Here is a 140,217-nt window from a genome sequence, read left to right on the forward strand (position 1 = left end):
CCGTGCCACTCGCATCCGTGTCGGAGCGGCTAGCTAAGCGCCCAACTGCTCCTAGTCCTACCACAAAAAACCGTACTGGAAAACATAAATGAATCCGGAGCTGGTGTAACGAAACCGCCAGGTTTTGATTGTTTTCGTCCACACATATGCTGTACACATCCCTTGTGCCCATCGATCTTTGTCGACCCATGATGGGTCGCGCCTTGTCTGGAGCAACTTGTCCCTTTGAGCATGGCAGTTGTGGGTTGTGGCCCCAAATATATTCTGAAGATGCCGATGTGGAAAGCAGCATTGGGACAGAACTGAAGCTCCGGATTGTCGCGTTGACACCACCCAGACTTTTGTAATCCATCGGAGAATACTCCCTCCATCCCGAATTAACTGATTCATATATAAATCAACATCAATTAATTCAGGATAATACATTGACAGAAAGTTAGGAAAAGAAAACTTTGGATTGCAAATCATAGGGGTACAACCTCAAGTTTTTGAAACAAAGTTAGTTTTTATTTAAAATCCTCAGGAGCGCATGCTCGGTACAACACATTTGTTTCCTACTTTGACACGTTTCATGCCACAGAGTTTCAGGCCTTGGAAACGATTAGCCCATGAATGTTCTGGGAAGAGAAAAACAAAAAATTCTGTCGGAGCTACTTTCATCCACCAGCATTGCGAGAACTGACGGCCTAGTAGCATCAGGGGACTGATGAAGCAAGTCTGCGACAAGGCAGATACCATTGAATCCCGGTTTGCTAGCGGTTGATGGGGGTGTGCATCCGCTCAACTATTCTGTTGATGGCGGCCCGAGTCATTACAAGGGTGTCATGCTGCAGGATGCTGTAGACATTGAGGCCCTGCATTTGAAGATATTAAGCGTCAGCACGGACGTCTTGTGTCTGAAACATCTGCCCAGGAAAACTACAAGCTGGCTATGTTCACTGTTCTGCATTCAACTGCTGAGAAGGTGCACACTTACAATTGATGGGATGACGTTCACATAGTGAAGATTCTGAGTAGCCAACTTTAACTTCTTATCGATGTCACCTCCATCCACCAATAAAACCTTCTTCGTCTCATCCATCTGCTTTATGTACTGCACAATGTTCTTTGTCTTGTGGCTAGGGAGGTCCAAGTCATCAAAGATGCAAAGCTATAAAATACATGTTCAGGTAAGAAAATTCATGCATTTGTATTTGCTGACTCAAATGGTATTTGTATGCCTGAAAAACATTGCATAAACTTATCTTATTGTCACATTGCTCAATAAATTTCAATAAGCTTTCACTCTTAGAAAGAAATGCAAACAATACCAGCTAAATGTTAAATCTAGCAAGAATCAATTTAATTTTCAGGGGAAAAGAGGCTCAAGTAATCCAACTAAATTGACCATCTAATAAGATGAGGCATTCATAGAAAACCATTCCACACATTGATCAATACCAGAACTAGTTCATGCTCCATACAGAACTAGGTAAGTCGTTAGCCTGTTTCCCTAAACTTCAGGAAGGATCCAAGAAGTGTAAAATACAGCAAAAGATGACGTATAACATTGTGAAACAGTCAAACAGTTCTTCAGTGCTGACCAACACCTTGTGAAACGGCACAGTAATTGTTGCTCGGAAACATCACTGTAATTCTTGTATAGTTCTAGCAAATAATAGAAATGATTATTGCTGAAGTCTGTAGTGTACTACTAAACCAGCGCGATGGATTTAATACAAAATTCATTTGTAGCACAAATAGTTGTGTAGGCATAACGCACGAAGAGCCAACTAGAAATGAGAATATCCATGACGATATACATTAATTTAGCAAGATAACAGATACCTTCCCCTCAGCTGTTCGAGCAGACAAGGCTATCTTAAGTCCCAGACGTCGTACTTTCTTTTGCAACTTGAATGCATGGCTTCGTGGTTTAGGGCCATGCATGGTCGCACCGCCTCGAAACTGTTTCAGTTTGGAACTTCATTTAGTTGGGGCCCAAGCAAGAGGAGATATCCCCCAAGCCTATGCACTAACATTTTTATGTGATTTATGTACTGTTAAGATAGGGTAGTATAACCTGGCAACCACGCAATGTTCCATGACGTGCTCTTCCAGTTCCCTTTTGCGCGTAAGGCTTTCTTCCTGTGCCACTCACTTCGCTGATAGTTTTAGTTGAGTGTGTCCCCTGTGATAGACAGTCTCACAATTCTAAGATGCAGGACAACATATCCTAGAAATATACAACTTAAATATCTAAACTAAATGAAGCCAATGATATTTCATCAACATATTTGATACACTAGATCACATGAGGAGCTCGAAATCTGTAGATAATCAAAAGAAAAGGAGAGATCACAGTGTGCACCTGTTGTCTTTTAGCGAGCTGCCACCTTACTACTCTGTGAACAATATCCTTCCTAATTGGTACATCAAAAACATCACCATCCAATACCATGAATCCTTTGTCCTCATTATGGAAGTTTGTTACTCTAGCTACTAGGTCCTCATACTGCCCTGTAATACAAGATTAAGATTTAGCCAATTATAATACGGTTTTACAACCTGAGAAATTAAGTTAAGTCCCATAACAGATGTTGTTCAGATTAAATAAAACTAAAATTTCAAATGAATTAAGCACATGGAGTCATCTCAGAGATCCCAGTCAGTTGAATATTGTGTAGATCGCTCAAGAGAAACGGTAGCATTTGCAAATGGCTAATATAGAAAAAAAAAGGCAGATGGGTCAGAAATACTAGAAATGTACCGAGCTCTCGATCTGGTGTCCACACAGTCTTGCTAGATAGAAGTTCCGATGGAATCATCCCTTCATTTGCTGGGGCCAAAAGAGTAGAATACCCATTGAAGTAGACATTTGGCAAAATCTGCAAATGAGGAAAGGTAACTCAGAAGGTAGAACTAGAATCAAATACCATGAACAAAGTGACTTTGCTACACTCTTACAGGAAATCAACTTTTGTACTCCCTCCAATCCTAAATTTGAACTAAAACAACAACAACAATTTAGGATCAGAGGGAGTACATTACACATGATTGCTATTTGGCTTTTTGCTAATCACTAGTGAGCTTGAACTTCGTGTCAACTTGAGAATTCTGTTCTTGAATACTAGAATCCCAACAAGGGGCATAAATTACTGTTAACATATCAGAAATCAAATGCTGCATAGGGTTGGAGCACATCATATGATAGATGTAGTATTAGTGATGAATGGTCATAAATGGCATTCTCGATAACAGATGTTAACTCAGTTTGTTCAGTTTTACTATCAGTTAACCAAATTATATTGCTAGTGGTATAAGTCCCTACCTACTGATTGGAATAAGGCTCGAGGCCTGCTAAGCCCACCAAGCCAACATCCTTGTGTTGCCTCTGCCCAACCAATCCAATCACTACACCTCCCACCACAGCCTTACCACGTAACCAACTCACGTCAGCTGCACCACCACTAACCCTAGCCACACACACTGACGTGCGTGATGCACTTGTTCACCCTAGCGGCCACGTAACCAAGTCACGTCAGCTGCACCACCACTAACCCTAGCCACACACACTGACGTGCGTGATGCACTCATTCACCCTAGCGGCAGCAGTGCTCCATTCTGATCTCTGCTTTACTCCAGGATCCCGTTCTCCAGCCGGCAGCAGAGTTCGCCACAGCATTAATCCCTGCATGCTACCAGCGTACGGCACAGGCGCACAGCAACTCCACGACCACGAATAGGTGGATTTATATTTGGTGTTGAGTTCACCACTTGATGTTGTGATGTATAGAAGGTTATCCATTTATGCTTTCAGAACTTGTATGTATCAACTAGTTGTTACATCGTCAATTTTTTTGGTGTCTAAAGTTGGTGCTGCAATAGTATTTTCCCTTAGATGGCAACTGGTAGTTTATCTCAGTTTCTATGGTTGAACCAAAGACTGGAAACGAATTTTCGGTTAACCGATTTTGTCGGTTTCGGAATAATTTCACTTCCCGTTCCCAACTGAGCAAACTTGTAGCAAGCTGACAAACCACTGAACCCCAACCCTAGTATTGGTGCATATATCAGCACACAGTTCAACCCAGTATTTTGGTGGATCAGGCAAGCCAACAATAGAGATGTAACACAAATGAAATAAGATCGAATTGAAGCAACATCTAGCTGAATGCTTCCGTTTGAATAAAGCTACTGGATATATTTGTCAGCATTCAGCTAGCTGCATTCTTATGTGACAATGAATTTATCCACTGGATACTTGTGTTACACTTGGATTATCATCCACCTCTTGAATTGATTCTATGCAGCGTCAGGCCGTCAACTAATATTCTACCACTTAAACCTTCCGTGCAGTCAGCATTGTTTCTACCACCTACTAGTAATAATTGCTTAACAAGAACACAATTTTGCGCTAGCATGTAAATCGGGACAGACCAAACCTTATACGTCAATTAGCCTAGACTTGGGAGACAAAGCAGACCCTTCAGCAGTAGGATCACAAACCACGTCCTATATTTGCCAAACTAACCAAACCACCCACCAAAAGCTTATGTTGCCATACACTACACACTACCTGGATCGGGAAGTAATGGACCGAGCTTACACCAAAACCTAGTCGCAATCAGTCCAACGCTCCATTTCCAAACCCGAAACGACGAAGCATCAATCAACCCCAAAATCCGTTCACGGAGTGGTGGTACCCGGCCATCCCCACGGGTGCGCTTTAATCTCTAGTTCCTAAACCCCTTGTAAACCCTGCTGATCCAGCGAGCCAGACGACGCCAGACTTGGAACGGGCGGAGCGGAGCATGTAGCGCTAGAAACACGGGGGGAACGGGATGCGACGGGCGTGGGGAGAAGGTGGGGATGGGGGTGGTAGAGCCAGACCTTGGCGAGGAGCGGGCGGCCGCCGGCGCCGAGGTGCTGCGGCTGCGTGCACGCCGCGGCGCGGTGCAGGAGCGACGCGGCGCGCGCGAGGGCGCGCATCGGGCGTCGAGGAATGGAGAGGACGCGGCGGCGGCGGCGCACAAACAGGCGGAATGCCGCGGTAGTGAGACAAGGTCGTGAGTGGGGCGGCGGCGGAGGAGGAGGAGGAGCCAAGTCAGTCTGCGTGGGCTGGGCTCCCCCCCTGTGTTTTCCTTCCTCGTTTTTTCACTCTCTGCGAGAAGAGCACCCCTAGGCTCGCACGGGCCGAGATGACGGCGGGCACCGGGGGCCGAGTGCTCTCGGGCCGGGGATGCCTACGAGGACCTGGGCCGTTATTTGCTGCTCTTTGCGGTAGATAAGGAAGGGCACTGCCGCCTGAAGCAGATCGGGATGGGCCGGTCAAGAAGCCACTCTCTTTTCTATCTCTCTTTTCTTTTTATTATTTTTTCTTTTATTTTAATTTCCCTTTTATGTTTATTTTTACATTTTACTTCTAAAGTTTTTAGTTTTCACTTTGTTGATGAAAAGTACATGTACATTCTTAATTCATGATCGTGAATTTTTTTAGAGATGCATAAGCGTTTGTTCCCAAAGAAATGAACAGATTTCGTGTAAAACAATTTAAATTTGTAGATAAAGTATGTATAAAAATCTAAAAAGGTTCTTTTAAAAAATGCAAGAAAATTGATAAAGGCGGCGTATTCAGTGAAAACCACCATTACACCATCATAAATGCTGATGTATTCCTAAGAAAATAATATATTTTGCATGAAATAAAAAAAAGCATGTGTTCCAAATAAATTTACTTAAATTTTGCCGCCAAGTACAGAAAAATAAAGTTAATAAAAAAAGGTAAAAGTGAAAAAGAAGTAAAGAAAATTAACAGCCACATACCTTCTTGGGCCGGGCCTATTAGTGTTTGTCACGTGCTAATCTTGATGATATGCCGATTTTTTTATTTATAAAAAGGACAATTTGCTGACTAAAGAAAAAGTTTTTTTTGTTTTATGTAAAGCAACTGAAAATTCAATCTGAACGTTTACATCATACTCCTACTTCTATTTCTTTATATCTATAATACATCTTGAAGCCTCATTTGATTCAAATGATTTTGATAGAAATTCTGGAGGATCGAAATTGTTAGATTTTTTTTGTACATTGGTCGTTTGATTTTTAGAATTGAATTATATACGAATTGTTCATCAGAATTCTTGTGTGTTGTATACGAAACTTTCCGTACGGTGGATCTAATCTTTTCTGCAACCAAACAAACTTTGGTACTACAAAGAAATTTTTGGAGTGATAAAATGGGCATGGCATTGCAATCTTTCTTTTTTTTTCCTATTGTTGTGTTTTCCTCGGTTCTCTGAATAGGCCCTGAGTTGTTCAAAGTTTGAAATGGAGGGAGCATTTAAGGAATCCGTAGTAGTACATACGTGCAGTGTAGTAGTTCCCTGATGATCCCTGATGAGAAAAATAAAGTCGACGGATCCACGTTCGCATGACCGTCTGTCTGCACGCACGACCGCTCGCCGCTGCTTTTGGCCGAGGGGGAAGGGTCGAAGGGAGACGTGGACGCGACGGTCGGCGCCAGAGGCGCACGCAGCAGCGCACGATCCGGAGTTCCGGACGCACCTACACTGCACCTGGACCTCTGTTCCTGCACCTGCGTGCACGCACAGACGCACGAGTGGGTGGGAGGCAACGCAACGCTTCCTGCTGCCCCTTACTTATTACTGCCCCTGCGTACCGTCTGATCGATGGCCATCTGTCCATCCCATCTCCGTCCACTCGTCTCGCCATTACTCTACACGGACGGAATAGCTACCTCGGCCCGGCCCCGGCCTTCTTACTCCGGCTGGCTAGCTCTTTCACAGAGTGGCCTGGCGATCGATCCGACCCATCCGAGCGTGCGCGCCAGTGACTGTTCCATCGACCGCTTATATGTATGCTTGTACTGGGAAGTACTGTGTAGCAGGAACAGGGTGACCTGTGCGCGCCTGACCCAGCCGGGCGTGGGTTCTGTTCAGAAATACGAAACTGTGGCACTATAGCTTTTGCATACGCGATCGGTATCTCCCCGACCGCGCGCTACGAAATTAATGCATGCCGGTCCGGGTGCTGGCCGGTCTCGACCGTCGACACGAATCCGGCCAGCTGTTACTTGACAGAATTGGTTGCACTTGCACAAATGACACATGAAGATGGTGTCTTCCTGCGCACATATTATAAGGCCCGTGTACGGCTGACCAGCTTACACCAAGGTTGCCAACCAAACAATACTCCATGAGCGATCGAGTCGAATTAGCAGAATCTTTTCCTACCTAGCTAGCACTAACGTTAACCAAACAGTGGTTTAAGCAGATCAGACGTTGTCCATATGAAAGCTTCACGGACTTACAGTACCGGCCAGACTATTTGGTCTCCTGATTACTCCAGTACTGATAAAACGTGTGTAGACCTGAATAAACACATTCCGGACAGCCAATCATGCATCCTGTCCATGCATGTGAGGGTTCTCATCTTACAAGGACACTTGAGCCAACACTAACAGGCTACTTAACAGCCTAGCTAGCTACTTGCAAAGCCACTCCTATTCCTACATGGCCAGATCATTACGGGTGAGTTCAAGCTAGTAACAGTGAAATGCAATACTCCACAGTGAAGCTATGCAGTGGTAGCTAGTAGTAATGATGCCTAGCTAGCTATCTAGATAGCTAGGCCAGTCCGGCCAACCACCATGACCATGTCCATATATAGACACATGCATGGCAGCATGGGCCCTTGGAACAGTGGGAACGAGTTAACAAGACCTACACAGATCACACATGTCCATGTGGTAGCTAAGCTAGGGCCAAACTGTGCAGCTGATTTTGATGACCAAGAAGTGTGTACAAATCTAGTAAGATTCCTTTGCGTCTCTCACCTTAAGACCATAGGCACAATCAGTGGAATACATGGCCCATGTGTTTGGCGGAAGAGAGGCATGCATGGCAGGGGTGAGGGCGCCCTGAGGGACGGCCTCACCGAAACGTTGATCTTTTCGATTAGTATGGTACTTTTTCTGATTCTAAATTTTTAACTCAAATTTATCCAAACGTGGATATATCTATTCTCAAAACGTGTTTAGATACATGTAATATTTCGACAACAATTTAGAATCAGAAAGAGTATATCACTCCAGTATACAGAGTATGAGCTAGTGCATGTTCAAGGATAGAGTACGTGCGATGTACGTATATACAGTACAGTACGATGCATGCGAGAGTATATATATGCATGGACTCATGAAGATACATTTTTTGTGGGGGTCAGAGACAGCTTAATTCGGCATGCGTCCGGCCGCCCTGCAGAAATTCAACGGGAATGATGACGCGGATCTGCTTGGATACTTGGAGCCCGTGTAAAGTCGCAGATGCTCGTGGAAAAAAGCCGCGAGACCGGCCGGAGAGGCAAGCAAACAAAAGCATGGCGTGCATGTAGCCATGCATGCTTTTCATGGAGCTGTCTCTGCACGCGCGCTGTGCTGACCGGCGACCGCCCGGCCGCCATCATCGATCGATCCTTGACGTCTGATCACCGGATGGACGGCCCGGATGAAGTCAGGACTCGAGCATATGTAGTTAGACGTGCGGATTATTGGGAGGGACCGACGGCCCATGCACACGTACGTACGGCAATGCATACTTGCCTTAGTTCGTGTAATTAATCCTGGCCGTTCATCTTCTGCGTCCGTCGTTTGACTAACGAGACCGTCGACGAATCAAGAATGCATGTGTTCGTACAGTCTTCGATCATCCTTGCACTGCTCGTACACAGTCTTAGCGTGCGTCCGTTCATTCATTCATCCGTGCTCGGAACAGTGGAATTTATTCTCGGGGTTTAATTAAGCTGCGCAGTGAACGTCGTTTGGACGTTTGTTGACTCCTGATGTACGACGCCATCATTAATGGTTTGGTTAACAATCATGCAAGCCCGTGACATGTCACCGCCAGTACGCCCAGATAATTAACCTCTACACGCATACATATACCACACATCATATGTCATCTCGAAACGTGCAACGGAGTACTCTCTCCGTTGTATATATTCCATCGGTTCTATATCAAGTGACTCGAATTTGTTTAAATATGGATGTATCTATGACTACGAAACGTTTAAATACATGTCGAAGTACTCCCTCCGTTCTTTAATAAGTGACTCAAATTTTTTCAAATATGTGTCTATAACTAAAAAACGTTTAAATACATGTAATAAAAACTCATATGACACGGAGCGAGTAATAGCTCGCCCAATGTGCACGCTCATGCTACAACTACTCACCACTCAGAAGGCCGGTCTGCAGGGATCCATCGATCGATGATATATCTTCCGGTCCTCTGACCGGTCAGTCTCATCCACACTTACCTAATAAATCATCGATCAACACCATGCACGCCTACTTGCCTTGCATAGAGTACTAGAGTACGTTGCTAAGCTAGCTAGCTATCCATGAAGAAGCCCGACCCTGGTACTCCCTCGGTTCCATACATAGGCGTACACGTATCTTTAAATCCTCAATTTAATCAATTACATATGTATTTTTTTTAAAAGCATATCATTAGATTCGTTATCGAAAAAACTTTCTAAATGATATAACTTTTAGTTATTTAACTTATATTTAATTAGCTAAATTGATGATCTAGAGATGCGTGCGTGTCTCATGTTATGGGACGAAGTGAGTAACTTCTTTCTCACTGGCTTGCGCTCTCGGTGCCCGGCCAGAAGGTGCCCAATATATAAAAATCTCACGTCGATCACGTTACGTTTAACCAGCTGCACTGCACGTCTACCCGACCCGGCCGGCCGCGTATACATGGGGCACATGGCAGTGCTAGCCACTCGCCGGGCAGCCCCTCCTCCACAGTGCCCCTACCCATTACCACCCCTCCTATCCTACCGAGCTAGCCATAGCTTTCTTTCCTCCTCCTGCTACTGATGTGCAAGTACTCTTCTCTCTCCCTAAAGCGCGAGCGCGTGTGTGTGCGCGCCTGTGGAGCCTGTGACTGGAGTACTCCTCAGTCCTGACTCACTGGCACGCACGCACGCACGAGCGTCGAGCGGGGACGCCCGGCCTGCGGCAGGCAGCTGCTACAAAGGGGGAGCAGAGATCCAGAGCTCTCGGTCGGTCGCCGTCTGCCCGTCTGCTAGCTGCTTGCTCTCGCTCTCGCTTGCCATTAATTGCCCGGCCGCCATTGCTGCTGCTACCGCGCGTGCTACGTAAGTTACCTAGCCGGCTAGCTAGCTAGAGCGCGCGCCGGCGGCCGGCCGGGAGCTAGCAGGTAGCTGCCTCGCGTGCCGTACGCACGTGCTGTGTGGAGAGCCTGATCTGGATGCCCCGCCTCCCTGTTGGCACCCTGTGCATGCGCTGCTCTTCTTCTTTTTCCACGGCGATGGAGCGCCTAATTGTGTGCCGCCGGAACCGGGGCCTCGCCGTCTTCGCCGCAATCATCGTCCTCTTCTTCTCTGCGACCATTGGTAAGTGGGAGTTAACGCTATCTTCTTAATTAAATTTCGTCTGTTTTAATGAGTCTGAGCTATATATAGCTTCTTGTCTCTTTGATTTCATCCTCTGTTTGGGTTTGCTATCACGCATGCATGCATGCATGTTGTTAATTTTCCCGGCACCCTTTTGATGCCTTTAATTTCTTCGGTTGGATTGGATCGGAAGCTTGTCCAGCTTACGACTTGGAAAGCCAGAAAGGAAAAAAAAAAAGAGTGTTTTGAGTCATCAGGTCGGGTCGGTCGATCGGTCCTAGCTAGCTAGTGTTCTCTCTCAAGAATCCTTAAATATTTCGTTGTGTTGTTCGTCGGTCTTGGGTCCTTTTGCATAGCATCATAGGACACTAGTTTTGTTTGTTGTACAAAATTTGGAAAACGTACAGATCGACATCCATGACAGACGGTTACCTCCTATCAAAATTTGTACAATAGTAGTATGGAGTACTCCTAGTATTTTTTTTCCCTCTGATCTTCCTTGACGCAAAGGTAAAACCAGTGTACCTCTTGGTTTCAAGGGTCCCCAAAAGGAGGCACCACCCCCATCTCTCCATGGGCTGATGCATGCGTACTGGAGTAGCTCTTGGTTGAAACTCTCCAATCTCTCGATCCACTTCTCAGAAATGCCAGCTCTTCATTAATTCTGCCATCAATCATGCATGGAGTACCGAACTACTTACTCCTGGCTCAGTAACCAACAGTTTGGATTGTCCACAAACAAACATGTATAATTTTCTTGCCTGACCTTCTTTCACTCTCTCTTTCTCTTTCTCTCTCTCACATGCATCCCAGCTGATTCCTGGTAGACGGAGTCAAGAAGTAAATTAAAGAGAGATCTGTCATTGCTTGATAAGTTCATTTATACTAGGTTTCAACAGTAAATTCATTCAATACTGCATAAATATCCTTTCTCTCTCAACAGTCACTACTCACCGAGTCACTCATCTTGGTCTTCACCAACCAGTGCCAGCTTTCACCTGCAGTCTTCGGTGTCCCCCACCCTGGCATGCAGTAGCCCTGGTCCAGAAAAGCACACACGATCTAATTTATTGTGCACGCACACGCATGCATGTACGCGACATCGACTTTAGTGCAGGTGGAGATGATAGAGAATCTCCAAAAAAGACCCATCCAAAGACAATATATACTCCTACTACGTATAGCGCGTACGTTCCAATCTCCAACAAATACGTTTTGGTCTCACTTCCTTAGCGTTTTGGGCACCAACCATATGCTCCGGTCCGGTGCTCAGTCCCTAGTCTGTACTTCCTAACCACCAGTCTGTGCAGCATAACTGCTCGTCTTAAAAACCTTGGATGCTGACTGAACTTTGTAACACCAGCGGTTTCTAATAGAAGAAATCGGAGGGGAAATCCTCTCTTTAAAAAAAAAAACTTCCTAACCACCCCAATCCAAGCTATTAATTCATGCCCATACCAGTTCATTATAGTGTTAACTAGCGATGCTTATGAACTATCGGCCATTAAGTTAAGTAGCAAATGTAGTGGTAATTCCATGGACAATCAGCCATGATTAAGTACTACATTTATTTGGAATGGTATTACCATTTCTCCAAGCTACTAAATATTTGGGCTGTAACTTGAACTTGTAGGCTTGGTTGTGAATTCTAATTTCTCTGCTCTTACTGATAATAAGCTGATCCATATTAGATCTACATGACATTTAATTTCTGCTTCCCAATGCAAGCATGCATGTCGATTGTCGTAGCTACGTACTGTTGGTTGATTATTATTTTTCTTCCTTTTGTCGATTTTGCAGCATTACAGTTCAGTATATTCATTTTGCAACGCAATAGCCCTATACGAAATCATTCGTGCTCTCGATCACAAAGTTCTAACCAACGCATTGCACATCTGTCGTTGAACTCACTCTCTGTAGCTGTCACGGAAGGAAGGCCAACCCGTCGTGTGCCCACGACGGTGCCGCTGCGGCACATGAGGAAGACAGGCTCATCCCCATCGGCGCTTCTGATAAGGGGAAGCACGTCGTCGACAGACGCCGACGACGCGGCCGCGGCGGGTAGTACTCCTCGACGGCGTCTGGCGGGTCCCGGTTCGTCGCCGCCGACGTGCCGGTCGCGGTGCGGGCGGTGCACGCCGTGCCGGGCGGTGCGCGTGGCGATCCAGCCAGGGATCGGCACCCAGTGGGAGTACTACCCGGAGGTGTGGCGATGCAAGTGCGGCAGCAAGCTCTACATGCCCTGAAAACGGCTGAAATTAACGGGCATGCATGTTCAGTTGTTTGCTGCGTCAGCGCGCGGTTTGCATAGTTTTGAAAGGGATCAATCCAGTACAAAAGAAAAGAGATCTAAAAGGTTAAGGCCATTTTAGCTAGCTAGCAAGGCGTGTGTGTGTTTGTGTGGATGTGTGATCGGTAAGTGCGTACGTGCGGCAGGTTGTGTAAGCTGCTTGTAATGCGCGCTGTGTATATGCATGCAAATGATAATTAGTGTAAGACCTAAATTAATTTTACTTGTGTTAACTGATGCCATACATACATGTTGGTACTGATAATGTAATGGGCTTTCCAAAAATCTTCTTAGCTCCTTGTTTCTCTCCTGCTACAAGTACGTTTCCTTTCATTGCTTGTCATCGTATTCATATCTTGGACATGTTTATCTTCTTTTCTCCCGTTGTGGTCACTCTCCTGCTATTTCAGGGCACCCATGACCATGCTTGCATGTACCTGAATACCTCGTTATCAAGATCATGCATGGGTCAAACTTCTCGTGTACTGTCTAATATCCAGACTTTCTCTATACTCATCCATGCATGCTGCTGTCATGCACTTTTTTATACAGTACCGTACTATACTACATCAGTTTTGTACCGATCGATGCTGACCATTTCGTTCAGATGCATGCATGCACAAAGATATATACTTATAAAAGTGCCCGATGCATGGAAAAGGACAAATAGCTAGACAGAAGGCGCCATTTATTGAAGTCATTTGCGACGAAAATTGTACACACGGGGATCGACCGGCCGATCGAGAGCATCGATGCGTTTTCTGCCGGCACCATGATTCTTCCCTGGAGAAACCTTTTCTCGATCGATCACATGCATCCAGGCAACCTACTGCAGTACTGCTTACCTACTGTTCACCTGGAGAAAAACTTGCACGCGGCGTGCAGAGTCTTCGTACATGCCAGGCACCGTAAGGAGCAGAGGAGTTAATTGTCAGCAGCAAGCACGTAGTAGGGTAATTTCTGCGGGAAATTACGAGAAATCCCTCCGAATCAGCGCATGCGGCAGACTGGCAGAGGCCCTGAAACAACGGGGATTTGATTTCGACGTGCAGTGCAGGTGCAGCCAGGATTCAGGAGCGAGTAAGTCAGAGTTCAAACTCCAAAGCTTTGGCACACGTACTAACACGCTTTATTCCTTCTCACTTTCTCGGCCGCTTTCGTCGTCCTCTGATATATCGCTTGGTCCAAGTGGGAGTTCGACACACGGGCAACGACTCGCAAGATGCTCCATCTCATTTTTACAGCAAGCACAGCTAGCCATAGCAAGCTCGCCTTTCACGTACTCCAGGCCCCTTTTGCTTCTTTTCTTATCGGTTGCAGCCTTGCTTGACAATTGACGACGCATTTTCTTTTCTCCTTTGTATGGGTTCGCTTTGGACGCCATGTTCTCTAGGACGTACGTAACATAGTGAGTAGTGACATAGTCACAGCATGCATGCACATGTTGTGGTGCTTTTGTTTTGTCTAGCATGCATCCTGGCGACACACATATATAGGCAGATGAGTATTCAGATTCACATTATTTGGCCATGCATGCTATTTGTAATCTGCCGAGTTACCCCACTTACCTGTAAAACTAGGCCAAGTTAAACAGAAAGTGTCTGAAAATGCTTTGCGAAACATACACTGATAATACACGGCCAGTAACTTGTTGGATATATCGGTTAGGAGTACGTACCTCAAGCCCCAGCTGATAGAATCCTTCCAACCTTTGGTGAAGAACTCAAACCTCTGCAAAATCCCTTCGAATCGATCCTCGTGTTCCAAACTGAGGTACATGGGAGTGGGACACAGCAGTGGCAGAAAACAGAGCATGATGGCTCAGAAAAATGGTCGGGTTCGCATCACACATTCCAAGACCAACATGATGAAAGCGACCAAACGCCATGCACGCATGGGTCGCTGCTCGGCGCTATACAATACTGATTCGGTCGATCCATCTATACAATACTCCGGGTACATGCTTCTTCTTTGACCTCTCTGCTCCGGCAACAGTATGTATAGCCATCAGTGGCTGAAGCTCTCAAGTCTCAAGCAAAAGTCCGACCCACACGTGACCGGCCGGTTACAACTGTAGGAGTATGTACACAGGACATTTCATATCGGAAGTCGCTGGAGAGGTTGATCATTAGAGAAGGTTTTAGTAGCAGTGCTGAAGGCTGGCTGCATTCAGTAAACAGAGACCGGAAGGAGTACGTAGTAGCCACCAGACTAGCAGAGCGTGCGCCTAGCTCTGAAAAAACAGCAGCAACTCCTTTTTCGTCGGCGAAGCTAGTTGGCCCAGATTGACCCGGCCCGGAAACAAAAACAGAAATCTACACGGGCTTTTCTACAATGCCATATTCCAACTTGTTGCTAAGGTTGCAGTGCTATTTGAACTGTCACTAACACACACACCGCACCGCACCGCACCGCACTAGAGTTGTCCCGGTCAGTCTCATCGACACCCCTGGTCTTTCAGATGGGTAAGCTGTGAAACGATGGGCATTCTGAGGATGTACGGTGCCCTGGCGCGCGATCGATTCACGGGGTAGGAGAGTACCCCCAAACTCCGAGAACATCTGATCTGAACCTTTGGGAAGACTATAAGTGCAATGTATCAACTGTCAAAGTGTGCAAGTACACAGTGACTACATTACATACGTGTACACCGACTGCTGCGTGCTGCCAAATTCCAAACAACATCTACTATCATCAAATACCGAGTTTTCAATTCCTGTTGGATTCACCATGTCATGTCATCTTATTCCAGTATTTTCATGTTCCTATATTTTATGATTCCTGTGATCCAAAGAGACCCTAACCTTTTGGACGCAGAAACAAGCAGGAAGGTGGGTCACTGGGTCTGTCACTTTGGTCATCATCGCGCTCGATCGCTGGCTACAGCGCCGTGTACCTTCGTCGGCATCCGGGGTCCAAACGCGTTCGTGCGCGCCCCCCGTCCACACGAGGGGGTGCCGGCCGGCCGGGGGCTTTTCACTTTTGTTCCCCGCGGCTCTGAACATGCGTCGCCACTCGCCAGCAGTGCGGAGCTAGAAAAAAAATACCCAAGTGCACAACTTTGACATTCACACAAAAATGTATGCAATTTTGACCAAAAATCATTAAAACTGGTGCACTGCTAATCTCTGGTACACAGTCAAAAACTAGGTATAATCATGTATTAATTGTTGTTTTGACCCTGCTGCCTGTGCACTAGGAAGCTACCATGTAGCTGCACCCTGCTCGCCAGTACAGCTTGCGCGCTTATCACGGGCGCGTGGACGCCGCGACGAGCAGATCAGCCTCCGTCTCCGTATACGTGTCTTTCTTGGCAGTTGGCATGCATATGTATCGATCAGATTGTGCCGTAAAGCGGCGATCACTCCACAGCGGTTTTCGACCATTCCATCCGTCTTCTTGGCTTTATCGATCGAGAATGGCTTACTCTAGGGATCGCATCTCTGCAGACAGTGGAGCTTGGTTATCGTACCATCGGCATGGAGTTCACGTGCCATCAGCTGGTAGCTGCCGTCTCGATCGTTAATTATTTTTTTTTCAAACCGGAGTACTTAGGACTCAATCCATTGAGTTATCCAGTTAATTAGTGGAAAATCAGGCAAAAACCATAACAATATACCCACAAACATTGTGGACAACACTGACCGACCTGGCTACCAGCACACACTCTAAAAAGACCATCACGGAGAAGGACTGTCAGAGCCGTCCCAAGGTGTCATCGTCATCACACATCACTTCACAAATTGGCAACTCCGACTTCACCACAAACGACCACAAACAAAAACCCACGCCCCAATGGCCACACAGAGACCACGCCGGCCTATGCCAAACAGCCGGCCAACACGTCGAGGACAAGACGACTCCGATTCTGACGACAAGCATCGATAGGGAGAAAGGCAAGCCTTGCGCTGTAGATCGCCGAATCTGGAACCACCTTCCACGAGGCACTTCGCCGCCAAACCGCAAGAGGCCACATCACGTCCACCAAGGCGTCATCGTCATCAGCAACAGCCCCCTGGCCGGCGACTCCGACTTCACCACAAGCAGACACAGAAGGAAACCCTGCAGAGCTACAGTTCCGACAACACCGCTTCCACAAAGCACACTGCAAGGACAAACACAGAAGACCACAAACGGTCGACGCAGAAGACCACGCCAAGACCCTGCTCCGCTTGTCACCATTGTCGTTGCCACACAAGTCGCAACGCGACCGCAAGCCTCCATCCACGAGTCCCACCAGCCGGCGTCAGCTCCAAAGATGATGCCTCCAACGAGGGGAACGACGCCGAGCATCGCCATCATCTGCTCCAGAAAACTATGAACCTGGGGTTTCCCCGAAGCTCACCTCGGGGATGGTTGGAGAGAAACAACGCCACAACGACGCCTCAAAGAAGGTGACCGCGCCCGCGGGCGTCACCGTTGCCGGCTCCGGTCAGCGACCAGAGGCATGGCTTTCGCCCGGCATTGCCTCGCCACCCACCATGCGAAACCAACTGGGCCACCTTCGCCTCCATCAGCAGGACCTTGCCCAATCGGAACAGATCTGGCAGCTGCAAGGCCACCAACCGCTCTGCTCTGCTGCCACACCACCCCACCGCGAGGTCGTGAGAGCTGCCGAAGCTCACTGCCCAGCGCCATCGGGCCACCGAGCTGACGGGCCACAGAGTGCGCCGCACAGCCCGCTGCAGGCCATCGCGTGCTGCCAGAGGCAGCTCGCCGCAGCCATGCCTTGGCCCCGGATCCGCGCCGCCAGGAAGGGGAAGACGCCGCCGAGGAGCCCCGACCGCCGCCGCGGGAGCTCGCGCCGCCAGCAGCCCGCGCCACTGGTAGCCGCTGCGCACCAGCCACGAGAGGGCACCGCGGAGAAGAAAAAACGGCCACGCCGCCGCCGTCCGTCGCCCCGGCTTTGTCCGGCGGCTTGCTCTGGCGCGGCGAGGTGGAGGTAGGGGAGGGGCCTGACGGGGGCGGCGGCAGCTAGGGTTCGCCCGTGTCGCCCCCCACGAGAGCGACGTGAGGGACGGGAATTTTTTTTTTCGATCGTTAATTAATTACTCCTACTTCATCTGTGTGCCACTGTGCGTCCGTGGCCAACACCGCCGGCGGCTTGACCTGCTGCATGCTGCAGGTCGAGACCACGTATACACGCGCGCGATTCGTCGAGTTTTGCGTTCGTTTTTATGGATGCACTGCATCTGTATATTAGTATATACGTAAAAAATCAGATCATGGGTAGAACAGAACTACTCCGGCCGTATATATCGTGTGCTGTGAAGAACAAGTATCCAATGCCTGTTGTTGAGGAATTACTTGCTGAACTTGCTGGCGCCCAATGGTTTACTAAGCTGGATCTCAGACTATCATCAAATTCGCATGGCTCCAGGGGAGAAACCAAAAACTGCTTTCAAAACTCATAATGACCATTATGAGTTTAAGGTGATGCCCTTTGGCCTTACTAGTGCCCCAGCAACATTCCAAGCTGCTATGAATCACATATTCCAAGATGTCAGTAGGAAGTTTGTCCTGGTCTTTGTGGATAATATCTTGATTTACAGTAATAGCTTGTCCCCAGCATCTCTTGCATTTACAGCAGGTGTTTGACACATTAACCAACAATCAGTTTTATGTCAAATACTCCAAATGTTCCTTTGCTCAGCAAGAATTGGAGTACTTGGGCCACATTATTGGTGTCCATGGAGTTGCTACTGATCATAAGAAAATATCTGCAGTTCAGCTTTGGCCAACACCAACTACTATAAAGCAAGTCAGAGCATTTCTAGGACTGGCAGGGTATTATAGGCGTTTCATAAAGAACTATGGTATTATCAGTCGTCCCTTGACATATTTGTTGAAGAAGGGCACTATTTTTGCTTGGACAACCTTGGTTCAACAATCTTTTGACGCTGTCAAGCAAGCTCTCATCACTGCCCCAGTTCTGCAGTTACCTGATTTTGCTAAACAGTTTGTCATTGAAACAGATGCTTGCCAGAATGGCATTGGTGTTGTGCTCATGCAAGCAGGTCACCTTGTGGCCTTTCTCAGTAAAGCTTTGGGCCCAAAACTCAGGGAATGTCCACCTATGAGAAGGAGTGTATGGTTATGCTTATGGCAGTTAAAAGATGGAGACCTTATCTGCAACATCAAGAATTTATTATCAGGACTGACCATCAAAGTTTAGCACATCTGGCTGATCAACGACTCACCACTCCTATTCAGCAGAAAGCATTTATCACAGTGTTGGGTTTGCAATATAAACTGCAATATAAGAAAGGATCCACTAATCAAGTTGCAGATGCTCTCGGTCGATGCTTTGAGGTAGTGGAAACAAATGCTATTTCCACTTGTATTCCTAAGTGGACAACGCAGTTAATTGAAGGCTACAAAGAGGATCCAGTGGCCTTAGACTTAATTACAGCTCTAGCAGCTAACCCTGCAGCTCATGACCGATACACCTTACGGGATGGGTTACTCAGGTATAAAGGTCGAATTTATGTGGGTGCAAACAGTCAGGCCCACAACAATATCCTCCAAGCTTTACACTCTACTGGTATTGGTGGTCACTCTAGATCCACAGCTACCTACCATAGAATTAAAGCCCTGTTTGCTTGGCCACATCTGAAACAGGATGTTGATGCTTATGTCAAGCAATGTTCCATCTGCCAACAAGCTAAGGTTGAACATGTGAAACTTCCTGGTTTGCTCAATCCCCTGCCTATTCCTACACAACCTTGGTCCATTATTAGCATGGACTTTGTGGAAGGCTTACCTGTGTCAGGTTCTTACAACTCAATCCTTGTTGTCATTGACAAATACAGTAAATATGGCCATTTCATTCCTCTGAAACATCCTTACACTGCTCCTCATATTGCCCAAGTCTTTGTTGACAACATCTACAAGTTACACGGTCTTTCAGAAACAATCATTTCAGATCGGACAAAGTGTTCACCAGTCATCTTTGGCAAACACTTTTTAAGTTAACTGACACAATTCTGAATATGAGCAGTGCTAGACATTCTGAGACAGATGGTCAGACTAAGCGCCTGAATCAATGCCTGGAAACTTATCTGCGTTGTTTTGTTCATTCCTGCCCTAACAAGTGGAGTCATTGGCTACCTCTTGCCGAATTCTGGTATAACACCTCTTACCACTCTGCAATTCCTACTACTCCTTATGAGGTTTTATATGGTCACCCCCCACGTTAGCTGGGTGTAAATGCTGCCTCAGCTACTGCCGTTCCAGATCTGGAAATGTGGTTAAAGGAACATGCATACATGAACATTGTGATACAGAATCACTTGCTGCGTGCTCAACACCGTATGAAAGCTCAAGCTGATAAAGGCCGTTTTGAACGTGAGTTCGCTGTTGGTGATCAGGTTTATCTAAAACTACAGCCTTATGTTCAAATGACGGTGGCTTGCCGCAGTAATCAGAAGTTGTCCTTCAAATATTTTGGACCTTTTCGCATCATCCAACGCGCGGGCAAGATGGCTTATAAGCTACAACTTCCTACCAGTAGTAAAATACACCCAGTGGTGCATGTTTCTGTTCTGAAGCTAGCTATTCCACCGGCCACTGAGGTATGTCCAGATCTTCCTGATGTTTGTTTCGATCCTGACCATATTGCTCTTCCTGAAGCAATCCTCCAGTGTCGACTGGTTAAGCAAGGTGCAGCCACTATTGCTCAAGTGCTGGTCAAATGGCACGAATTACCAGCTCAACTGGCCACTTGGGAATCATTGGAGGACACGCGCCATAAATTCCCGTCTGTCCTGGCTTGGGGACACGCCAGTGCTAAAGGAGGGGGAATTGTCACGAACTGTGACTCACCCGGGCCACCTGGAGCCAGCGAAGCCCAGCCCAGAAGAAGCACCCGCCAAAGAAGGCCCATCAATCGAGACTGAGGAAGCCCAACTTATCGGTGATGTCATCGGCCAGCTATTTAGGCGTCTCCTTCCAAGATGTCGAAGCGATCGAGATTTAGAACTCTCTTGCATGTTCTTCTGTAACTCTCTCCTCTACCTCCGAATTCATCGTTCCTCTGAGTGAATTCGTGTATTGGATCTATATACCGTCTAGTGAATCGCTGGAGAATGTCATTCGCGTGACACAATCTGAATAGGACTTGACACAAACAAGAACTCGCAGGTCCGGGCGTCCCTTAGACGTGTCGGACTCGTCGTAGGCTGTCCTGGTGTGCCTCATACTTGTACTCAACTTGTGGTGGGCAGATCATTCTTGTCGTTGGCTGTCCCTTGCACACAAGTTGCTCTTCTATATATCATCCATCTTCATTTGTGGTGTGCCTGCCTCTCTCTCCTCCCTCGCGCATATCTTGATGTTGGATAATAGCACTTGATGATCCTCGCACGCGGCCTCCTCTCCTCCACGCTCCACGGTTGTCTCAGCCTCAAACCTGATTACACAAAAATACAAAGACTTAGGCAATATAAAATTCTCATCAATATAAACATTAGGTGCAGCTAGGAGTGAGTTCACCTGTTGTTCTAATAACTTGGCACGTGCTCGTGTAATTGGTCCAATACGTAGATCATTGGGTTTATCGTGAACAACAAGATCATCATTAGGCAAAGATGACAAAGGACTAGGGATGCCCTTATCAGAAGGTTGGGGTAACTAGATATGTTATCATCACATCACACTTCCCAAGATACAATGAGTTTATAAAGCTAATAAATGAGACTTCTATGTTATCACAAATATGTTACTACCCACTATTGAAGTAGTAACATAGACTAGTAACATATGCATGTTACTAGCTTATGTTACCACCCACTATGACCAGCCTTAGCAAATACAATTCTTTGGCCACTATCTCTAGTATTTTGTTCATGTTGTTTACAAGGTGAAAAGAAAATTAAGTCTTTTTACACATATTTATCTGATGATTTTTGTCATTTTCCGATCCGAGAGTCTGCTCCGAATCCATAGCTCGATATAATCCGCATTCGAATCCGCATCCGGCCATTATCCGGTCCGCACCGAATCCGATAAAAATTATGGTAAAGGATATGGAAAAGGTATTATCCGATCCAATCCGTTTACATCCCTAAAAGTGACGTCCAAGGTCGAGGTAATTGCACCACTGGACCAACAATTTGAGAGATGGGAGCATTTTAGTGCAACAAGTTGTAAGGTGAGCAAAACTAGTCCTATAAATTGAGATTCGGGAGCACTTTAGTCCCATTAGTCCGAATGAACACGTGGCAGCAACATGAAGCCCGTGGAAATTTTGCAAAAAGGCCCCTCGGGTAGGAACAATTTGTACAATTAATTATCTCTCGATAATCCCCAACAAAAATTGATCAATCAATCAAACTCCATCCCCATGGAATGAATCCATCTAGCTCGAACTCTGTCGTGTGCGTACCTGAAGAATTGGCAGAGAAAATTGCTCGGGTTAGAGTCGATGATCCGAGAAGAACTACAATAGAGTTCTCCTTGGTGGACATGGCGGCAAAGGCGGCGAGCATGTCACGCAGGTCGGAGCACACGTGGTGGTCGTTGGAGGCGGCAAGCGTGGTGGTCGTAGACACCAAGGAGGAGCTCGCAGCCGAATTTTTCAGGTGCGCACCAATTTTAATGACCGCAAGGGATTTTCAGCAAAAAAAACACAAACTATTGGGCTAACTAAAAAGGACACGTGTCAACACCGGATTGGTTTGGACCTCTAAGCAATCCGAATCTCAACTTGTAGAACTAGTTTTGATCACTTTGCAATTTGTTGGACTAAAATGCTCATGCAATTACCTCTCCAAGGTCATATTTGGTCTACCTAGAACCACGGAGACCCTTTCATGCGTGCTGGAAGTGTAGTAGCTAGGAGGAGATTGATTGATTAAAGCGAGTCAAAACAGTTTGAGAGTTGTTTGTTTTCTTCACCCTTCTTCTCAATGAAATAGCAGATCGCCTTTACAGAAAGAGAATAGTTTCAGAGAGCAACGTGTACGTATGTTTGCACCCCGAATTCTGAACTACTTGGAATTAACCAACCGAAGAGGAAAATACCAGCACGAGGCAAACGTGGTTAGCAATTCAAACAAACTGAAACGGGAAGTACCTTTCTTTAGAGTCAGCAGGAAAACACCGAGAAAACTTGGAAAGGGAAAATCTAAACTGGAAGCAGAAAAGCCCACAGAGTGAACCAAGTAGTACATCGGACGGCCTAATCCTTGCGGGCTGGAGAAAGCTGCAGACTGAGGCCCAACAGAAACATATATTTTTCTTTGTCCCAAGCACGTTAGAGATCTCCTCTCTATAAAAAAAAAAGTACGTTAGGCCTTGTTTGGTATTTCCTCCGTTCCATAATTTTTCTATTAAATTTGTCCAAAAATGGATGTATCTATTTCTAGAAAGTGTCTAAGTACATGTAAGATTCTGACAAAAATTATGGAACGGAGGGAATACTAGAGTTTTGGGTGTTTTCTAAAATATTATCCACTCCAAAATGAAAACACTAGAAACTCCAAATGATTTTTCGTAGAAAGTCTTTAGAGGGGATTATTCCTAATTTTTTCTCACAAAATACTCCATTTTCATCCAAATTAAAACAGTTCTCATACAAGTGTTTCTCTAAAAAACACTAGTGTTTTGGGTTTTTGAAAGTTTTGAGTGAACATCCAAAACCCTCAAATATCAAAACACCAGTGACTAAAACTAAAAAATACACTAACACCAAACTAAGGCCTTAGAGCATCTTCAACAGGACTCCTACTCACTTTTTAGGGATCCGGAGCCAAAAAAACGCCTTCAACAGGCCCCTACTTAAGCCCCTAAAGTAAAAAAGACCCCTAGATTTAACCTCTTGGCCCTCGTTCCTGGGAAAGAGAGCCCTATTCCATCCTCTCCCATGCCACGTCAGCTATTTCCTTGTCTCCCGACCGCCACCTCCCACCTCGTCGCCGGCCGCCGCCTCCTCACCAACCGACCTGCCGGCAAAAGTAAATAGGGGCTGATATTTAGGGGCTACCGCTGAAGATTGAGTTGAAATAAGGACTGAAAAATTTAAGAAGAAGCGCCCTAAATAACAAATAGGGGCCATGTTTTAAGGACCGCTGCTGAAAATACTTTTAGAAATCTCCGTACACAGCAGTCTATTCAAAGAACCAAAAACAGTTGCTGTCAAAACAAGAAAAGAACAACAACGAAAAAGTGGTTTCTCACTGGCCTGCAACGCTCTACGGCTGCGGGTTCGGAGCAACTCTGTTTCATTGACTATATATTTTTTTCCAAACGATCCAAAAGGATCGGATTCCATTACCGGCTGATGACAACGGAACAAATCCAGGTTTTTTCAAGAAAAACAAAACAAAGTTAAACAAACAAAGTTGCTGGCTAGCTCCAGCAGCAAAGACACGCCAGGTTCAGAAAAGCGAAACCAAAAGCTAACGCTAGGCCCAGGTAAGGCGCAGCATAAACCGAAACGAAAATTACAGATAGCAACGAGAGGCTATATCCCAGCGTAATCCATCCCGCAAACTAGGAACGAATATGTCACCTGACCAACATGATTCTGCAAACTTCAACGCAAGCCCAACTTGTGCTTCAGAATTCTTTCTATCCCAGACAGCATGATCTTTTTCACCGGAACGTGAACTTGAACCCCAAGCGGGGTCTTGAAAGTATGAAGGAAACGTCGGCCAAACCTGCAGATCAAAAAGCAAAGCATAGCAAGAGACAAGGCCTGGCCCCAGCCATAGTCACGATCGACTCCGCCGTCCAAAACCAAAACCCTTGCCATTTCCAGACAGCGCGTAGTACACCAGTGGCCCTTCTCTTTTCCTCTGCCCTTTTCACTAGCCTGCTAGCCAATGCATGCACCGAACCTCCGATAGTGTCATGGATTGCTCGGATCGTAACCACGTACTCGCCCAGCCCCAACGCGCATTTTAATTCCTTTCCTTGGCCCCGGCCGGCAACCTCATCGGCCAACGGCTATCACCATGGACACATGTCACGACCCTGGCGACGTACCCACCCTCAGTCAGCAGATCAAAGCGAGGTGGCTTTCCTTTCCGGGGGAAGATGAGATCGTGAGAATGAGACCTGGGCCGGAGACGATGGCGCGCGGCACGAGATTGGGAAAAGGAGCCGCGAATCATTGTGGACAGTTTGGGTAATGAGAGAGCGGAACTGGAGCCTTGGACAGCGACCTGGCTCAGGCCCAGCGCGCGCGCGGCCCACGCGGAGTTTCCGTTTTTGCTGTGGCATTTGCATGTGGCTTGGGCTCGTGGGGTAATAATATTAACGCGCAATTGAACTCGACTGGAAATACTACCTACCGCCCTACCGGCCTTGCCCACATTCGCTAAAAAAAAAGGCCTTTCCCAAAACAAAAAAACCTACCGGCCTGTCCAGAGACGGTGTATTTGCGGTGGAATTTCCGTGCTCTAGACGGTTTGGTGACAACCCTCTGCCCCGGTCCAAGAGCGTCGTCACCACCGCAAAATGCTGCCTAAAGAAAAACGTTTTCAGAAAAGAACTACAAAACTGCTGCCGTGGAAGAGGTATTTGTTGTCTCCTGTGTTATTTAATCTTTACAGAAATACTATATATCATCTATGCACAAATCGGTTACGGATCGCCTAACAAACAACTCTTCAGCCGTAATCATGGGAGTCCTGAGTCTTCCTTGCTACTGGTCTTTGTCTTTATCTTTACTCTTTATTTTTTACTAGCAAAAGAACCCGTGCGATGCTACGGAACAACGAAAATTGTATCAAGCACGAGTCGGTGGAGGCGAAGTCTGGACATTGATTTTTCGATTGGATTGATTTTCATACTGAGATTGATACCGAGATTTTTTGTTTGGGTTCGGATTGATTTCCATACTGAGATGGATACGAGGAGATTGATTTATTTTAGGACTGTTCGTATTATGTTGTGACAAATTTGAACCGTACGATAACTTTTGGTAAATCTAAACCGTAGAATTTTTGCTACTGAAATCGTGAATAAGACAGGGAAAGAAAATAAGGGACAGTGGCATATTGATTGTAATTTTAACGAAGTTGACCGACCAACACCGACCAACGGCGCCCACCCATCACCACCGATTCCAATTTAATATATTGTAATAGATAATAGACTAGGACTTAATCTCGAGTTTGGTACGTACGTTCGTCTGTCTGACCGTCCGTTTGACCCCACGCATGCGAACCAGAAATTACATGCATTGCCACCGCTGAGCCCCGAACGAACCCTCGACCTTCTCCTTTCTCTTCTCGTTCTCTCCACGGGCGCTCGATACACGGTACAGAGGAGAGAGAGCCAACAACAGAAGAGGGAGGGGCCGCCGCAGGGGCATCGCCGCATATAGTGAAATTACAAAAGATGGATGCTACAATTGATTGATTAATTAGTAATGCTCATGAGGGAGCACTGGGGTTGAATAATTGGTCTTGGTTTGGGTTGAGAGGTTCATCGAGATTATTATATAGTCTCCCTGGAAATCGGATTTCTGGGCTACATACAGCGAATTGTAGGTGGCAGGTGCATATTGACTACGAGGTCCAATTTTATCATTTGCTATCAGGATTTCTATTGTTTTGGGCTTGCAAAATACTTTTTTTTTTTTTGAGGATGAAGCTTGCAAATTACTATAACATGCTAATTTTGCCTCTTTCTATTGTTTTGGGCTTGCAGGTTGTAAAAAGACGCTTCCGGCTCTGAAGAAAAAATGTTTAGAGTCTTCAATATATTGTAAGTCATGAATTCGTTGTTTAGAACCACTGCATCGTGATGCCATTAGAAATTTGCAACTTTAATTTTAGACCTGATATATTGGTAGTTTGTTCTGGCGTCTGGTGCAATTGGTTCTTCAGATCTAGACTCCCAGATTTAGGCTCCAAAGATTCATTTGTTCTCCACTTTGAATGATAGTTTGCTTATGTAGTGCTAATATCGATGTTTTTGCATCAGAAATCTTCAGAATTTATATTGTTTTTGCATCAGACATTCGCTCAAAGAGAGAAACTGAATCAAAACCCACAACTAAGAATTTTTTAATTTTTCTGTCATGAAACAAGTTCGTGTTCCTTTCTATTTCTGTTCCAAACCATATGTTCGATGCTTGGAACACCAGGCACATAGCTCTGATTTGACTTTTAAGTTTATAATTTATTTCTTCGCATGGATTATTTTAGGCTTCCCGGAAATAACCTTCTCTGTAAATGCAGGAAAACAACATGAATGTGGAGGTGATTAAAGGCTTTGTGACAAATCAGGTATAAATTTCAAACTTATATCCTAAACTATTATTTTCGCTGGTGTTTGCATTATCGTTCAATTTTTTTTTAATGAGAAAAGATAAATACATCAGTTGGAGAATCTGCCTGAACTACTTATACATTGCTATTTGGTAGAGATGTAAGTGTAGGCTAGACCTTGGACCTGACAATGCAGTTGTAGATATATGTTGAGGTTCAGATAAGACATGTGCTTGTGAGGTTGTTGGTTTATTCAGTTAATCCGATTTTGCTATTGAGCCAATAATTACAATGACATCGATGAACGTTTGTGCATCTCTCTGCTTGAAAGTGTCCAATTTTGGCTAACTCTGTCTGGTGAACGCATTCTTCCATGCCAGCTGTGATCCAATCAGCTTGCCAATAAGATAGTGTTCACTTGTGGTATTTTATCTCATCTTTACCTGCATTGACACTAAGAAAACCACACATGTTCTAGATGGCTTTCCCTGAAGATCTGAAGTTTTTGGAGATGTCAGATCAGTCAAAAGTGATTTGCAGGGCAGAAAAAAAAACATTTGTTAATACGATCTCACGTGTAGTTGTTGTACCTCGCTCTAAACCTCCGCAATCTACTACAGCTTCTGAATACCAGAACTCTGAGCATTTGGTTCAAAAAATTAGGCATGTTAAAACAAGAAAATAGTGAGACATGGCTATTACAACTTGCTTGCTATAGCCAAGCTTGCTGAAAATTTCATAAGCGAATATGAGTTCCTTGGTCTAGAGCGCTGAAGCAGGTTTCAAGGGAGTGCATGTACCTTCAAGAATTGAAGCTAGAAAGACAGCAGGCTAGCTTTTGCTTCGATATCATTTTATGGTGTAGTCTCATATTTGTTTTTTTAATATGCATAAAAAGTTTAATTTCTCAGTATGCCCTGCATTTCCAAGATTTTACAGGAACCCGCTCATCACGAGCAAGTTTGATTGGAGTGAAAAGTCGAGGAAATGGCAGTTTCGAGCATGCAACATGCCATTCTGCCCTATGAAGTTAGGTCCATATTGTACATTGAGGTATAGATTTATTTTGCCCTGAAACAATTTCCCCCGCATATGGGGACTACAATCGTATGAGTGATTATATAAATTTTAAAACAAAATAAATAACTAGGCAATCTAAACATTGAAAGAATTTGATTTCCAGTGAACAAAGTTATGTAAATAATGCATTAAAATGCCTCCTTGTTGGAACTATGTCACAATTGAAATTTATTTTCTTGACGCGTACTACTTGCAGTAACACACCACAGAAATATCTGGAAGCTTGACTGTGAAAGAAGATCTACCGGGGCAGTCAACTAAAATTTGTATATGTCATCGATTTGTAGATATCCCTGTAATTAATCTAGCCATATTTTTGGGTTCTTCATGTATTTTTTTTCTTTTGCTAGCCACTGCACCCGTAAGTGATATTTACAATTCTCAAAACAGAGTTTATACCTAGATTGTTCATGTTGATTGTACTATTTGTTTTTCTCCCACGTTGTCTCAAGGAATTGGAGTGTGTACATGTACATAAGACTTATCTGATAAATAGTGACTACACATTAATCATTTCATTATTCTTTTTATTAAACGATAGATCCTTATTTGTCCGTTGCAACGCACTGGCATTTAACTAGTACGACAAATGTGTGATCGAGTGAGGATGCTAAGCCGGGAACTAACTTTTCTTTTGAGAGGAAATATAATTATGGTAACTCCTAAACAGATCGAGGACGGTAGAGACGTGAAGTCATGCTTTCACTAATTATGCTTTAGATCTTTCTTGCTCGCTGTTAAGCACGCATGGTATGTTTGATAGGAACAACTTATAAGCGAGACCTTGCAGGCTTATCTCGTGTTGACATCAATTTTAGTATACTCCCTCCATCCCATATAAAGTGAATGTGATTAGAAGACGTGTTCACATATAGTGATGTGAGTGATGTGTGCGTTCGTTGGTGCGTTATCTTTGTTATCTTGAGAGCATTGCAGTTTAAACCAAAGGATGAAAGTCACGAAAGGGGAAAGGTTGAGAACGAGGCAACCCTGAATGGAAAAGGCATGGAAAATGCCGGGTGGCTTACTTGGTTAAAAAGAAGAAGAAAACTAAATAACAACTTATAGATCCTCGTTGTCCTTGTCCACTCATGGTGCTAGTGAAGCAATGTACGACAACACATATTATAAGCCATCCTCAAAGATACAGGTTTTTTATGACAAAACCTGCAATTGGAGTAAGAAATGAACCTTGTAGAACCGTCCCTCCGTTCCTATAAAAAAAGGCGTATAAGTTTGTTTGCTAAGACCAAGGAGCCCACCTGCTTTCTCTAATTAATCTCCTCCTTACTTGTGCGCATTGTGCCTACGTTGGTCGGCTGCATGCAAAGCAAACCTCTTAATTAACCGTTGTGCATTCCCATTTATAGAATTTTTGAAGGAAACTTATACGCATTGTTTATTGAAATGAAGAGAGTAGCAGTAGGATATAACTCATCAACCACGGAAAACAAATGTAGCAGCAACTGAAAAACATGTGAAAGTGGATGAGGAGATCAGATAGTGAGGGATGAACGAGAGAATTGGCAGGCGAGGACGAGGCAGCAGAACAGGTCATACGGTAAAGAAAGAAGAGGTACGTAGACAACAACAAGTACACCTACATGCATGTATATCATTTAGGGCTCATTTGGTTACGAGTATTTTCAAAGAAAAACACGAAATGAGCAAACTAAGCGAATAAGACTTTAACTTTTTTTGTGTGTTCTCAAAGAAAACTCAACATCTAGTCAAATTTCGTCTTTTGTACAGGAACGAAACAAATTGAATTCTTATTTGTCAGCTGTCATCCTATAAATCCTACAGTCATCCTATAAATCCTTCCATTTTCATATGATCTGTTTCCGCCAAATCGATTAAACCTATACTCTTTTTAACTTTTCTTTTTGCGCAAACACTTTTTAAATTCCCGCGTCCAAAGAAATTTCCGAACCACGTTTTCCTTCCGAGAGGCCGTGAAAGTCAAATCCACCGTACATTTTTACATGTCCTGATCTAGGATGTGCTATCCACTCTCACCTGAGAATCGAGTCGGGATCATATCGTCAAAACAAATGGCAAGAGGGCGCGAGGGCCGGCTCACAAGCACGTGGCTACCCAATCGCGTCCCGTTATCTCAAGAGTTCGGGCCCCAGCTGCAGTTTCCGGACACCTTTCATTTACACTGACAGCTGGGCCCGCGATAACAGAGACCTACCTGCTCGCTCCAATACAGCGCCACACGTAATCGCTACTAGACACGTGTCGGGACATCGTCCCCCGGCCTCACTCCTACGGTTTCCGGTGTCCCTTTCCAGTACAGGAGTTACGAGCGAGAGTGCGTGACGCTTCAATCGCCGACACGTGGGTCCGTGCAGAGGGCCCACCTGTCGGTGACAGGCTTGCGGCGTATAATAACGCTTCCCCTGGCAACAGTAGAAATGCTTCGTCTACCTCCTCCTCTCACTGCCGCCCCCTTTCCGAGTCGACTCCTCCATTTCCTCCGTACTCCCAAAACCCGCAAACCCTAACCAACCAGTCGCCGCGATGTCGAAGGCCCAGGCGTGCGACCCGGAGCTCGGCGCCGCCGCTGCGGAGAAGGCAGCGCCGGCGGTGGTGAAGGTTCAGGTTCAGGTCCGCGCGCCGGGGCGGAAGAAGGTGGCGGAGGAGGAGGACCCGCGGCTGCGCTGGGCGTTCGTGCGGAAGGTGTACGCCATCCTCGCCCTGCAGTTCCTCTTCACCTCCGCGATCTCCACCGTCGCCTGCCTCGTCTACCCCATCCCGCGCTTCTTCCTCGCCGGCACCGCCGCCTCCTGGTCCGTCTACGTCGCCATCCTCATCGCCCCCTTCCTCGGTACGCTCACTCTTCCCGGCCCATCTCCTCCCTTTCCCTCTCTCCTTTTCCTAGGGTTTTGATCTCCGGCGCTGCGTTATGAATTCTGATGGGACGGTGTGTGGCCGATGGCGATTTTCGCAGTGATGTGGCCGATGCTCAGGTACAGGCAGAAGCACCCCGTGAACCTGGTGCTGATGGGGCTCTTCACGATCTGCACCAGCCTCAGCGTCGCCATCGCTGCCTCCACGGTAGTTGGTAAAGATGCAACAAAACCCCCTCCTCCATTTCCCCCCTCCATCTTGTGGATTGTGATGCGGTGTATGTCTTGATTAGGGATTGAGCGCTACGTATGCACAAAATTTTGCTCGTTCTTCGACTAATTGGTTGTCTCCATAATTTGGTGTTGCTAGCAGGTCAATTGTTTTGCTGGATTGTGATTTGCATGGGTTTCTATCCCCTACTGTTGTTAGGTTTATTGATAGATTGTTTAACAGAGCAGACTGGTGACATGGATGATTAGGCCAGAAAGGAGCATGCTAGTTTGTTTCTTTTGTTGCCGAGGATGGTGTGCGGCATTAGGAGCATTAGTTTAGTTTTGTATGGTTCCCTTTAGGACCATTCCTATTACCTGGGAGATTATGATATTGGGGTAGTGTGTCAGACTGTCAGATAACCAGTCTTTAATATGCCTTCCGAGTGCCATGGATAGGTTTTTGCTGGTCTGATCCTGGACCCAGTTAGACCATCAATTTTTTATTTTGAACGAACAGAAGGGGGGAAGGATTAAAATAGTCAAATGGTTGCAGAGTTGTAATCTGGGAACAAATCGAGGAGTTTAGCAGAACTAATTGAACCATTATCGTGTGCTGTGGTCTTTTTTTAATTGGGAAGGTGGTGGTGGTGGGATGTGAAAATGGTAAGATCAACTTGAAATCAAGAACATAACTCCAGTTATAAAGACACCACAATACCACATTCATCTGTGGGTGTGCAGAGTTTTCTGTTTTATAGATTCTGGACAATTTACAATCTTTGCATGCATTACTTGCAATTTTTCTCAGACAGAGCAACTGTTTGTACATGTTGTTTGTCGTCGAATGGTGACTCCATTAATATGTCTCATTTCAGTATTGTCCGTTGTATCAGTAAGCCGCCATGGTTTCTTTCACCAGTTGGCATGCATTATCTATTGTTCAAGATTATTAGTCTGTATTTCAATACTGTCTCTCCTCTATTTATGTACTTCCGTACAATCCATTCACGCCGTTCAAGTTCAAGTTAGTGTACTACTGTTGAATTGACAAATTAGCCAGGATACGAAGCCGGATGCGAACCCCTTCTGCAGTCAGTTTAGGCCATTCAATACTCAATACTGTTGTAAAGATAAGCCCGTGTTTCATGCTCTATTTGTTTCGTTCTGATGCAGATCTACTTTCAGAAACTTTAGCTGTACTTGTTATTTATTATTGGCTTGGCTATTCTTACTTTATGCTAAGATTAAAGTGCAAAACTTAGCTATATTTTATTCCACTGTTCCTGGTGCCTGGCAAAAAAATTCCCTACCTTTCCTCCTATGAAAGAGTCAAGTGGTGGGTGTGATCTGTCACGTCTAAGCTCCTTCTATTGTAAAAGAACTCCTCACCTCCTTGCAATGTTGATGCTTGTTTGCCATCAAGGTTGGGATAAAATTGCTAGCAAATACCGCTATCATGCAATGCTGGTTTTGTATAGTAAAAAAATTATATAGCAAGTAGTCTATTTTTTTATTTATCCTAGCAATGAACAGGCATTTAGCTGGTTAAGATTTAACTGCCTCAATGATTGAACTGCCAGCAAGTTCTCTTGTTACTTCCCTGTTACTGGTGCCTGACCTTTGTTTTCCGAGCTCTTCCGTACCATCAGAATCTAACATTTTCTTTGTTATTTTCGCAACAGGCAGAGCGGTTCTTCAGTCTGCAATCCTCACAGCTGTTGCAGTCATCGGCCTCACCCTTTTCACCTTCTGGGCAGCCAACATGGGCCATGATTTCACCTTCATGTTTCCATTCTTATTTGTCAGCCTCCTCGTGCTGCTTGTGTACCTCCTCATCCAGGTTTGTCCTACATCCCGTTGTTTATCTACATGGACATTGTATCTCTTGTTCTTCCCACTTACAGTGCAATTTGATTTATCTTCCCAGATGATGGTTCCACTGGGAACGGTTGGCACGACTATCTATGGAGCCCTTGCCACCGTGATCTTCTCTGCTTTCATCATCTACGACACCAACATGCTTGTCAAGCACCACACCTACAATGACTATGTTGTAGCCGCCATCTCGCTCTACCTCGACGTGATCAACCTGTTCATGGCCCAGCTCTTCTGTGCTATCCAGTGATCTGCTGCCACCATCTCACTCCCCAACAACAATGCTCGTCCAGTACATGGCTTCATCAACAAAGTTAGTTACCTACTTACGCTTACCGAAGTTCCATACAGCGGTGTAGCTCTTCAGAGCTGGAGACCCTGGATCTGTAATTAGTGGCAGTTCTAGCGAGCTATGGTACATTCTGTTGCCGTGACAGTCGTAGATATTATGGGACCTTGTGATATGTCATCACCTTAGAACTTATCATCAGATTGCTGCATTAGAAACTTGAAATGGAGATCCTAATGCTCGATTAGCCATTCTGGTGTGTTGATGATTTGTTCTGTTTCATTGACGTGCCCTTCTGTTCTGTTGAATTTGACTACTGCTAGTTTTCTTATTTCTGTGGAATACTATACACAACACAACACGTACACTGATCTTAATCTTATGGGGAACGTACAAGAAAAACACGGATCCGGTGATCCTATGGGAAACTTGGACTGTGTGGTTTCTAGATCTGATAGTACTACAGGACATGCTTGATTTCACTCCGTTATTTCTTTTACAAATTCAAAGTACTGTCTGGAACCAGAAGAAGGAAACCAGCATGAGGAGCACCAGCAGCCTATGTGCCGGCGGCGACGAGCCGGCTGCGGCGCCGCTCTTCTGGATGGTGAAGGACACAGGTGCCGGCGGCGGCATGTTCGGGTCTGAACCGTTGAGTATGTTGATCCCGAGGCCGGAGCAGTCTGTTCCGAGAGAACCTGCACGGTCGAAACACCAAACCGCCGGCGAGGCGGCGATGCGGCGTTAGTTGAGTCAAAGTAGCACAGCAAGTCGGCACGTTCATGCTGATCTATTGTCACTCACACTGGCGGTAGCAGGGGTAGGCGTCGTCGTCGAGGAGGTTCCTGAAGCCGTCACGGCAGGCGCAGCGGTGCGCGAAGCCTGAGCCCGCCGCCTTCTCGCAGCTGCCGCCCCCGCAGTACTGCAGCAGGCAGGCTGCACGGTTGGAAGGTTCAGGGTTAGCATTCAGTAGGGACTGGTTGAGTAAATGTTTATAACTTGTTGTGAAGTGTGATCCTCTGAAGATATCATTACGATCGTAGATTGAGAGGTTCGTCAGGGACGGTGCTACTGGTGGCGGCAGTGACGGAGCTGGAGGTGCCGGCTCGTCCCGGCACGAGTTGTTGATGGTGCCTGCCAATTATGCGAAAGGAGATCAATTCCAAGTGACTCATCAAGTAGGAATAGCGTCTACATCACATGTAAACCTGCTGTATGCCCTTGGACTTTGCATAAAAAGCATAGCAATTAACTTGGGAGTTGGAATTCCTGAGTCCTGACACGAGAAAACTGCCGTACGTGCATGCGTTGAACCCTTGAATCAAGAGTTCAAGGCAACTGACTATCCGACGGAAATTTCAGGCCCGTGATGGCGATGTCGACGATCTATGTACTACTACTTTCTAGTTTATTAAGATTTGACCACTGTAAACCTGCACCGGCGTGCCATGGCGACAAAAACATTTTAATCCATTCTGCTACTGTTCCTTTTAAAGAAAAACACATAGAGATATTGGTTCGAATTTCGCTTACAGTTTGGTATGACGCACGAGAGGAAGGGGAACTCCGTGTCGCCGACACTGAACCGGCTCCACCCCGGGTTGCACCGGCACGCGAACCCGAACGCGTAGTCGCCGGACTCGGAGCAGCTCCCCATGCCGCACCTCACCTTGCCGCACTCCCCATCTGCAAATCCACAACACCACCGTGTGTGCATGGGAGAAGGAATTGAGAGAACGAAAGGGATCAAAGAAGAAGACATCAGCGGTTGTAAGCTTGTAATGTAACCTGCAGAAACTCCTCGTGGCAGCAGCAGCAGGGCGGCGACGGCGTGCAGAGACATCAGCGCGAGGGCCGCCTTGGCGAGCCTCATTTCGTCCTCCCGGTTCGAGACTTATCTGATCTCTTCTAGTGCTCCGAAAAATGAGTTTGTGTGGGGGGCAGCTTGCTGTACGAGGACGAGGAGTTTATAAACAATTTGGGAGCTAACCGATCACTGCCGGACGGGCCAATAAATTTGGCACGCACCCGTGTAGACTGTAGAAGAACAATGACCGTCAGATTTGGCGAGAGATGGCGGACTTAACGAGTTACTCTCCAAGAGCCAGCTGAGGCGACCTGCCTGCCTTCCTGCCCGAGAAGAGATTGCATTGCAGGTCCAGGCTCGTTTCTTCCAGAACATGAGACAGAGACCTCAGATTTCTTTCTTCAGCGTTGATTAACGCCGTCGGTTTGGTCGAGATAACTGAATTTTCTCTGCTCATGAATGGACGGCGCCTGGGTTGATAAAAGTGCGACCCTTTTTCATGTTTGGTGCATGCTCGAAACTCGATAGTTCTTTTTTTGTTTTTGAGGACGCAAACTCGATAGTTCTTGCTTCTCGAAACATGCATGCATACTACTTTATTTGTTTGTTTTTGCAAAAGGATTTGCTGAGAATGAAGAGCTCTCGTGGAGCGCTCCAATATATGGCACGACTACACATTACAATGTGGAAACTTTTGATTAGAGATTTTTTTTTTCTCTTCAGAGTGTCTATTTAGCGATGTACTACTATTTTCCATTGACCAGTTGACAGATTTTTTTTTTAGGTAGACGACTTGCCAGATTTTTAGACCTTTAAATTTTCATCAAGGACCTAGAAATACTCTAAAAGGATTTCTCTGGATCGCAAGAACCAAATAAACTCCGAAAAACTGTAGATTGATATACCATGACACGATTGAGGACTTATTCGGTTCACAAAATTTTGAAATCACAAAAATTGGAAAAGTAGATGATTGCAATGTCATGCATGCTCTAGAGAAGATATCCAGTGCTCCCACCCGGGTGCTACCATGCTCCCAACGCACGGTAGCATCTCTAAAAAGTTTTTAAAAATTTCAAAATAAATTGAGTAGATTCATAAGATATGTGTCTACCATGTCACAAATTTTCAACTCCAAATTTATTATACATAGAGAGAAACAAAAAAGACAAATACAAACATGAATACTGTCAGAAATTTTGTCTTTTGTGTTTTTGTCTTTTTGCGACCTATTCACATCTGAATTTGTCTTTTCTATTTCTCTTTGCATATAATGAATTTGGATTTGAAACTTTGTGACATGGTAGACACATATCTTATGCATCTACTCAATTTATTTCAATTTTTTTGAAAACTTTTTAGTTGTGCTACGGTGCGTTGGGAGCACGGTAGCACCCTAAGGGCTGGGAGCGCTGGATATCTTCTCGCATGCTCTAGTCCTTGGAATTTTTCAATGATGTCTCACTTAATTTTTAGAATTCTTAGTAATTAGATCAATTTAGACACAATTCTTAGGAATTTAGCATCTCTATTCTTGTGAAACGAATGCCACGTAGGGAAAAAAATTCTAAAGATTGAAAACCTGGTAAAATCTTTTAAGAATCCTTCAAACCGAATGAGCCATTAATAGTATAGAAAAAAACACATTAATTGCTTCAAAGAGGGTATGTTTGGATGCTACACGGGGATTCTGAGGTTAGACAAAGATGAAGAGGAGGTGTATTGATACTTTCAAAGGAAAATTTCCATTGATTCTTCACCCTTACTTTCAAATACAATAGGCTTTCATTTGTCGCGCTAACCCTTAACCTTCTAAAAATCAGCACTCCCCATTCTATATCCCTCGACTCTCAGACAGGATTCCTCTCGTCAGTATACCTTGTCTCTGCCTAGTGCGACGCACAAACGTTGCCACTGGCCGGTTATGCACCGTGCCCTCGCCTTTGCAATGTCGTCAACCTCCAACTCGCCATACATGAAGAGATTGAGATAAATAGGAAAGAAAAAGGGGAATAAGCAAGTGTCTGGTAATGTGTTTTGACTGCAAGCGAGTTGATGTACACAATTATGTGACAGGCATTTGGCCCCATGTTGCCTCCAGACAAATGAAAAACTAGCAAAACTGCAAAAAGCTCCAATTTTGCCGAGGGCGCCGCTGCACTTGCACCACCACCCCACGGAAAAAACTGCACGCGCCAAGTCGCCGCACGCGAATCTCACACCCAATTCCCCGAGGACCCCAAGGGGAAACCCTACCCATTCCTCCCCACGGCGTCATGGCGGCGCCGCCGCCGGAGTTCGTTGAGGTGCGGTGCGCGGGCTGCGGAGAGACGCTGGAAGTGGATCCTGGCCTCACCGAGTTCGCCTGCCCCGACTGCGGGACCCACCAGGCGCTACCGCCGGAGCTCATGCCGCCGCCGCCCCGGCGCCCGCGCCGGGCGCTGCCCATCCCTGGCCGCGGACCTGCCTCCGCCGTGCCTGTTCCCGTGCCTGTGCCTGTTCCTGTGCCCGCTCGTATGCCGTGCGAAGGCTGCGGCGCCGTGCTGAGCTTGCCGGCCGGCATCGGGCGCTTCGCGTGCCCTCTCTGCAGCGTTGAGCTCGTCGTCGACGATGGGAGACTCCGGCTCTGCCTCGACTCGCAGGACGCCGCCACAGTATCTGTCGTGGAGCCGCCCCCAGCCGGCGCCATGCCCTCGTCCCCTTACACACGCCGGCGGCAGGAGGTGCGTACCTGCCTACACTGTGTTTTCACCTTTTTTGATTGGCATTATGGATTAATTTCTTTGTCATCTGACATACTATATGACACATGGTGGCGAAAATAGAGCTAACGTAGCGAGTTGCACAAAACTGTCGTAGCATGTTAATTGTACTGTGTGTTATGAGCTGCAGATTTTCTTGATTACCTATGGTATGAAAATGTTGCTTTTATTTCGTCTGCATTTGAACCATTCAGAAGTTCTCAATACTAAAAGAAAGTTACAAGGGCGTTGCCATTATGTTGTAGTCACCTGGTCGGTACAAACCATTCACAAACTGGTTATCACTTACTCCCTCCGTTCCTTAAAAGGTGTCATATTAGCTTTCCTTAAGACAAGGCTTTGACCACAAATTACTATGTCAAGGTGTACTTTATATGACATGAAATTAGTATCGCTAGTTTCGTTATCAAAAGTACTTCATGATACTTGTGGTTTCATGTCATATAAACCATACTTTAACATAGTAATTTGTGATCAAAACCTTGTCTTAATGAAAGCTAATATGACAGTTTTTAAGGAACGGAGGGAGTACGAGTAGTTCTGGGGAATCTGGAATTTGACTTGTTTCACCCATCAATAAACGAGTAAATCCAATTAAGGATCTCTGCCATTCAATACGGGCAGCCCATTCAATACAGGGAGAAATTAGAAGTAACCTGCAAGTTCCATATTTTTGGAGGGTACAAGGCAGGAAACCCAAGATTCATGCCGATTACTTCCAACTAATAGCCCTGCTTCCACTAAGAAGATGACCCACTGGAATCCGCAACACGCAAAACACATGAAAACTCGAGGCCACCAACTAGCAAGCGGCACAAGGCCCTCCTTATTGCCATCACATAGCATTGAGCGCCTTCCTGTTGGCGCTACCCTTATCCTTCCTTGCTTTCTTCGCAATCTCGAGCAATTGGTCACTCGTCTTGATTACATTGGCGTCAGGGCAGCCTTGAACAGGTTCACGAATTCCTCACAGACTCTGCTGTCACAGAGAACATTGGGCTCCAAGATGCCGCAGACAGTAGCGAGCAGCTCTTGCACCACTCACACATTCTTGTCTTGGCTTCTGCATGTCAATGTGGCAGATGTAGGTACTAAGATTAACAGAGTCTAAGTTAAGGCCTGGCGGACCAGCATAAAAAGAGATTCAGCGAGGAGGGTGAGAGGTAAAGAAAGAAATGTAAGACGCAGAAGGTAGAAGTGATACATCATTTTGAAAGCCAAGAGTCTTGATTTACCAAATTCAGTTACAGCCATGTAGCTATATTTCTCCAAAGGGTAAAACATCATATGCGCTTACAGTGTTTGAGCGGCCATGTCGTCACAGTGTTGGACAAATCATATTGGCTATTATGAACGTTCTGCAACCGTCAGAAACCCTTGATACTATTTTCTGGCAATCAGGGCGTTATGGAGGCGTGTAAACGAATTATATGGTGCAAATGATGGCAAGCCTCCTTCACTGCATCTACTTAGCATTTCATGTTTAATGATGACCACCAGTACCAAACTATGTAACTGCAAGCACCATAAGGCATATCGTTACATTAAGAGTACAAAACTGAAAGAGGATTGAGTCAAATATTACATGGTATGGGCTCTGAAAAAGTAGATAATGCTTCTATGTTTTCTTGATAGACTAGATTGTCATCAATTTTTTCATGATGCTTTCTCCTAGGGGTTTGCCATTAAATTTAAACCATTATTGTTAGGCTCAGCTTGGGGTTGCTGAACTGTGCTGTGCTGAACTTAGTTTATAATCTGCTGTGAGAAATTACACACGAAAGCAGGCAAATGTTGGTTAGCCAAATTAAAAAATAGGCAAAAGCCGGTTAAAAAAACTGGATTATCATAATCCACCTCAATGCCAAACTCACCTAAGAGAATATTTAAAATCGTCACGAGAAAGTGATATCAGTAAACATGAAGCTGGAAACTGAATGTTGAGAAGTTGAGATTAACATTACTGCAATTGGGGAGTGACTATAAGTTGAAATCTCTTATGTTACTTTCTTATTTGTTTCTGTGAATCAGGTTCAAGTAGAAAGGCATGACCATCCAATTCGCTCTGAGATGCTGGCACAATGCCCCAGTCTGTCAGTTAACACAGAGGAGACACCCAGTTCACTTAGAGCAGACACCCGGATGACAATACACAACATGTTGGCACAAAAGGAGCCCCCTAACCGTTCAGTTTATAGAGCAGAGTCACGTATTGGGCCACCCAATACAACATCTATGATGTCTATTACAAGGAAACCGAGATTGCAAGCTGGTACTGAATCTATTATAGGTTTGGAAAAAGTACAACCAGAGCCTCCCATTCAGGCAAGCTACACACCACAGGCACAAGCCCGACCTCTCAGTTATTCATTTCGTAGTGACCATCCTGTTGTGGGCGTTGCAAGTCATCAACATCAGAGAAATGAAGTATGTAGTACTATGGAGCAGAAAAATATAGATGATCCTTCGGATGAAGCTTTGAATGAAAAGCAGACACAAGACAAGTATCAGTGTAAGGCAATTGAAGGGAACCCAAAGAGAAAACGGAGCATCAAGAGTGCCAATGGGAAGCAGAAGGGGGAAAATAAGGGCTTGACGAGTTACCCAAATGATGGGCTCCATCTTAGGCGTAGTAAGCACTTTACAAAGCAGTCGGAATATCCAGGTAACAATGAACCGGCCCAGCAGTCAGCTGCATCTTCAAATGAAACTGAAACTGATCAAACTGATATTGACAGAATCATTGCCGATCTGTGTCCCAGTTCATTGCCTCCTCACCAAATGCCTCGAGCAAGATCAAATGAATTGGATAATATTGAGGCAACCATTCTAGAAACTTCTTCAAATCATTGTATGCCTCAAGTTGAACAGTTCCCACACTGCTACAGCCAATTGTACCCTCCAGAGGATGGTAGTCGACCCCAGCTTGATAAAAGTGGTGAACAAGTGCGGCCACAATCGCCAGAGGTCATGGATGTGCAACAGGTACATAAATCTCCAGATGCTGCTGTTTATTCAGAGCAAGCATTGCAGGAACAGGTTGATTTTCCTAGTTGAAATGAGCATCACTTTCTGCAATCATTTTGCCACCTCACTGCAGTTACCAACTACCACTCCACTGCCCTCCACAACTCTTCCCAGCACTTCCTTATGTACCAACAAGCTGGTCTCTATCTCATTCAATTCCGTGTAGATTACCACACACATACAGTCCTGCTCCTATGAGCTCATGGCAACCTTCCAGTACCACAATACCAACCACCAGACTCCCAGGTCCCCCCTCCACGTACACCCCTGTTTGTACATGTTTACTTTGAGTGATCTGTGCTCTTTTGAATTTTAATCAATCCTTATGCGCAATTAACTGTGACAAATATTATGAATGACTTCTAGATATCAAATGTATCTAAGTACTTACTTTATTTAGGAGGGTGCACACTGCGGCAATTGCCTGTTAGGATCTGATCGAAAATCATCTGGTAAGCGAAGGGGACGTCCACAAAACTGCCCTACGAGACTGATTGAACCACGCAGGGAAGTTGACAGGCCCATTCTGACTCCAAATAATATTGAGTATGTACATTGACAAATTGCTAAAGTTTTTATTGCATTCAATCTTCATATACTTGACAAGTAGACTCATCATGACAGCAACTGGGACGTCAACCCACCTTGTCCTAAGGTGGCGTCTACCCTTACTATTCTTATGAAGCAGAAGCACCCTGGGTCAACCTATCTGCTGGTTGATCAGAATGGCGATGTTCCGCCTGATGGGGAAGTGGTTCACCACTGGCACCAGTATCCTCCAGAGATGAGAGCTGCTGTTTTGAATGAATTTCTTGTAAGTAACAGAATACGCATAGAAAACAAAAAAGTTACCTTGAGTTCACCTACACATGATGGCAAAAAAATGGCATATCAGACCTGAAATAATTCACACTCATACATTCGTCAACAAAAAGTGCACTTGCAAATTTTGGTGCATTTTGTGTCATGTGCCAGAATGACAAAGATGAGTGGTAAGTCAAGATATCAACTATATTTGCACCGTTTTCTTTACGGGACACAAAAACTTGCATATTTTGGCTATTTGGTTTTTTGAAAGTGCACATAGTACTCACCACTTACATACATATCATGTGTGATCTTTTTTTTTTTTGAATTTCCATACATGTTTTTTCTCAGAAAGGGTGGATGTGAAATAGGGTGCCAAATGCCTGACTCAATATATATGCTTTAGTACAGATATTTGAACCTATTGATCTTATTTTTTAATTCTTGCAGCAACGCTATAAGTGGGCCCCTGGCCGAGAAGCAGACTGCCTGAAACTATTTGAACGCAGAGCAGTAAGACAGTTTGCTGGCATCCTATGGGAAGAGAAACGAAGGGTTAGAGGAGAGTTGGCTTCAGTACATAAAGCCAAAGAAACTTCAGGAGCACATAGGTCAAATAGACGCACAGGGGTAAACAATGAAGATGCTAGAGAAGAGCTTGAGGATCAGCAGATAACAGCTAGAAGTGAGGATGATGACCCATTACAGTGGAAACCTTATCCCCCTGCTTGGTTGTATCCAAATTGGTGGGAGAGATTGTGTGAGCACTGGGCCAAAGAAGAAGTCTTAATGATGTCTTCCCAGAACAGGAAGAACCGGCGCTCTGGAGGTCGTGCGTTTCATACAACAGGTTCACGCAGCTTGGCCATGCACCGCCAGCTTATGGTAAGATATAGAGACAGATTCCTTTCATTAAACTCATTCCAACACCTATTGCTGATTCTGGTCGAATTGATAGGTTATGGAAAATGGTGGGGAGATGGTGTCAGAACTCGAGGTATTCAACAAGACCCATAAGCTTAATGGTGGCACAGGTGAATTTATCAGTGAGAGAGCAAAGCGAACTGTGGTATGTACTCAAGTTGTATCCATCGTTTAGAATGTAATATCGCTGCAGCATGCAAACTGGTTTGATGAGTAAATCAAATGGCTTCTGGTCTGTTGCGTCCACCATACTTTTTCAGGAGGGCTTCAAGAAGCGTATGGAGGAGGCTGGTGATAAGGACATAGATCCCAATCTTGCATGGGTACAAGAAGTCGGTGGCCGGAGTCGTCGAGGGAGGTATTATGGCCTTACTGGTATAGTTGACAAGGCCAAGGTCGATGAATTGGCGAAGTCTGTTCCAGGTTGTTCTGGTGAACAAGGCCAGGAGCAGAAGTTCACGCAGGAGCAGGCGCAACAGATGATTAATCAGGCTCTGCAAGGGTTTAATGAAGCCTGGGAAATTAAGTTTAAGTCCCTGGAGCAAAGTGTTTATGGCATGCCATTGTTAGGTGTGCATCCTGAGGTACAGGAAAACTCAGTATTAGGTTTCTTATTGAAATTATGGCCAAGATTGATCTGATGTATTTATTTGCAGCATGGTCCTGGGTCTTCTGCGTCTGGAGGGGCTGTTCAGGACGAGCGTTCCACACATAAGGTAAATGATCAAGTTGTAAACTTGCACAATATTCTCCATCTCAACACTAAAATAAACCTGTCTTGTACAAATTTGCTGTAGATTTTAAGAGCAGCAAATACGAAAATAAAAGCTCTATACCATCTGAACCTTTCAAACTGCATAATTGGGATCCTTGGTAGAAAAATAATGTCAACAGCACTGAGTGTTTTGCAATTGTCGTGAAAGGTCCATAGCTACAAATCTGAGCATTAAAGCAAATGGTAACTGTTTCCGCGACTACACATTAAAACAATGGAAGGTATCCTAGGTTTAGTATGGTTCCTAAGCCAATCAACTTCAGACTTACTGAGGACTCCCTTTTGTAGCTTGTTCACTGGAGCAGCCATGAATGTTATGATTTTATGGTGTTTTACAGGTTTTGTCAGGCCCTCAACATGGTGAAAGATGCCCATCTGAGAGGCATGGCGACAACAATAATGACGAGGAAGCTATGTCTACCAGCGTTTGAGCTGCACCTGTAAGCCAATGCTGTTTCCATGTGCATTGTGCTGTATGAATGCTGAACTTCTAAGGGCATTTCACCGACATAAGGCATAAGGCATATATCGTCAAGATTCAACTATGAAGGTAGTATGCCCCATTTTTCTTTCTCTTAGTCTCAGATATTTTCTTATTGTGCACTGAGAACATGGGTCAGGTACTCAGGTTACGCATGTCATTGAATAAGAGGAAACCACAAAAAAGGAACAGGGGCGATGCTTGTATTATGTCCACAATTTCACTTTGCTATTGCAAAAATAACAGCAATTTTCTCCCTTCTCCTATTTCCTGGAACCGAATGGTTCCATGATACCTCATACCTGCAATCATGGTGCCTAACTGCTAATTCAAAATCCAGAATAAACTGGCCTTGTGAAGTAATTGGTTTTCCTCACTCAATTTATTTTTTGGTGCTCTTGTAACTTGTACCACCTGTTTTGTAGACTAATTTTGGTTCAGTTCCCTTACTGTTTTTGTTTTGTGAACCTCAGAACTTGTTAGGAAGATGTTTGTTCAAGCCTGATCTTCCAATCTATGTTTTGTACGTAGTAAATACAACACATAGAATTAAAGCATAGCATTGTCCAAAATGTAGGGTTCTTTAGCCGCTGAAGACAAACAGTTTATTGATATAAATTTTGGAATTTTTGAAGTCCAGAACCATTAACCCGTTATGTATAACTGTTTCTGTGCTTTCAGGAACAAGCCAAGTCTGTAGTCCAGCTCCGGAGTAAAAGATTACGACATTTGCTTGATTTGTGCTGCCAAGCTGATCTTAGAGATTGTTTATCACTTTATTGCTGAGTAAGTACATGCCCGATGACTGGCAAAATATGTGTTCTATTGTGGGTTGATCTCTTGCTGTTGCAGATGCCTGCCTGAAGAAACCTTGTAACTATTATCTGTTTTTCCTGGGTTTCTACCAAAGCCATGGCTACACTGGCATTTTGCAGAAAGCCATGTGCTCAAGCTTTATTGCAGTATAGAAGGTAACTTTGTAACTTTGTAGGCTGTAGCCTCATCATTCTTGAGCAGTGCATAACTTTCATTCTCTGTGTGAGCTTCAAATCCGGGTAGTTGGACATCCACAGTATTTCGAAAGAATCCAGAAAACATTTTATTCAAACAGAAAAAAAAACCCACTCAACGAAGTAAACTAAGAAGTTGTCACATGAACACAAGTACGTTGCTAGTGGATAGGCTGGAAACGAATTAGTCTTCGTGTATTTTGAAAATGCAACCGAAGCAATTTTATTATGTGAAATTTTGCCGAAATTGATGAGTCTGGCCTCAAGCACGAGATACACATTTTAATCTCTTAAGTCCTGATTTTCAAAAACATATCGTTTGCAGTGTATCTAACTGATATTCCCCTAGAAACAAATATCCCGATAATTGCAGCTCTCAAGTCCATAAACTAGAACAAAAACCACATCATATCAATATCTTCTCCCATAGTTCTAATTACCAAAGCTTAAAAGAACCTGTCATGGCCTCAATGAGGTTTGTCCATGCTACTACAGTACTACGTTAGCAGAAGTAGATAGCATTTCAGAAAACATTGCTAGCTTCTTCTAAGAGAGGGTGTCCACGGAAGGCACGACCGTCCTACAGCAGGGGCAGTCCGGCTGGATGGCCAGCCAGGGGAGGACGCAGTCAGAGTGGTACCGGTGGGAGCAGGGCAGCCGCGTCACCCGCTGCCGCCGTTCCCAGACTTCGTCGAGGCACACAGCACAGACGTCGGCCTTGGACAGCGTCCTATTCATCTCGGAAGAGCAACCTGTCGTTATCGGCAATGCTGGAGCCGTAGAGGGGGACCTGAACTCCGTGCTGGCAGTCAGGACCTGCTGCTGTTCTTGCTGGATGTTCTGCTGTCTGGAGCTCGCTCCCTTGTCCCGTGTTAGCCTGCCCCACCTGTGGTGATTCAGCAATAAAAATGAAGCCAATTGTTAAAACGCAAAATAAAAATCTGCATAGGATCTTTAAAATAAAAACTAAAGTTTTAGTCTATTTTGCTATTTCTAATTCAGAATAATGCAGCAGAACAAAGGGAGAATACACATTAATGCATTCAGCCAACTTGCAAGTTCAACCATGCGCAAGCAAGTAGTTCAAGATTGGTCAATATCTCAGAGTTCAGACTTATAATCGTCTTAATCTATGCTTAGATAGTCTCTCTTGCGTATTGGTAATCAGAACGTTGCAAACTATTTGCATCATATGGTAACTATAAACTAGTACTGCAATAACTTTTTTATTTTGGCAGAACTCTGGAAGCTCAACTCATGCTACAATTGCCATTACTTGATGAACTGACAATACAATACTCTGTGTAAACAACACTACGACTGCAATCCCTGTATCACGTGACATACGTGGTAAGCAACCTGAAACCCGCTGGTGATGTGCAAGTCAAAAACCTGGAAAAAGGGGAGACACGCCTTTCTTGCGTGGATGCCATTGGCCTAAATTCCGGGAATCATGCAAACCGAACAAGAATAAAGATCTGAAGGCACAAAGGTGGAATTCTCCACAGATGTGCCTGTAGCGAAAAGTTGGCAAGGGTGATGCTGCCTTCCAACTGGTTTGGCTAGCTTTTAGCAAAAGCTAAGTCAATAATAAAACCTCCAGGAATTCTCTGTTTTAGTAATAACCTTGTGCGCGGTGTGTCATCAAGCAGATGCCATTTTCAGCTGTTCAAGCAGTATTGGTGCGCTGAACTTATGTTATTCGCGCACGAATTCATGCGCACGAATACGATTAAGTTATTTTACGTTTTTAGCAATTTGTTGTGAATTAGCAGCGGCTTGTCAGGTTGTCTCCCGAACTAGAGCCTTGGCCTTGGATGATTGGATCGGCACGTAGATTAAATCAACCGAGATCGCTCGCTAAACACACCATTGCTGGCTAGCTAGTACCACAAGATATCCCCCTTTCCCATCACTTGATAAAGAGGGAATGAATTAAGAGAGAAAGGCATGGGGGACAGGGGAGGAGCTAGCAAACCTGGACGAGGAGGAGGGCGCGGCGGCGCCACGGAGCTTCTCCTCGAGCCTGATGCGGGCCGCCAGCGCGGGCCCCACGACGCCGGAGACCGCCTGCGCCGTCGCCCCCAGCTGCTGGTGGTGGTCGCCGCCGGCCGCGCCCCCCACTCCGTCGCCGCGGTAGTGCACGCGCCGCCGCCGCGCGAGCTCCACGCCCGGAAGCATGGTCCTCCTGATTTCCTCACCCCCAATTCCCCCCACCGCCTGGATGGAGAGTTTCCTGGCTGTGGCTGCTCGCCGCTCGCTTCTCTCCCTCCGCGTTCTGGAATCTGGAGGCTGGGCTAGCTTTGGCTTCGCGCTATAGCGGTGGCTTATGTGGTGGAGGAGCTAATCGGTGGAGACGCCGAGTGCAGGCAACGACGAAACGGGGACTCGTTCGCGCGGGTACCACAGAAACTGCAAGGAAACAGCCCCCGAGACGCGAGTGCCCAAAGAGGATTCCATTTGACTGGCGTGACAAAATGACAATTCGGCTCTACCGTTGTTTTTCTTTTCCTGCTACGTGGCATGTTAAGTACAGTACGGAGTACGAGTCATTCTTTCTTCGTGCTAGGCCCCGCTGACGCCAGCTAGGCTGACAGATCACGCCACCAGCCTACCACCTGGCAACGGTGGGGCAGTGCAGTGGGGGCGGTGGCCGAACAGAGGGAGACCGATGTTTTCTCACGCCTTCGACTCTTTCGGAAGAAATTCATTCAGAAAATTATGTGCTAGTTATAGTTGTCACGAAAACAAACAAAAAAAACTATGAGGTTGGATGTCACGGAGACTTTTTTTTTTGTAAAAGGTAGGATCCAGAAGGATCCCTGGACTTTGCAGAAAGGACCCTACAAGGGGACGAAGAAACACAATTGGGTCCTCGGCTCCCAATCGGAGATCTCCTCGCCGTCGCCGGGGACTACGCCACTTGGAACGACGAGGCCGTCGCAGCAGGCTTGTGCGACCACCAGTCGGGAGTTGAACTGCCTCCAAGTTGGCACTCTAGCCAGGAGGTGAAAGGATGGTCGCCCTTTGACCAGCAGATGCAGTGGCACGACGGGAGGCGGCAGCCGATTGCTGTCGCCGAATCTCCTCCACGGTAGCCACCGCTGATGAGCTCGACCACAAAAGGAAAGCTTCAACCCTCCTCCTACAACTCGCTGAGGAACCACCTCCATGGTGACTGCAACAGCAAGAGGAGGAGCCGAGAACTTCCTGCAAAGAGAGGACTGCGATATTATTTTGGAGGTTGTCGACGACCATCTCAGCAGCGACCTACCATCGGTCACCGCTGGGATCTCCGTCGCCAAGCGCCGCCGACCGCTACTCGCCCACGGTCACGGACCTCCTCCTAACGGCATATCGCCATGCCCCGGCATCAAGCCGACGACCCCTAAGGGGAACCTAGCAACTACGGAGCACCGAGCACCTCCCCCATCCCCTTTTCGACCGGCCTTGTCAGCGGCAAGGGGCTGGGATCGGGCCGGGCTCCAGTCTAGATCTAGGGTTTGTTCTCTGAACAGTAGGGAGGGGAGGGGAGAGGAGAGAGCGGCCTTGTCACGGAGACTTTGGAATTACATTCAGAACAATCTATAGAAAAATAAGTCCTATGTATAATTTCAAATCCTGCAAATCAAATGAGATTTGTATAAGAAAAAAAAATCCTTAGGGAATAGAATCTTCCTTGTGAAATCCATTTGAATCAAAGAGGTCGTTAGCTATACACGTGATTCTTTAAAAGAAAAAGAAACTGGCCCTGTGAGGTGAGATAAGCCCATCTAGAAACTCTTAACCGGGGACATCACACAAACTCACGGGGCAGGTTAAGCTATCAATTACCTTTGGGACAGAGAAAAAAAATTGAGTTAAAAGGTGCACCTTCTTAGAGGTAGCTTTGAGATGACGAACAACCGGTCTTGGGGCGACCACATATCACACATATAATGTTTTGCAATATCGACATGGCTCAAATGTTGCAAGGTTTTTGTGTGTTTCTAACCGACCAATGTTACAAATATGTTATAAATAACTTGCGAATAGTCTTCGCATAAGGAAAACGTTGCAAACAAGATTTTTATGTTGTAACCTCGATCTGTACATTCTGGATTAAATTTAAGTCAAATTGAGGATAAGGAGATGACCGTTCGGATAAAACTATCACTGGTTGACATTTAGCCCAGCCATTTTTATTAAGAGATAATTAAGTGGCTTTTTCACTTGTCAACTATTGCAAAAGTGCTAACTTCATCCCTCAATTATTATTTCATGCAAACTCTCAGTGTGCAATACCCGGTAAATTTCGTACTCATGTTTATTTAAGGTGATCAAATGACCTGACGTGGCAGATTGAGAGTTTGGTTTCTTTGCCACGTAGCCGGATGAAGTGACAAATTTTTATGGCCCTGGCAACATCCCCATCCATCTCCCATTGTGATGGTAGGCTCCTGCATAAGCTCATTTGCCTACGTGGCAAAAAAAGTAGTCATCAATCTACCATGCCAAGTCAACTCCGGATTTGACCATTCTATACTGGTACGAGGATGAAAATTATTCGATACTGCAAGTTAATGAACAAAATTGACGCTTTAACATTAGTTGTGAGGGCGGAGCCGGTATACAACCCAACAACGCTTGGGTTGAGCTGAACCCAGTAGAATTCTTCAAACTTTCATTTGATACATCATAAATAAATAGAGTTGAACCATTGATTTCCTACTCTGGCTTCTCCACTGATTTGGCTTCTCCACTGATTTGTTGAGTAAACTTAAAACCTTGGGACGGCTCACGGGCTCACGGCTGACAGTTGCCTTGAACTGAGACTCTGAGAGCGATGTGTGCTGAACTGCTGATGCAGCATGCAGGTGTAGTCAAGAAAGAAAATAAAACCAACGTGGAACGAGGAGGTGTTACGAAATGGAAACCGCCGGAACAGCCGAGCTTCTGTTGTTCTAGACTTCGAGTCGACTGATCGAGTCGCCTTCTCCATCCGTGACACGCCATCCCGTTAAAAACCACCAAGCATAAAACCCCCTTCTCGCTCCCCTTCTCGCGTGCGCACCTGTCCCCCTTCTCCCTTCCCTGCCACGCGCGCGCCGAGCGTCTCGTCTCTCGCTTCGCTTCGATCCTTTGCTTCCCCCTCCGGGCTCCGGCCATGGCAACGGCGGCGCAGGTGGTTGGGGCCGACGGTGAGATGGACGTCGCGGCGATGGAGCGGTTCACGGCGGCGGCGGGGCTCGCGCGGCTCGGCCTCTCCTACGCCGTCGTCTCCATCTTCGGTCCCCAGGGCAGCGGTGAGTAGTACCCACCCAGCTATCGGCTCCTCCATTTGGGGTTTGTGAGGAGCCAACGTGTTAGTAGCGGTGATGACAAGTTGAGAGCGATAAAATCGGTTTCTGCTTTCTACCCAGGCAATCAATTCGAAAACTCGTCTCCGCCGTGCGCATGGTTTGGTGATTTCGTCCTGTAGCGGCGCGCGCAGTTCGTTGCGTTTCCTGTAGTCTAGCATGATCGCCTTGTGTAGTACGGAGTAGCAGCAGTTCTGTTTAGGCAGTTCAATTTGAAAAAAAAAAAAACTGACGCCAGCTGTTCTGAATTCCTGATGGCTACTTTGTTCACTTACCAGGGAAAAGCACCCTGCTCAACCGTCTCTTCGGGACAAGCTTCAGGGAGATGGATGCCTTGAAAGGAAGGTAAATACTGTCCACACTTAACCGCCTGCGTGGTGTCTTCTCTTTTGTTGTTCGATTCGTTCCGGTATGCAAGCATGTGTAACTGATTGTGATGATAGATGCTGCTTTTATGTTTTTTTTGTTGCTGCTGTTTCTGCCAGGAATCAGACCACCAAGGGAATTTGGGTCGCCAAGGCTGTTGGCGTTGAACCTTTCACTGTTGTGATGGATTTAGAGGGCACGGACGGGAGGGAAAGAGGGGAGGTGATTTTTTCTTGCTACTTGCAAATCTGTTCCGTGTGTAGACGATCATGAATACATTTGTGCTTTCATGTTACTTTCTTTTGTGCTAGGTAGATTAATTTGTTGTATGTTCCTCGTTCCTTAGCATCCACGGTGTCCTCTGCCTTAACTTTTGATGAATGTACACAAAAGGAGTACTACGTGAGTGCTAACATGACGGGAAGAAAATGGCTGTGATTTCACATGCTGCATTAGTGACCTTATTAACTCTTATTGGGATCTGTAGCATTTATGCTGCGTTCCCAGTACAAAATGGAGGTCATTACTCATTAATACCCGTGGTTGCATCAAGCTATAATTGCTGTTTTGCCACTTCAGTACAACTAATTGGCCATTTTCTGCATCCTAAATACAAGCAAGTGATTCAAAAATCTATTTAGAAATACAACCAACTTATACGTTCACACTTGGCCAGTTGGCCTCTTTGGCTCTATCTGTTCACCTGTGACAGTTTGAGCTAGGATTTCTAACATTATCTTAGAACTACATGTTATCCCACTTCTGACCATAATTTTTCACTTCATTTGTCGGTGATGCTCTTTATCTTTTTATCTCCTTTTGCACTGATTGGTATTGTCAGTTCTCTGTTGGGCTACATTCTAGAGACGACTATTTATTTATTTAACTACCTTGTATTCATGCAGGATGATACAGCCTTTGAGAAGCAGAGTGCCCTTTTTGCTCTTGCAGTTTCAGATATTGTAATGATAAATTTGTGAGTTGCCATGTCGTTTAGTAATTATATAACTGGATTAATCTAATGATTATAGAGCAATTTTTCTAAACCTTTTCATGTGGCTTGGTGAATGCACTCTGTAGGTGGTGCCATGACATAGGCCGAGAACAGGCTGCTAACAGGCCTCTGTTGAAAACAATATTTGAGGTAATCTTTGGTTGCAATTAGAAGTACTTATTTTGGCCGCTTACTCGTTTTAGTTTCTCATGAGATCCTTGTTGTTTCTATTTGAGGTTTTGATGCGTTTATTCAGCCCTCGCAAAACTACACTGCTACTTGTGATTCGCGATAAAACAAAGGTTTGTACAGTTCCAGAGGCTGAGATACACAATTTTGTTCTTCTATTTTGCAGTCAGAAATATGGATGGATGCAGGCAACCCACGAATCCTGCATATAAGTGTAGCTAAAGCCTAAAGTCAACCTTATACAAAGTTCTGGTGGAAAATTGCACTAGGTTGACTTTAAGTATACTTATATGTGGACTTGGCGGGTTGCCGGCTTGCATCCGTAGTCAGAAATGCTTAATTTATATAGAGAGCAGAAGAAAACTCTACCCCATCCTCCGCATCAATGATGCACAAAGACATGCTTAATTTCTACGATTTTGTTACTATTATTTTCCTTTTCTTTGCAGACTCCCGTAGAGTATCTTGCCCAAGCTCTAAAGGAGGATATTCAGAAGGTTTTCATGTCTTGCTTTCTGCCCATCTTATTTTCCCCTTTGTCAAATTGCAGTACTTGTAATTTTTCTGTTTGTACCAGATATGGGATTCTGTTCGCAAACCAGAAATCTTCAAGGAAGCTGCACTAAGCGAATTCTTCAATGTAAGTGATGAGTTTTACTGAAAGTGGAACTTCTGTATATCATCTGACATATATTTTCTGCAAACATAGGTGGAGGTCACCGCTTTGTCAAGTTATGAAGAGAAAGAAGAACAATTTAAGGAACAGGTATATTGGAAGATAACATACTTTGCTTTCCTCTCGTAAACATCACAAAATTTTCCCACCAGTTGCAACCATATTTAACGTTAGAAGTTTTGTCTGTGAGAACCAATATCTCAATCTAGTCACTGTTTTTTTTTTTTTGACAGAGAAGACGTTCTAGTGTACAATTTCATTTTTTTTACTTGCAGGTTGGGAGACTCAGGCATAGGTTTATTAATTCAATCGATCCAGGCGGTTTAGCAGCTGACAGAAGAGGTGTGATACCTGCTTCAGGTTTCTGTATTAGTGCACTGCAGATCTGGAAAGTAATACGGGAAAATAAGGATCTTAACCTTCCTGCTCACAAGGTTCGGTTATTGTGCTTTTTCAATGACAGCAATGTGAAACAACTAAAAATTTCATTATATCAGAAACTGTACTTCTCATCTTTTTCCGTCATGTAATTTATAGGTCATGGTTGCTACTGTTCGGTGTGAAGAGATTGCAGATGAAAAACTTGAACATTTTATTTCCGATAAGGTGACCTTCTTCTTATGTAATAGTTCTATATATTTTGGTAAGTAGGGACCATGGGAATGAATTATTTCCCTCTACAGGGTTGGTTGGAGCTAGAGGCAGCTGTAATTTCTGGTCCAGTACCAGGATTTGGATTGAAACTCAGTGCTATTGTTGATTTTCATCTATCAGAGTAAGTTACTCACTAGTTCTCCTAGCAACGTTCTTCTAAGTAGTTAAAATAATCACAATCGCTGTGGTAGGCTGTCCTGATCTATGATGCTCCATCCTTGATTAACATATACCGGAACTCGTTAATTTTACTATGTGCTGTTCATCTGCTTCAGAGGTGTAATGCTAAAGCATTTTCCTTGCACACAGCTTGTCTGGGTGTTTTTTTATAACTCTGAGATTCTATATGGTGTGATTTATGTAATGTACGGAATTAAGTTGGTACCCAACATATCAATCAATTGATGTACCTTATTCCTTAATAATGATTTTCTCTATGCTCTTCTGTCTACTTGATGTTGGTCATGACTGTTAGTAGGACAAGATGCCATATCCTCTTAAAACATTTTGTTCTATAAACTGGAACAGGCATACTATGAAGGCATATATAGATTTTGATGTTCACATTACTTCTAAAAGTCTGCCGATCATTTGTACTGTGCCAATTTTTGAGGTTTGCACTGTATATTCATCTGGTAGAAATCTGCACAGACATTTTTCTCAATTTTGATGATTTCCTTTTCTGGAGCCTTTTCTTTTGGTATGTGATTTAGCCGACTTTATTTGGATGTTCTGAGTACTACAAAGTACAAATTCAGCTCCACTGCTATTTATTCACTGCCTCTGTTTGTCCTCAAAAGCACATGAAACAAATGACCTTGATGTTTATTTAGTACAGTCTGAACTTGCTGCATTTTTTTGCAGGTATGACACGGAAGCCATGTACTTCGACGAATGTGTGAGAACTGCTAAGCGGCAACAGTTAGAATCTGAAATTTTAAACGTGAGTAACACATTTTGGTTGTAACTAGCTTATGACAATTTCTTATGAGGATGGCTATTCAATCTAGATGAACATGTTCTTAAGAATTAGTGCTTGGGTTATGACATTTTGTATCAATGGTCGACTTTATGTGTGGGTATATTTCAGTAACAAGTACGTTTTTTGAAACATCTTAGTCACTCAGTTTTATTATCTTTCTTGGTCCTAGTAAGTTAGCTGCAGTTGGTTACTGCATATTTACGACTGCTATAATACGAAGTACTGGATCTTTCCATTTTTAGAAAGGATAGTTTCTACTTGGAAATGAAAATCTACAACTCCTACTTTATTTGTATTCTTGGTGATCACTTGTTCTGATGCATTGCAGCACGCATACCCTGCGTTTGAGACAGTGATAGAACACCTGCATTGCACAATCCTCAGAAAATTCAAAAGTGACCTAGCACAATCATTAAGGAGTGGTGAGAGATTTGCAGCATCAGTTCGTCACTGTGCCCAGTCTTCAGTAGTAGAGTTTGAGGCTGGATGGAGAGGTAAGCCAACAACTACCTACCTCTAGATATCTTGGAACAAAACCGTGTAGCCATATTTGACCACTGTTCTGTTGTCATGAGTTTGTTATTCAATTAGTGATGCTCTTTTAGTTTTTACATCATTAATGATGTTATATTGATGAATGTTGGTGCATTGTATTGACATGTTACAACTTCGAACCTCAAAACCCATGCAGTATTCTGAAAGCTGATTTTTCATGTTTTCGTACTGGATCCATGGTTTCTAATGAACGTAAGTTTTGACGCGGGTTTTGGCTCCCAGGTGCACATGCCCCTGAGATGAACAGTAAAATAAAATAAGAATACTTTAATTGTCGAACAATTATTAATTCTTTTACACATAGATGCACTTGTGTCCTCTGTATGCCTGTAAAATTTCATGCAAAAAGAACATTTTTGTGCCTTGTAAAAAAGACAAATCCACTACTCTAAAAAAGCAATTTTTAAAAGCAGCAAATCGGTCTTTTTACATAGGACATAGAACTTACTCCCTCCGTTCCATATTAATTGGCGCGGATTTAGTACCAATTGATATGGAACGGAGGAAGCATCATTTTTCCATGTAAATGTATAAGCGTATAAAATACACGGACATGTACATCTGTTTTCACATTTTGTTGACATTTAGAATGTTGATTTTTTTTCACCAGGGAGCACGTGCTTCTAGGCACCACTTTGAATTACCGTGTTTTAACAACCTTTTGCACTTCGAATTCTGTGAGTCTTTGTTTGTTTATCTTCTTGTTGTAAGCACTAGTTCTCATGCTTGTTCCTGCATCTTTGGCACTGATCAGGAGCCGCATCTTTATCCATTTTTCTCTCAAGCGTGCACCTAACTGCACGTGATTTGTATTACTAGAAGAAAGCACTCAGAATAGTCAAATCTTTGCTCTTGTGTATCTACTATCTATATCGATGCCATTTGCATTATCTCATACATGAACCTTTAGCACGGCCTTTGCATTATTTGGGAGGCACATCTTTGTCATATCGTGTATGCTTTTAAATGTTCAATCCTAATATTACAGCTCATTCAGTAGATATTGAAAACATTAATCTGTATCTTCTTCTTTAATGATATTGTTCGTATGTTAATCTCGATATTCCTACCAAGTACATTAATTTTTTGGCCAATTCCTTCTTTCTTTTCGTGCAGATGCAGTAGTTAAACATGTGGACTGGGATGTTACGAATGTTAGGAACAAACTGCAGCAGAATGTAGAAGCTCATACAGAATCTGTTCGGCGTGCAAAGTTGGCTGAACTAAAAGCTACTTATGAGGTTATTTTCCCACTCACCACACAGTAAAGTCTTTAGTCTCCAGCATGTTCTCCCACTTCTTAATACTCCCTCCGACTCATATTACTTGTCTCAAATTTGTCCAAATATGGATGTATCTATGTTTAAAAAACGTCTAGATACATGTAATATTTTGACAAGTAATTCCGGCGGGAGGGAGTACAAGAATGTTCCTGGAATCCTCAGTTTACAAGTTCTTACAATGATTATTGTTTGTAAGACGTTACGTTCTCATGCTTTCTCCTTCTTCATTGAATACAGAAGAAGCTGTCTGATGCACTTTCTGGACCTGTACAATCAATTCTGGAAACTGGCAAGAGAGACTCTTGGGCATCTATTAGGAGAGTATATAGGCGTGAGACTGAAAATACTATATTGGCATTTTCGAATCACCTTTCTGAGTATGAACTAGACCAGACAACTTCTGATGAAATGGTCATAGAATTAAGGGGACACGCAAGGAGCACAGTAGAAAAGAAAGCGAGAGAAGAAGCTGGAAACATTCTTATGCGTATGAAAGAAAGGTAAAATTTGATTCCTTTGTTTGTTGAAGGAGAAATTAGGACAAAATGGCTTTATGTTCATGGATGACACTACCATCTTCATATTGTTAACATCTTTACTACCTGCTATATTTGATTTATTTATAGGTTTTCCACTGTGTTGAGCCGTGATAAGGATTCGATGCCAAGGACATGGACAGCAAATGAAGATATACGCACAATTACCAGAGAAGCACGCTCAGCGGTATTGATACATGTGTCTTCCGGAATCATTATCGCGACTGTCGTGGGTGATTCCCTGATCTATGATGTACATGCATAAGAAACATAATCTGGATACCATCTTCACACTGCAGGCTTTAAGGCTTATGTCTGTAATGGCTGCCCTACGGTTGGAGGATAAACCAGATAAAATAGACCATGCTCTGATGACTTCTCTTTTAGATGGACGACCACTGTCGCAGAAAAGGAGCATTGAGTTTACTTCTGATCTACTTGCTTCAAGCACGTGGGAAGAGGTGCTGCCACTTAATACTTTTATATGGTCTACAAGGCACAAAAGTGAGAAATAAGTTGGATCATTCCTATGTTTGTACAGGTGTCACCAAAGGATACATTAATCACACCATTGCAGTGTAAATCCATTTGGAGACAGTTTAAAGCAGAGACAGAGTATGCTGTTGCACAAGCAATGTCCATGCAGGTAAACTTTCCTGACACATTTTCTCCTCCAGTGCTTATCCAAAGTTAATTGCTTGATTTTGTATGAGGAACTTCTGAACACTAACCTTGACAGTCTTAACTGTTTCTATTTCAACTTGTTATCCTTGTTTTGGATCATTTATTTCTTGCATTTTTTGAGTTAATTTAATGGTACCCCTATCCACACTTTGTGCTGATGAGGTTCTTCTAACTCAACTTGCCTACCAGGAAGCACACAGACGCAGCAATAATTGGTTGCCGCCTGCATGGACCGTTCTGCTTCTCGCTGTACTAGGGTTCAACGAATTTATATTTCTTCTTAGGTAAATTTTTTCACTGAACTAAAGTAATTATGATTGAAGAAAAGGATTTATCATTTTACTTCGGTGACATATTTAATGAGGGTCTGCCTATTGTTTTTCCTCAAAAAAAAAGGAGACATATTTAATGAGGGTCATTTCTCTTGTCAATGAGCAGGAACCCTCTGTATATTCTGGGGCTCTTTCTCGGCTTTGTGCTATCTTATGCTGTATGGCTGCAATATGACATTACCTCTTACTTCCGCCATGGCATGGTAAGAATCTATGCTTATCTTTGCACACAAATTAGGTCCCGGGGTAACTTTAATTGCCTTAAATCGATGCTGGTTGTACCATGAACACTTGTTTTTCATTAGACAGCTAGGGATTCCTTTCTTGTATTTCTGCTTAGTGCATTTCAGTTCAAGCTTCACGTAGTTTCCAACTTTCTGCCATGTGCAGTTATCTGCCCTTCTCACAGCGTCAGCAAGTCTTCTTCCGACAATCATGGAAATCATAACTGCGATTGTCAATATGAGCCACAACAAGAAGCAATCTTCACACCCATCTCGTCGGCCCCCGCCGCTCCACGCTCAAAGCTTCAGGAACAATACGTGTCAAGACGCTCAAGTGCACTATCATGCTTCTCCTGACTCACCCTCCTCGGTGGACTCGAACAGTGGCGAGAAATCTTCAAGCAACTGACAAACATATTACTGGAAGAAGCACTTCAGTCTTCAGGTATACTTCGTTGCTTCTGTAGCTTGATGTGTAAATTGAGTATCCACTGCAGGATCAGTTGTAAAGTTCGCAATACTTCAGTCTTCAGGTAGACTTCGTTGCTTCTCTGTAGCTTGATGTAAATCGACTGTAGTAGGATCAGTTGCAAAGTTCGAAGTTCACAATATGCAAAGTTCGCTATAGCAGATATATTTGCATGATGTAAATCGACCGTAGGATCAGTTGCAAAGTTTGCAATAGCAGATTACTTTGTGGTAGTATATATCAACTGTAACGTTGGTGATGGATGTTCTGTGTAAACTGGAACTGTACATTACACGGCAGGACACCCTTTAATGTTTTCCATAAAAGACTGGGATTGAGTAAAAAAGAAAGGTAGGAGCTATACCTTATGTATATACATCCGTGTAGGTTTATATCATACACAGCAGGACACCCTTTAATATTTTCTCAAAGAACGACGTCCATGCATTTTGAGTTTTAATCAACAATCAGAACAGTGAGAAGCAGAACAGTGGCAGAGTTTACTTCCTGTACCCACTTGTTGTTTCATTCTAACCGAATAATATATTGTGGGTTCAGATCCTCTACGGTACTAGGCTACTAGCACTACTGCACACGCCCTGTAGCTTGTAATATCTGCCGTATACTTCCAATCAAGGCTAAGAGCGTAATATGACCGGATTATAGCACCATAATTGAATTTGCACACTTTGTACCGTAGTAGAGACGTTTTTTTTTTGACGCTTTTCATTACTTAAGAAGGAAAGAATTAATTACAGAGCAGCCAGGAAGCAAAAAGCTACAGCTAGGCAATTACAAGATCAAACACCACGACTAAAGCTAGAAACCAAACCATAGGCACAAGACAAAGGGGGGGGGGGAGGGGGATCTTCCAAGAGAGGAGCTCGTCTGTGATGAGTCTGATTACCGAGTTTTGCTTGGAATGAAAAGACCCTTTGATTTCGCTCAAACCAAATTTGCCACCAGCCAAGCGTGATAGCAGTTCTCAGGTGCGATGTTTGGTGGACTGGCAGCGACGATCTTCATCAGTCCACCAATCGAGGATGGAACGCCCGGCTAGGTAAGGAGGCACAAGAATTTGGACATTCAACTTGGATAGTAAGGCATCCCAGAATTGAGAGGCAAAGGAGCATTGCATAAAGAGGTGTCTGGCGGTCTCCGGCGTGGTGCGACATAGTTGACAGATCGGATTGTGAGGAATACCTTTGATGGCCAATCTATCCGTTGTGAGGCATCTTTCAAGGGCGACAGTCCATGCAAAGAATTTTATCTTAGCCGGGATTTGGGTTTTCCAGATTAGGGGGGCAGCACTGCAAGAAGTTCTTCCAAGAAACTGAGCACGATAAGCTGATCCAGCTGAATACAGACCCGAGGGGTGAAATTTCCAAGTTATAGAGTCCTCGATGTCACAAAGAGAGATATTTTGAAGGATGCTCCAAAGAAGGATGAATTGAAGGAGGATCTCATGCGTTGGCTGCCTTTTGATATTGCAACTCCAAGTATGGTTTGCAAGAGCCTCTTTAATGGAAATTCCTTTTGCCCGGGAGTGCATGAACAGGTTTGGGAAGCGCTCAGCCATCGGCTACCCTTGAAACCAAGGATCTCTCCAAGAAGAGCAGAGAGAACCATTTCGTTGAAAGAGGTGGCAGCATGGAATAGAGCCAAAGTGCACTGGTCTTTAGCAAAATGCAAGACAAACTCTTTGTTAGGACCACCCCAAGCACTGAACAACCATCTAACCCGGAGTGCTCTGCCTTGACATGCAAGATTAGGAATGCTGAGGCCTCCAACTTCCTTTGGCGCGCAAACTTTTACCCAGGCGACAAGGCTTTTCGCTCTGACCGGCTGATCCGTACCACTCCATAGGAAGGAGTGACGCAACTTATCAATTTGCTTGATCACCCACACAGGTTGCTTGATGGCCACCATTTGATAAGATGGCAACGCTCAGAGGATGGAGTTAATAAGAATTAGACGGCCTGCTTCAGAAATGAATTTACCTTGCCAACTAGCAAGTTTCTTGGCGACCTTGTCAATGATATCTTGGAAGTCTCCCTTGAGCCTCGCAACAGCCAGCGGCATACCAACATAGGTGCAAGGGAAATCACCACTATCACAACCTAGAAAGTTGCTGGCCTGAGAGAGATCAGCGGCATCGCATTTGATGCCAAAGATTCTGCTTTTACTGAAATTAACGGACAAAAACAAATAAGAGCGGCGATAACAGATCTCCTTGACGTAATCCTTGACAGTGACTAATTCTCCCCGAGAGAGATTGGTTGACCAAAATGCGAGATGATGACGTTCTGAGCAGCATGGCAATCCAGTGAGTCCATCTCAATGGGAATCCTAGAAAGTTCAGCAACTTGATCAGGAACGGCCAAGCAACCGAATCAAAAGCTTTGGAAATGTCCAACTTTAATATGAGAGTAGAGTGGTTGTCGTGATGCAATTTTCTGATTGTAGATTGGACGAACATATAGTTATCATGGATGCATCGACCTTTTATGAAAGCACTCTGGCAGGGGGAGGTGAGTTGTGGCATGAAATGTTGCAATCTCCTAGCCAAGGACTTAGTCGCCAACTTGGCGAAACTATGAACAAGACTAATAGGCCGAAAGTCCTTCGGTTGAGAAGCTTCTTCAGTTTTAGGCAGCAGGACAATACTTGCAGAATTTAGCAACATCAGATTCTGATCATTCATCGTCCAAAGCAAGTGCATGGCATTCATGATATCATCCCTGATTAAATTCCAGCAAACCTGAAAGAATTTGGCAGTGAATCCATCGGGACTAGGAGCTTTCTCAGGGTGCATAGCGAATATGGTACTTCTGATTTCAGACTCAGAGAAAGGCCGGTCAAGTTCAGAGAGATCAATGCGAGGCAGCCGCAAGCAACTGAGGTTGAGAGAACATGGGTGGTTGCCGGTGGTTCCAAAGATCTGCTCAAAATGGTCTTGAAGCATTGAAATTTTGTGCTCGGTGGAAGAGGCGGTGATACCATCTTTGACAAGCAGCGGAATAGAATTTTTTTGACGCCGACACGAGGCCCTGAGGTGAAAGAGCTTAGAATTAGTGTCACCGACTTTGAGCCAGAGATATCTTGATCTTTGCCTCCAAAGGGATCTCTCGATTGAGGCTAAGCCAAGGCATAGCAGCTTCAGCTTTTTCCTGAAGAATCTCTCCTAGACAGTGAGAGCGCGGGCATCGCCAGCCTTGTCCAGCATGAAAATTAGCTCATTAATTATCTCAGATTGAAGCTGCATTTGGGATCTAAAAAGAGAGTTCCACTTCTTCAGAGCCTTGGCAGTAGCGGTCAGCTTGCTGTGAAGAGTGGCAAAGGCATTGGAGCCAATCTGAGCATTCGACCAAGCATGGTGAACCACCTGCGAGAAGCCCTCTCTAGAAGTCCAGTAATTGTCGAAACGGAAACGTCTACGAGGCCTGAAAGCAGCGTCAGATACAGGAAAAGCGGCGCATGGTCAGATACATCGGGAGTGATAGGTTGCAGGAGACAGCTTGGGTAGGCATCGTTCCACGCGGAGTTGTAGAGAACTCTGTCAAGCCTGACCCGGACATCGTTGCTTTGGTCATTACTCCAGGTGAATATACGACCATGCATATACATCTTTTTTAAGTAGCGTCGTGGCGGTGTCACGGCAGATGTCAGATGTCATAGGATGCTTTATGTTGGGGCCGTTGGACAAAGGAGGAACAGGAGGGAGGACGTGATTAGAACCACGCACAACACAAGAAAACACACACGGTTTATCCAGGTTCGGAGACCTCTTGTTGAGGTAAAACTCCTACTCTGCTTTGTGGTATTTCCCAAGATATCGGCGGTTACAACGAAGCTCCTTGAGCTGTTTCTTGAGGAAGAAGAAAAATGGAAAAACCCTAAATGTCTAAGTGAAGGACCCCTCTCTTGGGAGGGGTGGTGCTCCTATTTATGGGCCGCCAATGTCACACTGACATATGGACCGAAGGCTAACCTTATCTTCTACGGGCCCCGCCGGGCACGCCCCTCGGTTCCCTCCGGGTGGCACGGTAGGGGAGAAAACAGCTTTACTTTTCCTGGCGTCAGGCGACGCGCACTGTAGCCACACACCGGCTTCCGTCATCGGTCCTTCTTCGGTGCTTTACTGTATAGCCGCTTGGCACCGCGACGTGAGCAACGACTGCTTTCCTTTGATAAAGGGGGCGTTGCTTTACTTTGCGTCATGTGCTCAGGATAAGACCGTTGACGCATCTCGGCGCTGGCCGAGATCAGACTGCTTGTGCTTATCCTGCAACCACATAAGACAAGATAAATGTCCCGACATATCTTTGGTATGCCGGCCTGTTAGCAATGCGGCTTAAGGATGCCGGCGTACTTGTCTGTGCCGGCTTTGTCTTTGTTATCTCGGCTAATGTGTGTCGTCATGACCCCGACACTACTCCCTGAAGCTGTTGTGGTCCGGCAGGAAAAGATGTCGGGCCGCGACAGTTTCCCATAACTCAAGCCATCGAAGACTAGCAGGGCTGAGCCAAGAAAGATGATGAGACAATCCCGAGCTTTCTTAGCCGAGATCAGGCAACTTCGACATATCTAGTCGGCGTGCTTATTCAGCCCTGAGCCAAGATAAGATTCCTTTCTTCCTCATGGCCGGAAGTAGAAAGTCCGTTTCTGCCGACATTAGTGCCACCCGTCGCTCACACTCTACGCTTTGCTTAAATAACGGGAAGATAAGACCTGAAGTATTGCCGGCGCGCCTTTTGAGGTGAGTGTGTCGTCCCATCGACGGGATCGTCCGAGTCAGCTGTTCCCGGATTGATGCAGGCGTGAGCATTTTGATGATAAGTGTTCTAATAACTGTGAGAGAATGTCGAATGTTATTACCTTCGGTGCGACGGGGGCCGGCATGAGCGATCGGCATATGATCCTGTCGCACCAGTGGCACCCGGGGTGCCACCGCTGCACGACGCGTGGGTCGCATAGCTTGGTTCCCGGGAGTATCTCACCCCGGGCGGCAACGTGCAGGCTGCCCGGCAAGCTACCAGCCCGGCAGGGCTAGCGGGGCTTCGGGAAATAATCCCGCCTGGGCACCTCCCGAGAAGGCACTTGCCGGGAGGAGGCGTTCCCGGGCACAAGTTTCCGCCGCGAGGACGGGGCCGAGCGAACAGAGCAGCAACGCCACGAGGGCGCGTGGCAGGCGCGTGGCAGGCGCCCGGTGTGCAGGGTCGCCAGGACGAGGAGTGAGGCGCACGGCTTATTTAATGAGCTGACAGGAGGGGGGTTATCCGTCTAGTCAGGCAAACAGGTGCTGCCCAGAGCTAGTTTCTATGCCTTAGACCCCTAGTCGCGGGGTTGGCGCTCTTGCATGCATGCCAGCGAACCGAGGAGCAGCTGGCCAGCTCCTTGCTCGCCACTTGTAATCCATGCACCGTGGCACCTGTGGTATCCCCTTGGCTATAAAAGGAGGACTCTCGCCAACGGTCAAAGGGTTCGAAAAAAAGAAGGATTCGGTCTTTGGTTGGTACATTCGGTTTTTCCGGTGGACTAAGTCACAGTTCACTACCACTAGCCCAGAGTAGTAAGGAACACTTAGCCAAAAAAGAGAGCACCCGGGGACCCTTCCTCGGGAACTTTTAAACACACGATCTCCTGGTAATATTAGCTCAGACAAGCATGACGTAGGGTTTTACACCTCCGGGTGGCCCGAACCTGGGTAAAAAGCGTGTGCATGCGTGTTTATTGTGCTCTTGCGCTTCACATTGGCCTCGCCGGCGATCGCCGGAGCGATCCCCGTTGCCCACTGCCGAACCTAAAAGGGGGTGCCCACGCATCCCCGGTGTCAAAGCCCTGTGCTGCGACAGATCCTCCGAGTCCGGATCTTCCTGGTCGATGGTCAAGCGCTCCCTCCCAAAGTGCTTGTCCAGGAAATTCCAGTCTTCATTGCGCTGAAGGGTAAACCTCTGCACAAAGGAATCAAGTTGTGCCAAGATAAATCATTGTCAGATGAAAGCCGGCATAATCATCATGTCGGATGAGAACAGAAGACACATACAAACAAAAACTTACGAGGGGCGGACGGTGCTTCCGGCTGAATGCCGGCATACCCCAGGCCCAGTGCTCGGACAAGCTTGTCTCGCGATTGCCTTAACTCGGCGCTGGACTTCAAGCTTGTCTAGCCGGACAGTTGATACCCGGTTAGGGTCAAACTGGCCGCTATAGAAACACATCTTATGTGTCCGGCGCTGGAGCGGACAGAACCGTCGGTACACGAAGGTCGCCAGCAGATCGTCGGCCGTCATCCCGTTCGCCTTGAGGTCGAGGATGCCGGCATGAATCTCGTTGATCTCGGGAAGACTATCCTTGGGATCGTACTTCCAGTTCTTCTTCTCCTCCGGAGGGCCGACTACAAATCCCGGCAAATTGATCTTGTCGGTGTCGGAGGAGTTCTTGACGTAGAAGAAAGTCTTGAGCCATTTCTTGCAGGACTCAAGACCTTGGATCCAAGGGAAGGTTGAACGTCGGCGGGGTATGTCGGTGGCGGCACCGCAATGAGTCATGGGTTTAGCGGCGCCGGGATTGTCTTTGTCGGGAAGGACTTGGGACCGGAACATGAAGTACTTGGCCCACAAGTCAATGGAAGGCCAGAGGCCGAGATAAGCTTCACAACAAGTGACAAATGCCGAAAGAGTAAGGATGGCGTTTGCCGGAAGGTGGTGCGGCAGAAGGTTAAAGAAATCTAGGAACTTCCTAGTGAAATCGTTGGCCGACAGAGCGAACCCTCGTTCAAAATGAGCAAAAAAAACGACATGCTCACCGAGTTCGGGTGTCGGCACGACCTCGTCACCGGGTATCCGGCACTCCACCTCCTCCGGAATCCGCCGGGTGCGGCAGAGCCACTCGATAACCGCCGGCGAAACGTCAGAGCCTTCCCAACCGGCACGCTCCGAGCCCGTCTCCTCCTCCGGATGCTGAGCGGCAGGGTCGACAGTGGCGGCATCGCGAGAGGAGGACGCCATTGCTCGAAGTAGATCTAGGTTTAGGGTTTCCGGCAAGGAGACGGTGGCGCAAGGCTCGAGCGAGCAAAAAAGCGGCGGCGGAGAACTGAGCTAACGCGTGCGAGGCTGCAGCGGTTAGATGGGCTACTGGGAGCTAGGAAGCACGGTGGCAGAGGAGCTCTGAGCTTGCGGCAATGGCGGAGCGCACGAAGAACAGAGGAGAGCAGAGAAGAGCGAGGGCGTTGGGGGAAGCGAAGGGTTTTCACCCTCGTCCCCTCCCCTTATTTGTACCCGCAGCACACTAATGGGGCACGGATCTTCCGCGCGCACGATCTCTGTGGCCAATGGAAAGGCCACGCACGATCGTGGGGGCAATCAAACCCATTAAGGGCGCATGCGCTCGGTTACTGCGTGACGTGGCGCAGTTAATCCCGTCGAATCTAGAGGATTAGGATCCGCGTGGGAACCGACATTCCCCTCTTAATGACCTGCCAGTTTTTACTGTCTGATGGGACGACACGCTCGCCTCAAAGGGCGCGCCGGCAATATTTCGGGTCTTATCTTCCCGTTATTTAAGCAAAGCGCAGAGTACAAGCGACAGGTGGCACTAATGTCGGCAGAAACAACTTTTTTACTGCCGGCAACAAGGAAGGAAGGAACCTTGGCTCAGGGTTCAGTAAGTACACCGATAAGATATGTCGGAGCGGCCTGATCTCGGCTAAGAAAGCTTGAGGTTGTCTCGGCAATTTCCTGGGCTAAACTCTACTGGGTGTTGGTGGCTTGAGTTGTTGGAAAATGTCGTGGCTCGACATAATTTTCTGCCGGACCGCAACAGCTTCGGGGACTAGTGTCGGGGGGATGACCCTGGAGAGGGTCAAGAAGGCACACATTAGCCGAGATAATGAAGGCAAAGCCGGCACAGGCATGTACGCCGGCACCTTCGAGCCGAACTAATACCAAGCCGACATACCAAGTGTATGCCGGCATGTCTATCTTGTCTTATGTGATTGCAGGATAGGCACGAATACTTCGATCTCAGCCAAGGCCGAGATGTCTCAACGGCCTTATCCTTATCACATGGCGCAAAGTAAAGCAGCGCCCTCTTTATCACGGGAAAGCAGTCGTTGCTTACGTCTCGGTGTCAGGCGACTGCGCAAAGAAGCACCGAAAGAGAATCAATGATGGAAGCCGGCGCGTGGTCACTGTACGTGTTGCCAGACGCCAGGAAAAGTAAAGCTGTCTTGTCCCCTGCCGTGCGCCCTAGAGGGAACCGAAGAACGTGCCCGGCAGGCTCCGTAGAAGAGAACGTTAGCCTTTGGTCAACATGTCAGTGTGACATGGGCGGTCCATAAATAGGAGCACTACCCCTCCCAGGAGAGGACCTAGACTTAGTGATCTAGGGTTTTCCCCTTCTTCTTCTTCTTCCTCAAGAAAACTGCTCAAGGAGCACCATTGTAGATCTTAGTATCTCGGCAAATATAACCAAGCAGGAGTAGGAGTTTTACCTCAGCAAGAGGGGCTCCAAACCTGAGTAAACCGTGTGTGTGTTCTTGTGTTTGTGCGTGGTTCTCATCATGTCCTCCCTCCTCTAGATCCTCCTTCGTCCATCGGCCCCAACATAAGCCATCCTATGGCATCTGCCATGACACCACCATGACAAGCCCAAACGGGGTGATAAAGGATGTCTTTATTTGGTCATTAGGCTTCAGCGGTATCTGGTGAAAACCAGAGTACGCATCTACAAAAGACAACAACTCACACCCGGCAGTGGAGTCGATCACTTGATCGATCCGAGGTAACGGAAAAAGGATCTTTGGGACATGCCTTGTTCAGCCTAGTGTAATCGATACACATGCGCCATACCTTGGCAGCAGTTGGGTCATCTTTCTTCTTCTCGACCATGACCGGTTTGCTAGCCAGTCGGGATGCCACACTTCCATGATAAAGCCGGCAGCTAAAAGCCGGGATATCTCTTCCGATATGATCTTCCTTCTGTCATCGGCGAAGCGTCGAAGGGGCTGCTTCACTGGTCTTGCATCTGGCTTGACATGCAATGAGTGCTCAACCAACTCTCTCGGCACACCCGGTAGGTCTTGACTTGACCATGCAAAGATTTCCCGATTCTCACGGAGGAAGCTGGTGAGCTCGCCTTCCTATTTCTCGTTCAGGCCGGCACCAATGATGACGGTACGGTCCTGGAACTCACTGTCGACCGGGATCTTCTTCGTCTCCTTGGCTGCCTAAAAAGCCACACTTCCATAGGGCGCGTTGTTGAAGCAGACCGCGTTGTTGTCGATGAAGCCCAGAGAGCCGAATCTCCGGACCAAATCGGAGACCACGCGCTCTCCCCACGGTGGGCGCCAACTGTCGTGGTGGTGTCACGGCAGATGCCATAGGATGGCTTATGTTGGGGCCGATGGACGAAGGAGGAACCGGAGGAGGGAGGACGTGATTAGAACCACGCACAGCACAGGAACACACACACAGTTTACTTAGGTTCGAAGCCCTCTTATTGAGGTAAAACTCCTACTCCTGCTTTGTGGTATTTCTCGAGATATCGGCGGTTATAATGAAGCTCCTTGAGCTATTTCTTGAGAAAGAAGAAGAAGAAGGGGAGAACCCTACATGTCTAAGTGAAGGACCCCTCTCCTGGGAGGGGTGGTGCTTCTATTTATGGGCCATCAATGTCACACTGACATGTGGACCGAAGGCTAACCTTATCTTCTACAGGCCCCGCCGGGCACGCCCCTCGGTTCCCTCCGGGTGGCACGGCAGGAGACAAAACAACTTTACTTTTTCTAGCATCAGGCAACGCTCACTGTAACCACGCACCGGCTTCCGTCATCGGTCCTTCTTCGGTGCTTTATTGTACAGCCACCTGGCACGGCGATGTGAGGAACGACTTCTTTCCTTTGATAAAGGGGGCGCTGCTTTACTTTGCGCCATGTGCTCAGGATAAGACCGTTGACGCATCATCGGCGCTAGCCGAGATTAGACTGTTTGTACTTATCCTGCAACCACATAAGACAAGATAAATGTGCCGGCATATCTTTGGTAGGCCGGCCTGTTAGCAATGCGACTTAAGGATGCCGGCATACTTGTCTTTGCCGGCTTTGCATTTGTTATCTCGCCTAATGTGCGTCGTCATGGCCTTACCCGGGTCATTCCCCCGACAAGTAGCAGCTCGTTGATGAAATTTCCGAAAGAATTCAGCAGCCCTTTGTTAATATTGCTGTTACTTTTGTCGGACGCTCCAGCAATAAGATTAAAATCTCCAGCTATAATGATAGGTATATCCACCGAACTGAAATGCTCTTTGAGATCAGCCAGAAAAGCACGGTTATCTGGGGCACTTTGAGGGCCATACACATTTACTAACCACCAACAACTGTCAGATAGGCGATCTTTGAATTTAGTGGCAAGCATGTTCTGAGAAGAGATGGATTGCATCATGATCAAGCTGTGGTCCTGCCAGGCGGTGATGATGCCACCCGCAGTACCTTGGGCCGGCACGAAAGCAAAGTTGGAGAACTGAATACCACAGGCAGTACTAACATCGAGAGAAGACACAACACTTAATTTAGTTTCTTGCAAACAGACGACAGACACAAGGTGTTTAGCAACCAGCTTATTGACCGCTCTGCGACGAGCAAGGGAGTTAAGCCCCCTAACATTCCAAACAAGGATTATGAGACATTCCATGGAAACTGACACGACAACACATGGACAGGCAGATGAAACAAGACTCATGCAGAGGCCTTGGCCTTCTTCTTCTTCTCGGCGCCCCTCTGAACCAGGGCAGTGAGGGCAGCAATCTGCACATCGGTGAGGGGCTTGTCGAAGGAGGCGGAGTAGCGAGCAAGGAGGGTAGCATCATCCAGGGCAGCCTCCTCAAAAGCTACGCCAAGCTTCTTGCAGATGAGGCGCTTGGCCTTGGACATAACATGGTCAGGACTAGCTTGCTTGGAGGCTAGGCGACCACTGCGGCGAACTGGGCAGTGGGCACGGGCAGCTCGAGAGAGCGGAGCCTGCACTGGCTTGGCGAGCTGCAAGAGTCCAGGCGTGACCGCCTCCGCGACACGCTGCAGGAAGTCGGCGAGGTTGGGCAGAACCGCAGCATCCGAGGAAGCCGTCACGGCAGCCACAACTGCATCCACTGGAGGAACCGGAGCAGCGGGCCCCACCGCGACAACTGCCATAGCAGAGGCGTCGGGAGCCGGCATGGAAGCAGGCATCACAGGAACATCAGCATCCTGCGCACACTTTGCCGCGACACGGACAACAGGAGGCACCATTGCAGAAGGAGCGGCCGGCGGCGGGAGCGTATGGCTCATCTCCACAGGCCAGGGCAGCAGGACAGAGGGTGCTGGGGAGACGAGCAAAGGAACAGCAGAGGCCAAGCTGCCTCCCGGTACGCCAGCATCATCAGCATGACGGCGGCCAGCGCTGGATCCCCTGCCAGACCGGGCAGTAGCGCAGCCCAGCCTCGCCATGGAGGCCCCGTGAGGTTCGGGAGGCACGTCGGCTGTGCCATCGGTCCTGCCGCGCGCCCAGTTGAAGCGGTAGGAATCCCTGTCGCTGCCATCAGTGGCAGTGCCATCAGCGCCCTCATGCAGAACTGAGATGGAGTCGAGGTGGAGAATGAGTGGGTGGCTCAGCATCGGATGAGGTGGCGGAGGAGGAACATCGGGCATGTCGTCGACGAACTCGGAGAAGCCGTCAGGGAGTAGCACTGTGTCGGTGCCTCCGTGAGAAGGCTCGGGGATGTCGAGACTGAACTCCTTGGGGATGGAGTTCGCATCCTCCACCCATCCCTGCACTACAAAATATGAAAAATCTCCGTTGTTCGTGCAGGATTTGGCTACGCCGGTGATGGTGGCGTTGGGGATGATGCGGCGTGCAGTGTCGACAGTAAAGGCGTGAGCCGGCATCAATGAAGAGGCGCACATAGTGGCGGCACGTGATTTGAGTGGCGAAATGTCGACGGGACCACGGTCTCACCGTGAGCGGCGTACCCTGGAAGTAGATGACACCTAAGGAGCGAAGCTCCTCCTTCCAGCTGAAGTGGTTGAAGACGAGCAGAAAAGCCTCCGGGTACAGCAGGTCAACGCGGCAGGCGTCGCGGGGCATGCTTGGCAAGGCCTCTATGAGAGCCTCATAGATGTCTGGCGGCGCAAGGCGCGGCCGCGTCCCAGCGACGTAGAGGATCAGCGAGTAGGCTTCGTGCTGGCGCTCAGAAGTGTACATGGCCTGGCTGCGCTGCCCGACCGCACGGCCATGGACCGGGCGCCAGAGGGGGCAGCCGTCCGCGTAGGTGGCGGCAACGGGCAGCATGGAGAAAGGCCCAATGGCGGATATCATCTCGGGAGCAGCTTGCGGAGGTGGGGCAGGAGCAGCTTGCGAAGATGGGGCGGCTGGAGGACCGGGTGGCGAGACTGGTATGGATAGGCGGGCGCGGACTGGTGGGGCGCTACTTGGAGGAGGGAATGCGAGCCTGGAGCGGACGGAAGGGGCGGCGGAGCGCGGTGGCGGCGAGGATGAGGGGAAATGGAGTAAGGGAGCAGTGGGGGGGCGTTGGGCTAAAATAGGAGTGGGCGATGCGAGCAGCGGTGGGGAGCGAGTAGAGTGAGGCGGAGGGCGAATGGCGCGCGGTGGAAGATCACGGGAGCGACAGACCTTGGCAACATGTCCAGATTCAAAGCAATGTGTGCACTTAACTGGAAACTTGCAGAAAGCAACCTGATACGAAGAGGAGAGGCAACGGAAGCAGCGCCCAGCCAGATCAACGAAAGCTCCATCGGACCGGAAAAAACCTTGTCGAGGGGGAAGGGCATGGGTCGGACGCGCAGGAGCACGTCTTGTCGGCGTGGGGGGGGGGGGGGGGGGGGGCTTGCCTCACAGGTTTCCCACCCGGACCAACCAGCTGCCATGCTTGGTCAGCAGAGGACGAGCACGCCACCCACCGCGCGCGTCCCATCAGAGGGTCCACTTGTCAGCGCGGACGGAGCCGCGGAAGGAGCCAGGAGCGAGCCGGCGACGACGCCCAGCGGACGCAGCGGCGCATGGGGCACAGCAGAGACCGAGGCAGCGGGCGGCCCAGGCAGCGCGCAGGCCTGAGCGAAGGATGCACGAGGTGGCCGGGTGAGCACGGGCGGCGAATCTTGCAGGCGGGGCGAGGAATCTAGCAAGCGAGGCGGCGAATCTTGCAGGTGAAGAATATGGCGAGCGGACACTAGCGGTGAACCGTCAGCGGCAGGGGAATCCTGCAGACGCGCCGGAAGAGCATCTTGGGGACGGCTAGGCGGCGAGCTGTCCGAGGTGGACACTGACCATGAGACGCGCTCAGGGGAGGCAAGTGGAATGGGCGCAGGCGGAGGAGAGCGATTCGGGGCGCGAGCACGGGGGAAACGGAGCAAGAGCAAGAGCGGCGGTGGGGGCTTGGGCGGTGAGCGGCGGACATGGTCGGACGGTGGCCAAGGAGGCCACCCTTGGAGGTGGGAGGAGCTGGACGGCCGCCGCCTAGCGGTCGCCTGGAGGTGGGAGGAGCTTCCCCACACCCTCTCACAGAATTTTTTTTCGATCTAGAGGGTTTTTACCTGATACACCGCCAGGATCAATGTGTTTTGGAAGTCTAAATATACAAGTATTTTGAGAAAACTTGCAACCTCTGTATATACAACTATATCTGGAAACAGAGGAAGTATGATTTAGCAAATCCACAATTCTTTCTTGCAGAAAAGTTGCGATTCTTTTCGAAAGAAAAAAAAAAGTTGCGATTACAAAGCAAACTGCCGAGATGCACGGGCGCACGTAAATTAGCGCACGCACGCCAGCATCAACGTTTGAACTTGCACGTTTCTAACTAGCCGTAGCATATGGAGAGAAGAAAGCACAAATAAGTACACACCACGAGACGGGGCCGCCTTCCTTCTCCCCAAGCGCACACACACTGCCGCTACCGACGCCCTTCGAACTCATCGTCGCAGTCAGAGCAGGCCATGAGACGGCCTCCGCTCTTGACTTCGCCCTCCACCGTCCAGAGCTCCCACTTGCACAATATCATGCACTGCTTCCACTCTTCGCGTTGCTTGTTCCGGCAGTGGCTGTTGCACTCCATTGGACGGATGTTCTTCTTCTTCTTATTCTTGTCGACGACGATACCGCTCTCCTCCTTCTGTTCCCTTCCGACCTCCGCCTTCCTCGCAAGCCAGGGGTCGCAGTGCATCATGCAGATCCTCCACTGCATGCCTTCGAACTTCTCGCAGTCGGTCCAGTCGCAGCTAAGCTCTCGTTCGGCCTCCTCCACCCCTGCCGCCGACACCGAGCCCGTCAGAACGAGGAGAAGCCCGACCAGCAGCAGGACACACCGCACAACGCTAAGCTGCTTGGGGGTACCCATGGCTGCACTACACAAAAGGCCGGGCTACGGAGGGTTAGATAGATGGGGAATAGACTGGCGAGGCGTCGAGGCGAGACGCTGCGGTATTTATCGGGGACGGATATATAATGCGCGCGAAGGCGAGGGCATGGCCAGCGTGCATCGTGGAAGAAGCGGGAAAGAAGAAAGGGCATATATGGCCAACGTGCATCGATCTGATCCATGGTTGACTGTCAGGACCTCGTGCAAGGTGTGGGTTAATTAGTTTTCCATGGCAATTAAGCAGACTGCAGGGGCTATAGCTAGCTCGATCTGATCTAGCTGGTGACTATCTAAAACTTAATTCCACTTCCCCGTGCAGCAGGCATGTGAGACAGTGAGAGGAGGCATCCAGTTTCACCGCTTCGGATGGATCAACTTGCTTCAACACGTGGAAGAGTTTACTTCCGTTATACACTTGCTTTAATTACATTACTTTTTTTTGTGCAACTAGCTTCTGAGGATATATAGTTGCAGATTAGTGCAACTTGTGCAGTTGCATAGATGAAGCCTAAGATTAGTTGCATTTTTTTTGTCCAACTTTGGGTATAGCATGTGCAATTGGGTAGATGCACATTCTGACGCATCAAAATGCACATAAGTTTGTGACTTTTTGGTTCATATATAAATGTGGAAAAAGAATTGTAATTTCATATTCAAATATTTTATGGGGTTATTGATACATTTGCATACTTTTGAAACACAAAGGTTAAGATACACACATCATGACATGCATGCGCGCACTCACACATCACCTATTGATAATGTGATCCTGGCACCTTGCATTTAAATGATAATCTATTTTTATGAGACATGTATGGAGTATCAAACACCCAAATAACCATCAAACTAATGGTTGATTCTTCTCTCGATGAACCATTAAGACTGGAATCGAGACATTAATACATTAAAGGTTAATTGTTTTGCACCTACAATAATGAGTTCCCAACTATCTTACACATTTCTAAACCAAAAAAGTTGCACAAAAAAAGTTACGTGCAACTATGTCACACATTTCTAAAACCAAAAGTTGCACACAAAAAGATACATGCATGTTTTGGATTCATATTGTGCAAATTATCAAATTGCCCATTTTTGAAGCAAACTAGAAAAATAAAATATTTGCATTTTTTCGGTTGTGATGCCGAATTTGAAAGAGTTAAGTCCATATAACGCCTGAACTTTGAGGATGAGACTACTTTACCCCCTGAACTTCAAAACCAAATACTTAACCCCCCGAACTTTGCAAAACCAGACATATCACCCCGAGACCAACCTAAACGGTCAAAATATCTATACTCCATATTTTGTTACTTCTCGGTTGAGTTAGCATAGACAATCACTATAATTTCAAAAGTACACTGAGTTTCCTTTAAACAAACCGTTTTGCTAGAAAACAATCGACTATTTTCTTCTTAGGAAGCAGTCGACGGCGTGGCCGCCAGATCTGCGCGCGTGCGGAGATTCGCGTCGCAGGGCTCAAGGGCGGCTTCTACGTGGGCTTTTGGCGCGTTTGTGTGTGTGGCTTTTCCATCTGGCTTGGGGCAGGGGTGCGTGTGTGTTGGGCTTTTTGTTCACGGGCTTTTTTTTCCGGTGTTTCGGGGAGTGGCCTGAGAGGAAGCGGGAATATGATGCGTCGGGGTCTTCAAGGTGGCTCTTCTTCTCCCACAATTCGTACTCTTTCTCCTTTCCCGCGGCAGCTCTCTCGTCGAAGGGTCCTCGGCGGGCGGTGATTCTCCGGCGCTCTCTTTCTCCGTCGTCACGTTCGTGCTTATCCGTCAGTGTTAATTTCCTCCCTTTTTGTCTGTCTTTATTCTCGCTTGTAGCTTAGGGTTTTTGGCGTGTGTGGCTTTTCTGTCTGGCTTGGGCTAGGGGTGCGTGTGTGCTGGGCTTTTTGTTCACGGGTGACAAAGTTGAGACTTCGACAATGCCATATTGGTGGACTTGTATCTAGAAAAGATTTCGAGTGTATGTGTTGGCGAACTCGTCGGCTAACAAGGACACAGGGAGCACAATTTACCCAGGTTCAGGGCCTTCGAAAGGTAATACCCCTACGTCCTGCTTGTCTGATCTGTATTGATGAGTCGATTACAGAGGGTGCCGCGGAGGCTAGATGCACAGATTCGATCTGGCGAGTGCGTCTATGCGGCTTCTAGCTAGGTTGAGTTGGGGGTCCTTGGCTCCCCGCCTGGCCTTTTATATATACAGGATCTCAGGTCTTAGGTAGAGTTCAAGTCGGTTACAATAAAGAAACATACTCTAATTAAGCTTCGTTATCTTGAGTCGCAAGCTTTGGCATATGGACTCCTGGAGTCGTAGTAGGTTTCCTTGTGGGCCCTCGGCTGGGCCGTAACGGGTATACTCGAGTCGAGTATTAACGGGCTTTTTTTTCGATATGTGGGGGAGTGGCCTGAGAGGAAGCGGGAATATGATGTGTCGGGGTCTTCAAGGTGGCTCTTCTTCTCCCACAGTTCGTACTCCTTCTTTCCTGTGGCAGCTCTCTCGTCGAAGGGTCCTCGGCGGGCGGCGATTCTCCGGTGCTCTCCTTTCTCCGTCGTCGCGCTCGTGCTTATCCTTCGGTGTTAATTTCCTCCCTTTTTGTCTGTCTTTATTCTCGTTTGTAGCTTAGCGTTTTTGGTCATCGCGGCCGGCGATTGTTTTCTCCGTGGATGATTTAAAATCCAGTCGGTGATTTTTAGGCACAATGTACCAGAATGTAGCGGGTAGTGTGTTGCTGTTCGTTTTTGGCATAGATTTCATTAGTTCATTTGCAGCCTGTTGTTTTTGTTTTTCACATCCCCGTGCAACTTAACACGAGTTACATCAATAGTTTTCCTAGATGTGAAGCTAATCAAGGCAGTTGCACATCACGTAATTATTTCGTGCAACTGTGGTTTTGAATGAACCGGCCCAGCTGTCAAATTTTATTTTCAGTTTCACATTCCCGCGAACTCAACACGAGTTGCAGCAATAATTTTCCTAGATGTGAAACTAATCAAGGCAGCTGCACATCACGTGCTCCGTAATTATTTCATGCAACTGTTGTTTTGAATGAACCCCAGCTATTTAAATTTTCAGTTTCACATTCCCGTGAACTGTAACACGAGTTGCAGCATACTTTCAGTACATGTGAAACTAATCAAGGACAGTTGCACATCATGTAATTATTTCGTGCAATTGGGTTTTTTGAATGAACCGCAGTTGTTTTTCTAATTTCGTTTTGAGTTTCACAGCCCCTTGTAACCCAACACGAGTTGCAGCAGTACATTTCCTAAATGTGAAACTGATCAAGGCAGTTGCACATCTCGTAATTGTTTCGTGCAAGTGTGCAACCGGTGTTTTGAATCCTCTTTTGAATTTTCATTGCGTTTTGAATCCCTTTTTGAATTGTCAGCAGTTCCAAAATTCAAACATACAAGCTGAGGTACAACAAAAAGATGAAGGTGGTGTGGGAGCATCTTGTCAACACATGATGGCGAAATGGCAGTTCCATATGTTCGACACCGCTTCACAAGCTTCAAAAATTTGAAAATTTCTGAAAACATGTATTTTGTTTCTTTTGTGTCTTCCTTCCTGCATGTTTATCGACAACATGGTGCATCTGTTTTGGGATGATACAAGGTACACCTGGGACAAGATAATTTTCTGGTATGTTCTCTACTTCTTTATGGATCTTCTTTTTTATTCCCTTTTTATTTTTCCTTGGTTTTTCTACATTTTTAACAATTTTTTACATGATTTCCCCTATGACATTTTCCCCATTCGATTGGATGCAATAGTGTTTCCCATTTGATATTTTTAGGCTTCAGAAGCCAAGTTAGAAGTAAATTAGAAGATGGAAGTCCAAAAGCAGATAACAGCCCAAAAAGTAGTGAGCTAGCCCAAAAGTAGTCGGCAACCAAAATCGAAAAAAAGAAAGGAAAGCGTAATAAACAGAAGCCACGGAGTAGTCTCATAACCCAGAAGTCCACGAGTTGATAGAAAAGAGGAAGAAACAACAAGCCCAAAAACCAAGCCGGTTGTTCCCTGGGTTTCTCCGATCTGCGACCCAGAAATAGACAGTCCCTGCTCAGTTTGTTATTGATTTATCATATACCCACTCCGTCCAACAAAAGATGTCTTCACTTTGTTAAAATTTGAATATACGTAGACATGACTTAGTATATAGATGTATTCAAATTTAGTCAAAATTGAGACATTTTTGTTCCACGGAGGGAGTATATCATCTCAGTTTACACGTTACGTACATATTGCCTCGGTACAAGCTAAAATCGACAACATAGCTTTCCAGGTCGATCCCTCGGACAGCATGCTCTGTCACGGCTGCAGAGCCGCTGCAAAGTACCGCAATTTATTCCTATTCCACACACACGTGCACGCATACGTACGCAAGTTACACACCCTGCATGTCACGTACGTACGTACGCAAAATGCACCAGCAGCAGGTAGGTCGATCGAGGATCCTCCCTGAAGAGCTAGAGCTACTTCTTCAGTTACACCGCCTGGAGGACGGCTCCGGCCACCCTCATCTCCCATCCGTGCTCCGGCTGGCGCTCGTCGCCCTCCCGGCCGCGTCCACCGGCGCCGCCACCGCCACCGTGATGAGGGGTGCTCTCGCAGTCCCGCACGCACTGCTGCCTCTCGTACCCGTGGCCGTACCGCCGCTTGCATTCCTCCTTGCAGCCGGCTTCGTGATGGTTCGTCATCCCCTCGCCGTCCGCCTGCTTAGTACTCTCGCACTCCTTGATGCACTGCTCCCGGCCGTACGACCCGCGTGGGTACCGCTCGCACTGTTGCCGGCAGCGTTCCCCTTCTCCTTCTCCTTCTCCTTGTCCGTGGCCATTGGAGTTGGGTTCGTCGCCTTCGATGTCTTCCGGCAGCCGGCCTCCGGGGCTGTGGCGATGTTCGCAGTGCTCCTTGCAGTCCTTCACCTTCCGTGAGTCCTGCCCAAACTTCCAAGCGCAGTCCTTCTTGCACCATTGGATATCCTCCTTCTTCGTGTCCCGCTCCCACCGGGCCTCCGCCGCCGAGGCCGCGGCCAGGAGGAGGAGACCTGCGAGAAGTAGACACCAGAAGACACCGCTTTCTCGCTTGGAACCCATGGCTAGCTTAGCTAACACGAAGAGTCGGATGAGTATATGAGTGAGGTTGGCATATGGACGGGCGAGAGAGCGCGGAATTTAAGCGCCGGAGCTCGGTGGGGACGTGGCGACGTGGAAGCCCCGTGGCGGTTGGGCCGCATGCAGCGAACCCACGTTGCGCGCGCTGCCTGCAGCGTGGGCTCGGCGTGACTTGGCAGGTAGCGTTGCGAGTTTTCCAGGTTTGCATAAGAGGCGAGTGCGTAAGAGGGGGGCGTGTAGGTGGCAAATGGATTTTTTTTTGGTGTTGACCGTGAGGGGTGTGGGGTGTCTGGATAGCTACGGGATTATTGTCACCGTGCATGCACGATATGGATATCGATGCACAAAGGATACAAACTCTTGTCTGTTTGTACTTTGTAGACGAATAGTGAAACACAATCCAGGGTTTCTTTGGATTTGGATTCAAGGATTTTTACGGGAGAGCATATATATGTCGATCCATATTTCTTTTCCCTATTTTTAGGTCAAAATTAATAGCGGATCAATAAACTTCCTATGGACTAAATTTCTTACAGTAACTTCATTATTCTGCGATATTAGGTCTCATGACCGCCCGCACGCTAGGGGACGTGCCTCCGCCTAGTCTCATGCATTGTTGTTCCGGTGAAAACCAAAGTTTTCGATCGGTTCTGCTGGAGCACACAATACGGGTTTTATGGCTTTGATGTCGCACTGCTATAAAATGTGGTCTATATGTAACGGCACATCAGTAAAAGGTCCGGCGCGACCGTTACTGATGAATAACATCAGTGTCGGTCACGGCAGCGACCGTTACTGATGAATAGAGCGGGGTCTGCCAGGCGACCGCCACTGATGAACTATCATATCTCGCGAGAGACATCAGTGGCGGTCGATTAAGAGACGACCGCCACTGATGAACCACGCATCAGTAACAGTATGGTCGCCTTAACGCGACCGTTACTGATGTACCCACTATTATCATTAACGGTCGCCCCCAAGTCCAAACCGTCACTGATGATTGTCGCGTTTTAAATATGCGGGGCAGAGCCGCAGCTGGTCTGTTACGACGCGTAATGGACCAGCTGCGGCCCTTCTTCCCCAGCGACGGCGAAGCGTTGCCCGAAGCCATGGCGCGAGCCCACCAGGTAGCGTCTCCTCCCTCTCCCCCCTCCGCCGGCGGCCGCCATCTCCATGGCCGGCGAGCTCCATTTTTGGAGCTCCGGCGGCCGGCGAACTCCGATCTTCGAGTCCGAAACTCCCCTCTCCCTTGCGAGCTCTCTCCCTCCCGATCTGTCTCGCCGGTCTCCAGTTTCTTTCCGAATTTCCCCAATTTCAAATTTTAATCTCCTGTCGCTGGCCAAAATGCGCCCTCCTCGTCGTCGCCCGGATCTTCCCTCTCCTTGCGAGCTCTCTCTCCCTCCCGATCTTTTTCACCGGCCTCCAATTTCTCTCCGAATGTTTCTAATTTCAAATTTTTAGTTAGCCCCGGTTAATTAACACCTTAATCCCCTTGTCAATGATTAGACTAACTATTTTGCTTTGTGTGTTTTCTTGTGTATTGCGTTGTAGATCAAAGGACCATTCTTGGATGTACGCCAAGGAAAGAATCAATGCTCGATGGATAACCGAATGGACGGTCTTTTTTGGAGTCACGAAAGGTGATATGGAACGAAAAAGACTTGTGATGATGCGTTGTCCATGTCGCAAATGTGGAAACACATGCATGATGAAGCCTGAAGATGTTCAGATGCACGTGCTGGCATCAGGTTTTGTGGAAGGTTATTCTCGCTGGACTTGTCACGGGGAGGATGCGGTTGATGTCGGTAGCGGTAGCGAAGATGATGATGTCCTGCGGTATGATCTGGCGAATGATTCCGAAAAAGAAACAAGAGTCGATGAGGAGGCTAATGTGAAAGGTGAAGGAGCTCCACGTGGCAGGATTGCCGAAATGCTAGATGACCCGTACCTACGGGACCAGCTGGAGGACCCCGAAGATGAGGCAGAGTCTGCTCAGTTCAAAAAAATTGTTGGAGTACGCAAACACACCCTTGTATGATGGAGCTGGCGAAGAAAACAACGTGCTCGAAGTGACGCTCGAACTTTTGAGGCTGAAGGCAACATCATGCTGGTCAGACAAGGGCTTCACGGACTTGTTGAGTTACCTTGCTTTGGTTTTTCCATAGCCAAACAAGTTGCCCAAGAGCACATACGAGACGAAGAAGATTACATGCCCGCTTGGATTAGATTGCGCAAAACATCATTCATGTCCAAACGACTCCATGGTGTATATTGGAGAGTACGAGAACCATGAGAGCTGCCACATATGCGGTGCATCGAGATACAAGAAGAAAAACGCCAGAGGTGGCGAAGACGATGGGGAAGAAGTGATGAAGGGCAGGCCGGCAAAGACTGTCTGGTATCTTACGGCAGGTGGCCGAGTTGAGCGTTGGATGCAGAACGTTAAGGACGTGAGATATCTCGTCTATCACGATCCGGCGCAGGCTGCATTCGATCCTGACGGGCACTACCGTGTGGAGGAAACTGGGGTCCTAAGACACCCTGCCGATGGGACTCAATGGAGGAACTTCGACACGACATTTCCAGATTCGGGGCAGAGACCAGAAACCTGAGGCTCGGTCTGAACACTGACGGGATAAATCTTTTCCGAAACATGAACAACAAGCACAGCACATGGCCAGTGATCTTGTTTGTTTTCAACCTTCCTCCATGGTTAATCATGAAGAGAAAGTACATCCACATGTGCATGCTCATACAGGGTCCAAAGCAGCCAGGAGCTGACCTAAATGTGTATCTGCAACTAGTGAAGGATGAGTTGAAGCAGCTTTGGAACCCTAACAGAGTGGTTTGGGACGCAAACAAGAGGGAGTACTTCACGATGAGAGCAGCGCTTCTGACCTGCGTGCATGACTACCCCGCGAATGGAAATACTTCATGCCAGGTGACACATGGCTACAAGGCCTGTACAAAGTGCGGGGAAAACACGACATCGGAGAAGTTGCCCGCTTCATCCAAAATTGTTTACATGGGCCACCAAAAGTGGTTGGATGCTAAAGACCCTTGGAGGGATGACAAGGAAAACTTCAATGGGAAGACGGAGCACGGGACAGCACCGAAGGAGAAGTCTAGTATGCAAATCCTCGAAATTGTGAACGATCTTGAAGTTGTCCCCGGAAAGATTGCTGCGAAGAAATATAAGGAACCTGTAGGCATCGTGTGGAAAAGAAGGTCCGTATTCTGGGACCTGGAGTACTGGGCACATTTAGAATACCGCCACAGCATAGATGTCATGCACGTGGAGAAAAATGTATGCGACAACGTGCTGGGGTTGCTGATGAACATTGCAGAGAAGACGAAAGATGGACCCAATGCACGGAAGGACCTGGAACTCATGTCTATCAGAAAAGAATTGTGGGGCAAAGATCAAGTGTCGGCGGCGGACTAGAATGGTTTCGTGACGGTGACCACGCGGTGTCGTCTTGCATGTTACAACCTGTACAAAGACGAGTTGCATAGGATGTGCCAGTGCCTGCAGGGCATTAAAGTCCCATCGAACTACTCGTCGAGCACCAAACATCTAGTTGACATGAAGAGTCACGAGCTATCTGGCATGAAGTCTCACGACAACCATGTCATACTCACTAAGTTACTTCTAGTCGCAATCAGAGGTATCATGGAGCCGCACGTAAGGGAGACAATCGTGAAACTTTCTGACTTCTTTGACAGCATCTCGCAGAAGTCAATCACCGTTAGACGATGCCAGATACTAAAGGATAGTATGATACAGATTCTGTGCGAGCTCGAGATGTTCTTCCCTCCATCATTCTTCGATATCATGATCCATCTAATGATCCACATATGCGATGAGATCTTGTCCCTAGGGCCCTCGTTCCTGCATAATATGTATGACCCTGAACGATACAACGGGGTTCTGAAGCGCTACGTTCGTAACAGATCGCGTCCGGAAGGTAGCATCGTGGAAGGCTTTAGGGCAGAAGAGTGCATCGAGTTCTGCACGGATTGGTTGGCCGATCAGAAATCAATAGGTGTTCTCGATTCACGGCACAAGGGCAAGTTCGATGGCGAAGGTGGCCTTGGACATACATTCCTTAATGCCTGTGGAAGAGTAAGAGGAAGGGAAGCTTACTTTGAAAGAGCACATTTGGTTGCAAACTGTCGATTGCTGCCGGCCTTATCAGAAAATGCACATGGAACAACTGCGAAATGAAAACCCTAAAACAGGAGAAGTCTGGATCCACTAGGAGCACAATAAAACATTCGCAGCGTGGCTGAAGAATTATTGGTACGGCAGGGAGACGACCAATGAATCTGAAGAGACGGTTGCATGTTTGTCACGGGAACCTGCTTACCACGTCTTTACTTGGCAATCATATGCGATCAACTGCTATAACTTCTACACTGCGTCTCAGGACCGTAAAATCACGTATCAAAATAGTGGTGTAGTCATGACTTCTGAGACCGCGACCGACAACAACAGCAAAACCAAAGCGTTCTTTAGCGTTATCGAGAAGATCTAGGAATTGGAGTACTCGATCACAAATGTCCCAATGTTCCGTATAAGATGGACCAAAGGTGACAAAGAAGAAAGTCACAGGTTCACGACGATGGTGCTACCTCCTGAGATCCCTCGTGAACAAGTTGACGTGAGAAAAATCCTGGCAAGAGAGGAACCATGGGTCTTCGCTAAACAATGCAAGCAGATATTCTACATAGACGACCCAGCAAATAAAGGTCGCGTCGTAGTAAGAAGAGGGAAAAGAAGCATTGTTGGAATGGACGGAGGTGCTTCACAAGAAGACTATGAAGGTTTCCATGGTCCGAAGACCGCCGCAGATGACGAAGAAGCGGAACGCACGATATTAACGAGGAAAATGAGAGAGAAAAGAAGAACTGATGGGAGCGAGAGCGAGAAAATACCACAAAAACCCTACCTCAGAAGCACTACTGCGAGGAGTCAACTTATGACTTACCGAAGGAAGGAGAAGCACTAGTAGTCACATTGTAATGTACTCGTACTGAATTTGAATGCAAACTTGGTACTAAGTGAAATTATGTGTGAAATTTGTATGCATGTGATGAATTTTTTGAATTTAATGTAGCACAAATACTAGAGAAATGCATGAATTTATTCCTCCAACATAATTTCAAAGGGACAGGTTTTCTAAATTTAAATTGGTACAACTGCCCCAACAAGCATAGGATCACATCAGTAATGGTGACCGTTACTGATGTATAGGTGCTCATCAGTAATGGTCGGTCGCTCTGTCGCCCATTACTGATGTGAGCACATTAGTAACGGTTGCTGAGTCGCTCGCCCGTTACTGATGTATAGATGCTCATCAGTAACGGTCGCATGGTGAGGCGATCGCCACTAATATGCTTCGGCATATAAAAGGAACGGCTAAAACCCTAGCCCGTTATTCTTCTCGCCTGCGCGTCGCTTTCCTAGCAGACCAGCAGTGGGCACTCTCCTCCCCCGGGCGAAGCCCTGCCGGATCTCCGCGCCGCCGCCGCCGTCCTTCTCCTCCGTGCCCTCGACCTCCTCCTCCTCCGCGCCGTCGACCTCCTCCGCCGCCCCGAGCCGCGACGCCCCAGAGCCCGCCGTCCCCGAGCCCGCGCCGTCGTCTCCCTCCTCCGGCCGCCCTCCCCGAGCCCGCACTGTCGTCCCCGAGCCCTCCTCCGACCCCGAGCCTGACGCCGCACCGGCCGAGCCCGTGCCGGCGTCTTCCTCCGCGACGACCCGACCCCGCGCCGCCGTCCCTGAGCCCGCACCGTCTTCCTCCGTGACGACCCGACCCCGTGCCATCTTCCTCCGACCCTCGGTGCGCTTGCTCCCCTCTGCCTCCGCTGTTAGGGTTAGGGTTAGGGGCAGGGTTAGTTTCTGTCAAATTAGTTTCTGTCAAAATTAGTTGCTATCAAATTAGAGCACGCTACCAAAATTAGTTGCTATTAAATTAGTTGCTATCAAATTAGAGCACCCTACCAAAATTAGTGGCTATCAAATTAGTTGCCCAACAAATCAATGTTCGAATCCCACGAGACTATGGCTTCTTTGACCAAGAAACTGGGAACATTCAGGAATGTCATATCACCTTTGATGTGGAGTTCAACGGACTGTTCCACCTCTTCAACCGCCAAAAGCTTCATATCAACCTCTTAAAACTGTGGTCTGCCTACAAAATAAGGGAAGTGCGGCAAATGGAGGTCAAAAAAGTAGCCATTCTAGACCCCGCGCTGTTCAACTACGGTGACATCGGTCTTGAGCCAGAAAAGGATCCCTCAAGAACCCTGGCATCTAAATACTTGGTGGCATGTCTGGAGAAATACGCGGACCACGACTTTATCCTCTTCTTCCTTAATTTGGAGTAAGTTGAATTTTATATATGGAACAATTTGTTTTGTCTAATTCAGTCTTTCTTATACACCGTTAGATACTAAAGTTTGTTTCTTTTGAAAACAGAGACCATCGGGTGACACTACTCATTTGTTTGCCTTGGTCCGTGGTGTAATACTTCGATTCACTACTTTCAAAGAAGGGTGTCCGAGGTCGGTACTGGAAACCCATCAAATCACTCATTAACACTGTCTGGAAAGTGGCGACCAAGGGAAAACAAACTGGTAAAGGCTATAATGACGAGCCTTACCACAACCACAGGTTTCCTTGCCAGCAACAACCGGCCGACAGTGTGTACTGTGGCTACTACTGTTGTCACATCCTTATGGAGAATGCCAGCATGTTCAAGCCTGAGTGGAAGGGGTCAATCGCGGCTGTGGAAGAGTACTGGCGGCCCCAAATGACAATAGCACACCGACCTAAATGGGTCGCGTATAACATTCAAAGGGAGTTCGCCCATGTCATCAACAATGAGGTCATCAAGCCTAGCAGGGACTTCTACGAACGCGTGCAACAAGTGGTGACTAGGATTCACCCACAACAATAGCTTCAAACTTGAAATGAGATACATTTGTATTCTTTATATGCTTTTATGAAATTTTGACACTTTGTAATCAATGTCGTGAAGTGAGATACATTTGTATTCTTTATATGGTTTAAATGATGTGGTTTTATATATATTTGTATGCTTTAAATGATGTGGCTGTGTATTTTTTTGTGCTGTGCTGTGTATTCAAATATATATTTTTCTTTGTATTTTCTGTGGTTTAATTATTATTTTAATTACTGAAAATGTATCAGCGTCAGTCGCTCGCCCGACACTGATGTGGCAAAGAGACCGTTACTGATGATGGTACATCAGTAACGGTCGGAGCGACGTTACTGATAATACCCATCATCAGTAAAATGAAGTGAGTAATGGCAGCCCTGACCGTTACTGATGTTGTTTTTCGACCGTTACTGATAAACCTTTCTGTAGTAGTGTCGCTACCTTGTTGGAGGTGTCGTTTTGAAGAGAAAGAGACCATAATGGTCAAGGGGAATTTTTGGCTGCAATATTTCTAACCGTAATGACCCCAGGAAGTCTGCGTTCATGCTAGGGGACACTCCTCCACCTAATATTTCTGATGGTCATGATCAGTCAGTTGATTCTGGCATTCAATTTCTTCATGATTTTAGTATATAATATTTCTCTCTCATGGTTTCATCGTCAAGCAGTGATTTTATAGCTTGTCTTTCCATTATAAGTATACAATTTTGCTATTGAGTAGTCCCTTGTTTTTAGTTGGAGATAAGTTTGGAGATGGACTCTCAACTCGAAATCATATACGATCGGTCTTTTAATTGGCAAAACCGAATACTTTTAGTTCCTCTTCTGAATTGGAACGGTTTTGACTCCTCTTGGAGTGGTTTTCCCTTAAAGTTTTCCATGTCAGATACCATGATGTACAGTTGAGGTACCAAATGTATACGATTTCGAGTTCAGCGGTCATTTTTTAGGAGAATCGGCCGGATGCGTGCGATCGTGGCATCCGACTTGAAAAAAATCTACGGAAACCGCCCCACATGGGGTCAAAACCATTCAAATCCTAGAGAGGGTTCAAAAATATCTGGTATTACCTATTGAAGGACCATATATATACGATTTCGAGTTGAGGGCCCATTTTCAAACTTTGATGTCAATTGAGGTACCGATAATATACTTTTGTTAAGGACTGTGATGAATTCTTTAGCTTTATCAGAGATTTTCATCATTTGTTATTGTTGTAGCAAAATAAAATCCTTATATGGGCCGGGCCGTAAATCTTACGTGACGACGACTAAGTCAACATTTCCCAAGCATGAGTCAAGACGCCCATGTGGCGTAGTCAATCCTACGTGGCAAAAGAAGACAAGTCAACAAGTCAAGCCTCTCATGCCATGGTCAAAGTGTGCAATGAGTTAGAGTAGGTGGCAAGAAATGTGTGGGGATGAGGCTTTTTGTCCATGGTAGACCACGGATCAACTCTCACTTTCCCCCTCATGGTGCACACAAAAGCTATGGACCAAGGAACCACTTTTACCATTTTGCCCCCACTTTTCTCTCTCCCCCAAGGGTAGCCATGGTCTTTTGTCATGGACCCCTAGGCTATAAATACCGCCCATGGGGGCATGTATCATTCACTCTCACTTAAATAAACTCAAGGGGAGAGGGCTAGAGTGCTCCCTCTAAGGTTCTCTCTCACGCACCGCTCTCGACTGAAAGTCGATCGGCCTCGAGGAAACCTTCTAGGGGACTCTAGTTTCGAGGCTCCGAGTTAACCTTGGTTGGCACGGGCTCGAAGGAGAAGGGGTTGGGTTAGAGTTCCGAGGGTATCCTAATCTCGATACTTGGAAAGACGCGTTCGGTCCAAGTACGAGGCGGCCCCGACGAATCTCTCGCTAGAAGGTGTCTTGGGAAGATCCACTTGGCCCAAGCCCGTGGTTAACAACCCCCTCGAAGCCTTTCCTAATATAGGATTAAGTCGCACCCGCATGGTCGACCGAACCTATTCAAAAAATATCGACGTGTCAACTTGTCCAAGTATACGATGACCTTCGCTATAAGGCCGGCGTACAAGCCCTACCTTTATACCCACACTTGTGCCATCGAGCATTGACACCCCTTACTCTAATTGTTGTCAAGAACAACAACAGTGGCGCCGACCGTGGGGAATTTTTAATGGACCCGACGAAGCCTACTTCATCGTGTCCCCAACTTGCCGCGATGTCTACACGGTTGCAAATGAAAAAAGCAAGTGCCTCGGGGGCTCCCGAGGAAGAAGGAATCCTCACTTTTCCGGACGTCGCCGCAAGCATGGTCGCTACGACGGAAGTCGCGGTCACCCCTTCGCTACCGGCCGTCCCGGAAGGAACGGAGGTCTTTGAAATCGTCGTAGGCGATCCCTCGACACTCACCAACGTGGTGGCAAGGATCGGCGAGCTGTCTACGGTTGCCGCCCCCGTAGGGGATACAGAACTCGGCATGCCTTGCTCGATGGGCTTCGCGCCACCTTCCCTACAACCGGTAGTGACCCTGCCCTCGGAACATACAAGAGGAAACATGAAGCGATCCTCCCCCTTACTAGGGTTCGATCTCTGTGCTTACTGCGCTAGTCCCTGGATCGACTTACTAGCACACACAGTTTCATGATGAAGTATACAGAAACAAAGGTCAAAAGTACTTTATTACATCGCATCATCCAGAATTTAATTAGTACTTACAACCTCGCATGACCTCTTGGGCCAGCATAAAACAAATATTGTTTCATCATCATAAAACAATGTTTCAAAACTGCAGCAGAAAAGGGTAGAACAAAAGGGCCACACTACTCCAAGGTGAGAGCATGTTGGAATGTAAGCACATGACCCATGACAAAACGTCGAACCTCACTCATCGTTGGATCCACCTGCATTGTTAATTGCAGCCACTACGTGGTCAATACATTTGAATGTATTGGCAAGTTCACCAGAGTTATAAAGGGACCTACCAAGTACATGCATAATATGGCTATGTGGAGTTTGGCTGTTTGCATAAAAGCATCATAGTTCAATCCTAACATTTTTAAACAAATAGTTTTGAATTCTGTTGGACATGGGGTAGAAACACCCATGCTCCTATTAACCTAGGCACATTGAGTAGAAACATTAATGCTCCTACCCAGTTCAAACCATTCATTTTATTAGGAAATTGGAATGAGTGAGACCTTTCTTACAGCCCCAATATCTAGTTGCTCATAATTGTCCATAACCGGGGACACGGCTAAGTACTTAGTTTGACACTCTCGAGAGGTGGTACACTTTACCCACAAGAAATCGACGTGTTAATGCCTTGCTGTCCTCTAGATGGAGTAGCAACGACATCGATTACAGAAATTTTCAGAACATATTCCCCCAAACCACCTGAGGGACGCGTTCCAACCTACACTGCTACATACCGATGTCACCTCGGATCCAGGTTCATATTTCTTACATCCATCCTGGCAGAGCCCATAATACCATGTGGTTGTACTGGAAGCTACTAAACAGGAAACTAGTCCAGTCTCTGATTACCCTAGGTGGCATCCCACATTATGACGCAGGCGCTCCCTGAATCGCACGGGGAGACGACCATGGACAGTCCCGAATCACACGGAGAAACGACTCAGCGGGCCCCATAGAAATGGACCTAACGTCACTACATCTGAATACTCAAAGCAGCCCACCCAGAACGGTTCATTGAATTACTTGTTTTGTCATACACTAGGAAAATCATATTGTAGTTCAATAGTATCACATTGTAATAATACCACCTTCGTATATTAGCATAGCATAGCATTTTACTACTACGATGGCAATTGGTGGTGAAGTCATGACAAAGGGTATCATATACTACTAGGACAGATCATAGCTAGCATAGATACGATAATAATCCTAACAATGCAACTAATAAAATCTAGTGCATAATAAAATAATGGATAAATGATCAAATTGAACTTGCCTTGATGTTAGTTGGTATTCAGACACTCTTCACAGTCACACGGTTCGCTCTCCGAGAAAACTAAACAATACAAATAATGCATACATAAACACACCATACAAACAAAAGAATGTGTATGCCATGATGCAATGCAAAACATGTGACATGAGCTTGGTTTATTTTATTTGGGTGATCTACTGATCCTAAGCATAAGTAATTAAGACAAAAGTATTTGGGTTTTTAAACAAAAAGCAAAAGCTAGGGTTTAAACCCTAAAATGAGATTTTATTTACATCTGCAAAGCAATTTAATTCAAAATATTTATTTCTATGTCCCAATGGACAGAGGACAATAAAACAAAATTTTGGGCACTGGTTTCAATCAAAAAGAACTTCTAAATAAATAGTTATGATTTAAATGGGGTAAAACCTTATTCTGTAATTTGAATGTGATTCAAATATTCAAATTTGAAATTGGACAGTGCCAAAAGATTCTACATTTTCTAAGGATTCCAAAAAGGTGTGGATCATTAAATTTGGCCAAATAGATTTAAAGTTATGATCATTTGAAGTTACAGGGGCCTATCTGCAAATGTGCCATTTAATTATTCCGGGGAATTAAAATTTAGATTTTCATTTTATTTTCGCAGGGACACGTGGCGGCTCCTGATTGGTGCGTACCGGTTCGGTTAAGTGAATAAAAGAGATCTAATCTACACCGTTGGAGATGAATGGACGGTCGGGATTGATCAAGGAGCTCACCGGCGAGGTCTAGGGTTCCGCCGGCGGCGCGGGCTCGGGCGGACGGCGGCGGGCGTACTCCGGCGCGGCCGGCACGACGGGAGGTCACAGGCGTGCGCGTCTCGTCGGGGCGGAGGCACGGGGGGCGGCGGCGGGGCTCGGGCGCGGCGGGGTCGGCGCCTAGGACGAAGGCGAGCGCCACGGCGCGGCACGGGCTCCGGCGAAGCTTCGGGCGGCGGCGGGGCGGCGCTGCAGGGCACAAAAATGGAGAAGAAGCGCGTCAGACGAACCGCGAGGAGGAGAGAAAGAAGATGGGGGAGGTCCGGTCGTCCTTGGCGTACCGTGCAGGGGGCGGCGAGCTCGGGACGGCGGCGGGCGTGGAGCTTCTCCGGCGAGCGATTCCGGCGGCCTGGCGGCAAAATCGAGGGGGAGGGCAGAGGAGAAAAGAAGAGGAAGTCGCGGGGTTTAAAAAGATGCGCTCGGGGCTGCAAAAGGAAGGGCGGAAGAGGAGATTGCGGCGGAGACGGCGCGCGGCATCGAAGAAGGAAGGCGGTGCGCGTCGCGGGCGCCTTCCAAACGAGGAAGAAGCCCCTGACAGGTGGGCCCCACCTGTCAGTGGGTGCGGGCGCGGCGCGGGGCGCTACTGGGCGGGGCGGCGCGCGCGCGGGCGTGAGGGATGGGCCGGTTCGGCCCAAAGTGGCCGGGCCGGTCCGTTTCTTTTTCTGCTTTTCTCATTTCTTTGATAACTTTTGATTTTGAACTCCAAATTGGTCAAAGTAAATTCCAGAAAATTTCTAAAATCATGTTCTACCAAGATACAACTTTTGAAAGTAGTTTCTCTTCAATATAAAATATATAAAAATACATTTTCCCTATAAATGCCTTTAGGGCCATACATCTATTTAAATAAAATACTTTTTCAACTCCAAATAATTATCCAAAAAATTATGGGATAGCTTATGTATGCACTAAACCCCTTTTGTACATAAAACCTATTGGTTTGAAGATCCAAAGCTCAAATGGGTGTAAACCCTAAGGTTTAAATTGAAATAAAAATCTTTCCAAAGCCCTTTTGAGATTCAAATTTGAATTCAAATATGCAATTGTGGCATGATTCTCATGGATGCTATGCACATGTAAAAGTTTGAAATTTTGGGATGTTACAAAACAATGTGGCGTCAGGAGGATCTGCGCCGGAAAACCAAGGAGTCCCAGCCTACGACCCCTCCACCCCGGGATTGCCTCCACTGGTGCTCGCCGCGATCGCCCATGGAGCTCCTTGGTATCATCCTTATTGGGGCTTCCGTCGCAAGGCTCTCTCCAAGTCGCACACGCTCAACATCAACCTCGCGTTGCGAGTGCCCCGCAAGCGCCCCTTGCTCCCCCCGTCGGGGTTGAGCAAGGTGGCAACCAGGTACCACCTCAAGCCGCGCCTCGCGGGGAACGAGACCCTAGCGTGCATGGGAACGAGCAAGTGGCGGAATCCGGAGCCCGTGCCGGCGGCGAAAGGAATTCCTGTCGACGCTCCGACCCCCCAAGAAAACGCCGAGATCATTCTCCAAGCGACCCCTCTAGCGACGAGGGAGGACCTCGCCACCAAAAGAACCAAAAGAATCGGCCGACTTGCAACCCGCTCCCGCGGGAGATCCAAGACGCGCCTTTTCCGCAAAGGTTCAAGCCGCCTACAAAAAGGCCGTATGATGAGGAATCGAATCCTCTTCAATTCTTGGATGTCTACTCCACCGCAATACGGGCCGCTGGGGGAGAGTCGAGATGTGCAACCTCTTTCCGCTCGCACTCACCGGAATGGCGCAAACTTGGTTCTATAACCTGCGGAAGAACTCCGTGCACTCATGGGAGCACCTCCAAGAGGTCTTCATCGCCAACTTTCAAGGAAACTTCAAAGATCCCGTGTTGGCTCACGAGCTATACGCCGTGAAACAAAAGCCGGGGGAATCCCTCCGAAGCTTCTTCCATCGCTTTGCGAAGGTGCGAGGCCAAATCGCCAGCCCGCTGTCGACCACCGTGATCGACGCATGCATGCAAGGCTTTCTCCAAGGAGAAGTGAATTGGGCCCTAAGTCGTAACCCATCGAAGATGACCGAGGAGCTCTATCGAATCTTGCAAGAATACGCCCGGGGCGAAGACGGGGACATCGCCAAAAAAGACGCGCCGCGCGTCGCTCCAGAAGGAGCTTCCTCTTCCGACAAACCCCTGTGCCCACTTCGTCTTCCAAGAAGAAGAGGAGGTGGGGGAAAAAGGCCCCCGGCGACCGAGCCCGGAAAATCTTCGCCGTCGAAAGACAAGCATCATCCCAAAAGACTTGGCAACCCAAGAAACCACCTCGCCCCGCCGAGGGAGGAGCTGGGAGATGCCTCATCCACAACTCGGCAAACTACAGCACCAAAGAGTGCAACACTCTCATCGCGGCTCGCGAAGAGTTTCAGGCACGAATGCAAGCCCGGCGCATGGATGAGAAAACAGCAGGGGCTCCACTCCCCGCCAACGTCCTTGTCGCTGACCCAGCACCCACGGAGGATAACCTCCCATTTCAAGAACCCGCGCATCACGTCCGAGTGATACTCGGGGACTCCGCCACGGGTCGTGGATTGAAGCGGCAACGCAAGGAGTATGCTCGCGAAGTCAACGTCGTGGAAACGTTCACCCCGACACCACCACCCAAGTGGGCAAGCGTGCCAATAGCCTTCCCCGAGGAAGACGCCAAGGGGATACCTTCCCACACGACGACGCCCTCTTCGTGACAGCGCTCGTCGCCAATTGCAATCTCAAGAAGATTCTTGTGGATGGCGGAAGCTCCGCCGACATCCTATATCTGAGCACATTGAAGAAGCTGATCGAGCCACAAGGAGGATACAAGAACGGCTCACTGCAGCCATCCCTTTATCCCCTCACCGGCTTCGTGCCACTCGGACAAACTGAGCTCCTCGCGACCTTTGGAGACATCACAAATCATCGGACCGAGCTTGTGCACTTCGACGTAGTGGATATGGAGGCCTCCTTTAACGCCATCCATGGGAGGACGACGTTAAATCGTCTTTGCACCGCCATCCACCAAAACTTCTTGTGCATGAAGATCCCAAGCCCAAACGGCGTGATAACGGTCCGCGGCGAGCAATCTTTCAAGTGCGCCATGAGACCAAGTGCGTCGAAAAGGGAGAATCATCCAAGAGTATTAACATGCTTTCGAGCGCGGAAGCATCCGAAACCAATCACCCGGAGCGCTACATCCCTAAGCCCCTCCCTAAAGGAGAACTCAAGGAAGTACGCGTTTTTCAAGATGACGCCACGCGCATGGTGAATATTGGAGCCGACCTCCCGAGTAAACTCGAGGAAGAACTCGTCGACCTGCTTCGAAAGAATTCCGATCTCTTCGCTTGGTCACCCTCCGACATGGGAGGAGTCCCGCACGACGTCATGGAACATCGCCTCGCCGTGAGACCCGACAAAGTTTCCGTAAAGCAAAAGCTTCGGAAGCTCTCCACCGAGCGAAGCGAGGTCATCAAGCAAGAAATTGCCAAACACCCCGACGCCGGTCTCATCGGAGAAGTTTGGCACCCCGAATGGTTAGCCAATCCGGTCTTGGTAAAGAAAGCCAACGGCAAGTGGCGAATGTGTGTCGACTTTACCGACTTGAACAAGGCGTGCCCCAAGGACGACTACCTGCTCCCTCGGCTCGACCAACTAGTCGACTCCACAGCAGGATGCGAAAGGTTAAGCTTCTTGGATGCCTATTCAGGGTATCACCAAGTCCACATGGCCAAGGAAGATGAGGAAAAGACCAGCTTCATCACTCCCATCGGCACCTTCTGCTATCGCAGAATGCCTTTTGGTTTGAGGAACGTCGGCGCAACTTTCCAACCCCTCGTCAACCTCATCCTCAAAGAACAATTGGGGAGAAACGCCGAAGTCTATGTTGACGCTGCCGCCATCAAAAGTCAAATTGCGAAGACCCATCCTAAGGACCTGCAAGAAACCTTCGACAATCTCCGCAAGTATGGCGTGAAGCTCAATCCGGAGAAATGCACATTCGGAGTTCGAGGAGGAAAACTATTGGGCTTCCTCGTCTCTCAACGAGGGATCGAGGCCAACCCGGAGAAAATCCGGGCCATCATGGAGATGGAGCCTCCTCGCTCCGTCAAAGATGTGCAACGCCCAGCAGGAAGAATGGCGGCCTTGGGGCGATTCGTCGCCCGGCCAGCTGAGAAGGGTCTTCATTTTTTCACAGCCTTGAGAAGCCTCGACAACTTTGAGTGGACCGACGAAGCTCAAAGGGCCTTTGAAGAGCTCAAGACCTATTTGTCGACCCCTCCGCTTCTCACGAGCCCGAAGCAGGGGGAGCCGTTGCTCTTGTACCTTTCCGCGACCCCGGTCGCCGTAAGCGCAGCACTCGTGAAGGAAGAAGACGGGTCACAACGCCCAGTATATTACGTGAATGAAGCATTGGGAGGAGCAAAGGGACGATACACCCAGATCGAGAAGATCGCATACGCCCTCCTCATGGCCTCTCGAAAACTCCGTCATTACTTCATGGTGCCAATTACCTTCCCACTTAAGGAAGTCTTCGGCAATAAGGAGGCCACCGGAAGAATAGCCAAATGAGCAACGAAATTGGCCCCCTTCTCGCTAACTCACAGCGAGAACGGCCATAAAATCCCAAGTCCTGGCTGACTTTGTGGCCGAGTGGCATGCTCCACTAACCCCGCCCGAAGAAATCGCATCCCAGATCGATCCCCCCGAACCACATTGGATAATGAGGTTCGATGGCTCCAAGTGCCTCGACGGCGCTGGGGCGGGAGTCATACTCATCAGCGCCGAAGGCAAGATCTTGGAGTACGCCGCCCATCTTGACTTCAACGCCACCAAAAATATGGCGGAATATGAGGTGCTACTTCTTGGTTTTCGACTGGCCAAAGCCATGGGAGTCTGACGCCTTCTCATCCAAGGAGACTCCCAACTGGTGATAAACCAAATGGACAAGTCATATCAATGCATTGATGAAAGGATGAAGAAATATATCGAACAAGTTCGCAAGATGGAACAATATTTCCTGGGCATGGAGGCGCAACGCATTCCACGAGGAGAAAATCACCTGGCCGACAGGTTAGGCCGAACGACCGGTTCCAAAGAACCGCTACCACCCGGTGCATTCTTCGAAGTACTTCGTGCCCCATCCATAAAGGATGAAGCTGACGCCCTTGACGAATCTTCAAAGACTTGCATGATCATCGACACTCCACCCTCTTGGATGACACCGATTATCCGCGTCTTGAAAGGCGAGGTGGACGAAGAAGCGGAAGGCCCAAGCGCCAAAACTCTGCTCGCAACAGCCAAGATGTACGTCCTCCTCGACGGCATCCTATAAAAGAAAAGAGCGGCCGCATTGCTTAAATGCATAACTCCTGACCGAGGAGCCGAACTCCTCATGGACATCCATTCAGGAATATGTGACCACCATCTTGCGCCAAGAGCCACCGCGGCAAAAGCCCTACGTCAGGGATTCTATTGGCCCACCATAGTGCAAGACGCAATCACCATATTGCGGAAATGCGAAGCTTGACAGAAAATGGCTAAGTCAATCTATGCGCCCGTGACTTCCCTGAAGAACATCCCGATAACATGGCCATTTGCACGCTGGGGAATGGCCTTCTCGGGCCCTTCCCGCATGCAACGGGGGCTGCAAGTACCTTGTGGTGACGACTGATTATTTCTCCAAATGGATAGAAGCAGCGCCGCTTGGCAAGATCAAGTCACAGGCTGTCCAATATATTTTCTGGGAAAACATCATATCCCGATATGACGTCCCGCGAGAGCTAACCGTGGACAACGGCAAACAGTTCGACTGTGCGGAATTCATCAAATTGTTTGAATGTCTTGAGATCAAGCTGCACTTCGCATCCGTAGCTTACCCCAAGAGCAACGGCGCATGCGAAAGGGCAAATGGACTAATCCTCCAAGGACTCCACCGATGGATAGAGCACACGATTAGCAAAGTAAGGGGAGCATGGGGAGATGAACTCGCTAGCATGGTTTGGGGCATACGCACCTCCGTAAGCCGTTCCACGGGCCGAACACCATTCTCTTTGGTGTATGGAGCCAAAGCAGGTCTTCCCGTCGGGGTCGAGTTCCGGTCACCTCGGGTCGAAAGGCTCCAAGAAGCCACCCCAATTGCCTTCATAAAAAATGAAGAGCATCACAAGACGGCCGTCGATCTTGTGGAAGAAGATTGTGACAAAGCCCTCATGAGGCACGCCGTATACGAGCAAAGCGCCACACGCTTCTACAACACAAGGGTGCAGGAACGAGCTTTCTCCCAAGGAAATCTCGTGCTGAAAAAGAATGTCGACCCAAAACTCCAGCACAAACTCGACCCTAAATGGGAAGGATCATACCGCATCGCCGCAGTATTGGGAAATGGTGCATACCACCTCGAGAATATGAGAGGGCAAAACCTTGTCCATGCCTGGAACGGCGACAAGCTCCGACGTTTATACGCCTAAGGAGGATCTTCAAGGGCAATCCTTGCCGCTCCCAAAAGGATACTATCAACGCCCAACCGGCCTTTTCCCTACGAAACTTCAAGGGATCATAAGCGCCAACGAGGCCACGTCTACATAAGGCTTGTAAGTGCCCATCGGGCCATACCTTAAGACAAGGAAGCAACGATCAATAAAGCAAGTCCTCGAGGAAAAATTATGAGTGACACGACACACTCACACGACTCATCGTCGTAAAAGAGCCGCTGCCCCTGTGCCGCTCACCGAGGAACGCGGAAAGGCCTCCGTTGGCCCGAGCATCCTCTAAAAAATGTCCACGGACATAGGTCGCTACTAGCGACTTGTTTCTTGGTGGATCGTAGCGTGCCTCGAGGCCATCCACCGAGTAAAACCAAGTGCCCCGAGGGCCGGAAGCTCCTTAAAATGCATTTAAGAGGAACCGTAAATAAACGAGTTATGCATGAGCTTACTTACCTCGAAGAACCGTGCTACCCGTATGCGAGACGTCGCGCACGGGCCTGCACGATAGTAACCGGGTTAAGGCTCCATAATAATCGCGGGAAAACATAGCTTCCTGAAGTCCGAAGACGGAAAATTCCGCATGAAATTTCCCGAACGGCAGGTCGAAATGTCCGGATCACTACCGGCATATCGATAGCGACCCTCACAAGGGTACTAGGACCCATCGCTCGTAACCATGGCCTAAGGCACCGAAGCCGAGTCGTATCCCAACGGCGACAGCAATTGATAAGACAAAAGTACAATCATAGCGAACGATCGCGAGCTGCATAAACTGAGGAAATATAGTACTCCAAGAAACACATGTTGAACCAACTTAACATTTCCAATAATTTCGACTACATGGTGAAACATGAGAAATACATGCTGAGCTAAGTTAACATTTTCGATAATGTTGACTACATAGTGAAGCATGGAACACAACAAAAAAGCTGTCTTACAACCTCTATGACTAAGAGCCTAAAGATGCTAGCCATGAGGCTAAGTCAAGTGAAGATTTGCAACATCGCATAAGTAAGCAGCTGAGGTACATCACCACCTCCGAGGGCGACGAGGCTCACACCTCACCGTCACCCTCCTGAAGAGCGGGCTCAAGGCAACGCACGAAGCGTCGAGCCTGAGCGCGAAGAGGAGCACCCTTGTCCGCCAGAAACTTCTTCGCCCCGTGAGACATCTCACCCTCAAGTCCGCTCATCCTGGCACCGCCGTCCCGGACTGCCGCACCAGCCGACGAAACAAGTCGGGCACCCGTACTCAGGAGGCACTTCTTCACGGTAGGCTCAATGAGCTCCACCTGGGAGTAAGCACCCTGCTCGCCTCATCCACCATACGACACGGAGGAAGATCCGGCTGGGGAACACTCCTCAAGCAAATCATCGTCTTCCGAATCTCGGTGGCCTGAGCAAGTAAAAGCGAAACCACCTCGGGACGACGATCCGGAGGAGGGCGAGCACGAGGAGCAATCATCACGCCGTCACCCGCTGCCGCCAACTCCATCTTGAGGGAAGTAGCCTCCGCATGAGCATGCTCCGTATCAAGGTTGGCCACCACCAAGTCCTCCTCAACTCGACGGGTCCTCGCAATCTCGTCCTTCTGGCGCTCCTCGGCAAGTCGAGCCCTGATCTCCGCGGCCGAAAGCTCCGCCGAAACGTGGGAAATCTTGGCCTCCACGACCTCGTGCCGCACCCTCTCCGAAGCCAACTCGCTTAAGACAAGGGTAGACTTGGACATCTCAACGTCCAAAGCAGCGAAAAGCGCCCCCACCTGAGTCTTGAGGGCAGGAAGGGCACCCACGGCCTCGACCAAACCCCTCACCTACAAAGAAGAGGGAATTAGCACAAAGCTAACCCGAAGGACCAAGGGAGATACGTCACGGATGCTTGCCAGCTCCAATGTCACGAAAGGATCTCTCGCTCCATCCCTTGCTTGAGTCAAGGGCTCGCCCTCAAGAACCCCGGGCTCCGTGGCCCTCGCACTTGAAAACAAACCAAGGAGATCATGTCAAAATCATTCGGAAAAAGAATGACGTGACGAAAAGAGAAGGGCACTCACCCGAGGTGGGAGCATCCTCCTCGGGACGCTCGTGACCAATGGAGAACACCTGGACGCCCGCACCGCTGGCTCCGGTCGACAACTCCACCACTGAGTCGCTCCGAAGCCGAAGCCCCGTCTCGCGAGTGAAAACCTCAACCTCGTCACTTGAAGGAGGAAGAACTTGCTCAAGTCCAATCTTCCCCTTCATGTGCAGATCCAAGGTCACCCTCATCGGGGACCTCGACTCGCCCACGATGGGATCCGCCGAATCCGCCGGGGTGTAGTCAAGAGAAGGAAAATGAGTCGGGAGAGCCTTCCTCTTGCATCCACTCGACGGACGAGGTATCTTGGGGACCGGCGCGACAGGCACCGCCAAGCCCAGCACCGTCGTTCCCACCTTCGCCTTCCCACAAGAGTCCCATAACTTGGACCCCACCGCCAACATCGACGGTGTAGCCAAGCGGGAGTAACGATCGCCCACTCGGAGAAGGCAACCAAGCTTCAGGTCCTGTCGCATCGGCACCATCTTCCCAAAGCACTTCGTGATGATGTTGTGGCATCCCCCCTCGCTGATCTTGGTCTCGTAGTCGCGGTGCTCTAGTCAGTCATACGGACCTATCAGCTGCGCGGCCTACAATGCTGCCCTCTCCTCGGAAAACGTCGCTGAAAAAGACAAGCCAAAATTGTTAAATATCTTCACAAGGGAAAACAATCAAAGCACGAAGGGGAGAGGAGTGACACTCACGTGCGGTGATGAGCTGTGGAGGACGGAAAGATCGAGGGATCCCAATCTCAGACCTCGGACGGCTCCTCATCATGAAGCGCCCCGCCATCACCGTCTCCTCCATGAGGTCACGAAAGCTCCTCTCTGCAGACACCTCCTTGATCTTGGCCCCCTTCCAGAGGTCGGCCGACCGAGGATAGCCGGGGTGAGACACCTCCCTGAGGCCTCCGGCCCCAGAGTGCCGAGGGAGATCACCTTTGTGCTAAGGACGGGTCTTCGAGGCCCGAAGGAGAAACCACTGGGACTCCCACTTGACGAACAACCTCTCCGCGCTCTTCCACGGCATGAGCAGGAAGTCGTCCCCAAAGCCGGAACAAAGCCTCAGGTTCACCGTACCAAAGGTGCTCAGAGCAAAGCCATCCGGAGTAAGCTACTCCCTCACCTCCACGGTGAAGTAGAATAGCAGAAGCTTCATCGAAGCCTCCTCATGAAGCGCCGTCTCACACAGCCACCTGAAAACGTTGAACCTCACGACCGTTGACGGGAAAAGTTGGGCCAACTCGATGCCGTACGGCCCCCCACGACGGTGCCTCGCCGTGCAACTGCCGCACCCACGCCATGCGCCTCCAGGTGTCGTCGCACGGGGCTCCGACACCGGGGGCGTGTTGGCACACCCCCTTTTAGGTTCGGCAGGGGCGTCGGGGATAGCTCCGGCGATCGCCGGCGTGGCCGAGGGCGTACGTAGTCCGAAGAGAGGTACACCCAAGGTGCATGCAAGCAAAGAACTCATGCACAAGAGTTTTCCCCAGGTTTGGGCCACCCGGAGGTGTAAAACCCTACGTCCTGCTTGTCTGAGCTTGTATTGTCACCGAAACCAAGTGTTTACAAGTTTCCCGGGGGGGAGTCCCTGGACGCTCTCTCCCCTTTCCACTAAGTGCTACTTGCTATTCTCGGCTAATGCTAGTATGAATCCGGACGAACCGATCAGAACGAACCAACCAATCCACCAACCAACCAACCAACCCCTTATCCGTTGGCGAGGGTCCTCCTTTTATGCTCAATGGGATGCCACAGGTGCCACGGTGCATGGGCTACAAATGTCGAGCGGAGAGGCATCCAACTCTCCCTCGGTGAGCTGGTGGCGCGCATGGACGCCACCTCCGCCGCTAGGGGTCTAAAACCCTAGAGTAGGATTGGACAGCCACTGTTCCTTTCATCGGACGGGTAACAACCCGTCGGTCGGCTCATTTACTGAGCCGTGCGCCTTACTCCTTGCCCCGGTGGGGCCACGCACCCTACGCCCGCAACGCGCCCGCGCGACGCTGTTGACCTGCCTACTGCCCAGCGCGCCCGGGAACCCCCCCCCCCCCCCCGGGAAGCAGCTTCCCGGGCGGTGCCCAGGCGGGATTTTTCCCAGAAGCCCCGCAAGCCCCTTCCGGGCAGGTAGCTTGCTGGACTGCTCACAGACTCTCCCCGGGGCGAAACCTCCCCGGGGGCTTGGGAACGGGGCCCACGTGTCGCGCAGCAGTGGTACCCCGGGTGCCACTGGTGCTAGAGCAGCCCTAACTCCCCCCCTAAATAGGGAAGTTAAGGGCACTCCGCGCATTACTGCTAATGATTAGGAGTTATCCCCGCGCACCCGTAGGGTACATAACCTGCCGTTGCCAAACGGCCGGGCATTATAAAGCCATTACTGTTGCCAAAAGGGGAACAATACTCTGCCCCCATTGCCTTCATCCTCATCCTCTTCCGCATCTTGAGTCCATGCGCCCCTGCTAGCTTTCGCCCTCGCTTCCCATGGCGCCCCCCACCACCAGAAAGGGGAAGGAGGTCCAAGTCTCGAAGAGGGCCGCGACAAGCAAGAGCAAGGCGGCAATCAAGGCGGCCGCCGCCAAGGACCAGAAGAGGCGGGAGATGCGCGCTACAGTCGCCTTCTTTCGCCCCGGCTATAACGGCGAGGCGCCGGGGAAGCTCCGGGGAGCCGTCGCCTCCAGCTTCAACGAGCACGGGGAGACGCAGATCTTCCTGGCAAGCGTCGAGCACCAGGACAACGACTTCCGGGTGTTCGCGCGCTTCCTTCTCTGCGGCGTGGTGCCGCCCTTCTCTCTATTCCTCCACGCGCTGATGGAGTCCTACCAGCTGCGGGTGGCGCAGCTCCACCCCACGTCGCTGTTCCTCCTCGCCACCTCCAGTTCCTCTGCGAGGCGTTCGTGGGGGTGATGCCGTCGGTGGGGCTCTTCCGCCACTACTTCTACCCGCGCATCGACAATGCGAAGGCGATGTCGTCGCGGGTGGTCTTCCGCGCTCGCGACCAGATAAAGTCCGAGTTCATCGTCCGGTCGGGGAAGAAGATCGAAAAAGAGTGGCGGAGCGACTGGTGCTGGGTCCGGGTGGAGGACCCCCAGGAGTTCATCCAGTCGCCGACGGAGTTGCCACTACCCCGGAACGGTTGGCAGGACAGATACCACTGCAACGCTGACCTTTTCCCCATCGTGGAGAAGATCAAGGCGTTGCGACTAGCGGGGCTCACCGACGTGGACGTGGCATGCACCTTCGTCCACCGGCGCATAGCCCTGCTGCAGCTGCGCTCCCGGCCCGCGGGGATGTACACGGGCCCCGGGACAGGACACGCCTCCAGCACCACGGCGTGGACTTCGAGACCCTCAGGACGTGGGTGAGGGGAATCTCCGGTGAGACCTTCCAATCAACGGAGTTCCCGCCGGGGGTTTCCACCCTCCATGCCGGCGCCCCGGGGCTCAGCGACAGCGTCGGAGCCTTCCCGCCCTGCAACGAGTGGGGGTTGATGGACGACACCCCCACCCGGGTCCCGCGCGCTCCCCCGCGAGCACCCCACGAGAAGCAAGTGCTCGAGGAGAGCGGGGGCGGGTCCGAACCCAGCTGGCCAAAGTCCTCCTCGCCGGCGGGTGCCAGCAAGATGGCGAGAAGCGATTCCCCGCCCAGCACACCAAGCAAGAAGGCGTGCGCCGAGGCCAGCGGCGCCGCCGATCCTGCTGCCGCGGGGATCGGCCGCGACACGGGCAGGCCCCTCGGTGACCCGGCCCCGACGGAGGCAGGGCCGGCCGCCGCTACGCCTTCGTCGCCTCTCTGCAATTGCAATTTTTGTTAGCTAAACTGATGAGCGTACCTTTCCTTCTCTTTTTACAGTGAGCGGTAGCTTGCCCGCGGCAAGCCCCTTGGACGCTCCCGCCGGCTCAGGCGGGGCAGGGGAGGCTTCCCCGGCAAGCCAAGCGGCCGCACAAGGTAACCTTGCTGGTCACCCTTGCGCGTCTTCAAAAGCGCCATCCTTCGCCGATCCTCACGCTCTTCGTTGTTGCAGGCACAAGTGCGCCCCTAACAGGAGCGGGTACGACCGTGGTCAATTTTGACCTGGTCGTCGAGGCCGTGGGGGCTGAGGTGGAGCCGGAACCGGCTCTCACGTCCTGCCCCGCCGTGGCGGACGCGGCAGCCGCAGTGGACACCGCCGCCGCCGTGACTGCGCCCGACGTCGCGCCCATAACTACGGGCGCGGCCGGCGCAGGCTCACCCGTCGCCCGCTGGAAGCAGGGAGACTTCTGCTGCCCCGGGGTCCCTGGGCACAGGCGCAGGGGGAGTTGCCGGGGGAGGACAGCAGGACCCCCGGGAGCAAGCTGGCGACCCGGCGCCCAGCCTCACTTCGGCAGCAGGGGCTTCTTCATCCTCGGCGACTCTCCCCGGTACCGACCTCGGCACCCTCGCCGGGGTCGCTTGGAACCCCCTTACTTGGGATCCGAGCATCTTCGAGCGGGGGCACCGGTTCCTGGACGCCGTCAGGGACCAGCAACTGGCCTTCGTCACCTCCTTCAACGAGGTGAGGGAGCACCACACCGCCGCCAAGAATTAGCTCGGCGAGGTGCGGGAGGCCGTGGAGAGAGAACGGCGCGAACTCTTCCAGCTGCGCGAAGAAACGCGCCTCGCTGAAGAAGAGGCGCGGCTAGCCCGGCAAGCCCTGGAGGACGCCCGGGAGCCGGTGGTCCCGGAGGCCGAGCTCCATCGGCAATTGGAGGCCCAGCGCGTGCAACTTCAAGGGGAGCTCGACTCTATGTCGGCCACCCTTGAAGCGACCAGAAAGGAACACGCCGAGGTGGTAGCGGCAGCCCAAGCCCGGCTGGATGAAAAAAGCGTCCTGATCGCCAACTACCACGGTGAAATCCAAGGCCTCTGCGTCATGCTGGAGGTGCAGGACAAGGCCACCGAGGAAGCGGCGGGAGCGGCGGCCCGGCCCGAGGCCGAGCTTAATTCTGCCAAGGACAAGGCGGCCAGGCTTGAGACCGAGCTGGCCGCCGTCCGAGAGGAGCTTGCCAAGGCTGGCAACAAGATCACGACGAAGACCGCGGAGCTTGCGGCGATGGAAGGTAACGTCCGCAAGGCCAAGAAGGCCGCGCACGACGCTCGGCTCCATCACGGCACGTTGATCGGGCAGCGGGTGATCGAGATGGAGAAGCTAACGAAGATCGCCCAGTTACTGCGTGATCTGCTGCCCAAGTTCGAGCTGCAGGCAGCGGAAGTGGACGGGACGGACGTCACGACGCTGATCCTCTTCTTCTCCGACCTAGTGGGGAAGCTTGGGGCGCTCGACGTGTGGATCGCCTGGTATGGCGCCAACGAGGTCGCCAACTGCGCGTGGGAGGTTGCCGGGACAATCCTCCCGCAGATTCATCTCCGGGACCCGGAGTTTCCCTTTGAGTCCCTGCTGGACGCTTGGTCCGACAGCGAGGATGAACCCACGCACACCCAAGCGGTGCGCGAGTTCGTCGATGAGGTCGTCGAGCGGATGCTGATGAAGCCGGAGCCTGATCTCCCCGCCGACCCCCCGGCCGAAGGCGGTGACAACTAGTTGCCGCAGCCCCCAGTCGTGATCGCTGCTTCCACTGTAGCTTCTCTAGTTTGCTTTTCCTGCAAGTATGGCGCTTATCGCTGTTTGAACAATCATATTTTGGATTAGCCCATGTAATCGTTCAACTTTTAATTAATTAAAGTTTTCGTCATGTTCATTGTTCCCGGTGCTGACTAGCGGGGTGGCCCTTTTAGCCTTTGCGTGTTTTGCCTTGTGTTGTGGGGGACTCGCACGCCTTACATGACCAGACGAGAGACTCGGGATGGACCCGTGGTGCCGACCTGGGGCCAAGCGGTAGCGGGGGAGCCACTCCACTTGCGGGGTAACTACTCCAAGCCGTGCCCTTCCGGGACGGACCCGCAAAGCCACACGGGGAGCGCACTCCCCCCGCAAGCGTCCTTTTAACACTCCGGCTACGCGCGGGGTCCGGGACCACACCCAACGGGACAGTGCTCAAGTTCGCTCAGTCCTTAGTGAATTCAGCGTTCATGTTCAGATACTTAGCTTTTCCGTTCAGTCCAATGCCTCGTGACGCTCGGCGGTAAGGTGCAGCTGGGGCACCGCCTTGGTAGAAATCCACCTCGGGTGCCTGTTCAAGGGGAGCGGGTTCTGAAGGATGCGGCAGGAGCGCGGAGGCAGCATCGCCGCCAGCGGCATCCGCTGACGACGATGCTACCACCACGCTCATGCGGCAACCCTCGCCTTTAGGAAGAAATCCTGGCTTAGGAGGACTCCGCCCCGGGAGCAGCCGCAAGACGGCTATAACGTCCTCGCCGCCGATCGCGCTCCACGCCGAGCGGCAGGCATGGGTCGCGAGGAAGTTATAGCCTCCCGGCGACAGCCCCCGCAACTGGGGAGGCCTGGTTTTTTTTGGGGGGGAGCTCATCCCAAGGGGTGTAACAGCTCTCGTTGCCCGAGAGCAAAACTGCTCGAGGGCCGTGGCAGGGACGCGGTGATGGGCCGGAACGGGCGGCGGGCGCCGGCACCGGCGCCATCACAGCGTCGTCGCGACGACCCGCGCCCGAAAAAAGGCTCTCCTAAAGGGAATGCGGCCGGGTCTTTATGATAGTGCACCCGTCGGCGCAAGGCGCGGATGGCATGCACTACCATAGAGTCTCCGCGGCACCCCCCGCTCCTTGCGGAGGTGTCTCATGGAGGGGCACGGCGAGGGCACTGCAGCAGTGCACCCCGTCGGCGCCGGACGCCGATGGGATGCACCACCACTGTGCCTCCGCGGCGACCCTCGCCCCGGAGCCACCCACTTGAGGGAGCGCGGCAGGAGCACGGCGGCAGTGCACCCGTCGGCGCAGGACGCTGATGGCATGCACTCCCACCGTGCCTCTGCGGCGCCCCTCGGGGCAGGCTCGATGGGGTGATGCGGCAGGGGCGCGATGACAGCGCACCCGTCGGCGCTAAGCACTGATGGGATGCATCACCATCGCGCCTCCGCGGCACCACCCGCCTCAACAGCCCCGGACCCGGCTTCGCTTTGAGCCGTTCCATGGTTGGGGCGCGCCTTTTATAGGCGCGGGAGGAGGGTCTGCCACCATGCGCGCCGGGCTCGCGCCGCACCCGTGGCACCCCTTCCTCGAAACGCGGTACAATCTCCGCCGTTGTGTTTACCAAGCAACTGTGGCACACGTGGCGGCGTCCTCTCAAGTCAGAAGTCTCGGAGTGCGGTGAGCCCCTTGTATTGCGGTCATCCCGCACCGCAAGGCACCGGTGCATAGTGCAACCCATGGGCAGCCCACGGGCATCACAGTGCACAAAACTCCGCCCTTTCCTGCAGGTTAGATTCTTACCAAGCCTGAGGTGCTGCAATTTTTTTCGAAATTTACGAAAACACACAAAGCAACACAGACAAAATCCTCCTGCCTCCCAGCCCCCGGGCACAACGAGGTCGATGCCAAACTTGGGTGTGAGCATTTCATTTCCTAGGCGCAGTGACTGCGCGGTGCACGTTGCGGGGAGCCCGGCAACTGCACGTCCAGTGATGCGCGTTGCGGGAATCCCGGCAACCGCATGCCCCGTGCCGGAACGATCAGGCAACGGGTTAACGTTTTCGAAGCTCCAACAGCCCCCTGCTCACAACCAAGTATGGAAAGACACCTTTGTGCACTTAAAGCAGGAGACAGGAGAGGGAGCAACATGCGAATACATAGAGCAAACTCAAAGCTCGGGTGCGAAACACTTATCTTTTATTCACAATAACTAGTGGTTTACACACGGGGGCTGCCCGGCTACACTAGTTCGAGAGGTATGCATCGGCGGCATCACCTGAGGGTCGGGCTCCGCCGCTTCACGGGTAGAACTTGCGCAAGTGCTCAATATTCCAACTATTGGGCACCGGCAAGCCATCTTCAGTTTCCAGCCGGACAGCCCCCGGCCTGGTCACCTGCACTACCCGGAAGGGCCCCTCCCATTTCGGAGTCAACTTGTTCCCGGCCTTCGTTCCTTGTATCCGGCGCAGGACAAAGTCTCCGTTCTCGAGCCCCCGGGAACGGACGCGCCTGTCGTGATAACGACGGAGTCCCTGCTGGTAGCGCGCAGCTCGCACAGCAGTCCGGCATCGAAGCTCTTCGATGAAGTTTAGATCGTCGACCCTTTGCTGGTGTTGGCTGGTGTCGTCATACGCGCGTACTCGGGGAGATCCGTGCTTGAGCTCGAGGGACAGCACCGCTTCTGCCCCGTAGACAAGGGCGAAAGGAGTTTCGCCCGTTGCCCGACTAGGTGTGGTCCGGATGGACCATAGCACGGGCTGGAGTTTTTCGACCCAGTGTTTCCCGTGGCCTTTGAGCTTGTCAAAGGTTCTCGTCTTGAGCCACCGCAGCACCTCTGCGTTGGCTCGTTCCGCCTGTCCGTTACTCCTCGGGTGAGCAACGGACGCGAAGCGCAGCTTGGTGCCCATGCCTTCGCAATAGGCTTGAAACGCCGCGCTCGTGAATTGGGTGCCGTTGTCGGTGATGATGCTGTTAGGCACACCAAACCGGCACACAATGCCTCTGAAGAACTTGATGGCCGCCTGGGTGGTCACCTTCCGCACCGGTTCCACCTCCACCCACTTGGAGAACTTGTTGATGGCCATGAATAAATATTCGTAACCGCCAACCGCCCTCGGTAGCTTGCCGACGATGTCGAGCCCCCAGACCGCGAACGGCCATGAGGACGGGATGACATGCAGGGCCTGCGCCGGCTGGTTGCTCTTTTTAGAATGGAACTGGCACGCTTCACACGTCCTCACCAACTGCTCCGCGTCAGCCAGGGCCATGGGCCAGTAGAAGCCATGCCGAAATGCCGTGCCGGCTAAAGCCCGGGAAGCCACATGGTGCGAACATGTGCCCCGGTGTATGTCCTCCAGCAGTGCGAGCCCTTCATCCTGTGGGACGCAGATAAGCTTGACACCGTTCGCACGCTTGCGGTAGAGGGTCCCATCCACCACAGTGTACATCTTGGCTTGCCGCGCTACTCGCTCCGCGGCGACGTCGTCTTCCAGGAGAGCTCCCTCTTTCAAGTAGCGGGCGATTTCTCCCGCCCAGGGGGGAATCTCCCTGCCAAGGCATGCCGACGCATCAGCGGCATGGACCCCTGCTACCGCAGCGGTTCTTTCGGTTGTCGGAGGGGCGTCCCCGGCAGCCGGCTGGGGGGCGGATGACGGCGCCGCTTGCTTCTGACAGAATACCCCCGCCGGAGGCTTCCGGCGCTCTGCTGCCATCTTGGCCAACTCGTCAGCAGTGAAGTTATCTTTCCGCTTGACGTGCTCGAAGCGCAAACCTTTGAACTTTCGTTCCAGCTTGCGGACCTCCTCCACATACGGCGCCATTTGAGGACAGTCATAGTCCATGTTCATCTGGTTGATCACGAGCTCGGAATCGCCGCGAACAACGAGGCGCTTAATGTCGAGGGCAACCGCTGCCCGCAACCCGGCGAGCAGGCCCTCGTACTCTGCCGTGTTGTTGGTGGAGTTAGCGAAGTCGAGTTGGACAGCGAACCTCAACTGGTCCCCTGTCGTTGACTCGATGACGACTCCATCGCCCGCTCGTTGAAGACTGAACGCACCGTCGAAGTAGAGGACCCAGTAGTCCTCATCCAGCTTGCCGGGCAGGCTGGTCTCTGGTTCACTTTCTTCTACGCCCGTGGAGGTCCATTCCGCAACGAAATCCGCCAAGGCCGTGCTCTTAATGCTCTTACAGTTGGCGAAGTGGAGGTCGAACTCCGACAACTCCATCCTCCATTCGGCCACTCTCCCAGTGGCTTCACGGTTGGTGAGGGCTCGCTCAAGGCAAAACCCTGACACCACCGTGACGCAGTGCGCCTGAAAGTAGTGGCGCAGCTTGCGGGACGCAAGGAGAATCCCCAGAAGGAGCTTCTGCACTTGCGGGTACCTTGTCCGCGCGTCGTGCAGCACCGTACTAACGAAGTACAGCGGGTGCTGCGCCAACCGCTTCCGCGGCGCCAAAGTCGTCGGCTCGGGGGTGGTTCCCGGGTCTGAGGAGGTTGCCGGGGGCCGCTCCGCGCCCTGCCCCACAGCCACAGCCCCCGGGATGTCCTCCTCCCTTTCGGCGACTAGCACCGAGCTGACCACCTGGTCAGTCGCCGCTAGGTAGAGTAGTAGCAGTTCGCCCGGCTTGGGGGCGACGAGGGCGGGCGGCGATCTCAAGTACCGCTTGAGTTCCTGGAACGCCGCCTCGGCCCCGATGGGGCCACGCACCCTACGCCCGCCATGCGCCCGCGCGGCGCTGTTGACCTGCCTACTGGGCCCCACGCTTGGGGCGGGGGCGTGCGCCCGGGAACCCTCTGCCCCGGCAAGTCGACCCCGGGAAGCGCCCGGGCCCAGCGCGCCCGGGAACCCCCCCGGGAAGCAGCTTCCCGGGCGGTGCCCAGGCGGGATTTTTCCCAGAAGCACCGCAAGCCCCTTCCGGGCAGGTAGCTTGCTGGGCTGCTCACAGACGCTCCCCGGGGCGAAACCTCCCCGGGGACTTGGGAACGGGGCCAACGCGTCCCGCAGCAGTGGTACCCCGGGTGCCACTGGTGCGACACCAGGCCGCGCCCACGCCGGTGCATGCCGTGCCTGCACCATGCATGCCCGCGTCGTTTCCTCGCTCGCGCAAGCCGCGCCCGCGCCATGCGCCTCCAGGCTGCGCCCACGCCGACGCCCTGCCACGCGCATACCATGCCTGCGCCGTGCATGCCCGCGTCGGTTCCTCGCCCGCGCCGGCTGCACCCGCGCCATGCGTGTCCAAGCTATGCCCACACCGTTACCCCGCCGACCATGCGAAGCACCCATGCCTTCGCCACGCCAAGACGCACCAAAGGTGTTCGACCGTGTGCTCGCAAGGCTCGCCGGAAACCAAAAGGCATCAAAAGCTAGGCCGCAAAGCTCCCCTCACCTTCACAAGAGTAGGAAGGGCGCGGCCGGCGACGAGGATCTCCCGGGAGAATTTGGAGGCACGATCGGCACCTTGCTCCAAACGACCTCGGGCGTGCCCCGCGTCCCCACGAAGCCTCGGTGACGGAAAGCCTCCGCGGCTACGCCTCGGCAACCAACACGACCTCCGTCGTAGGAGAGAAGTGGCTAATGCCCCTGCGGAGCTCCCTACTACACCAAGCCCCCGAAGGAATGCCGGATTCCGCCAAACGCGTCTACAGCACCGGGCAAGCCAAACAAGTATGGTGTGAAGCTTCTCAGTGCCCAAGGTCTCCATTTTATAGGCCACCGGAGCCCCTAGGCGTCCGGGCCGGGCCAATGGTGCGGCGACACCTCGCCGTCCTTCTCACCAAGGAACAAGACAAAGGGGAGGGAAGAAATGGGAAGGGAAGCACCCCCTTTTCCCTAAAGGAAGATGGCCTAGCCAAAGGAGGGCGCCGCGCGCGCGGGTTCTGCGTCCTCGCCGCGCCGACGTCACCCCCGGTGACGATTTCCGACTGCAAAAGGCAAAGTGAGGATTGTTCGGTCCCCTCCCGTACGAAGGAAGACGATTGCCCAAGGCCGTCCGATCTAGGGCACACCTCTGCCTGTGGCCGTCGGATCTCCCACTTATTCCCGAGCCGGTATCGGGCCTAGCTGGGCCGAGGCCCAACCGTGGCTCAAGAAGTCGGCCTGTTAAAAAAACAGATGAAGTGTGGCGCGCCCGAAGGCAGCCCACGCTCCGGCCCAGCCCGCGTCCGCGCACGCGCAAGGCCAGCCCGGCTGGCCCATGCGGCCGACAAAGCTCAAGGAAAATTGCAAACTAGCCCAAGATTTCGGGAGAATTACCGATAAGACCTCGGAAATTTCGGGGAGGCCCGCAGGGCCCTTGATTTTTGCAAAAAAAAGTCCTCCGGGACACCGGATTTCTCACAGAGAGGCCCCTGTGGTCCCGGTTTTTACTAAAATACCCCCCGAAACTCGATTTCTCGCAAAGAAATTCGCCGTAGGCATGGAATTTCCCCGAAACGCCTCCAATGCTCCTATTCTATGCAGGAAAACCACCAAGTACCTTTGTCTCTCACAAGGGAGCCTGCCAAGGAATTTATCAAAGACGCCATCATAAATACAAGAACGAGAAAAAGGATCAAAAGTCTCGCATCGAAGGTTGACCCGAAGGCATTCTCAATGCCTCCCTCTCAAGCGGACTACTGTTGTAGTAAAATAAAATCCTTATATGGGCAGGACCGTAAATTATACGTGACGATGACTAAGTCAACATTTCCCAAGCATGAGTCAAGACGCCCACGTGGCGTAGTCAATCCTACGTGGCAAAGGAAGACAAGTGAACAAGTCAAGCCTCTCATGCCATGGTCAAAGTGTGGAATGAGCTAGAGTAGGGGACAAGAAATGTGTGGGGATGAGGCTTTTGGCCATGGACCAACCCCACTTTCCCGCTCATGTTGCACACAAAAGTTATAAACCAAGGAACCACTTTTACCATTTTGTCCCCACTTTTCTCTCCCCAAGGATAGCCATGGTCTTTTGTCATGGACCCCTAAGCTATAAATGCGCCCCCATGGGGGCATGTATCATTCACTCTCATTTGAATAAACTCAAGGGGAGGGGGCTAGAGTGCTCCCTCTAAGGTTCGCTCTCGCGCGCCGCTCTCGACTGAAAGTCGATCGGCCTCGAGGAAGCCTTCCAGGGGACTCTAGTTTCGAAGCTTCGAGCTAACCTTGGTTGGCACGGATTCAAAGAAGAAGGGGTTGGGTTAGAGTTCCGAGGGTATCCTAAGCTCGATACTTGGAAAGACGCGTTCGGTCCAAATACGAGACGGCCCCGACGAATCTCTTGCTAAAAGGTGCCTCGGGATGATCCGCTCGGCCCAAGGTCTTGGCTAACAACCTCCTCGATGCATTTCGTAACATAGGATTAAGTCACACCCGCCGGATCGACCGAACTATTCAAAAAATATCGACGTGTAAACTTGTCCAAGTGTACGGCGACTTTCGCTATAAGGCCGGCGTACACGTCCTACCTTTATACCCGCAATTGTGCCATCGAGTATTGACACACCTTACTCTAATTGTTATCTAATTGTTATCAAGAATAATAACAGTTATATTTGTTTACTTGGTTTAATGTATTGTATTTAGGAGACGTAAAGACGACGTTTTGCTGCTGCAGACAATTGTAGGAATTATTTCAAAGTGAAAAGCTAGCTCACTCTGTTTACCATACATCATCTCAGCTCACATATAGCGACCGCGTAGCTACCCACATCAACCCCTCACACACTAGTGAGTAGTGACACAGAGCTCGCTCTCCACGGACCACGGCCGGAGTGGCTTAATTAGAGAGCCACTACGTACAAACTGCCGCAATTTATTCTTATCCACATGTACACATGCACGCAGATGTATATGCACGTGAAATGCACGAGGCGCGGCACGTTACACCTCGCTGAGGACAGCTCCGGCCACCGTGTCTCGTTCGCGCTCGTCGCCGCGGTCTCTGCCGCCGCCGCCGTGATGGGGGCGCTTCTTGCACTCCTGCATGCACTTCTCCTTCTGGTACCCGGGACCGAACCGCTGCTGGCACCCCGCTCGGCACTTGTCGGCTGCCTGACGGTCGTCGCTGTAGAAGCTGCGGCTGCCCTCGTCGTCCTCCTCCTCCTGCTGTTTCTCGTCCTCGCCGCTGCCCCCGCCGCCGCACTGGCGTGCTTGCCTGCACTCGTGCATGCACTGGTCCTTCTTCCACTCGCAGTCCTTCTTGCACCACCGGCGAGCCTCCTTCGTGTCCTTCGAATCCCCCCCGCGGGAACCGGACTCCACCGCTTCCGCCGAGGCGACGGTAGCCAGGAGGAGAAATAAGAGCCCGGCGAGAAGGAGACACCACACGACGGCTGCACCACCCTTGCCCTTGGCACCGGCCATGGCTGCCTAGCTAGCTAGTTAGCTAGCTACAGAGTACAGAGATAAGATAACACGGCCGGGCGCGGTCAGGCAGATAAGTGTATGGCGAGGATTGCCATGGACGGGCGAGAGAGAGTATTTATGCGCGGGAGCTCGGCGGGCCGGGGGGACGTCGTGGCCGCATGCAGCGATCCCACACGTCGTGCGGCCGGAGCTCGGTGTGACTTGGCAGGTAGTAGCGTGGCGAGCTTTCCAAGTGTGCTCGAGTGCGACAACAGGACGAGTCGGTCGCAGGTGGGCTTGTTCTCGTTCAGCTGCGTGTCAGCGTGTGGCAGAAACCTCCTGGCATCTGTAAGAGGCCAGCCCAGTAGCCTAGCTACCGCGGGCCTGTCAATCTCTAGGCCCAGCACCAAACCCAGCAAATGAAACAAGACAAGCGGACGGAAGAAAAAAACGGCACGCACGGGATTCCGGAACAAATCGGGAGTTCATATCTATCTATTACAATTACAATATATTAAATTAAAATAGGTGGTGATGGTGGACGTACTTGGTCGGTGTTGGTCGGTCAATTTCGTTAAAATTTCAATCGATATGCCACTGCTCCTTATTTCCTTTCCCTCCCGTCTTATTCACGATTTCAGTAGCAGTTAAGGTTTAGATTTACTGAAAGTTATCGTACAGTCCAAATTTGTCACAACATAATACGAACAGTCCTAAAATAAATCAATCTTCTTAGCATGAAATCCAAAATTCTTCGTATCTATCAATCTCAGTATGGAAATCAATCCAATTGAAAAATCAATGTCAAGACTTCGCCTCCACCGGCTCGTACTTGATACACTTTTCGTTGTTCCGTAGCATCGCACGGATTCTTTTGCTAGTTACAATATATTAAATTGGAATCGGTGGTGATGGGTGGGCACCGTTGGTCGGTGTTGGTCGGTCAACTTCGTTAAAATTACAATTAATTTGCCATTGTCTCTTTTTTTTCCTCCCGCCTTATTCACGATTTCAGTAGCAGAAATTCTACGGTAAATTATCGTACGGTCCAAATTTGTCACAACATAATACGAACAGTTCTAAAATAAATCAATCTCCTTAGCATGAAATAAAAAATTCTTCGTATCCATCTCAGTATGGAAATCAATCGAACCCAAACAAAAAATCTCGGTATCAATCTCAGTATGAAAATCAATCCAATCGAAAAATCAATGTCCAGACTTCGCCTCCACCGGCTCGTGCTTGATACACTTTTCGTTGTTCCGTAGCATCGCACGGGTTCTTTTGCTAGTAAACATAATATATGGATCCTAGTCCATATATTTCTGGATGACACAAGGCACTATCACACATAAACTTGAACAAAAACCGATATATATGCATGGGGATGCATGATATGTGTGGATTAATATCAATGAATTCGTCTTTAAATGTTCTTGCTAATGATCATGGTTTCGTATCATATAACTTACATATTAATACAGTAATTCTTGGTCAAATGCTTGTCTTAACGAAACGAAATACGCCAACCTTTATGAAATAGAGGGAGTATCATACAGTAAGAGGTATGAAACCTGCCGATTTGTTTCACCCAAAAATCTGCAATCTCCCCAAAAATCATGCAGTATCTCCACGATTGGATCTACACAAGCGTACCTCATTTTTGTCTAAATTTTGGACATGCATGCATATCGTTTGGATAGGCCCAGATTAGATAAACTTGAATAAATCAGAACAATACTCGCAAAAAAATATCAGAACAAGAAAAACGAAATAAAAAGATCTATTTTCTCAGCGCTTTAAAAAGGTCTATTATTTGTGAGTATTATTTAATTACTCCAAAAAATCTCTCCAGTGGCGGTCAAAAAATGGGGTTGGTGGCGGTGATCACGCCCGCCACCAACTCTGCGTCACTGGAGATTTTGGCACCGGTGGCGGGTGAAATACCCGCCACTGCTGCTCCGAGATCACCAATGGCAGGTAAAATACCCGCCACCGAAGACCCACAAACCGCCACTGTAAATCACTCCGGCACCACCCGAAAAGTGCGTGGAGTACATCAGTGGCGGGCGAAGTACCCGCCACTGGACATTTTCCCGTGGCGGTCTATGGCCACCGCCATTAGAACCTTTTCCGGTGGCGGTCGTGTCTAACCGTCACTGCTATGTGTTTAGTGGCGGTGGTTTTTAACCGCCACTGGTACTATTTTTTCCGGAAAAAAATAAATGAATTATTTGTACAAATAAATATTCCTGTAGAACAGAAATAGCAGGAATACAGCACATCACAGATAATACCAGGAATACAGCAGCACAATATACAACACCAAAGAAACATAAATAGCAACAAATATATTACAAAGTTTCACACGAGTTAAACAATGAAGTCACATGCATGTGTATACAAAGTGTTTGAAAGAATGAGTCACAAATAAAAGTATTCCACACAATTTAGCCACTTTTGGCGACAATCCCGCCGCCGTAGTAATCCCCGCTCGATTTGAGGACCTCCTTGTTGAGGATTTCGCCGATGTCCTTCTGGATCTCGTACACGAGAATTTCAGAGTCGTGCCCTAACTCGGCGTTGGCCAGAAACCAATTCCTCACTTCTTTGAAGCCAATCACCCCGTACCATTTCACCGCGTCACGATAGGCTGAGTCGATGACAAATTTGATCGGCTCAAAGTAGCATTGTGGTTCATTCCCCTTGCGTCGCAGTGGATCAAAATATGTGACCCCTCCCATATCGAGGCAGATGGCGATTGTCACCCAATGGCCGCTGTTTCACAAAAGGACGCACATTGTATTAGCCAAATAATATAACAAGCAAGTCTTCCGACGGAAAAAGGTTTATGTATTCACACGAATTTAAAACAACTTACTATAGATGGTACAATATCATTACGAAACGGCGGTCTCTGTGCTTCAAGATGAATTGAGTGAGGTATTCAATCACCAACTTTTTACTTTCAGCCAACAATGGGTCTGGACCAAGCAAAGTTGCGTTGAAGAGAAGGGGGTCGGCGACGGCCATCCCATATAGGCCTCCCTCGTGTAGTGTACACACCACAATCTTAATATGGCGTTGTCGAGGCACTTGCGGTTGAAGAGGTGAAACAAGTCGAGGGAGTCAATGCCAAAGCTAACGTCACTTTCTTTCTGGATTTCCCCCGTATTGGAGTTGAAGAAGCCATAATGCTTTGGCACTAGAACTCTGATTTCCAGATTCTAGAGGTCTGCGCCTGATGATGCCACATTCATGTATTTTTCATAGAGCTCTTGCATCTCCCGTGGCAGGCGATACAGGTCATCCTGAGTCACCATCGGTTGTCCGGGGTGGAACAACAAAAAATGGGAGAATCGCCTGTCCACGAAATAAGACCTATCAGGCAATCTATCTCCAACACGGGGGTGGGTGGGCATCTTCAGAATGGCTGGCCGCTCTTCCCAAATCCCTTATATCTGCGGCGCGGTCTTTGGTTGTCTTCCCGTAGAAGACGACTGTTTCCCCTCCTTGGAGGAGCCCTTGCTTGCCTTGCCGCCTGTCCCCCTTTTGTTTTTCTTGCGTCTTAGGAAATCGGAACTGTCCGGTTTCTGGGGGATCTGCATCCCAGCAGGGGCACTTAGACGGCTCTCCAATGGGGCCGATTATGCTGTGGCTCTCCGAGGGACGGGTCTTGGTGCGGATGGCTTTGGGGCTTCGGGTTTGGCCTTGAATTCATCTGACCTGACCCACTCCTTGAACCTCTCCCAGTCCTCCTACGAGATCCCCTTCCAGTGCTTGTTTATCTCTGTCTTCCAGTCTTTGCCGATGAGTTTCCGGCGGTTAGGAGGAGGAAGGGAGAGGAAGAGGAAGGAGAAGGGGGGAGAGCTACCTTCCGGCCGCCGCCATCAAATTTTGGCAGGGCTCCGCAGCTGGTCCAGACAGATGCGCGAGTTCGACCAGCTGGGGCTCGCGTAGGGGTTATATATAGACAGGTCACCAGTGGCGGGTTTACGGATAAACCGCCACTAGTGACCTCCACCGGCGAGCGGAAAAATAAACCGCTAGTGGAGGCCTCACCAGTGGCGGGTAATATTAGACCCACCACCGGTGCTCTCCCACCGGTTTCCCCACTTTAGTCTCACCTCGCTAGTTTACAGGAGTTCCGACCAGCATAAAAGGGGTTCCGCCGCCCCACCTACCGGTGGTTACTACTCAGTGCTCAGTGCGTTCACTGTTCCGGTTGAGTTCTAAACGAGTGATCGGGCGGTGCTTAAGGGGTTCAGGGAAGGGCACTGAAACAGAGTAGTACCATCATTTATCGGGTGGTCTACTAGTGGCGGTTATTCTATTTGCCGGCCACTGGTGCTCTTGCGGTATGCAATTTTGAGGTTTAGTCCCACCTCGTTCTTTACGTACGGCCTTCCCGGCATAAAAAGGCTTCAGCTGCGCCTCTTATCGATCGTTGATACCTAGTCGTCAGTGTCTTCCCGTTCCGTTGGCGGAATATACTGACGGCTGGGTATTATGTATGGTGATCACTATCTGTGGCGGTTGTTTTGGACGCCCGCCATTGGTAGCTTTTAGGCTTTGCATGGGCAGCGCCAGTGGCGGTGGTTATCACGGCCACTGCTAATGGACCACCAGTGGCGGTGACTTTTTTCGGGACACTATTCACCACCACCGGTGGTGAGGCACCAGTGGCGGTGATAATCACCGCCACTTGTGGCCCTCGTGGATGCCTCGAGAGACCTCCAGTGGCGATGTGTTTTTTGGTCCGTTTCAACCGCCATTGGAGAGGGATCACGGATGGGGTTTTCTACAGTAGTGGTTTTTTTTCATGTATAGCACAACAGCCGCAAAGGGCCGTTTATTTTTTCCGGAGGAAACCCGAAAGGTATCATGTGGTAACGTGGCAAAGGTTTATTTTTTTATGTCCAAGATTGAGCAACGTCAATTTTTTATGCAGTAATGTGGCAACCTGGTGAACTGGTTTTTTCTTAGCAGTATGCCAACAACGACACTATGGATTATCACTTGTCCCGTGCACCCGCAAAACAATCCCTTGAAACGGCATGCATGCCTACAGTGTGCAATTTCTCTCCAGAAGTTCCCTTCAATTTACTGGTACATTTTTGTTCATCGCTGCACACGAAATTAGACCGAAATTAATCTTCAGGGGAGTTTAACTAGGAGCAAGAGAACAACAGTCCGACAAAAGGACACATGTAACTTGCTCGATCTCTCCAGTCCTTCTATACTATTTCTAATCATTCTAGTTCTTGGTATACTGATTAATTAATTATTTTTTTGAGGGAATTGATTAATTAATTGGAATATGTGGCGATCCATTAAAAATTACCAGAGTCCGAAATGCTTTTGATCGATCTCGGCGGTTCACTTCACACCATCTTCGTGTCGCGCGCATTAAGCAAGACCCGCCTGAATTAACCATCGAGGAAACAAACTCACACTAGTTGCATCCTCCGCATTATAAATAGACGGACTGGTGAACGCAGAAGTCAGAACCCACCCAATTAAACCTCACGAGCCACCACTCACTCATCTACACGTGCCCCTACCAAAGTCCAAAGCCAACCATGGCGTCCTCCAAGGCCACCTGCACCGCGGCGCTCCTCCTCCTGCTCGCTGCCGCCGCCATCGCCACGCCTGCTGAAGCGTCGAAGAAGACCGCGTACTGGGACTCAGTGCCCGGCGGCCAGAAGATGCGGGCGGCGGCAGATCAGGACGCGGCGTCGACGTGCGTGGGTTCGCTGCTGGCGCTGAGCCCGTGCCTGTCCTTCTTCAGGGACGCCGGAACGTCCTCGGCGCCGGAGGGCTGCTGCGAGGGCCTGCGCGGCATCGTGGACGCCGACCAGGCGGTGTGCCTCTGCCACATCGTCAACCGCACGCTCCAGCGGGCCATCGGCGTCGACATCCCCGTCGACCGCGCCTTCGACCTCATCAGCGGCGTCTGCGGCATCGCGCTCGCGCCGCCGCAGGACTTCGCCGACACCTGCACCAGCAACCGCGCCGCTGTGCCGCCGCTCTACGCGTGCCCGGCGCCGTCCGCCTGATCCATCCATCCCGCAGGTAATTAGCACGCACTCTTTCGTGTTACCAGACTCTTGATCTGTTATTCACTGCTTTTTATAATAATTTACTTATGTGTGCAGCTGGTGATTATCCGGTTGAGTTTAAATAATCGTCAAGAAGCTACAGAGAGGATATCAACAGGAACCTCTGTTAAGTCGACCAACTAAGCCTGCCTATGAACGCAAGCTTTATAACACACACTTACATGTATTGGGTATTCGATAGCATGATGCCCGGACGCACAATGCTGCCCTATGTGGAACACGACAGGTGTATGTACTGCATACTGAGTATAATAAATAAAGACTCGTACTAGCTCGAGATAATGTGACTCTAAATTAGACCGCGGTCTTGAGGTACTCGAGGCGCTCACGCTTAGCCTGAAGCTTTTCGAACAACTCCACTAGCACCATACGCTCCATGAATTAGGGGGGGGGGGGGGATCCTACGAGACCTGGTCTCTCGCCTAGTAGGAAAGATTAAAGTATCCCTAACAACCACTATATCCTCTAATCCCGATTACTCTAGTATTTTCGTTTCCCAGTTCCCTAGTCCCACGTGCTACTCCCTTCGTCTCATATTAAATGACATTATATTACATGTATCTAGACGTCTTTGGCTATAGATACATTCATATTTGGACAATGTTGAGTCACTTAATATGAGACGGAGGGAGTATTTTTTTTTCGAAACCAACTCATCCTGCGAAACATTATAGAGAAAATCTCCCTTGAACCTATTATAGTCATAGACATACCTCCACGTTGCCTGGAGAATTTGCATCTAAGTTCTCATCCTCAAGCATCTCCATAATAGGATCAGATGTTGCTGTCTGCCGGCTGCACTCATCTATGGTTGTGCTAGCTAAGATTGTATCCCCTGTCTCATGGACAGAGCGGCTTCCTTGCTCGTTGTTGACACGAGCATCCGGCATGTTCGACGATTCCGCCATGGAGACCGGCGTCGGCAGGGCTGGCGGCTGCTTTCGAGACTCACGAACCCGTAAGTCCTAAGAGATCTGAACTGCAAAGAAGTACTTGCTAATTAATTGGCGTCGGTCTTTTTTCAAAAGAAATTTCTGTAAATTTTCGAAATAAAGCTGCACTTCACGTCTTCAATTAAACGTGGACTGCACGTTAATTTCGGAAATTTACAAGGGTTTTTTCAAAAGTTACAATAGAACATGAACTGTAGATTTATTTCGAGAATTTACAAGGGGGTTTTGAAAAAAAGCCTTTCAAAAACCCAACACTGATTAATTAGAAACGGAGGGAGCCAGCACTAATTAATTAGAAACGGAAGAAGCCAGCACTTAATTAGAAACGGAGGGAGTACCTGCAAATCGGGATTAGAAAAGGAGACGTGTGATCGGGATTTGGGAATCGGGATTTGAGAATCGGGAATAGTTCTCGTTAGGAGTATCGATCTTTGAGATAGACGTGGTCTTTCCGTCGGGAGAGGCCAGGTCTCTTGAGATTTTTTCCCATGAATTGGGGGCTCGCTTCATATGGGTAGTAGTTGTCGTGGAGGGAAGGCTTCGCCACCGAGATCCATCTCCTCCACTCCGAGGATGTCCAGAACGTCGAAGAAGTCGAGCTCCAACGGTTCGTCGTGGCCGCGCCGCGACCATTCACGTTCTTGCCGAGAGCTCGGGCCTATGCCACGTTCTTGAGGCCATCGCCGTTGCCGCCCGCCGCTCTGCCCTGCACGACGATTTGGGAGCCGCACGCCTCGTTGACCATTAGATGAAGGTTAAATTTCTGGGAAATCGGTAAGATGGAAAGCAGAAGTGAATGTTCGATCTGGAGTTCTGGACCGGAAGCCTGTGTGCAGTAAAGATGAAAGTCGCGATGGAATCTCAGGGTATTGTGAAGCGGAGGCACGGATTACGCAAGAGAACCGCAAATTATCGCAAGGAGAATTAGCTACATAATTTTTTTAATCCCAAATTAACTTTAATGCACTGGTATTGTCCTTGCGTGCTGGTCTCTCTCCCTCTGTCTTCTCGTCGCGTGCATGCAAGCTGCACGCTGCACTGGCTGCACAAACTACATGAATGCCGCCCGGCTGCTATATAGTCAAGTTCAAAATCTTAAAGAAAAATGGGTAATAAAAGTTACTCTGATTAGTTGATTTGGATTCAACCATGCGTCCATGCCACGGTTTGACCAGCTGAGTTGACACGAACTCAATGGCTACAACGCGCTGCTCCGACGTGGACAGCCGAAATGTCAACTCCTACCCCGATTCAAGAAGTTTGCATTTTTCAACCATCTGCTTTCGTAATCCACGCGAATGCTGGAAGGAACGGGTCCGTCATTCACCTGTAAGAGATTAACAAAACACCTCATGAGCCAAGGATCGATCCCCACGCCGGCTTGCATTGATCCATCAATGGACAGGTCGGCTCTCGCCTGCTCCGTCACAGCCCTGATCCTTGTAATCTTCCTGCCGTCGCGTACTGCGACCGACGACCAGCTTGTCCCCGGCAAGCCGCTCTCCCCTGGCGCTGCCATCGTCTCTGGCGACGGTGCCTTCGCCTTGGGCTTCTTCAACCCCTCCAACTCCAGCGCTACTACTCCGGCCAGGCTATACCTCGGAATATGGTACAACGGCATCCCGGAGCTCACCGTGGTGTGGGTCGCCAACAGAGAAACCCCGTCCACCAATTCTTCCGTGCCCACGCTCTCCCTCACCAACACCTCCAGTCTCGTCCTCTCCGACGGCAGCCGTGATGTCCTTTGGACAACGGCCGACGTGGCCGCTGCTCCGGCGACGGCGGTGCTTCTGAACAGCCGCAATCTCGTCGTCCGCTCGGCGAACGGCACGACGCTGTGGCAGAGCCAGGGGCGGAGCTGCCGTTAAGGCATTGGGTGCTCCCGACACCAATGACTTTTACCTGTCATCATAGCAATACATAGCAATACATACGTAGTTGGTTGGCCGAACCCAACGAAAAATCACGGTCGAACCCATCGACCCCTGCTGTTGGGCTGGAAGAAAGGTCTTAGCCCATATACTTAGTGACTAACAGCCCAGCTAGCAACCCACAAACGATAGATCTGTCCCCAATGTATACGACGTTGCTGTGCTGCACCCTCTACACGCACGGCACCGTCTCGTATTCTTCCTAAATCTCCGCCGTTTCGTTATGTGGCAATCAAAACAAGGAAAACCCCAATTCTAATCCTCTAATTTCCTCTTCTCTCTCGTCTCACATTGCCCAGACGCTGGCAACAGCAGGCGGCAGGTGGCAATCTGAGTTCTGAAAAATCAGGTACGCGAGCACCTCATCTTCCTCAACTGTAAGTCATGTCTAGTGTCTAGCAAAATCTCTAATTTGATTGATTGATCTGCCACGCATGGAATGAGAAAAAGAAACGATCATTATCCGATAGACACGAGCAATCAGATTCTACTAATACTAGTCTGCCGCAGCCTTCTGTTCAGACATAAATTAATTTAAACGAACTGTTGTGCTTAATGTTTTCAAGAAGATGAAAAATCGACAAGAAAAACTTTGAGACAAGAGTACTTTACACGGGCCTGACTTTATATATTTCACCTAGTTGTATTTATTTTAATACTTGTGAAATTAACACTATCTTTTATGTTTGATTTTTCATGAAGAGCAAAACTGCCCATGAAGTTACAAAGTTGTTTTTTCACTACTTCTCATATTTGTAAAAAGGTCGTTTAGAATTTCATTCAACCGGTATGTCTTCGTCCTTTAGTTTTAATGTGATGATTATACGAGATATGCTATTTTTCTTTGTCATGCACCTTTTGAGTAGTATAGTGTTGTTTTGAGATGGTCCTAAGACCGTAAAATAATATAATTAGTTTATGCCCAAATTTAAACCGAACCCATTGGCCAAAATTTCTGGCTCCGCCCCTGGGCAGAGCTTCGACCACCCGACGGACACGTTCCTGCCCGGCATGAAGATCCGGATGAGGCACCGGACACGCGCCGGGGAGCGCCTGGTGTCCTGGAAGGCACCAGGTGACCCCTCGCCGGGGCGCTTCTCCTTGGGCTGCGACCCGGCGACATCCCTCCAAGTATTCCTCTGGGACGGCGCGCGCCCGGTGGCCCGCACCTCACCGTGGAATGGGTACTTGGTGAAGACCGAAAGCAGCCGCCGGTACCAGCAACCACCGGCGGACGCGAACAACGCCAGCGCCAGTGCCGACGACGTCGTCGTCTACGTGGCCGTCGTCGACAACGACGAGGAGATCTACTTCACCTACACGCTCTCCGAAGGCGCCGGGCGCACGAGGTACGTGGTGACATACTCCGGCCAGTACCAGCTCCAGAGCTGGAGCGTGGCCTCATCGGCGTGGGCCGCCCTCGCGAACTGGCCGTCCGCAGAATGCAGCCGCTACGGCCACTGCGGACCGTACGGGTACTGCGACGAGACGGCGGCGCCATCCCCGACGTGCGTGTGCCTACAAGGCTTCGAGCCGGTGGCGGGCGCACAGGAGTGGGAAAATGGGGAGTTCTCGGCAGGGTGTCGGCGGAAGGAGGCGTTGCCAGCTGCTGGGTGCAGCGACGGGGGCTTCATGGCGTTGCCGGATATGAAGTTGCCGGACGGATTTGCGGTCGTCCCCGGGAACCGGAGCCGCAACTGCTCGTGCGTGGCATACGCCGCCAACCTGCAGGGAAGCGGCAGCTCACCACGGGGGGACTTGACATGGTGCCTCGTGTGGGCCGGGGAGCTGGTTGACGCCGGGAAGGTCAGCGCGGCAGGACTCGGCAGCGACACTCTCTATCTCCGCCTTGCAGGCCTGGATGCAGCACATGGTGCCGATTCTTAATCTGATTTTTATGTCTGTCTAATGCTTAAGCGCCTGTTTTGGTCTTCTTCAAGCAGTCCCTAAAATTTTGTTACAAAACAGGGGCCTGTTGTTTTGCTAAAAACAGTCGCCTGCTAAACATCAAAACCAGTCATATTTAATATGAGTCGTAGAACAACATGGATGGGGTTTTGGGCGCCAAAAACAGAGGAATACCTGAATATGTAAAAGCAAAAAAGAATACCAAAAACCTGCTTCTCTTTGTACAGACACACACGTTGCTCAAACTAAAATAACCAACCAGCAACCACAAAATGATCTCGCCCCATATTGCCTGAAAATGCAATAATCAAACAAGGATCTGGGCAGGAACAAAAGGAGAAACAAAATGCTCCACAAATGATATGATAGCATGATTCATACATAAGAGTCCCAAAAGATTACATTTCTAGCAGCATAGCATATATCCTTTAAGAATAAGTGTTTGGTTTGACAGACATATATGATAGGGTAACCATATGAACACATGATTAGACCACCCAAAGACAACAAACCTAGAGCTTCTTAACACAAACAAAAAGGCGTATATTTGACACACATCAGCTCTTCATCGACGGATGTGTGAAACAAAGGATACCACCAACCATGAGATCAAGCAACGAATCAAGGGTCAATGCAGCTATGGCGTATGTCTGAAAAAAACTAGAAAGTATAAATTGTATAATCAACCTACCTCTAGCAAGCAGACTGAAAACAAAGGGGGAAAACCAACCTTCAATGCCAAGAGAATAACGTTTGCATAAGTTGATATTTTCATGGCAAATTCACTTTGTCTTTGCTTCACAAGATCTGGGCAAATGAGAGGTCCACCACTACAGAGAAGAACACTTGGAACTTGGGTACAAACCTGACTATGAACAAAGATGGAAATAAACAAGACAACTCACAAGGTTCTCATTAAGCACTTTATTGCTGAATCCGAACAAAACACTGCAGATTGTGGATGAAATTTGAAGTTGTTTTAAAGTACACTAAACATCAAACAATACAATAGACATTCCCCCAAATACAGGGGTGTATCTCTCAGTTGTTCTCATACGTTTCAAAATAAAATTTGTACCTTTGCATTGCATAATAAGTTATATACAATCCAGAACCTGCATATATGAGAACTGAATGGAGGTGACAAACTGGCAGCTTAAAAGAGAGAAACCTCTGACATAAAGAATCAACGAATTTGTCATAAAAAAAATACTAAACGCCATGTCTATCAGTACACCAATTCTTTTGAATTTCATTCTTCCCATATGTTCACTCCTTGTGTCTTGTGGCCATCTGTGCAATTAAGTCATCACTAATTTTTGTGTATACAAGTTAGCCTTGGCAAGGGAAGCATTTCCTTCTATGGAACTTGTCGACACAAACTAAAACAACCTGAGTGGTCAATACAAGACTCTAATCCAACAACTCACTACAAACTGTTGACTGTTGTATATGCTCTATAAAATTACTAAGCACAGCACCAAGTTTGGCCTGAAAATCGAGAAATTACCTAACTATCGTTCAAACAAAGACATAATAGGATTTCTTAACAAAGGCAAAATGCATAACTGAAAGGCATATCTGATCTAATACATGTACGTACTGAAGAAGTCAATGCTGATAAATGTCAAAAGAAAACAGATGAACATATTTCATGCAGATAATAACAGGAGATATGCCACCTCAATTCGGTAGGTCAGTGTGTTCTGAAGTATATTTGCAAAACAACAATCTGAAACGAATGAGGAAGAAGAAGTTAAACCAATGGAAAAACAAAAAGAGACGATATGCAGGAGATACGCCGATAATCTTACAACCAAAGCACAAGATCGTAACACAAAAAATCACTAATAAAATGAAAATACACAGATTTCCTTTGGTCCTAGACTATCTAACCTCCAGAATCTGCAAGGATGAGCACAGCTAAATGAAAGGGTGGTAAACCTTCATACTGTGCTAACCTGGCCGAGGTGCACGTGCAACGGTGCAAGATGAACGTGAGAGACAAATCCGATTGCAGAATTGGCCAAAGAGCACTCACCGCACGTGCACAAGCAGATGCTGGAGAGGACAGAGATGGCCTTGCCCTTCCTGACTTCGCCTAGCGACGTCAAAATCAGCAAAAATCAACGGCAAAATCTCGAGCAAACAAACTGAGCCACAGCACGATAGGGGGGAAGCGTTCACTGGAAGGGAGCGAGCAAACTCCGACGCCGACGAGCACCCCGCCGCGCCTCTACGGGCCCGTCCTCCTCGCCGACGCACACCAGCGCGTGCTCCTCCGGCCTCCGCGTGCCGCTGCCCAGCCGCCGCGCGCCGGAGAAGTATGGCGACCTCGAGGATACGGAGGCGGTCTTGGCCGCTGCGTCGGACCGGAGCGGTTGTAGGAAGCGGCGGCGCTGGCGTCAGCCGCGCCCACGCGGGAGAGCCGCCTGAGAAGGGCGCTTGGAAGGAGGTGGGAGCTCACCGGAAGGGGGAGCGAAATTCTCACAGTTGATGCATGATCTGACGGTGCCCAAATCGCCTGATTTGGAATAAAAATCAGGCGCCTGTCAGCCTGTGCGCTAGCAAAAACGTTTATATTTTTATTTTTGTCTCACTAACTAAAGCATTTCCATTTATTTGCGCTATGTATGTACGTTTCGCACAGGTGGACGACGGACAAAGGGCACCGCGGTTAAGATTGCTCTGCCAGTTTTGGGCAGTACTTTTGCTATCCTGACATGCGTTTTCCTGGCATGGCTAAAATTACGAGGTGCGTGTAGGGTTAGCTCCTGATGATAAAGTCCATTTGACCAGTTCTTCCGAATTGCTCTCTCCTTTCCAAATTTCGCACGCATAATTTTTTATTGTCTGTCAATAACATTGTAATAAAGAAATCAAACATCTAAGTTGTCAAATATCATTAGGTTCATTATGAAATTTATTTTCGAAGTATCTTAGTTTGACACTTCAATATGTTTTTTTTTGGCTACAAGTTTGGTCAGACTTTTAAATTTTGATGGTCAACAAAAATTATATGTCCTACATTTTAAAAACGAGATATATTTTAATGGTTATGACATTGTGGGAGCAGGGACGAAGAACAGAGAAAAGAGAAAGCAGAAGAAGATAACATTGGCTGGTATGAGCATCTCTTACGAACTTGGGGAAGGAAAACCCTCCCATGATCATGAATTCCCATTTGTAAGATTCGAGGAAATTGCCATAGCAACGCACAATTCTCTGAAACGTGTATACTTGGACGAGGAGGCTTTGGAAAAGTTTACAAGGTAAATAGTTCTGTAGTTTCCTATTGTTCGTTCTTAAATCAAAAAAATTGGGTTTCTCCACATGACAAACTCAGATATAAATTTTCCACTGCACTTCCATAGGGAATGTTGGGTAGCCAAGAAGTTGTTGTCAAGAAGCTAAGCAGGGATTCTCAACAAGGAATAAAGGAGTTCAAGAATGAAGTAATTATAATTGCTAAATTGCAACACAGAAACTTGGTTCGGCTTCTTGGCTATTGTGGGGAGGGAGATGAAAAGTTGTTGATTTACGAGTATCTGCCGAACAAGATCTTAGATGCTACCATTTTTGGTACATATTCTAGCAACACACTTTGGTTTCATACAAGTACTCTAAAACAAATTTTTTTTCTTACATTTGTACTTGTGAGCCGCAGATGATTCAAGAAAAATGTTGTTGGATTAGGCAACACGGTTTAATATAATCAAGGGGGTTGCAAGGGGGCTTCTTTACCTCCACCAAGATTCAAGATTGACCATAATTCATAGAGATCTAAAAGCTGGAAATGTTTTGCTAGATGAGGAGATGAAACCCAAGATAGCTGATTTTGGTATGGCAAGAATCTTCGGCGACAACCAGCAAAATGCAAATACACAACGCGTTGTTGGAACATAGTGAGATAATTTTCATAGTAACTCGTGAATAAAATTCCAATTAAGATCATCTAATAACTCTTGTAAAATGATCAAGCAGTGGCTACATGGTTCCTGAGTATGCAATGGAAGGGGTTTTCTCTACCAAGTCCGACATATACAGTTTCGGCGTGTTACTACTTGAGGTTGTAACTGGCATACGGAGAAGCTCCAGTACCATGGGCTTCCCCAACCTCATAATCTATGTGAGTATGAAAAGACATCTAAAGTTTAAAATCTAATTAATTTTTTTTTGAAAAGATGGTTTGACAACAAAGCAAAAAAATATGATGTTTCTTTTAGGCATGGAATATGTGGAGGGAAGGAAAGACAAAGGAATTGGTGGATTCATCTATCAACGACACTTCTTCACCTGATGAAGTCTTGCTTTGCATCCATTTAGCACTCTTGTGTGTCCAGGAAAATCCAGATGACAGGCCGATAATGTCAGCTATTGTGTTCATTCTGGAAAATGGAAGCACTGCACTGCCTGCACCCAATCGCCTTGCATACTTTGGACGACGTAGTGCTGAATTGGAGCAAATTGGAGTTGATATTCAGAACTCTGTGAATAGTGTTACTCTTACTGAGATTAAAGGGCGATGAAATAATAATTATTTTGTTGTGTGTCATAAAAAAAGGGTCAAACACTATTTGTCGACAGAAAGGCATGTTATGTTATTAGTGGTTAGTTATGTTTGAATTTATTTTCTATTATATTTTTTAGAACTATAGATTGTGTTAGATAAGAAAAGGTGGTAATCCATTGAATTTTTTTTTACGAGTTTACACATGCAAACTATACTTTTTTTTTTACCAAACACATGCAAACTATACTCCCAAAAAATGACTACCTCCATTGCAAATTATATAAGATTTTTCTGTTGTAGAAAAACACTACGGACCTGTCTAGCCTCTAGGCCCAGCACCGAATCCAGCAAATGAAAGAAAAGAGAGAAAAAGAAAACGCACGCTCGGGGCTCGGAACAAATTGGGAGTTCGGAAATCCAGTACCGGGCTGAGAGGATGTTTTGGGAAAATTTTAGCCCGAATTCTATTTGCCCTGGCGGGGGCAGGTATCTATGGGCCCCCGGTATCTATCCCACCCGGGACACAACTTTTTCCGAGCGGTCGGCCGCACCCTGTCCCTGTGGCGCCAAGGTGGATTCCTCCACCGGTGGGCATGATGAAGATTAATGTTGATGGTGGGGTTGCTAAGAACCAGAACAGAGGCGCCGTTGCGGCGGTCTGCCAGGATGGCGCGGGTAAATATCAAGGATCCTCGACACCAGTATTCGACAACCTAATTGATCCAGCGAAGCTTGAAGCATTGGCTTGCTGTGAAGCGCTTGCACTTGCAAAAGATTTGAACCTGCAGAAGGTCTGTATTGCTTCTGATGCCCAGGTTGTGATCAGGGGAATTCTTGAAGGAAATAGGTGCAGCTATAGCGCCATTCTGAGGGAAATTGCAGTGCTCAGCAAAGAGTTCCAGGATGTTTGTTTTATTTATGAAAGTAGAAAGTCTAATATAGATGCTCATAGTTTAATTAGGAGTGCCTCCAGCACGGCAGGTTTATTTGGCTTCTGCAGCGATGGACCGATTCAAATGTACCATTACGTTGATTAATAAAGCCGTGTGATTTCGCTAAAAAAAAAAGCTTGCAGACCTTCACCTGAGAGCTGGGATTTCGCTAAAGCAAAAACCTGAGAGCTGCGATGGGTCCCATAAATGTGTCAACATACGACTGGTGGTCAAAGGCAGGGTGTGACGAAACAAAGACCAGCCGGGCGCCGCGAGGCAATTGAGGTCGGCGGCATGATCCGATCCGGTCAAGGCCCCCGAATTTAGAGGGTCCCCTACCTATCTACGCATACGTACAGAATCTGGCCCAATGCAGTTCTTTTATTCTGGCCTGCCCAACTTGGCAACTCCCGACTCGGCAAGACAGAAACTCCTGAGCGAGGACCCGATCCATTCCAGTTCCACCAGATTGCCCGCCCGTCATCGCAAATCCCCTGCAGAACGAACCCCGCCCCCGATCACTGATGCCTGCCTGCTGATGCGGGTCGGGGTCGCCCGATCATTCGATGAGATTTATAACTCTCGATTTGGATAGGAGGTAACGTTAACGATCCGACTACGGTCTAGGAGGCAGCGCCTTAGCAATCGATACACCAACTTCAGAAGGTTATTGATCACGCAAGGGCACGATCAACCTGACCACGAAGGTCTTTGTTCCTGCAAGCAATCGAAGAACAAGCAAGAACAAGATAAATAGCAGATGCAATCTCAAATTGCGAATATACTATATCAAACCAATGTCTCAACGAGACGATAAGTTGGAGTCTTGACGACGGTAAAACAGGTGGTCTAATCGACACACGCGATTACACGAAAGTAGCAAAGATGGCTAAACTTTATCTAATCAAAACCCAAGGTTCCTTAGGGGGGGCTCATGGGGTATATAAAGGAGGAGGGAGAGATATTTTCGTCCACCTTGAGTAAGGAGGCCGAAATCCAACTCTATCTCTAACTTTTCTAACAAACTACAACTCTTTAGAAAACAGAAAAACAGATCCGTCAGCTTGTTTTGTCCGTCACGGTCAGCACTAGTCGAATCTCTTAATGGGACCAGATCCGTTGGAAAGGTCTTGTAATTACCTTTCCAACAAGTACTTGTTTACTTGATTTGGACTCCGGATGCGGCCTAGGTGATTAAAATAGACAAAGTGTGTGCATGGTATATGTATATGTCATCCATCTTTATACATCTCCTTTATTGCACAATTAATCTTTTATAACAAAGTCTCATGAGATAATTAGTAAAACAATCATGATGAATAACATTCTAGCAAGAAGATTGACAATATTGTTTGCATTTATAAGCGAAACGATTTCTTGTATTTGGTTTGCACCGTTCACCATTACAACATTCCAACATTGGAGTATAATAATGAATAGTATCCAAATTAGTTACTACAATATGCTGAAATTTAGAGCAAGTCAAAGCACTAATATTCAAACAAGCATGTAAATAACTATTTGGCAAATAATCAACACTTATATTGGAGGTCCTATCAAAATGATTAAGCATGTGCAAAAAATTATTTTCTCCCAAGAGAGGAAAATTATCACAAGTAATGCAAATCTCATGCACCAAAATGTTATTGTTCACATCATGTTGTCTAATTAAATGAATTGTGTATCCATGAACAGCAAAAGATTTCGAAATTGTTAACTCACACAGTTTATCCATTGCATGCGACAAATACATGGGACTATCAAGTGCAATATAACACAAAGAATTAATAGGTGAATCGTTCTCAATCACTCCATGTGTAATTAAGTCGACACAACCTAAACCAAATTTATCTACATCACATGTTTCTCCCAAAACATTAGTTATTTCCTCACATGATTCATTCTCATCAATATCAAAATTAATATGTGCACTCAAATCATTAGAAGAATTAATTTCAGCAGTAGGTGCACTCAAATCAGCATGTAAATCAACAATTTCACATGGCGCAGAAAATTCAACGGGTATCTCATTTATTTCATCACATGTCATATTTTGTTCAGCAACACAATCATCTTTATCATTACCTTGTAGGCTCAACACGTTTCTTGTACACCTTCTCTCCAATTTCCTCTCCGCTTCACGAGCAAGATTAAGCAAACATAATAGAGAGTCGTATTTTTCGTATTCAATTATGTAAGAAATATCAAAGTTAAGCCCACAATAAAACCTATCCATTTTTCTTTGTTCGGTTTCATCTAAACCAGATCGCAAGGTTAAAATTTGGAACTCATGGTAGTAATCATCAACAGTTTTATTATCTTGTGTCAAACGTCCTAATTTGGAACGCAACTCATAAGCATAACTTGGAGGAACATATTTTTCTCTCATGATTTTCTTCATATCAATCCAAGTGTGAGGTATTTTGTTTTCTCTAACTATCTCACACCACCATGATAATGCATCAAAACGAAATTTACTACTAGCAATTTGGACCTTACGACTATCTAGTACATGGAAGCATGTGAATTGTTCAGTTAAAGCTAGCTCCCAATCTATATACGTTTCAGCATCATTTTCCCCCTCAAAAAAGGTACACACAATTTAATTGTATTAGAAGGATTGTTTTGTACCGTTGCCGTGGCATTATCAACAAGAGACGTGGAGGATGGCCGTGGTGAAAAGCACTCATCGCGGTCACGGGATAGCATCGGTCTAGTTGCCATGCTTCGTGTAAGTCCTGTCATGGTTAGTAGAAAACAAGAAACAAATCACAGTAATATGTTCCTATCAACTACTAGGATGTGGCTACAAGTCGCTCAACTCTCAAGCTAAAAATCAAGTTCTTACAAGTTCTTACCGTGCAAAACAGGAAGGTGATGGCCAGCGGCGTGACCAAACCCTCCAAATATTAAATGTATCGATGCCTCGGTAACAAACCAACCTAGGTGTAGAATCTGTGGAGCTTGGAGGCTTTTGTGAGTAGCAAGGAATAACAAATAATCAAATCAGCAATGCAAAGTTGAAACTATGCTCAATAATGCTAGTCCTAGCTACTGGAGTCGATAAGAACGAATTACAGAAATAATCTAAGCCTAGATACTGAAGAAGGTAGGATAGAAAGATGGCACAACAAGTAAATCCCTGGAATTTTTTTTTCTTTTTCTTTTTGTGGCCTTCTGTTTGGCTTCTTATTCTTTTCTTCTTCTTTTTTTTTTCTGTTTTTTAACCCCAGAAACTCACGCAAAAGAAGGACCGGAAAACTGTACGTCGGTCTGTCGAGGAACAGCAAAGGCTGCAGTAAGAAAAATTCAGAAAAATATGGAAAAATATAGGTTAGAAGGGTATTGACACAAGCTTTCCAGCAAGGGCAAGATCACTCAAAACGGATGTCGGATGGTGGAGAAAACTGAGAAACACCGGGCTGCAGCGACGCCGGAAAACGGATGCACAAACTTGGAAGCTCCAAAAGTCCACCTTACAAACCGAATTTGAGGGTCAAAGTACAGGGAAACGCCCTGAATATTTCCTGATGCGCCTCGTCGTGAGCTTTCCAAAAAGTCCAAGAACGTCCAAATCCGAGTTGGTACGCAAAAGATACGCCCGTTTTACTGAACACGGGTCAAACCCACCCGAAACTAAAATTCTACTCGGACTCGGGTCCGAAACTGACTCGAACTCTTTCTCTCTTTTTTTCGTTTTTTTTCTTTCTTTCTTTCCTTTTTTTTCCTTTCTTTTTTTTTCAACTTTTCAAACAACTTGATATCTAAACAAAATTCGATCTATGATGAAACACTTTCTAAAAGCACTTCTTATTGGACTCGGACTCGAACTCGCGGCTGAAAACTATAACTTGCCGACTCGATGTAGGACTCGACGAGGGACTCGGTGTAGGACTCGAAGAGGGACTCGGTGTAGGACTCGAAGAAGGACTCGGTGGAAGATATGGTGGCGGCGGAAGATTATGGCGGTGGTGTGGCAGGAAGTTTGGCGGCGGAAAATTGATGAAGGAAACCTGCGTCACACGAAGAACAAGAAAACCAAAAGCAAGTTCGATCTAGTAGAAAAAATCTGAAAAACGATCCAATCTAATCCAGCAACTCGACACGATTAATGCAGCAAAGATTCAACAATGCAAATACTAATGGGAAAATTGCAAGGCTTAGATTGGTTCTAGGACAAGGTAACTAATTCTAATTTTTGTTTGGCTTTTTCTGGACGATAGGTAAAAACAGATCTAAACTACGGATAAACTGGAAAAAATCTCACCGAGCAACCTTAAGCTCTGATACCACGTGATGCGGGTCGGGGTGGCCCGATCTTTCGATGAGATTGATAACTCTCGATTTGGGTAGGAGGTGACGTTGACGATCTAACTACGGCCTAGGAGGCAGCGCCTTAGCAATCGATACACCAACTCCAGAGGGTTATTGATCATGCGGGGGCACGATCAACCTGACCACAAAGGTCTTTGTTCCTGCAAGCAATCGAAGAACAAGCAAGAACAAGATAAATAGCAGATGCAATCTCAAATTGCGAATATACTATATCAAACCAATGTCTCAACGAGACGATAAGTTGGAGTCTTGACGACGGTAAAACAGGTGGTCTAACCGACATACGCGATTACACGAAAGTAGCAAAGATGGCTAAACTTTATCTAATCAAAACCCAAGGTTCCTTAGGGGGGGCTCATGGGGTATATAAAGGAGGAGGGAGAGATATTTTCGTCCACCTTGAGTAAGGAGGCCGAAATCCAACTCTATCTCTAACTTTCCTAACAAACTACAACTCTTTAGAAAACAGAAAAACAGATCCGTCATCTTTTTTTGTCCGTCACGGTCAGCACTAGTCGAATCTCTTGATGGGGCCAGATCCGTTGGAAAGATCTTGTAATTACCTTTCCAACAAGTACTTGTTTGCTTGATTTGCACTCTGGATGCGGCCTGGGTGATTAAAACAAATTCGGGTCTCCTGGCAGCTCGGACCCGAATCGGATTCAACTTTAATTCGTGATATCTTTCTCTAACAAGCTCCGAATCATGTGCCGTTTGATTTGTTGGAAAGTACACTTGAAATCCGTCCCTCTCAGCTGTATGAATGTTTGATTCTTGTTGGCCCTCCCGTTCGCCTCCATCGTATCTCATCTTGACCTTGACTTGAAAAGCTCGACAAGATGTATACGTAATAAAACGAGACAAGATAGTAGTAGCTCCACCTCTTCATAAATATGACAATGAAAACAATTACTACTTGAATTCACCTGATTATAAATCTTGTCAAATATTATAGAATTGAGGGTACCAAAGGTCGTATCCATGGTTAGCATGTCCATATCACCTGCCTCTCAGTCCTGCCTGCGCTGCCCCTGCGCCCTGCATCATCGCCTCGGCCTCGCGTTATTGTCAGGGCAGCAGCTGCATGCCTTCGCGGACGGACGCCGGGTACCAGCTATCGCGAGAAAACGACTGAATGAAGTTAACAGGACCAACATGCATGAGCATCTCATCCAGCCATCTTAATCTTCAATTCTTTAGACTAGTTTTCAATTTGTTAATTAATCTAGGCTCGTTAAATTTCAGAGGAAACTATGATTCATTGTTAGTTTTTGCTATTAAAATTGTATATATGCAAAGATTGGTTATGATTATATTTCATTAAGACAGGCCTCAAGTCCTAATTTCACACCGGGCCCCGAAATCTGGGCCTGGATCCGGTCTAGAGTCCGGTTGGATATATATGCCCTTTTTCCTCGGTCCAGAACATTGACTTCTGCTTTGAATCTCGTCGATTTCCCCGAAATTTAATCTTGATCTCATGGCCAACGAGGCGCGCGGCTCCGAGACCGTGGCGCAGCCCCGAGCGCTCGGCAAGGAGGAGATGGATCATAGCCGCTGCCGCGGCGACGACTCTCTGTTGGAGCTCGACTTCTTCGACGTCCTCCCGCAGGTATCTCCTCCCGCGGGTATCCAAGGCCAAGGCGGTGGGGAAGAAGAATCCGGTGGGTACATAGGGTACCTACGACACTTAGTACATAGGGTACCTACGCAAGATGGTTAAAGCATAAAGTAGATGTGTACGCCGGTCTTATAGTGAAGGTCGTCGTACACTTGGACATATAGACACAACAGTAATATATTTTAGTAGTTTCAGTCTACCCGCAAGAGGAGTAACCTAGTCGTACATTAGGACAGCGTTCCGAGTTAGGTTCCCTCAAGCTTGGGTCGTAATGAGGCTCCCCAATTCACAAAGTTAAGCTCTCGTCAGGGCGGTTTCGTGCTCGGCCTGAACAGGGCTTCCAGAGCATTGAGGTCAGGATACCCTTAGACGATCTCAAATCTTTCCCTTAACATGAGTCCAAGTCGGAACAAGGCTCCTCAGACTCACAACTAGGCTCAAAGAAGCTCTAGTGCTCTCCCCTTGATTTTATTCATGTGAAAGTGAATGATTCATGACACCCCTCGAAGGTTTATATATGCTAGGGATTTATGACAAAAGTCAATGGCTGTCCTTGGTGGGAGAAAAAAAGTAGAGGCAGAGTGCAAAAGAGGATCTTGGTCCATATCTTTATGGTGCACAAAGTGGGGGGAAGGGGATGACTTATGGCAAGGGCGGGGTTAGAATAAAGTTTAGGATGGGACAACGGGGATTTTCTTGGCTTGTTCCTGTATAAGAGATTTTCTTTTGAACTTTTCTAAATTATCTACAAAACATATATACACAAAACTAATTTTTTAGGGTGGCCGCCCACCTGGCTCCGTCACTGGCTTATGGTCCACCATGGACCATTTGAGTTATCCCTTCCCGTCCCTTTTTACTTTTGCGCCCCCTCCTCCTCTTTTCTTCTTTCCACTTATTGATCATGGCTAGGAGGCATTACTTTCTTGCCTTGACTTTCTTTTACTGGAGGCCTTGTAGGCTTGACCGTAGTGCCGCAAGCTTTCCAAGTGTGTTTCTGCGAGTGCGATAAGGAGGGCATCGAGCAGGTGCCAGATGGACTCGTTCTGAACTTCTAGTGCAGCTGCGTGTGGCAGAGAGACTAGCAGTAGGTAAAAGAATATGGTTTGTGTGCAATTAGCATGCTTTGTGCTAAATTCTGTTTGTGTTAATATTGGACAATGTTACTCATTTCGATCCTAAATTCTTGTTTTGAACTAAACCACGACAAGAATTTAAGATCAGAGGAAGGGAGTACAATATTAGTGCATAGACTGAATCTTTTTCGAAAATTAGTGCATAGACTGAATGGTTGCAACCTTTTTGTTCTTGCCAGATCACTGAGTGTTATGGGCATTCATGACGATGCATGGATTCTAAAGCTGCTGGCTTCATCAAGTAGCGAGTCCACCCACTACGGACCTGTCTATCCTCTAGTCCCAGCACTAAACCGCAAATGAAAGAAAAAGAAAAAATACGCGCGCGCGCGCGCGTACACGCACGGGAGTACGGGACTCAGGAACAATCGGGATGTGCTAAAAGGAACAATCGGGAGTTCGGGAAAGAACTCCAGTAGGGCTGTAGGGCTGACAGAATTTTTAGCCCGAATTTCTTTTGGCCTGGCCGGACGTGACAAAGTTCCAAGCTACGCAACGTCCACCACCTCCCGGCAAGTATTCCACCCGGGAAACCCAGCGTGGGCTCGGGAGACTCAACTTCTATAGCTCGCGGACGTGCACCAGAGACGGGTCGCTGACACGTGTCAACGTACGATTGGTGGTCAAAGGCAGGGTGTGACTAAACAAAGACTGGCCGTGCGTGGCGAGGCAATCGGGAACGGCGACATGATCCGATCCGGTCCAGGGTTGGGTTGGATATATATGTCCTTCCCCTCCGTATCGGTTCAGAACATTGACTTCTGCTTTCAATCTCCTCGATTTTCCAGAAATTTAATCTTGATCTCATGACCAACGAGGCGCACGGCTCTGAGACCGTGGCGCAGCCCTGAGCGCTCGGCAAGGAGGAGATGGGTGAGAGCCGTGCTGGCGGCGACGAACGACCGTTGGAGCTCGACTTCTTCGACGTTCTGGACATCCTCGGCGAGGAGGAGATGGATCTCCGCGACGTCCTCCCGCGGGTAAGCCGGTGGGGAAGAGGAATCCGGTGGGGTGCAGGCAGAGGAACGTGCAGCTGGGTCGTCCCGTGGCGTGCCTTTCCATCGATGACAGCAACTACCCTTATGAACCGAGCCCCCGATTCATGGAGCATATGGAGCTAGTGAAGGAGTTGTTCCACAAGCATCAGGCTCAGCGCGAGCTTGAGCGGCTAGAGTACCTCAAGACCGCAGTTTAATTTAATTAGAGTCATATTATCCTCGAGTACGCACGAGTCTTTATTTATCAGTATTATGTATGGCAGCAGTACATACATCTGTCGTGTTACACATAGGGCGGCATGGTGCGCCCGGGGATCATGCTATCGAATACCCCATACATGTAAGTGTTATAAAGCTTGCGTTCATACGCAGGCTTAGTTGGTCGACTTAACAGAGGTTCCAGTTGATAATCCTCTGTAACTTCTTGACGATTATTTTACTAACAACCGGCTAATCACCAGCTGCACACATAAATAAATTATTAAAAAGCAGTGAATAACTGAGCAAGAGCCTGGCAACACGAAAGAGTGCATGCTAGTTACCTGCGGGATGGATGGATCAGGCGGACGGCGCCGGGCACGTGTAGAGCGGCGGCACGGCGGCGCGGTTGCTGGCGCAGGCGTCGGCGAAGTCCTGCGGCGGCGCGAGCGCGATGCCGCAGACGCCGCCGATGAGGTCGAAGGCGCGGTCGACGGGGATGTCAACGCCGATGGCACGCTGGAGCGTGTGGTTGATGATGTGGCAGAGGCACACCGCCTGGTCGGCGTCCACGATGCCGCGCAGGCCCTCGCAGCAGCCCTCCGGCGCCGAGGACGTTCCGGCGTCCCTGAAGAAGGGCAGGCACGGGCTCAGCGCCAGCAGCGAACCCACGCACGTCGACGCCGCGTCATCCGCGGCCGGACGCATCTTCGAGCCGCCGGGCACCGAGTCCCAGTACGCGGTTTTCTTCGACGCTTCAGCAGGCGCGGCGATGGCGGCGGCGAGCAGGAGGAGGAGGAGCGCGGCGGTGCCGGCGGCCTTGGAGGACGCCATGGTTGGCTTTGGACTTTGGGAAGGGCACGTACGTGTAGATGAGTGAGTGGTGGCTCGTGAGTGAGTGGTACTTTGAGATATGCTCGCTGATCCATCTATTTATAATGCGGAGTATGCAACTATGGAGCATGTGTGAGTTTGTTTGTTCGATGGTTAATTCAGGCGGGTCTTGCTTATTACGCGCGACACGAAGATGGTGTGAGCCGCCCAGATCGATCAAAGCATTCCGGACTCTGGTAATTCCCCTGAATAGATTACCACATACGCACACTGTACGCATGCATGCCGTTTCAAGGGATTGTTTTGCGGGTGCATGAGACAAGTGATATAATAATCCATGGTGTTGTTGGCATGCTGCTAAGAAAACCAGTTCACCAGCTGGTTGTTGGCGTCAACGCGAAACCAGTTTGTACAAATTGCATCCGACCGATTTACCCACATTACTGCATACAAAATTGGCATATTGTTCAATCTTGGACTGTCAAATGATAGCTTTCAGGTTTATTCCTCCGGGAAAAAAAACCCGGCCCTTTGCGGCTGTTGTGATATACATGGGAAAAGAAAGAACAAATTAATAGACCTTTTTAAACCGCTGGAAAAAAATTATTTCGTTTTTCTTCTTCTTTCTATTCAAGTTAATCATATCTAATCTGGGCCTAGATCCAATCGTCGGGATCAAAATGATATGCATGTATGTTATTATTTTAGACAAAAATGATGTATGCTTGTGTAGATCCAATCGTGGAGCACTTCGGCTTCGGTACACCCCACTCCCCTAGTGTCAAACACAAGACGGTTCAGATTGCACGATACCCCTCTTTCTTCCTCCTGGCTGTCTCCCTCTCGAGCACCTGCTCTCTGCCCCTCTCTCTCTTGTGTGCTTGCTCTCGGCATAAGATGCATGATTTTTGGGGAGAACCAAATCTTCATGCCTTTTACTGTATGATTTTTTTTTTGCTTCTCCATTACTTGGCAAAATCCCACATATCATGCATGTATCAGTTTTTTGTTCAAGTTTACGTGTGATAGTCCCTTTTGTCATCCAGAAATATGTACGATCCGTATATGTATGTGTTGTATGGTCTTGTGTATGCATATTGATTTGTTTTCCTAGTATGATTTTCTGCATGATGCTCACAGCGTAAAGATTTTCTTGTAAAGTTCCTTGATTCGAAACAGAAATGCAAGAGAGCTGCAACAAAAAAATTTGTTCATGCTGTCAAAGTTGATAGTACTAATTATTGTATGGATGGTAAAAAAATATATAATTGTCATGGCAATGTTGAAAAATATACATTCTCATTTTGGCTTTTAATCCGAAATGGAGCAGAAATCATAAATGGCTGGTTATATAAAAAAAATCCTCCATTTGTCTAGAAATCATAACTTGTTGGTTTAATGAATATATTATCAGTGATGATATTTTGGTGAAATACATGGTTGTACTTAGTAATCTTAGTTTGAAAACAAATAATGGATACATGAAAACAGTCCAATCATGAACGATTGCATCCCAATAGTACATGGCCAGAAAGTTTGCTTCCTGCAATATACGAAAATCCACCTGAAATGGAGTCCATGTGTTTCGTTTTCTCGTCAACTAAATGGACTGGATCGAGTGAATTTGAAAGTTAATATGTAGCGTACTTTATACAAAACCTGCATGGAGGTCCTTTGGACAAAAATGAAAGGGTGGCATGCATGTAAAAATTTTGTACCAACATTTTTTTTTGACAGGGATTTTGATAACTTTTGTACTACCAATCTTGATGGAGCGAACAGTAACAAAAGTACAGCGACACACCAAATAGGCTGGGTAATACCTTTGCGCGCGATTTATTCCTCTCTACACGTACACATGCACGCATATACGTCGTACGTACGTGCACCTGTCACGTATACCACTCCGTAGCGTACGTATACACAACACGTAGACCGTATGGATACGTTAAATCAAGTACTCCGTACTAGTACATGCATGCATGCACGAGCTAAGCGGCACGTAGGCCAGTACGTTATTCCGCGGCCTAGCTAGCTGGATCGACTGGGCCGGCCCGCACTTACACCGCCTCCGTCCCCCACTCGTCATGGGCCGCCTCGTCGCCCTCCCGACCGCGTCCACCGGCGCCGCCCCTGCCACCGTGCTTGCCGCCGCCGCCGGGACCCTCCTCGCAGTCCCTCAGACACTGCTGCTGCCTCTCGTCCCCGTAGCCGTACCGCTGCTTGCACTCCTTCTGGCACCGGCCTCCTCCACCGTGTCCCTGGCCGCCGTGATGTTCCTCTTCCTCCTCGTCGTCGGCAGCGACGTCGGGGTAAGGCGGGAAGCACTGATACCAGCACCGTTCCCGCTCCTTCGGATCCTGGTAGCGCTCGCAGTGTTCATGCTCGCATTCACGGTTGTCTAATTCATTGGGGGTTGGGGCGTCTCCGCCGGCCTTTTGTTGTTGTTGTTGTTGCTTGCAGCTGTGCAAGCACTGCTGCTTCTTCCACTCGCAGTCCTTCTTGCACCACCGCCGGTCCTCCTTCGTGTTGACGATCCCCCGCCCGCCGGACTCCGCCTCCGCCTCCGTGGAGGCCGCGGCCACGGCCAGGAATAAGAGCCCTGCAAGAATGAGGAGACACCACCACACCACGGCTACACCACCCTTATTACCATTGCCGACACCCATGGCTGCGTAGCTAGCTAGCAACAGAAGGGATAAGTTGATAACGGAGTACGTAGTATGAGATGAAGATGGGCATGGTAGGGCGAGCAGAGGATGCGGGATTTATGTCGCGGGAGCTCGGCGGGGAGGTGGGGAGACGTGGCCGCGCGCATGCATGGGTGCATGCAGAGACACCACGTGTAGTAAGGTGGGGGTTCGGTGCCACTTGGTGCGTAGTGGTGCGAATTTTCCAGGTTTGCCACAGCGCGAGTGCGTACAAGGGGCCGTGTAGGTGGGAAATGGACTTGCCTTGCCT

General features: G+C 48.4%; 11 protein-coding genes, 2 long non-coding RNA genes and 1 pseudogene across 18 annotated transcripts; 7 read left to right on the forward strand and 7 right to left on the reverse strand.

The window, feature by feature from the left end:
• Positions 1–436: 436 nt before the first annotated feature.
• LOC100828027 (50S ribosomal protein L4) lies at positions 437–5,096 on the reverse strand. Its single transcript, XM_003577373.4, has 7 exons — positions 4,873–5,096; positions 2,750–2,867; positions 2,351–2,499; positions 2,063–2,170; positions 1,828–1,947; positions 977–1,150; positions 437–854 (listed from the first exon to the last, which is right to left on the reverse strand). Exons 1-7 carry the CDS (start codon positions 4,969–4,971, stop codon positions 753–755), a joined length of 870 nt encoding a protein of 289 aa, XP_003577421.1. The 5' UTR covers positions 4,972–5,096; the 3' UTR covers positions 437–752.
• A 4,689-nt stretch (positions 5,097–9,785) lies between these two features.
• Positions 9,786–13,003, forward strand: LOC106866622 (EPIDERMAL PATTERNING FACTOR-like protein 5). Its single transcript, XM_014902138.2, has 2 exons — positions 9,786–10,428; positions 12,349–13,003. The coding sequence occupies exons 1-2, from the start codon at positions 10,284–10,286 to the stop codon at positions 12,672–12,674; spliced, it is 471 nt and encodes a 156-aa protein (XP_014757624.1). The 5' UTR covers positions 9,786–10,283; the 3' UTR covers positions 12,675–13,003.
• Positions 13,004–19,359: 6,356 nt separating this feature from the next.
• On the forward strand, positions 19,360–20,797 carry LOC112268801. The gene is made up of 2 exons (XR_002960279.1): positions 19,360–19,490; positions 19,719–20,797. It is a non-coding gene; the product is annotated as an uncharacterized LOC112268801 (long non-coding RNA).
• A 9,649-nt stretch (positions 20,798–30,446) lies between these two features.
• Positions 30,447–33,503, forward strand: LOC100831461 (protein LIFEGUARD 2). The gene is made up of 4 exons (XM_003575876.4): positions 30,447–30,853; positions 30,977–31,090; positions 32,771–32,928; positions 33,016–33,503. The coding sequence occupies exons 1-4, from the start codon at positions 30,547–30,549 to the stop codon at positions 33,211–33,213; spliced, it is 777 nt and encodes a 258-aa protein (XP_003575924.1). The 5' UTR covers positions 30,447–30,546; the 3' UTR covers positions 33,214–33,503.
• LOC104584953 lies at positions 33,265–35,192 on the reverse strand. The gene is made up of 5 exons (XM_014901913.2): positions 35,041–35,192; positions 34,786–34,938; positions 34,288–34,386; positions 34,057–34,188; positions 33,265–33,950 (listed from the first exon to the last, which is right to left on the reverse strand). Exons 1-5 carry the CDS (start codon positions 35,123–35,125, stop codon positions 33,757–33,759), a joined length of 663 nt encoding a protein of 220 aa, XP_014757399.1. The 5' UTR covers positions 35,126–35,192; the 3' UTR covers positions 33,265–33,756.
• A 2,024-nt stretch (positions 35,193–37,216) lies between these two features.
• LOC100831762 lies at positions 37,217–44,870 on the forward strand. 4 transcript variants are annotated; one of them, XR_002966064.1, is made up of 11 exons: positions 37,219–37,782; positions 39,853–40,806; positions 41,249–41,394; positions 41,473–41,662; positions 42,106–42,540; positions 42,614–42,724; positions 42,840–43,163; positions 43,236–43,295; positions 43,693–43,904; positions 44,517–44,621; positions 44,688–44,870. XR_002966064.1 is itself a non-coding variant. In XM_024462941.1 (9 exons), exons 1-9 carry the CDS (start codon positions 37,336–37,338, stop codon positions 43,783–43,785), a joined length of 2,760 nt encoding a protein of 919 aa, XP_024318709.1. In that variant the 5' UTR covers positions 37,219–37,335; the 3' UTR covers positions 43,786–43,905. The 4 variants fall into 4 exon arrangements, 2 of the variants coding, with proteins under 2 accessions (XP_014758602.1, XP_024318709.1); XR_002966063.1 differs by having other exon boundaries at positions 44,517–44,868; XM_024462941.1 differs by lacking the exons at positions 44,517–44,621; positions 44,688–44,870 and having other exon boundaries at positions 43,693–43,905.
• On the forward strand, positions 44,738–58,489 carry LOC100832066 (protein ROOT HAIR DEFECTIVE 3 homolog 2). 2 transcript variants are annotated; one of them, XM_024462942.1, is made up of 22 exons: positions 44,738–44,806; positions 50,463–50,529; positions 50,670–50,772; positions 51,456–51,526; positions 51,631–51,694; positions 51,781–51,846; positions 52,183–52,230; positions 52,311–52,373; positions 52,443–52,499; positions 52,685–52,843; positions 52,947–53,015; positions 53,093–53,184; positions 53,928–54,006; positions 54,374–54,539; positions 55,717–55,841; positions 56,121–56,383; positions 56,510–56,606; positions 56,719–56,880; positions 56,961–57,065; positions 57,293–57,387; positions 57,542–57,638; positions 57,826–58,474. In XM_024462942.1, the coding sequence occupies exons 2-22, from the start codon at positions 50,510–50,512 to the stop codon at positions 58,066–58,068; spliced, it is 2,244 nt and encodes a 747-aa protein (XP_024318710.1). In that variant the 5' UTR covers positions 44,738–44,806; positions 50,463–50,509; the 3' UTR covers positions 58,069–58,474. The 2 variants fall into 2 exon arrangements, with proteins under 2 accessions (XP_024318710.1, XP_003575926.1); XM_003575878.4 differs by lacking the exon at positions 44,738–44,806 and adding an exon at positions 49,879–50,130 and having other exon boundaries at positions 57,826–58,489.
• LOC100828635 (probable E3 ubiquitin-protein ligase RHY1A) lies at positions 45,147–47,315 on the reverse strand. Its single transcript, XM_003577375.4, has 2 exons — positions 46,824–47,315; positions 45,147–45,731 (listed from the first exon to the last, which is right to left on the reverse strand). Exons 1-2 carry the CDS (start codon positions 47,024–47,026, stop codon positions 45,392–45,394), a joined length of 543 nt encoding a protein of 180 aa, XP_003577423.1. The 5' UTR covers positions 47,027–47,315; the 3' UTR covers positions 45,147–45,391.
• An 18,360-nt stretch (positions 58,490–76,849) lies between the features above and the next one.
• Positions 76,850–77,683, reverse strand: LOC100832362 (antimicrobial peptides). The gene has a single exon (XM_003575879.3). It carries the CDS (start codon positions 77,634–77,636, stop codon positions 77,028–77,030), a length of 609 nt encoding a protein of 202 aa, XP_003575927.1. The 5' UTR covers positions 77,637–77,683; the 3' UTR covers positions 76,850–77,027.
• Positions 77,684–117,287: 39,604 nt separating this feature from the next.
• Positions 117,288–118,179, forward strand: LOC100828937 (non-specific lipid-transfer protein C6). The gene is made up of 2 exons (XM_014902317.2): positions 117,288–117,850; positions 117,934–118,179. Exon 1 carries the CDS (start codon positions 117,358–117,360, stop codon positions 117,832–117,834), a length of 477 nt encoding a protein of 158 aa, XP_014757803.1. The 5' UTR covers positions 117,288–117,357; the 3' UTR covers positions 117,835–117,850; positions 117,934–118,179.
• A 2,068-nt stretch (positions 118,180–120,247) lies between these two features.
• Positions 120,248–127,229, forward strand: LOC100829236 (annotated as a pseudogene).
• Positions 123,016–125,340, reverse strand: LOC112272320. Of its 2 annotated transcripts, XR_002965957.1 has the most exons (3): positions 124,731–125,340; positions 123,420–124,421; positions 123,016–123,339 (listed from the first exon to the last, which is right to left on the reverse strand). It is a non-coding gene; the product is annotated as an uncharacterized LOC112272320 (long non-coding RNA). The 2 variants fall into 2 exon arrangements; XR_002965956.1 differs by having other exon boundaries at positions 123,420–125,340.
• A 9,208-nt stretch (positions 127,230–136,437) lies between the features above and the next one.
• LOC100829537 (non-specific lipid-transfer protein C6) lies at positions 136,438–137,320 on the reverse strand. Its single transcript, XM_003577377.4, has 2 exons — positions 136,767–137,320; positions 136,438–136,685 (listed from the first exon to the last, which is right to left on the reverse strand). Exon 1 carries the CDS (start codon positions 137,254–137,256, stop codon positions 136,783–136,785), a length of 474 nt encoding a protein of 157 aa, XP_003577425.1. The 5' UTR covers positions 137,257–137,320; the 3' UTR covers positions 136,438–136,685; positions 136,767–136,782.
• Positions 137,321–138,961: 1,641 nt separating this feature from the next.
• Positions 138,962–139,992, reverse strand: LOC104584514 (antimicrobial peptides). The gene has a single exon (XM_010239311.2). The coding sequence runs from the start codon at positions 139,923–139,925 to the stop codon at positions 139,317–139,319; it is 609 nt and encodes a 202-aa protein (XP_010237613.1). The 5' UTR covers positions 139,926–139,992; the 3' UTR covers positions 138,962–139,316.
• Between the last annotated feature and the right edge of the window lie 225 nt (positions 139,993–140,217).

Source organism: Brachypodium distachyon, chromosome 4, assembly GCF_000005505.3.
Source record: "Brachypodium distachyon strain Bd21 chromosome 4, Brachypodium_distachyon_v3.0, whole genome shotgun sequence".
NCBI classification, from domain to species: Eukaryota; Viridiplantae; Streptophyta; class Magnoliopsida; order Poales; family Poaceae; genus Brachypodium; species Brachypodium distachyon.

Bases quoted from the DNA above. Each gene is read 5' to 3' on its own strand.
- LOC100832066 (XM_003575878.4), top strand. From the start codon at position 49,992: ATGGCAACGGCGGCGCAGGTGGTTGGGGCCGACGGTGAGATGGACGTC. The intron at 51,847-52,182 runs GTTTGTACAGTT...TTTTCTTTGCAG, and splicing joins TGATTCGCGATAAAACAAAG to ACTCCCGTAGAGTATCTTGC. The intron at 52,500-52,684 runs GTATATTGGAAG...TTTTACTTGCAG, and splicing joins AAGAACAATTTAAGGAACAG to GTTGGGAGACTCAGGCATAG.
- LOC104584514 (XM_010239311.2), bottom strand. From the start codon at position 139,925: ATGGGTGTCGGCAATGGTAATAAGGGTGGTGTAGCCGTGGTGTGGTGG.
- LOC100829537 (XM_003577377.4), bottom strand. From the start codon at position 137,256: ATGGCGTCCTCCAAGGCCGCCGGCACCGCCGCGCTCCTCCTCCTCCTG.
- LOC100831461 (XM_003575876.4), top strand. From the start codon at position 30,547: ATGTCGAAGGCCCAGGCGTGCGACCCGGAGCTCGGCGCCGCCGCTGCG. The intron at 31,091-32,770 runs GTAAAGATGCAA...TTTTCGCAACAG, and splicing joins CGCTGCCTCCACGGTAGTTG to GCAGAGCGGTTCTTCAGTCT. The intron at 32,929-33,015 runs GTTTGTCCTACA...TTATCTTCCCAG, and splicing joins TTGTGTACCTCCTCATCCAG to ATGATGGTTCCACTGGGAAC.
- LOC100828027 (XM_003577373.4), bottom strand. From the start codon at position 4,971: ATGCGCGCCCTCGCGCGCGCCGCGTCGCTCCTGCACCGCGCCGCGGCG. The intron at 2,868-4,872 runs GTCTGGCTCTAC...CCTCATTTGCAG, and splicing joins GCCGCCCGCTCCTCGCCAAG to ATTTTGCCAAATGTCTACTT. The intron at 1,948-2,062 runs GTTATACTACCC...AAACTGAAACAG, and splicing joins GAACATTGCGTGGTTGCCAG to TTTCGAGGCGGTGCGACCAT.
- LOC100828937 (XM_014902317.2), top strand. From the start codon at position 117,358: ATGGCGTCCTCCAAGGCCACCTGCACCGCGGCGCTCCTCCTCCTGCTC.
- LOC104584953 (XM_014901913.2), bottom strand. From the start codon at position 35,125: ATGAGGCTCGCCAAGGCGGCCCTCGCGCTGATGTCTCTGCACGCCGTC. The intron at 34,939-35,040 runs GTTACATTACAA...GTGGATTTGCAG, and splicing joins GCCACGAGGAGTTTCTGCAG to ATGGGGAGTGCGGCAAGGTG. The intron at 34,387-34,785 runs GTAAGCGAAATT...CATAATTGGCAG, and splicing joins CTCGTGCGTCATACCAAACT to GCACCATCAACAACTCGTGC.
- LOC100828635 (XM_003577375.4), bottom strand. From the start codon at position 47,026: ATGCTTCCGGGCGTGGAGCTCGCGCGGCGGCGGCGCGTGCACTACCGC. The intron at 45,732-46,823 runs GTTTGCTAGCTC...GAATCACCACAG, and splicing joins GCGCCCTCCTCCTCGTCCAG to GTGGGGCAGGCTAACACGGG.
- LOC100831762 (XM_024462941.1), top strand. From the start codon at position 37,336: ATGGCGGCGCCGCCGCCGGAGTTCGTTGAGGTGCGGTGCGCGGGCTGC. The intron at 37,783-39,852 runs GTGCGTACCTGC...TCTGTGAATCAG, and splicing joins ACACACGCCGGCGGCAGGAG to GTTCAAGTAGAAAGGCATGA. The intron at 41,663-42,105 runs GTAAGTAACAGA...TAATTCTTGCAG, and splicing joins CTGTTTTGAATGAATTTCTT to CAACGCTATAAGTGGGCCCC.
- LOC106866622 (XM_014902138.2), top strand. From the start codon at position 10,284: ATGCCCCGCCTCCCTGTTGGCACCCTGTGCATGCGCTGCTCTTCTTCT. The intron at 10,429-12,348 runs GTAAGTGGGAGT...CACTCTCTGTAG, and splicing joins CTTCTTCTCTGCGACCATTG to CTGTCACGGAAGGAAGGCCA.
- LOC100832362 (XM_003575879.3), bottom strand. From the start codon at position 77,636: ATGGGTTCCAAGCGAGAAAGCGGTGTCTTCTGGTGTCTACTTCTCGCA.